General features: G+C 37.3%; 2 protein-coding genes across 2 annotated transcripts; both read right to left on the bottom strand.

Moving 5' to 3' along the window:
• Positions 1–19,383: 19,383 nt before the first annotated feature.
• On the bottom strand, positions 19,384–119,832 carry AQR (aquarius intron-binding spliceosomal factor). Its single transcript, XM_065870888.1, has 35 exons — positions 119,600–119,832; positions 116,928–116,984; positions 114,603–114,643; positions 108,383–108,418; positions 104,417–104,537; positions 102,264–102,404; positions 100,490–100,558; positions 99,335–99,435; positions 96,870–96,946; positions 94,104–94,168; positions 92,867–92,983; positions 90,792–90,905; positions 88,976–89,079; positions 83,254–83,356; positions 80,579–80,699; positions 77,404–77,545; positions 74,115–74,293; positions 70,543–70,710; positions 69,013–69,182; positions 67,221–67,462; positions 65,165–65,311; positions 64,306–64,375; positions 61,685–61,795; positions 59,100–59,209; positions 46,561–46,696; positions 44,457–44,666; positions 42,524–42,661; positions 38,372–38,443; positions 36,840–37,027; positions 35,967–36,138; positions 33,876–34,046; positions 30,791–30,876; positions 25,976–26,150; positions 22,561–22,674; positions 19,384–19,875 (listed from the first exon to the last, which is right to left on the bottom strand). The coding sequence occupies exons 1-35, from the start codon at positions 119,672–119,674 to the stop codon at positions 19,561–19,563; spliced, it is 4,458 nt and encodes a 1,485-aa protein (XP_065726960.1). The 5' UTR covers positions 119,675–119,832; the 3' UTR covers positions 19,384–19,560.
• A 7,979-nt stretch (positions 119,833–127,811) lies between these two features.
• Positions 127,812–134,160, bottom strand: ZNF770 (zinc finger protein 770). The gene is made up of 2 exons (XM_065872594.1): positions 134,061–134,160; positions 127,812–129,949 (listed from the first exon to the last, which is right to left on the bottom strand). The coding sequence occupies exon 2, from the start codon at positions 129,891–129,893 to the stop codon at positions 127,812–127,814; it is 2,082 nt and encodes a 693-aa protein (XP_065728666.1). The 5' UTR covers positions 129,894–129,949; positions 134,061–134,160.
• Positions 134,161–144,179: the final 10,019 nt, after the last annotated feature.

Genomic DNA, 144,179 nt, shown 5'->3' on the forward strand with positions numbered 1-144,179 from the left:
CTAGTTTCCTCATAAAAGTCTCTTTCTGTTTGAAGAAGCTTTTGTGCGACACCTTGATGCTTCCTCAAATCAACAATAGCACAGAACTTCTATTTAATTTACTCCCCCAATTGCATGGATTACATACACTGCAGGCAGTCTGGAGCAGTGAGGGGCTGTGAGAGGGACCCTTGATTGGTTTCCTCTCACTCATTCTAAAGGTGGTGGTGATGACAGTGGCCTAGAGGTATGTTATGGCCTTTCTTTGGCTCTCCAGGTATGGGAATGAATTTTTTTAAATGGCTGGGGAGAAGCACAGATACCCGATTATAAATTCCACCACTTCAAGATTTCATTAGCACACTACATTCAGGTGAGTGAGCATTTGGAGCTTACTAGGTAATGATCGATGCTGACCCTGAGCAACTAGGAAGCTGCAAGATGGCTGGCATCCTTCAGATGCTGCAAACACATGGCCACAGGATCAGTACACTGTCCCTGTTGAGCTGTTAAATGGGGCTGTGCTAGCTTCCCAGGCTTGAGAAGAAATTCGGTCGGTAACATCCTAGCAGAGCGCGGCACACATGCCACACAGGTGACCTTAGCTGGTGCGCTTTCTCACAGCTCCTCTCTCAATGCGAACGTCTCCGTCAGTACGTGCACCACTTTCCTCCCAGTGGTCAAATGTTTGACGTTTTAGTTCGTCCGTGATGGCAAAGGTCCTCTTTGTTCGAAGCTCCAGGCAGGGTTTAACCAGAGCAGCTCAGGGCACGGCCACTGGGATTGGATATGTGCTTTGCGATGTCTTCATCTAAATGCTGTTGGACAGCTTCTCCACCACAGCGAAGGAAGGAGGGAGGAAACATTTCGGCTGGGCCAAGGTGGGCGTGGGAAGGAGAGGAGGCAAGCACAGGCTCCCTGCCCCGCGCAGGAATGCAGGAGTGGAGGCGAAAAGAGGCCGGTGAGTGTGGTGACTGGGATGGGCCTGGGGAGGGCAGTGAAGAGTTCAAGACCTCTGGCACTGGAAGACGCAGAAAATGTTGACAAGGAGGAGGGGAAAGGGACCCAGGGGAGAGCCTGGGCCGTGAGCCAGAAGCAGAAGAGAAGGCTTTGCGCGCCCCCCAGCACACGCCACCTTAGTGGGACGCGCTCCTGTGCGGATGCCTGTGGCCTCCCTCTCGGCCAGGCACTTGCAGCTGAGCGGTGAGTCAGCGCTGGGCCGTTGTTCATCCTTTTTTGAAGCCAAGTCTCTAGTCATTTCTGAAAAAAGAAAAATGATTGAGGAGGAGCTGGTTTTTCACCTTCAGAACAGATGTGAGTGAACCCATTATGTGTTTTACTAATAAAAGCAATCACATCTTAAGAGCAGCGTGGGGTTGGGGAATGAATGCTCCTTGAATACCTTTTGTCCATCAGTGATGCTGCCGTCCATGGTGCCAAAGGATAGGTAGAGCTTGCCCAGCAGCAACACGTGAGGCTCTGTCAGGGCACCACCGCCACCAGAAATACATTTCAGAAAGCCAAGTGGTGCTTTTGCTAATTTGAAAGGCCAGAGTGAGCTGCTCACCCACTACACGTACTTCAGGAACAGATGAAAATGGACTCCGTGCCTGCTTCCTCTCAGCAGGCCCCTCTCCACTCCCCCAGAGCCTCCACCTTGTTTCCTGGTGGCACAGAACTCTACACACCAGCCGCCCCCTCCCCTTTCCCAAAACGTGGGTCTGCCCTTCTGGGTAGCACCTCCACGCACGAACCAGTCACAGTTATAGGGCCCGTACTCAAATATCCTGGTTCAAATCCTGGCTCCACCACTTACTGGCTGTGTCAACCTTGAATGGGTTTCTTAATTACTTTAAGCTTCGATGTCCTCATCTATAAAACAGGAAATCTATTGCCCTGGGGTTGTTGTGAGAATCAAATGTAACCATCTGTGTAAAACACATACCACAGCATCTGATGTATAAATACTCAGTCAACACCATCATCATCACCATCACCGTCATCATCTCAGGTCTTTTCCCCAGATCATGCCTGCTCTGTGTCAGAGCCAGATGACAGCAGCCCCATCGCATGTGCTGTTCCCTGACATTGTTCTGCTAAACCAATGTATGACAGAAGCGGAGGATTTGGACACTTCCAGGACTAAGAAGGAACCTTCTTGTCCAGATCTTTTCAACTACTTAAACCCGTGCTCAGCAGGTTCGGACGTACATATTTATTATACTACTGGTCTGATGGAAGGATGCTGCTACACAGTAAGGATGCCCTAAACATTTTTAGCCCAATAAATGATTCCTGAAAAATTTCTGTCTAGCAAACCAAGTCCCATATTCCTTCTTTATATCAGGTGGCTTCTAACCTGCTGGAAACCTGCCCCTCTGGAATCCAATCTAATGTGGGAGAGAAGAAGATTCATAAGCAAGGAACTATAACATCACGTGGAAACACCACCAATCAGGTAGATGATAATCATGGTAATGGCAGCTATGATTTACTGCGTTCCCACTATGGGTCTGGCATTATACTAGTCAATCCTGTATCTCCACATTCTGAATCCTTATAACAACTCTTCAAGGAAAGTCTTATTATCCCAATTACACAGATGAGGAAACTAAAGCGATGTGGGTCAGGGTCACCCAGTGAGTGAGCGGCGGAGCTCCTTTAGGGATTTCTAATTTAGGTCTGCCTGGCACACACCCCCACCCCCACCTGTCTTAAACACCTGGGCCATGTCCTGGGTCAGGGCCTTCCACTGCTATTCTCTCTGCCTCACCCTCTTCCAGCATTTGCTCAGTGGGGCCTTCCCTCACCAGCCTGAGTGCCTAGGACACAGGAAGACAGTGAATGTCACAGGAGCAGGTCTGAGGAGCCCACAGAATCTGAGTCACACAGATCAGGGATGAGTATTCCCTGAAGAAGGGCAGACGGTCACCCACAGGCCTGGCCCTGGGCAGCATTTGGAAACAGGTGAACTGCTGTCTATCTAACTCCAGGTACCACAGGCCCTCAGGTACCCTACATCTTTTCAAATCTTCTCTCAGGAAATGTGCTAATAAACACTAATATGTGCAATGCGTTGGCCAACCCAAGTACTTTTCGTCTCACTGTGGGAACAGAGCCTAAGCCACAAAACTGAATCTCTAATGGTGGATTTCTATATGTCAGTGACAAATCTGGTGAGGACACACTTCCCTACTCCTCCCACCCCCAATACCTCATAGGTGGCTTTCTGATCTCCTTATGAGCCTACCAAAGCAATTTTTGAAAGGCATTCAGCAAAAGATAGACAGAAAAGTTCTTTGTGACTAACTCCCCATTACTCAGAAAATTTAAGTGGATCAAACATCCCGTCCCCCTTCACCCTCTGAGCCTGTGGGTAATCACAGTGTTACTGTATAATGTGAAAATTTCCAAATAGAACTAAACTCAGGTCTATAAATATACATGATTGAGGATTCAAATATAGCACTGCTGTATTTTCATGGGGGCTATTTCTGTGTGGTGATTGCCTCGCTGATTTGCAATTTCAGAATACGAATGGCTTTTCTCCAAAACTAATGGGGAACTTGGCAGGGTGCTGCACACCCAGGCCCTGTCTGAGAAAAAGTCTGTTGAACAGTGATAAGTGCTCTTCTTCCCACTTACATAAGCAGAGCTGACAAAAGGCAGCAGTACGACTCCAGATCCTCCTAAGATGAAATAGTGTTTGTTGGGTTTCTCTTCTGGTGCTAGAGGAATACTGACTCTTCTGGTAATTAATAATGAAATGATCATGAGTCTGTATCCCTCTATGATATTTTAAATTAAGCGCACTATGGTACAAGTTAGGAATAAATGGCAAGGAGAGTTCTCTGACACTCGATTCACAAATAACTAAAAAATGCTTAAATACAAATGATGTAAATAAACTCATATCCATGGTGACTGAACCAAAGAGGACCTGCCTGAAGCAAACTCTATGGCTGTTATAAGCAAAACATTATCATCTCCAGCAAACAGAGAGAAAAGTAGATTTCCAACGTGTCCTGAACTCCACATCATAAAGCAACGTTTCCAGTATCGTCACAGACAATACAACCCCCCTCTGAGCAAGGCCTCTGTGGTTATATTCTGAAACAGTTTAGAGAATGATGGACTTTGGACTCGAAGCTCAAATCCCAGTTCTCTCACTTATAAATTTTGTTACTTTGGACAAATAAGGCTTAGAGAAGTTTTCTCAACTGTACCGTGGAGATTTCAAAGTAATACCAAAGCCTCAGGGTTATTGAGAAAATTAAATGAGAGAAGGCATTTAAAAGCACAGTATTTAGCATATAGTAAATACTCAGTAAACATCTTTAATATTTTGTATGAAAGTCTATCTTCAGTGTCTCTCATTGATTCTGAGCCTCCTTTTCCTGGCTCCATGGTTCTTATTTCTGGAGGACCTTAGGACACTCCTTCCTGCCAGCCACTTTCAGGGAAATAGGCCAGGTAAAGAAATAGAACCCAACTCCATGTCAGAACCCCAAACCTTGTGTGAAAGAAACAATTCTAGAGTAGTTGCTCCTTAAGATAGGGGTTTAAATATGGCGGAGAAGGAAAGCTAGGACCCCAAATTTAAACCAACACCAGAGAGAGTTAGTATGAAGCTGATGAAGGTTAAGTTTCAAGACTCCTCTCTTGCATGGCCCCTTCCAAAACCTTATACCTAATTTTGTGTTCATAATTTTGCATCCTTTTTCTTAAATATGGCTCTTAAATTTGTATACACTTTGGGCCCACCAAAACCTGGAACTGCCCGTGTCTAATGAATATGCTCTGAGCCCATCTGGTAGCAGGGGTGACCTGAAGCTGTGGATCACAGGGCTAGCCTTACATGTCTTTCTTTCACCTTCTTCTAATGAGTCCCAGGATTGGTTAAAGGTCAAGGATAAGGCTATACCTGCAGGTGGAGTCTAAACATTCCTTGATGAAAAGAAGAGTCAGTGGTATCAGGAATGAGGCAGAGTCTGATCAACCTGAGGATTAATGGTAATTCTCTAGAGACTTAGAGTTCAGTAAGGGAAATGAGACATTACAAAATAGGTACAGAAAGGCATTAAATCAGTGTTTTTCAAATGTGGTCCAGTCCAGCTGTGAAGGAATGGCCTGACCAATCCTCACCAAGAACAACTGAAAAAGCTGGATAGAAATTGAGAAAAAAATCTGTTTGAAGGCACCAGAAACCTGCCGAGATAGCCAGGATTTGAGGGGAGGCGACTTATTGAGGTGATTCCAAGTTTTTGCACACTGCTTTACCCCTAGGGGCATGCAATGGACTGAATGGGTATACTCACAAAATTCTGACGTTGAAATCCTAACTCACAATGTGATGATATTTGGAGGTGTGGCCTTTAGGAAGTAATTAAATTATGAGGGTGGATCCTTCGTGGATGGGATTAGTGTCCTTATAAAGGGGACCCCAGAGAACATTCTTGCCCTCTTTCCAACGTGTGTGGTCACAGAGAAAAGGTGGTCCTTTATGAACCACGGAGTTGGCTCTCACCTGACCTAAATCTGCCAGCACCTTGATCTTAGGCTTCCTAAAGAACTGTGAGAAATAAATGTGTGTTGGTTAAGCCACCCAGTTTATGGTATTTTTGTTATAGCAACCCACATGGAATAAGACAGGGCATTTGGCAATTCTCGGTGCAGGGCAAATGGCTGAGAAGTTAGCAGTAATTTGATGGGGCTGGGAAGATAAAAATTGAAGTCTGAAGCTGCCACGGCAGTTAGGACATGTAGAATCAAGATCCTAGAGAAGAGGGGTGCAAAAATGTGATCCCAACATCAGCATAAGTTTTCTTCAAGTTATTTACTGATTAAGTTGTGCAGGCAAGAGGCTTAGAGCCAAACAGAAAGTGGCTGAAAAAGCAAAGCAGAATATTTAGCAATTTCATAATGCTATGGAGACAAAAACTGAATTTGGAACCTACCCAAAAGGACTGATCCCCCCCAAAATATCTCAGGCCCTCAGCTGGGATGTCTAGATGGTTACACCCTAGGAATAAGAGCGAGCCAGAACTAGACTGACCTTCCCAAAGACAGCACACCAGCCTGGGAGAGATGTGGCCCCAACTGGATTGAGGTGATCTGCCTCCAGGCTGCCTGTGAGAGGAGAGGGTAAATCCTCTCTGGAGGGACAAAACATCATCCAGAGCCTGTGCAATGTTTCACATACAACGTCAGACATTCATTAAAGTACTGCCAGGCATAGCAAGAAACAGGACTGAGAGAAAAACAGGCAACAGAAACACAGACAGGTAATCCAGATACTGGAGTTATCAGACACACCGAAACCACTGTGATTAATATGTTCAAGAAAATACATTACAAGACGGAGAAATGGAATTTGTTAAAAGAGAATAAAATGAAAATTATGGAGGTGGAAAATGCAAAAACTAATAGTAGCACTCAATAGGTAGCTTTAACAGCCAATAGAGCAGAGCAGAAGATAGGATTAGTGGGGTGGAAGGTAGATGAGTAAAAAACAACCAGACCGCACACCCTGGCACATCCTAGGTAAACTGCTAAAAATCAACAACAAAGTTAGAAATTCTAAAAAACAGCTAGAGAAAAGAGATATCATTTTGAAAGAAGCAACAAAAGACTGACACCTGACTTTTCCAAAGAGAGATGGAAGTAGAAGAAAATAAAATGACATTTTTTATGTGCCCCAAGAAAATAATTGACAGTTTAGATACATGGGAAAATATCCTTCAAAAACAAAGGTGAAACAGATAAACAAAAACTGAGAGACATTTGTCAGTAGCACACTTACACTAAAGGAAATATTAAACGGATTTAACTCTTCATAAGGAAAGAAAATTTTCCAGATGAAAAATAAAGATATATGAAGAAGAGCAATGGAAAGGGTAAATGTATGGGTTAATCAAAATAAATATTAACTTGCAAAACAATAATAATGTTTTTATTGGAGTGTAGAAAAATTTCTACAAAAATTTATGTAGAAATAAAATGTAGAACAGTAATAACACAAAGTAGGAGGGGTTTAATAAAATCAGTATTACAAAGTCTTAGTATCATGTGAGAGGTGGAACAGGTATTAATTCTTAGTAGACTGTGATAAGTCAAGAATGCCTGTTGTACTTTTGAAGATAACAGGTAAAAGAATGTATTATTGGGAATTCCCTGGGGGTCCAGTGGTTAGGACTTGGTGATTTCACTGCCAAGGGCCCGGGCTCAATCCCTGGTTGGGGAACTAAAATCCCACAAGCTGAGCAGTGTGGCCAAAAAAAAAAAAGTGTTATTAACAAACTAAAAGAATGGGAAAAATAAAATAATAATGAATACTTTATATATCCAAAGAAAGGCAAGAAAGATGAGAAAAGTGAACATAAAACACAGGAGAGTAAAATGGTTAAAATAAACCCAAATATAATTTATATAATTTTATAATTATATAAAATAAAAATATAATTATAAAATAAAAATTTTATAATTATATAAAATTAAAATGATCTACTCTAAAGACAAAGGTTATATTAATTATACATGTTGCTTACAAAAGAAAAAAATTAAACATAAGGACACAGAAAGACTGAGTAAGGATGGAAAAAGATACAGCATGAAAAATCTAACCCAAGGAAAACTGGTGTAGTTAAAACTAATATAAGGGAAGGTAGACGTTAAGGCAAGAAGCATTACTAGAGTTAAAGAGGGACATTTTTTCATGATAAAAAAGTCTGCTAAAAAAAAAAAAAGTCTGCTGATCAGGAAGGTATAATGATTCTAAATATGTATATTTTTAATAAAATAGTCTCAAAATACATCATACAAAAATTGACAGAACTACAAGGAGAAATAAATAAGTTCACAGAGTATCCCAACACGCTCTTGGTGGATGTGTCAAGAATACAAGGCTGCTCTTCACTCAGGTCATTTCCCAAGAGGGCTGAGTTTGCAGCAAGAAACCTTGAGGGGTGAGGACACACCTCCCTCTGGGACAACAAACAGGTTTGCTTGCTGCTTACTGTAAAAGTGGGGGATTCCCCAGTGTTCCTCTCCTATAACACAACCCATGACTATGCAGGGACGTGTTAGGGCCCTCCAGGTCACCTCTGTGGGACTCGGGAAGCAAGAGGAACTGATGCAAACAAACATGCTGATGCCCATGCTGCTTGCTGTTCTGTGAGTGATGCAGTCTTTTGCTTCTCACCCAGAAGTCTTGTGTCTTCAACGTATTACTTATAAATAGGTAAAATCAAATCCTAAACCTAAGGATATGTTACTTACAACAGGAAGGACCTAGAAAGTTTAAGTAGGAGAATGGAAAAAATATGCCATGCAAAAAGCAACCAAATGAAAGCTGGTATAGCTATATTAATGTTAGACAAGCTAGTGCTTCAAGGCCAGACGCATATCTAGACTTAAAGAGAGACATTTCTAAATAACTGAAAAAATCCATCCATCAAGAAGGTATAATAATTCTATGTTTGTATGCTTTTAATAACATGGTCTCAAAATACACAAAGCAAAACTTGATAGAACTATAAGAAGAAATAAGCCTATAACACACTCAGATTTTTTTAAAAACACACCTCTCTCAGTAACTGATAGAACAAGCAGACAAAAAGTGAGAATATAAGGGATTTGAACAAATAATTAACAATTTATTAACACTAAGTTATATGTGTGTATATACATATGATGGTATCTAACTTCTACAGAATACACAATCTTTTCAAGTACATGTGAAACATGTACCATAAAAGTCCTGACAAATTTCAAGGGATTTTCTTCATTCAGAGTACTTCTCTGACCATAGTGGAACAAAGCTAGAAGTTAATAACAAAAAAGATAAGAAAGATGCCCAAATGCTTGGAAATTAAGAAACCCACTTCTTAAAAGGCATTCTTGTTTTTTTTTTTTAAATTGAGGTGAAATTCACATAACAAAGTTAACCATTTTAAAGAGAACAATTAAGTGGTATTTAGTGCATTCACAAGTTTGTGTAACCACCACCTCTATTAAGTTCCAAAACATTTTCAAAGAAAATGAAAAAATGTGTTTAAAAAAGTCCCAATGGAAATTAGGAAACATCTTGAACTGGATGTTAATGAAAACATGATATGGGATGTGCGCGATATAGCTAAAGCTGTGCTGAAGTTATTATACATTACTTTTGCCCATATAAAATTTAAAATTCAGCTTAAATGGACAAATTCCTATAAAAACACAACTTACCAAAACCAACACAACAAGAAACAGAATAGTCTTATGCCATTTAATAAATTAAATCTGAAATTTAAAACCTCACAAAGAAATCTCCAGGCTTAGATGACTTCACTGGTAAATTGTTCCAAATGCTAAAAAAAGAAATAATACCACTTTTACAAAATCTCTTCCAGTAAAAGAAGAAGGAGAGAATACTTTCAACTCAATTTATAAGGTGAGCATAATCTAGATACCCAATCTGATAAAAGTAGTATCATCATCATCTTAATAATTATAGACCAATCTCTATAATTCTCACAGATGCAAGAATCCTAATAAACATATTAGTAACAATACAGCAATTATTTTAAAATTATTAGGAATGTGAGGTCACTTGAATATTTGAAAAACCAATCAATGTGAGAACCTCTGCTTCTGCTCATGAAGTAGTAACTCATCATCCCACTAAAATCAACTAGAAAACTGGACAAAATATACGACGCAACTATTTTCAGACGTTGAACAACAGGCAGCAAAGGTCTTTGATCCCTGAAAGAAAGGAAACACAACAAAACAAGGTGAGCCCTGTGATTGCCCTGGCTTTTTGCGGAGAGGTAATTTCCAAACTGCAGCACAGGGAAGGAGAACCTAAGTAGAAGCCCAGCAGTCTCACCGACTTTAGGAACTAAAACGTGAGGAGGCTGAGCTGGGTGGAATTTGGGGGCAGAGTCTATGAAAGGAGAGAGTTATGCATAGGAAGAACTCCAGAAGTCTGAAGAGGGGTCCCCTCAAGTCTTTGGCTGAATACTAATCTATACATGCACAGTGTGAAACTCCATGAAGTCAATTGAATAACAACTGCCTGGGAGCTATAAGCTAAACATTTCCCAGAGCTCACCTTGATGAAAATCAAGGTTTAAATTTCTACCAGCTCGAGTAGAGACACCTCATTGAACACCTGGGGCAGTGACCACAGAAAGGTCACAATTTAGTGAAAGAGCTAAACTAGTCCTAGAGTAAAGTACTCTATACCTGTGTAACAAAGCTTAAAAACAAACATCAGAAACGTCAGCTAATACCCACAAGTCACTGCCTGCTAATAAAGACTGCTTCAACAGTCTTTAAAGGAAGACAACAAAATCCAAACATTCAACAACATAGCATTTGTAATTTCCAGTATTCAACTAAAAATTTATTAGGCATGTAAAGAGTAGCAATTTTGGCCCATGACGAGAAGAAAAAAAAAATCCATAGAAAAATAAACCAAGGGACTTCCCTGGTGGTTAGAATTTGCCTGCCAATGCAAGGGACACAGGTTCGAGCCCTGGTCTGGGAAGATCCCACATGCCGCAGAGCAACTAACCACGTGCGCCACAACTACTGAGCCTGCTCTCTAGAGCCCGCGAGCCACAACTGCTGAGCCTGTGTGCCGCATCTACTGAAGCCTGCGCGCCTAGAGCCCGTGCTCCGCAACAAGAGAAGCGACCGCAATGAGAAGCCCACGCACCACAACGAAGAGCAGCCCCTGCTTGCCACAATTAGAGAAAGCCCGCACACAGCAACGAAGACCCAACACAGCCAGAACTAAATTAAAAAAGAAAAAAAAAGGTTGAAAAATAAACCAATACAATTCACCACATTAACAGAATAAAGGAGAAAAAGCATATAATCATGTTGAGGATACACTGAAAAAGTATTTGTGAGATTTCAACATCCATTCATGTTAAAAACAATGACAACAACACTTGGCAAATTAGGCATAGACGGAAACTCTTAAAATCTGATACAGGGTATCCCAAAGACCTATAGCAATAGGTGAAATATTAAAAGCTTTGTCCCCAAGATTCGGGGGAAACAAAGATACTCATTTTGATTGCCTCCATTCAACACTGTACTGGAGGTCTTCAATAAGCCAATAAGCAGAAAAGGGAAGTAAAAGGCACAGAGATTAAAAAGGAAATAAGAAGTATAATGATCAAAGAAGAAGAAATAAAACTACCATTATTCACAGATGACATAATTATGTATGTAGATAACCCAAAATGATCTACTGTCGTACTATAATAAGTGAATTCAACAAGATCGCTACATACCAGGGCAATATACAAGAAATATACTGTATCTCTATATACCAGTAACAAATAATGACAAAACATAATAAAATGTAGTTTTAAAAGTACCATTTATAGTAGCATAAAAAATCAAATATGAATAAATTTAACAAAAGATGGCCAAAACCTTTATCTAGAAAACTACAAAACATTATTGAGATTAAAGAATGCTTAAGTAAATGGAAAGAAACACCATATTCCTAAATGATAAAGACATCAGTTTTCCTCCAAATTGACCTATAGAATCAATACAATCCCAACAAAAATCCAAGCAAGTTTTTTTCGCTTTTTTTTTTAAAAGTGACAGGATGATTCTAAAGTGTATACACAGATTAAGAGTGGCCAATATCTTGAAGAATATAGCTAAGGGAGAATACACAACCAGATGTCAAGGTTTAATGTAAAGCTACAGTAATTAAAACAGTTAAATGTTGGCACAAGAAAACTATACCAATGGAACAATTCCAGAAACAGACCCACACATATACAATTACTTGATTTATGACAAAGATTACAGTATAGTGTTGAGGGAAAGAATGATCTAATAAATAGTGCTCAGTTAATCTTGATTCCTACCTCATGTCATTACAATCTATTTGAGAAGGCAGACAAAAAAAAGTACATTTTGTATGATTCCATTTTTACGTAGCTCAAAAGCAGGCCAAACTACCCATGCCCGATATTCATAGTACCATGTCAATTTAAGAGAACCACTTGACCAGTTTAATTTCTCAAGTGTCAATGACAGTTGACATTCATGAGTCTTTTCACCAAAGCTACGACTATATTTCTGCAGAGGAAACACATTCTCTACTTGCTCAGATGAGCCCATTCATTTAATGAGCCCAACTAGACCAAGAGTTGCAATGGCGACCTCTGAAAAACCACAACTGACTTCTGTAATTGCATAAGAGCATCTTGCTTTGAGTTGTTTTAGAAACAGACGTTTGCTCCTGGGAACTTTAGCTCACACAGATGTTCTTTTCAGCTCCCAAATGTGCTAAGGTTGGGTTTGCGGCAGGTAGAGTTAAACTGGAAGGCTGAACCAGGCAGTCCTCATTTTATTCCACTTCACTTTATTGTGTTTTGTAGATACTATGTTTTTAACAAATTGAAGGTTTGAAGCAACCTTGTGTCAAGTAAGCAACCTTGTGTCAAGTAAGTCTATCAGTGCCACTTCCCCATGGGCATTTACTCACTTTGTGTCACATTTTGGTAATTCTTACAATCTTTCAAACTTTTTCATTATTGTTATATTTATTATGGTGATCTGTGATCCTGCATGTTATTACTGCAAGAAGATTATGACTCGCTGAAGGCTCAGATGATGGTTAGCATTTTTTTTGCAATAAAGTATTTTTAAATTAAGGTAGGTATGCCTTTTTAGACATAATACTATTTAGCATACTTAATAGACTACAATATAGTATAAAAATAACTTTTATATGCACTGGGAAACTGAAAAATTAGTGTGACTCTCTTTATTGTGATATTCAATTTATTGCAGCGGTCTGGAATGAACCCACAATCTCTCTGAGGTTTGCCTATAATGGCAATTTAAAGTACAGGTCTTGGTAAATTCTAACTTTTCCCTTATCGTATATTACATTCGTTTAAAACTGTTGTTATTTAAACTGTTCTGACTTTGCCTAAAACTAAAACAGCATTAGGATAATTCACATTTTGGCACTTAAGTACTACTTACTATAGCCCCTCCCCATTATATGTTTCTCATACCTTTTTCAATCCACAACAAGTATTAATTTGGCTTTCACCTGTAAGTATAAGCACTGTTAACATTAAAGCAAATCTTTTCACAGACCTCTTACTTCCTATCCTGATTTTGGCAACCTGGTCTCCTCTCTGGTATTCTAAACCTGAGAGGAATTCTTTAGTAGGCTTGCCTTACTCATCTGTGAAATATTAAGTGTTGCTCCTTCTACTTTGATTTGTTTCAAGCAAATACGTTTAAAGAACAGCAAGGTAAGGGATTTGCCTGAATGTCAGATGGTGGTTCTGGTCCCAGTTCAACTAACCATAGTGTCCTAGGCAAACCACCCAATGCCTCAGTGTTCTCACCTATGAACTATGGCATTGTTGCCTGACATACAGGAGGTACTCAGTCTATGAATGCACAAGAATTAGATAGTTTCAAAGACACCTTTCAACTTTTTACTATATATATATATATTTTTTGCAGTACGTGGGCCTCTCACTGTTGTGGCCTCTCTCATTGCAGAGCACAGGCTCTGGACTCGCAGGCTCAGCAGCCATGGCTCACAGGCCCAGCAGCTCCGTAGCATGTGGGATCCTCCTGGACCGGGGCACGAACCAGTGTCCCCTGCATAGACAGGCGGACTCCCAACCACTGCGCCACCAGGGAAGCCCCAACTTTTTACTATTTTTAATTCAATTCACTTCTGTGAAAAGTAGTCAACCAGCAAAATAAAATGCAAATTAACTAGCTCTATTCTTGTTCCACTACTATTCTTGGGGAAGTCTGGGATTATAGAAGAAATCAGCACTGGAAAGTGCTACTAGAAGATTAAAATGGGTAATGAAAATACCATAATACAGTAACCACATTTATTGTAAATAACTGAACTAAAAACCGGAAGAAAACTCCCCTCAAAATGAACCAATGAATGAGAGTAGAAAAAGATAATATTTTATATGACCACTTCCTATCAAGAACTCTTGACTTTTTTAAAAAGGTCAATAAACTCAGTTTCTCAAAAGAGCCATTTATATTAAACAAGGTATCTCCCAAGGAGAAGCAGCTACCACTGAGGTTCTTGCACTTAGATTTACTGCAAGAAGAGTGTTGTGTGAATGTACGACGTAAGTCAAAGATAGAGAAAGAGGGTGGTGGGGACCATTATCTCTGGAGATCAACCAAGAGAAAGTTCAACATGTCCTATGCAAGGTAACTTTTGGGGTCCTTTATCTTACATTCTTCTTTAAGGAAATTTTCTTCACATTTGCCTAAATTTTCTTCTATTATTTCTTGTCCACCCCTATTTACCATGCTAAATCTTTTCCCCTTCTGAAACAGACTTTTAAAGAAAACAAACATTTAGAGAACTGAGAAAACAAGACACACTGGAAATACGGACTGTCCTTCTACTGCACAGTAAGAAATGAGAAAAGGTTAGTGTGAAATCCTGGACTCTAAAATTAAAATGTAAACAGAGAATGCTCAGTGACCTTTTCTTAGAAGGCTCACACGAACGAATGTCATGATACATTGATCAAACTTTTATTCATTTGTATTTTCAGGATGTTGCTATTAATACCATGTGACACTCAACAGTTAATTACACTATAATACGACATTTTGTCCAAATCACTTCACCTCTACGTTCTTCTTCAGCTATGCTACTTTAGCCTCTGGTTACTTAATGGAAAAACGATGTATTAAAGTCTTATTTTTGTAGGGGAGGGAAGACTTTACCTTCTTAGGTCTGTACCTGGGGCCTGGGAATTAAACTGTCAAAAGACAAATTAATAGGAGAAACAGCATGCAAATTTAATTGATGTTTTTAACTTTACTTCCAGGGGGCTACACAGAAAAGTAAAAACTCCCCCCAAAACTGTTAGGCTTTGAAGCTTATATATCATTTTAACAAAGGACAATAAATTATGGAGAAGTAAATAGGCAAAAAAAAGGGGGGGGAGTTTGGGCTTTTAGGGGTGGTAGATTGTGGGAAAGTAAATACACGGGGAAATTAATGGAAGACAAGGGTCATTTTAGTAAGGGTTTTTTTTTTGCAGACTCATTTCACAGCATCATCTCTCTGTCCCGTGATAAGGGTTGTTGTCTTCTTCCTGGTACAGGAGAGAGGGGATACCTTTACAAATGGAAATATATGTCACCTTTACAAAGGGAAATTTATGCCCTGCTTTTAGGCAGAAGCACAAGGACAGAGAATACTTCCTGTATCTGCTGTTTCTCAAGTGCCTTCAGCTCAAAATAATCCTTATGACAAAGTAGCATATTGGGGCTGGTATATTCTTATCCCCTTAATTTTCTAAGGGGGAATCAAAGTTCACTTGCTAATGTAAAAATATTGGCTCCCAAACTGTTCTGAGGAACTAGTTCTCTAGAAAGTCTTATTTAAAAAAAAAAAAAAAGAAAAAGAGTTCTATGGTCAAATAAGCTTGGGATAATCAAATGCTAGATTAAACAAAGTTAACATGATTTTTTTCTTCAGGAAGGAACCTTTAAATAGCTAACAATGCATTGTTATTCTGCAAATGGGGAGTGATAATTAATTGTGTTCCTCAAACTTATTTGACCATGGAACATGTTTTTCAAAGTATTTTTGAAGACGGGTGGTTTTGTAACATTATGTTGAGAAATACTGGGATTAGCCATCTTTCATATGGAAGTGCAGAAGTTTAAGTAGCTAATGAAATAAGTGTAAGCCAAAAGGTAGAGCTGGCAATAAAGCTGGCAGCCAGCAGTAACTGTGCTGCATTCTGAGTCATGCTCCAGGGGACTGAGCTCAGGGTTGTCCCTATGAAGAAAAAAAGTGTCCAAAGCTTCTGGTTACCGCTGAATTAAAACCCCTTCTCGGGCACTGAAGAATAGCAATGGATAAAGAAAAAATGGTCTCATGTGCTCATTTCCAGCCTTGGCTCTGTACAGCTCCAGTTGTATTATTCTTAAACATCTATTAACATGATTGCTTCATAATTACAAAGGCTAACTGCCAAGCATTTTTCACAGGAAGCAAGGCACTGCTCGTTTTCAACTGCTCTTCTGGTGCATGCAAAAGGGTCAGCGTTCTTTAAAAAATCTTTTTTATCTTACTTTAATTGAAGAAACACCTCTAAAATACCATGTGAGTACAAGATAAAAAGGAAAAAGCACATTCAAGCTAGGTAAGTGCAATAATATAGATGATCTCGGGGTGGGGGAGTATAGGATACAGAATTGATGCTACCAATATATCCCAAGCACAATGGTACCTACTATCTCCATCTGGGTATGCTGTTCTGCTAGAAATTTTAATTTCAGCAGAGACCATCCTCAAGGCTGCCATAGGCTGATTTCAAGGTTTCCAATCAGTAAATTTGACCCTTGATCTTCAAAGGTCAACTGCCACCACGTGTTCCCTTCTTAATCCTCCTCCCTGCTCCCTGGATAGGAGCATAGCTACGCACTCAAGTCAGAGGACTGGCTGGCAATATCCTACACTGCCTCAAAGATTAGGGGGAAAATGCAGAGGGGGGGACTGGTATTTACCGAGCAACCAGGTGCAAGATGTTTTCATAAACATTACCCCATAAACAAACAGATCTTTTCCCCGTTTTGTAGATAAAACTGTGACTTAGAGAGGTTATAACATTTTGTCAAGGTCAAACCAAATGCTGATGAGCAAATTACGTAAAATTTGAGTCAAGTCTGGATGAGTCCAAAGTCTGTTTTACAATATCATGTTGTCCCCTGATCATAAAAACTTCATTTTTTATAGGAGCACAAATGGCCCATTTATACCATTTCTCTCAGTATCTAGCAAAATATCAACTTTTATCATTGCACTGACTTCAAGAGACCTGATAATATTTAGATCTTCTCATTCATTTGCCCAAATCAATAGAGCTATTTATTCTCAACTGCTGGTAATGTACTTTCTTAACTCAGCATTTTGTGAAAAAAAGTCTAAATACTTGAATTGCTTCATTTCATGCTCTTTCTCTTGGCATGTGTCTTTTTGGTCTGCTTTTAAAAATAAACTCCAAAATCACAACATATTCAGATATGAAAAACGGGATGGAGAGCAATGGGAACACTAATGTGAAATGGTCACCTGGCTAGAATACCTGTGTCTGTAGTAATCCCAAATCAAATAGAAAAATTTTGAATTTATGAAGCAATTACTCATGTGTGGTTGATTAAAAAAAAGAAAAAGGCACAAAACTGCCCTGGACTATAGATTGGATTCTACCCCAGTCTCCCACAGTTGCCACCCTGGTTAAGACCATCTGATTCAGTTTCCTCATTATTTAAGATTAGAAAAGATCTCTTAAGTTCCTTTAAAAATTCCACAATTCTATAGTCAACTGCAGTTCACTGGCCTTTCCAGTGAATAAACAATTTAAAATAATGCAAGTCCCACTTTCATCATCCCTTTCTTAATTTGACAGAGGCAAAGGAGTTATTCATCTTGCAGTTAAAATTTTCTTTTTAGTGTGATAGATAACCAAGCAGCAGAGAAAAACGTTCAGTCACCCAGCTAGACAGAGTTATATACAGTGTCAGGAAAATGGTTTATTTAAGGAGAAAGCAGCACAACAGTTTTGCTTTACTTTGGTTGCAGGTCTCATGAGTCATTTCCTCTAAAGGGCAGAGGGAAAAATCAATCTTTTCCAGGAAAGACAGTAATACAGTAAAGCTTCTTTCCCTCTTGCTTAGCCTGATACTATATATTCACAAATGAACATAATTCTGAGTGCAAGTCCTCATACAGATGCCCATGACACCTGCTTTCAAATTCTTATACTCAGAGAAATTATGTAACAGACCATTTGGCCCCATCCTAACCCTGGTAACAAACAGACCTAGGTTTCCTACGTTCGTGTCCTTGGCATTTCACTCCCCTTATTATCCCATCACTTTCATCGTCCCCTTCCCCGCCCAACACAACTGTTGATGCTGCAAGAAGCACTGTAAGACAGGAGTCTAAATTTTACCCACCACAGACTGGTAAGCTTAAGCAAACATTAGTCACTCAAAAACATCACTGACTTGACGTTCTGGGTTTAATTTCCTCATGAATTCATCATTGCTTCAAAATATCAAGATGAGAAGCACTGGTCTGGTCACTGGCAGTGTGCAATTCTTGCCTAATTCTTCAAAAGTTCGTTGGACACGGTCAAGCCTAAAGGTAGATGCACTAGATTTGGGGAAATGCTCCCCTTGGCCACTCTAGCGGATGTGGGAATGGGGAAGAGAACTAGTGGGCAAGTTCACCCTTCCCACATACATATATTCATCTCTGCTCTGGTCACCATGCCCAGGGGCCTTATAAGCAGAGGTCCATTGTCAGAAAACAGTCATACTCACTGTAAACTCTACCATCGCAGGATCACCATTCAACCTCTCACTGATGTGAGGACGGCACAGTAATCTCAGTACAGCGCTTCTAAAACTACAAAGTGCGTTTGAATCACCTGGGGACTTTGCTGTAATGCAGATTGAGATTTAACAGATCTGGGGTACAGCCCAAACTTTTGCATTTCTAACAAATTTCAATGCAACACTGATGCTGCTGATTTGCAAACCACACCTGAGTAGCAAGGTCCTAGTACAGATGCCTTCCCAAATCTGGAGCACATTTTACCTTACCGTCTCCTTATGGCTGGTTATCTATCAAGAGAACTAAACAGGGCAGAAAACTCAGAAGCTCTGCATTGGAAGAAATCCATCCTGAATACAGGAATTAATTAAGTTCACTGATTTTCACTGCCCGGTCCCTGGACCTCTGTTCCTGCCCAAATGGATCTGCCAGATCCTTCTTGCTTAGATGAATGACAAATCTTGGCCCAGCCTCACCAGCCTTATCTGATATCATTCGGCCAGCAACTCAAACATTAATTGTGTAGCACCTGCAAAAATAAAAATGCAGGTTCCTAGGCTCTAACCCTGAGATTCTGATTCATTAGGCCTGGAGTGGCCCCCAAAATAAAGAGACATTCTAGGTGATTTTACACATTCTGAGATTTGGGGGAAGGAAATGCATGTCTTCTTTAATGGATCGGAGCAACTTATATCCTATGGTGTTGACGCCTTTCCATCAAGGAAGACAGCAAAGAAAGGAGGGATAGAAAGAAACATGACTTGAGCATCTTACATTATGGTAGAAGAAATAATTTCCTCCCCAATTTGGACACCTGCTTGAAGTCACTTGTAGTTAATTCCAGTATATTTTGTCCTTTTCTTTAGCGAAGTTCACTAAAAATGTGAACTATTACTCTGTAGAAAATTCTTTTAATGTAGGTATGATTATAGATATAGTTATTTAATAATCAAAATATCAAAGGAATGGTTATTTATTCTTCTGACTGAACAAATAAAGTTGGAGTTGTTCACACACATTCTTTTTTCATATATACCAGAAGACAAACATTGAGATCAGCTAACAAAAATAAGGACTGAATATTAATTAGTGCCATTAAAATGGCAGAAGAATATGTAAAATACAAAAGGTAACTTTACCTAGACTTCATAAATGAAATGTCCTCCCTAAGAAGGGCTACAGTTTGGCTACTTGGTTTCTCTGGGGGCGGATGTGGCATCTTGAGGGGTGTTATTCTCCGCTGGTACAGCTACAGGTTCTGCCACAGTAGCAGTGATCTCGGATTCAGTAGGGATGGCCTCTGAACTGGAACTGTCTCCTGTGTGACTAGGGATGGTCTCAGTCTGAGAGGCTGAGGTTTCTTGACTGGGGCTGGTATCTGTTAGACTAGGTACAATGTCAGCTTGAGCAGGTGTGGCCTCTTCTTCTGTTTCCAATTCTGTTTCCTGACTTTGAACTTCTTCACCTTCTTCTAGCATAGCAGGTGGTAGCTGTAATAAAGTCTAAAGAGAAAAAAAAAAAAAGAAAGAGAGAGAGAGGGAAGACATCAAAGAATCCAAATAAAAAGACACTGGCTTATAAACGTAAGTTCTCACATTATCTTCCTAATTGATACTGTCACTCTAGAATTCTCCAAAACACTGCTGGCCATGTTATATTACAGATGTAACAACTCTGATGATAATGGCCTAAGTTTTACTGACTCCATGGAATATGCCTGCCTAGATATCAGATAATAATGATGAGATCATATATTACATCCTCAGGGAGAAAAACAATATCAAAAGCTATTAAATTTTTTAGCAAAGGAATTTATTGTAACACTCTGGAAAAACAGTGGCTGATTAGGACTGACTGCCACACCAACTCAAGAAAGGACCGACTTCAATCAAGGGGCCCTGTGAGGGGTGAGAAGGAACCAAGCCTTGAGACAAGGCCATGGCAGGGAGAGAGCATCAGGGCACAAGGCTCCTTTCCCACTTAACCAGAACACTGGAGCAGCTCTATATGCCTGGCTTCCCTTTTACCCCATGGCGGTCTGGAGCTAAAGCTGGGCTTCTCTCTTCAGGAACTGTTTCTCTTGTTGGAAACTGAAAAAATTTTAAAGTAGTATTCACAATGGCAGCACAAAATGTGAAATACTTAGCAATAAAACTAACAACATATGTATAAAGCCTGTATGCTGAAAACTGCCAAACACTGAGGAGAGAATTCAAAGAAGACCTAAAGAAGTGGAGAGAGAGATCATATTCATGGAAAGAAGACTCACTATTGTTAAGATGTTAATTTCCCCAAATTGATCCTAAGCAGTAATACTCCAAAATCCTAATCAAAACCTCAACATGCTTTTTCTGGGGGTTGAAATAGACAAGCTGATTCTAAAATTTATACAGAAAAGCAAAGGAACTAGAACAGCCAAAACCATTTTGAAACATAACAAAACTGAAGGACTCACATTATCTAATTTCAAGATTTACAATAAAGAAACTCTAATAAAGGTAGTGTAGTAAAGGCAAAAAGGGAAGATGCAAAGATCAACAGAACAGAATAGAAAGCCCAGAAGTAGACTCTCACATACGTGGCCAATTGATTTTTCTACTAAAACAAGGTGAGATCCTAAAAGTTCTCAAAATAAGAAAAAAAAAAGTGTAACTCTGTGTGGTGAAGGATGTTAATCAGATTTATTTTGGTGATTGTTTTGCAATATATAGAAATAGCAAATCATTATTTTATACACCTGAAACTAAAATTATATCTCAATTTGAAAAACTGCTTTTTTAATCTCAAAAAAAAAAAATGACAAGGCAAGTCAACAGAGGGAAAAAATAGCCTTTTCAGGAAATGGTGCTGAAACAACTGGATATCCACACACAAATGAGTAAAATGTAACCTTACCTTGCACCATATAAAAAAAATTAACCCACAATGTACCATACCTCTAAATAGCAAATTAAACTATACAATTTCTAGAAGAAAACATTAGGGGAAAAAACCCCTGTAATTTTGGGTCAGGCTAAGTTCTTTTAGAACATAAAAAGCATGAATCACAAAAGAACAACTTGATACACTGGGACTTTGTCAAAATTTAAAACTGTTTTTTGAAAGACACTTAAAAATGAAAAAACAAGTCACAGACTAGGAGAAAATATTCATAAAACAAACATCTGAGGAGGAACTTGTAGTCAGAATAACTTTTAAAACTCTCAAAACTCAATAATACAACCCAAAAAAGTGAGTGAGAGGCCTAAACAGATACATCCTCAAAGATATGCAGATGGTAAATAATCACATGAAAAGATGTTCAATATCAATTGCTATTAGAGAAGTGCCAATTAAAACCACAATGAGACCATTACACACCTACTGGAATGCTAAAATAAAAAGACCAAACATAGTAAGTGTGTGTGAGCTCTCATACATTGCTGGTGGGAATATAAAATGGTACAACCACTTTGTAAGACAGGTGGGCAGTTTCTTAAAAGAAGTTGAATACATACTTACCATACTATCCAACCATTCCACTCCTAGAAATTTACCCGAGAGAAAGTATAAAGACTTGTAGGAGAACGTTCATAGTAGCTTTATTTGTAGCAGCCAAAATTGGAAACAACCCAAATGTCCATCAGTGGATGAATGGGTAAACTTGGTAATCTGTATAATGGATTACTTATTCAGCAATAAAAGGAAAAGGACTACTGATACATTCTGAAACATAAATGAATATCAAAATAATGCTGAATAAAAGTAGGAAAAAAGAGTACATGCTGTATGAGTCTATTTACATAAATGTCTAAAAAATGGCGACTAATCTATTGTGACATAAAGTAGATCCTTGGTTTCCTGGAGAAGGTGGAAAAGGAACTGGTGAGGGATGAGAGGGATTATCAAGGTGTACGTGGAAAACTTTTGGGGATAATGGATATGTTCATCATCTCGATTATGGTGATGGTTTCATGGATATATACAAATATCAGAACATATCAAACTGTATACTTTAGATATGTGGAATTTATTGTATGCCAAATTATATCTACAAAAGATGTTTTTAAAATATGGATGTTACATGAATAGTAATCTACTTTGGTTTAGCTGGTTTCCTGCAAGGAATCAAGTATGTTAAAGATTTATTCGGCAACAGAGAAGATTCTATAGCAAGAAAAATAAGAGTCAATTTTGAGAAAACTTACCTGATGATAATGATGTGTGGTCTGTATCAAATGCATATACATGTTGTATACAAAGTTTGCCATCTGGGGCATATTCTTTATTATCTGTACTTCATGAGATGGTCTCTCTCCATTCTAGAAGACGGCAAAAAGAAAGTTAAGTATAATCACTTATATGCGGAAATCTAAAATATGACACAAATGAACTTATCTACGAGACAGAAACAGACTCAGAGACATAGAGAACAGACTTGTGGTTGCCGGGGGTGTGGGGGTGGGAGGGTAAGGGAGGTATGGATTGGGAGTTTGGGATTAGCAGATGCAAACTATTATGTATAGAATGGATAAACAACAAGGTCCTACTGTATAGCACAGGGAGCTATATTCAATATCCTGTGATAAACCATAATGGAAAAGAGTATGAAAAAGAGTGTATATTTGTATAACTCAATCACTTCCTGTACATCAGAAACTAACGCAGCATTGTAAATCAACTATACATAAATAAAATAAATTAAAAAAAAAAGAAAAAGAAAGTTAAGTATAGAGTGAAAGACACTGAAAGCTAACACTTCAACAGAAGCCCATGTCTCCATCTTATGTATGAACACTATTTGACTATTAGGGTTTGGAGGAAATAAGAACAGGAAGAAGACATTAAGATGTAAGTGTTAGAGTCGAATAAGGATTTCATGAAGAGAAGTGATTCAATTTAAATTTAGAAAAGGCAGAGATGAGGAGAGAGCTAAGAGTCACTAGCTTTTAATATAATTTCAAGTTGGTAAGTAAATCATGAGTTTTGGTCTACTAACTAATGTAGAAGAATTCGTAAGACATAAGCAATCATTTGAATAGAAAAAAACCATCAACATGGTCTCAAGTAGTGGTCTCCAATACCACATATGCTCCAAAGGCAAGTCTCAAGGGTATTCACAAAGAAAATATTAAAATTATTCTTCCCATTTATGTTTTTCTAAAAAATAAGAAGCTATCATTTATTATTACTTAATATATAGACTGTTAGTCATGAGGGTTAATATTTGCCAGGTTTCTTTTTTCGGCCATGTCATGCTGCTGTGGGATCTTAGTTCCCCAACCAGGGATCAAACCTGTGCCCTCTGCTGTGGAAGCGTGGAGTCCTAACCACTGGACCGCCAGGGAATTCCGGCAAGATTTTTTTTTCTTTACTAATACAGTGTATGGTCAAAAATGTTGGCAAATAGTAGTTTAAGGTGTAAACTTTGTAGTACCCATCAGAACCATGTGGGGAAAGTGTTAAATAACAGAGGCCTGGGCTGTAGCCCCCCAGTGATTTCGATTCAGTAGGTCTGAGGGAGAACGAGGTGATTCTGATGCAGTAGCTTCTGACAACAACCCGAGAAACACCACTCTATCGGTGTAGGTAAAGTGGTAAAGCAAATGAAGAAAACAGAAAATGTGCACTTCTTCTAAACCATCTGAGAATAAAGATTAAGAACTTTCCTATTTAAAGTCATTGTAAAATTTTTATGAAGTCTCATCCTATCTTACTGTACCATTCAGAAAGTCATAGAGGTAAAAAACATATCAAGAAAGAGGATTTCACCTTAAAGTGACAAATTATTTAAAGCACATAAAGTTAGAAATATTTAGTACATTAAATAGCATTTCTCAGAATTAAGCAGGACAGCGGTATTGCACATAAGCAGGTGTTCTTTGGATGGTGGTCACTTTCTGTAATGGTCACAACTTCTGTGTGCAAAGACTGCCATGCTGTTACAACTATGGAATATTGCCTTTAAAGCATGGAAGTCTTTCTGTTTGTTTGTATTTGCATATTTTCTGGCGGCTTTGCTGGGAGCAGCCTCTCCTGAGATTCAGGGCTGCACAGTCCTCCTCACCCCTCACACTGTCTCCTGAGCAGAGGATGGGGAGATGCTCCCAGCCCTCAGCCCCCAGGGCTTGAGTCCATGGTACTGCCTAGAGCACCACTTTCCAAACCTTCTGTTCCTTGGTATTGCCTCCAGGTGTGTCTGCAGCCCTTGGCTAGGAAGCACCTGGAGAGTGTGTTAAACCTGAAGACACCTAGCCTCTGCCCCAGACCTCTCATCAGCAATGTGCCTGTTTAATAATAGGTCCACAAAAGATTGAGAACCTCATAGCTATAGGACTGTGTCCAGACCTCAGAGCCTGACACTCAAGGCTGCACATGGCCCCACCCCATTGTATCGTTCCATCCTTTCCCTTCTATTCCTCCACAGCAGCATTTCTTTTATTTAAAGGAAAAAAAAGCAATTAAAAAAAAGTTCTTAACATTATTACAAAATAAACACACAGAATTTAACTTTTTTTTTTTTTTTTAAAAGAGGGGTGGGTGGAATTCCCTGGCAGTCCAGTGGTTAGGACTCTATGCTCTCACTGCCGAGGGCCAGGGTTCAATCCCTGGTCAGGGAACTAAGATCCTGCAAGCCACACAAGTGAGGCCAAAAAATGAAAAAATAAAAAAAATTTTTTTTAAATAAAAAAAAGAGAGGTGGGGAAAAGAAATATACTGTGAACATTTAAGACAGTTTTATTTAAAATTCAATGGACCTCCAAGACATTTCATTAAATGAAAAACACAAAGCCCAAAAGTCTATAGTATGAGGACCTTCATGTAAGAAAGAAAACAACGTAAGAAAATAAAGTTACCTGCTCCTTTGTGCAAAAGTAAGGCTAAGCCAGAAACTGAAGAGATAATGTTACCTCTGGGAGCTGAGGGTGGGAAAGGGAAGAAAGAAGGGGAGATAGGAGATGGGTAGCAGGGATGAGGAGAGAGTGGCACTTCTGAGTTAAGTGTTTGTGCTATTCCCTGACACCTTCCCTCAGAATGCAAGCTTCTTGAGGGTTCTCCAAGCGTTAAACCAGTTATTACTCTGTTATCAAGTGATTAGTTAAGTTCTCCTTACAAAGCTGAAAAGAGGCAGTACAGTATGATGATGATTAACATGGACTCTGGAGTCAGGCTGTCTGGGTTTTTAAATCTTGGACTCTCCATCTACTCAGATGTGTGGCTTAACTACTTAACTTCTCGGATCCACAGTTTCCAACATATGGAAAGTGAGGTTAATAAGAAAACCTATTGAACAGGGCTGTTACTGAGAGGAAACGAGATAATGTATGTAATGTAACATTTATTGAGTACTCACCATGTAGCAGGCTATTAGCTTTGACATACATCATTTTATTTCCTATTAGTAACCTGTTCAATAGGTTTTATTAACCCCATTTCCCATATGTTGGAGACTGGATCAGAGAAGTTGCCTGATATGTGGTGAGTACTCAGTAAATGTTAGCTGGTGTTATTTTTACATAGAAAATCTTAATTCAGTTCCTTAGCGTAAGGAGCACTCTAAACCAGTGTTCAGATGATTTATGTGATGATGCTCTTTGCTAATGTGGTCACCTGTAGGCTTACCTTTCTACTGGTTGGGAAAGGTTCTGTTGGAATTATATGCAAATGAAGTGGGCGGGCTGTGAGCTGGCTGAAAGCTGGAGTTAGTTCAAAACAGTTTTGGAAGAGGGATACTCTGGCGAAGATATAAAGTCCAAGTCTGGCTCTAGACATGGCCACCACTAAGCGACGGACATCCCTTTGAGAAACAAATAGAATGAATTAAAACATATCAAGATTAGTAACATATTTATGTAGCCTTTTATTTTTAAAACATATTCCACTAAATATTCCTGTTAAGCTGTGGCAATAAAGAGTTAAGCTTCTTAAAAACTTAAGAGAATAAACATTAAGTTAATCAATGCTATGTAACTAGTTAACCAAGTAAGAAGTTAATGCTTTATTACCAACTTCTATGTTTTTTTTGCGGGGAGAGGGTGGGGAGAATCACAAAATAACCAATGACTGATTAAAAAGGTGTAAGTTGCTATACTAGTATTACGATACAGTTCGGTTGTCAGTTACCAATTTACTGTATCACCACCATTGAGTCAATTCAAACCAGCCCTTGCTCCATTTCACCTACCAAATTCCCATGCTCTGTCAAGGTTAATGGGTCAAATTTTACTTCCTAGATAACTCTTATCATACTGTTTTATACTTATTTATAATAATAATTACAAATACAAACAGAAATACAGTATGACGAATGATATAACATAATAATGCCATCTCTTATTCACACATTTACTCTAGTACCAACGCCCAATGGCTGGACTATACTAGGTCTCAGTGTTCACATAAGCAGTAATAAAAATGCCAAAATGCATGAGCCAGCTATACATGTAGCTGTCTATCTGATGAACGATAGCAGCTTTCTTTATCTTTCAGAAAGAATATGTTCTTAAAACTTTATCTGAATTTACTTGAATCAAATGAACTTATTTCCAAAACAGAAACAAACTTAGAGAATGAACTTATGGTTACCAGGGGGGAAGTGGGGTGGGGAGGGATAGATTGGGAGTTTGGGATTGACATGTACACACTGCTATATTTAAAACAGATAGCCAACAAGGACCATGTAAAAAAGAAAAAAAAAATTACAAAAGAGTGGCTATGTGTAAAAGGAAAAAAAAATATAAAAGAGTGGCTATGTAAGTTTAATTTCACTTCACCATTAGTTAGAATGTGTTTTAGTAAGAAAATATAGTTTTGGTTTCAAATACAGAGGACAGCTTGTTTTCTTGAGATGCTTAGATGGCTATTTAAATTTGCGAGTATTCTACAAAAGAGAAGACTTTCATGAATAATAATAAAATCTGGTACAGTCATCCCTAACTCCTGAAAGAAAGTGTTAAAGAGTGTTACAGAGGTCAAATGTTACAAAGATCATATAATAACCAGACAGAGAATCGGGAATTGGAATATTTATCAAATGGCTTTTCTTTGTCTCTGCATAATGCAAGATATTTGGGGAATATCTCTAATTCAGTCTCATTTTCTATTGTGTTTTACGGCCTTGATAAGAATCTAGTTTCCCTTATCAGGAGGGACTGTGCAACATCATATATAATAGCAGTTATGTTGAGGGGGTATCCCCACCTCCCAGCAACCCAAACTAAGAGAAGTTCATTTACGTATGAGGAGAAAGCGTACCCATTTGCAGTAGCTTTGAGGAATTTCTACATTTGTGACACCCTGGATTCACGAAGGAAATGTCACCTTCTAGGTCACTGCAGGCCAAATTGTTTTTACTTCCTCTACATCCCTTAGAAGCCCTAGGGGTCACGCTATAGGTGGGTGGTTCCAAAACTAGTAACTGGATGTACAATGCTGGAAATACTTAGCATGAGTTCTCACCTAAGTATTATAAACTTAATAAAAACACTGTTAAAACAATGTTGTCAGGGAAAAAGGTGGGGAGGGCATGGTGGAAGGAGGTGACCTAAGCCGTTGTTTTCATGGTAATCCCTGTATTATGATATTCAGTTCTCCCTTTCTCATCCAGAAGGCTCTGTCTCTAGGCAGAGCAGTGACAATGAACCTGTTCCTCTGAGGAACTTTTCCCTCCAGTCCTTAGTACTGTAGGACAGTTAAGTGGCTCTACTAAGCTCGATCTCCACTGTACATGAGGAGAGTTAGCCTAAAATCTTCTGCAGAATCAAATGTAGGTATTTTCCAAGGACATGTTTAATGTCTCCTCCACTGGATTCTAAGCTCCATGCGGACAGAGATAATGAATGTTAGATTTACTACTATATATCAAGAACCCATCACATTGCCAAATAATAGAAGGATCTGTGAACATCTGTTAAATGAATGAGCAAACACTATAAACATAACAAACTACCAGGGAAAAAAAGCAAAGGGTGGCAACATGAAAAGCCAGGGTTCCTTGGAGCTGTATCTTGAAACCAGGGCAATGAGAACTACCACCTTCTTTCACAGTCCCCAGAAGATGGCTGGACAGAAACAGCACTGTTAAACAACAAGCCATCACTCTGATAGAGCCCCTACAAGGAGACAACACAGGAAAGTTACAGTTTCACTGCTTTGCTCTGAACAAGTCACAAGCATTTCTATTTGTAGCTGGGCTATTCAAGTCAGTAGGGACAAGAACAATGAATGTTGGAAAAGGAACCAGAAATGTCTCACTACTCTAACTTCTAAACAGCTCCACAGTGTCCTAAAACAGGTCTCTGGAACTGACGCTCAATAGCCTGGCTCCTAAACAATCACCTGATTAGTCTAGCCTGGATGAAAAAAAGATGTGGGTAAAAGAAGAAAGGCAGGCACTTGGGAAAATGGCTTAGCAGTTTCTTAAAGGGTTAAACACAGAGTTACCATATGACCCAGCAATTCCACTCCAAGGTCTACACCCAAGAGAAAGGAAAACATACTTCCACACAAAACTTGTTCATGAATGTTCACAACAGCATTAGTCCTAATAGCCAAAAAGTAGAAACAACCCAAGTGTCCACCAACTGATGAATGGATAAATAAAAAGTAAAAAATTCACACAAAAATAATGAAATATTATTTAGCAATTAAAAGTAATGAAGTACTGACATATGCTACAACATGGATGAATCTTGAACACATTATGCTAAGTGATTTCATGTATATGAAGTGTCCAGAATAGGCAAATCTATAGACATATAGTAGAATAGTGGTTGCCAAGGGCTTAGGGGAGAGGGGAAGGGAGTAACTGCTGACAGGTATAGGGTGCTAAAAATGTTCTAAAATCGTGAAGATAGCTGCATAACTATGAATATACTAAAAATCACTGAACTGTACACTTAAAACAGGTGAATTGTATGGTGTGTGAATTATATCCCAATAAAGCTATTAGTAAAAAGAGAAATATGGAAGAAAGTAGGTTTCCTTGGTCTCTTGAAACACAAAATATTGTACTACTTCCTAGAAAAAGAAAGATATGAAAGATTGTATTTACAAACAAAAAATTCTATGAGGAGTTTGATAAAATTCTAGCTAAGATACCTAACCTATCTGGATAGTTGAACTGTAAATCATAGGTCAATTGACTTTTTCCCCTCTATGATTTAATAACACTACCACCACCACCAGCAGCCCCTGAAGAAGAAGGTAGACTTCCAAAAGGGAAGTTTGGCAAATACAAAGAAGACAAATTTAACTGGATAAAGAAAATTTAGATATGTAAGACAACAGTGAGATCAGGTTCTTTTTTAAGCCTTCATTTATAAGCATTTTATTATCATCATCTTTCTCTTTATTTTTTTTTAAGTTTCCAGAAGTCAGGTAAAAAACAGCATAGAAATAAAGTCATGGGAATGTGAAAAAGACAAAAAAAGCACTACAGAGTAAGAAAAAGGGAAGGGGAAGAAGCAGTATTCATGTATTCATACTGTGAGTTTGGGTAAGAGATTTTAATTATGTAAATCATAATGATACCCTATGCAGCAGCAGCTATAAATTTCAATGTGGAAATGAAACCGCTTTTTAGAAAAGTTAGTCTCCAAAACATGTTTGACACTTAAGTAAAAACACACTGTATTTTAGAATGCTATAGTATTGAAACAATTTCTTGAAACATTACATCTTTGTTTACTCTTACGTAAAAGTTATCGGTCTAATGGAACCTGATCACTCTGGGTTAAGCACCAAATAGATCTTGACTTAATGACAACATTATGAGAGCTTGCAGAATTTTCTTTTTATATCCATCAAATAAAATAATAAAATGAACTCTCCTTATAGTTTTGCTAGTAAGTCATATGAGATGAAGGTTTATATAAAACTAAATGGCTGCTTTGTAACAAGGAGGTATTATTCCCATAAATCTCCAGCACATAAATACATCACAATAAGTGATAAAGATATATTACTGTTCGTTTTGACAATTCTTAATACTGGGAGAACAAATGGTTCCTTTATCCTAACACTGAAGGTAAAAGACTGCGTAGGGAAAAGTGAGAAATCCTGTGCAATGCAAAGTTTACTCTTAGACTTTTTACCACTTTACCTCCTTTAATTTCTGACATTAAGTTTCAAACAGACATAGGAGATACATACATACATACATACATATATATATATATTATGATCAAATGCTATCTCTGACTGTTCCTGGAGAGTAAAAAAGTTAAAATTACTAAAACATTTAAGATTCAAAAAATTCAGAAGCAATGGCAATGATTAACTAACTATACAAAGAATATGATACTGCTACAGTCCAACAAAAAGCACCAAAATTAATTAAACTTTCAACATAAAATTTAAAACTACTTAGCCACAGAAGCTCAAAATTAAAGCATACAGTAAAGTTCAACACTATTATGAAAACGTTTCCTTACATACCTCAGATGGCCCACTGCCCTCGTTCGTACTAGAGAAAGAAGAATATAATCATTCTGTTGACCTTGAAATCTGTCAACGGTTGTCACCTGAGGCAAAAAAAAAGGGGGGAATATGGTATATTTTCAAAAGCAAAAACTCTAGAGAGATCATTTAAATAAAGTGCTAGAAATAAAAATCTTATCCTGGGCTTCCCTGGTGGCGCAGTGGTTGAGAGTCCGCCTGCCGATGCAGGGGACACGGGTTCGTGCCCCGGTCCGGGAAGATCCCACATGCCGCGGAGCGGCTGGGCCCGTGAGCCATGGCCGCTGGGCCTGCGCGTCTGGAGCCTGTGCTCCACAATGGGAGAGGCCACAGCGGTAAGAGGCCCGCGTACCGCAAAAAAAAAAAAAAAAAAAAAAAAATCTTATCCTTAAAATAATCAATCCCAAAAGAACATGACTATATACTTGGAATTGAAAGAACAAGTTAATGAACACTATGAAATAAACCATGGTAACCAGATTCGGCTATGTTCCTATGTTATTCACACTTATAGCACTCATCTTTAACTCTGCAGATACCTAAGTAACTATTATATTTGTGGAATTAAGAATCTTCCCCCTACTAGACTACTCAGCTCCATGAAAGCAGGGACTGTTGTTCAGCTAATTATATACCTGATATCCCAATTTGATGCCCAGCAACATTTTAAATGCACAATTTGATAAATTTTGACAATATATACTCCCAAATAACCACCACCACAATCACAATTTCCATGAGCTCAGTCCCTTTTGTCATCAAATCTGTATCCCCCAGCCCCAGGCAACCACTGATCAGCTTTCTGTCACAATAGATTATTTTGTTGCCAGTTCTAGAATTCCATAAAAATGGAATCATAAATTAGAAGTTCATACCTTTTTACTGGTGAATAGTATTCCACTGAACGAATATACTACAATTTGTTTATTCATTCCCTTGTTCACGGAATTTGGGTTGTTTCTAGTTTAGGGCTATTTTGAATAAAGCTGCAATGAATATTCATGTCCAAATATTTTTGTATAAATACATTTTTATTGCTCTTGGATAAATATCTGGGGGTAAAATTGCTGGACCATGTGGGTGTTTATAAGAAACTGTCAAACTGTTTTCCAAAGTTGCTGTACACACATTCACTAGCACTGTTCCAGTTCCAGAGTTCTAGTTGCTCCACATCCTTGCCAACATGTGGTATACTGTCAATCTTTATAATTTTAGCCAGTCTGTTGGATGTGTAGTGGTGCATCACTCTAGTTTTAATTGCATTTTCCCTGACAACTAGTGATGGTAAGCATTTTTTCATGTGCTTATTGTCCATTTGTATGCTGTCCAATTCATTTGCCAATTCTGTATTGCGTTGTCTATATTTTACAATGACTTTTATAGGAGTTCACATATTCTGGATATAGTCCTTTGCTCTTATGTATGGATATTACACCTGGAAATTCTGTTGTCATCCTGACCATGTGGAGAGCTTGTCTGAGAACTGGGCTCACAGATTGAGGACAGCAGAGCAGAAAGATGAAATGAACCTTGGTCTTTCATGACATCGTTGAGTCACACTGTAACCTAACCTGGAGCCACACTACTTTCATCTTCTTGTTATGAGAGAGAGTAACTTTCCTTATTGTTTAAGTTTTTCTATTACTCATAAATAAAAGGCCTCAGACACTGAGGTTCTTCTATTTCTAAACTTCCTATATTTCAAAGTTATTAGTTTCTCATTTTCACTCTCTATATCCCTTATGGGGTGTTCTACAGTGCCTGTTCCTCCCCATTCCTTTTAATTTTGTCTCCATTTCTTTGATTTTGTTTTGTTTTCCGCCAGTTCACATTTCATCTCTTCCTGGGTTCTTCAATTTCTCTGTTTTGTAGCCTTCCCTCACAGAAATGCATACTTCATTAAGTATCTTAAAATTCATACCCAAATATGCATTCAAAATTTTCATCTATTCTAGGCCAACATATTTTCTGGAGAATGTTATCTTGTCAATTAGTTTGTTCGGATGCTCTTTCCCTCATTTATAAATTGAGCTTGTGCTAGTTTCCTTTTCTCCTCTACTTTACCACTGATTAGGTGGGTTTCTCAGATTAGCTATGCATAAGAGGTTAGGTTAGGGTGAGCAGAACTTTCTTCTAAAGGCTCAGTGATTTTAACAACAGATGGTTCTCTTTTTCACTGTTACTATAGAGATGGTGTATTTTTTTCAAATATAGCTCATCTGTAGTCTTCTTTGAATCAGTGTGGAACCAGGAAGGCTTCTGCTCACCCCAATACCCATATCCATTGTTGAATAATAGGGATGTGGCTCTTATACTTCAAAGTATGCCACCACTTTCAGAAAGTGTGCTTTTGCTGGCACTTTCAAGACCCTAAATTCTCTTCCCATTTTTTCTTCTTGATCTTAGTCACATGTCCTTTCACGAAAAATGGAATTTGTTTTTTCTTCCTCCCATTTTTCTCTTACTTGTGGATGATTTCCAAGAAAAGGTAAAAGAGCTTTTATATAGCTATGTTCACAGCCAAAGTCCTAACTGCATCATTACTAATACTATATTTGTTTGTTATTCTTTCTAATTGACAAAATCAAGCATCTTCACTTTTATCTGTAATTACTCCATCATATCACATAAAGAAGTATAAAAAAAATCCTAAGGTCTGAATGTACTTTATGATTTTCCTTTATCCTCAAGAAAAAACACCCCCCTAAACACACACACAATAAGAAGCAGTACAAATTATACCTTTGTAAGACAAACAAAAGAAAAAAATGCTACAATTCCTATTTCACAATAGAAAGTTTCAGAAACATTTATTTCTGATTACTGTCAACAAAAATCTTCAATGTGATAGTTGAGACAGACGTTCACAGCAAACTAATAACCCTGTCAGATAGAATTGCCAGAGAATGATTTATAGAGTTCCTATCATTTCATTTTCTCACATATTTTAAAAGGAGATAGCAAAGAGACAAGGTAGAACAACATAAATAACTCATAATAAATATAAATCTTTCCGTCTTGCCAACAACATGAATAAGAGAACATATTATACTTGTAAAACTACCTTATTTGGTCTTCCAATCAATGGATTGCTCCCGCATCGTCTATTGATGATGTCACGAATAAGATGCTTTTGTCCATTATATGTTGTTAGAATGCTAATCTTGTCAGCAGGGTAACCAAGTAAGCACATGTACATAAAAAGTGCCACTACGTATTCTGCCTCTCCAAGATTCTGTAATGAAAACATTAATCAGATTGTGTATTTATTTCCCTTTATTGAAAAAACAGTTAACTAGCACAATTTGTTCATTTATCACACCTCAAGAAGTGAACAGTTAATATCTTGGACAAGTGAATACCTCTCATAAAACTGAGCAATAACTTATCCTAAATTAACAACGATAAATAAAAATAGAGTATGTGGTAATTACTTCCCTTTAACATTTGCAATATATTTGCAATACGTGGAACAATCATAAAAAAAAAGTCATCAACTTAAAGGCTTAATATTTCTGGGACCACAGCAATCACAATACAGATCAATAATATCCTGTTATAGTGTATTGCAACTATAGTTATGGAAAGAAATATTAACATAAAGAAGCAAGGTAACTATCTTAGCAGAAAATCCAGTCTAACATATACATCCAGCAGTACCGTAGTTGGCTCTCAATTTTTACACAATGCTTTTCCTTTTTCCTTCATACTTCTTAGTTTTTGTGTGTGTGTATTATGTTCGTTCTCTTACTAATGGTTGCCACCTCTACCAGACCACTTCAGATGGGAAGAGGATGTGGCCTCAAATTGATCATCCTGGCCTGCTGTGACCTTAGAGGGTCTAGGTAAAGATGGATGGGAAGGAGTTTAAGACCAAGACTTAAATACACTTGAGAGTGAGAAAGCATACACAAGGCTGCTTAGTCCAGTTCAACAGAGACTAAATTGAAAGTAACAGATGAGAGAAGAAAGTAAAATGAGAACATAAACATAACATGAAAATCAAAAAGGACAAGAAGCTGGATTTCATGTAAAGGCAACAGGAAAATTACAGGAAGACCTTCAGAAAAATCATTTGTATTCTGGTGACACACAGCTTCAGTTAACTCTTCATCTAAATTTTCTCGTTCTTTGGAAGACAGGAGCCACATGACTGTGTAAATCTTTCCATTTTCTATATTGATAACAAACTACATTTATCTAAGCATCAGCTAATATAGATAAAAGAACAAATCTTTTGGTGCATATGCTGCCAGATCTTTTTGTAGAGATTATCTGTACATATTTCTATATGTATGTTTTGCTTTTTAAAAAGCAAAATGGGATACTATAGATACACTTTGCAAGCTGATTTTTTCATTAATATAACATAAAAATTCTCCCTGTCAGTAAACCAAGTTATAATGTCACCCTTAGTGGCTATTAAGTATTATATGGAATAGGTAAAAGTGTAATTAAGGTTGTTTCTCCTTTCAAAAATAATTTGCAATAAAAAAAAGATGTGATGAACATTTTAGCATATAAGTCCTTGCAAATTTGTCCATTTTTTAAAGGATAAATTCCTATAAGTGAAAGTATTGCTTTTAATACATACTAACAATATGTTCACCAAATTACTTTCCTACGAGCATTGCATGAATATAGTTTCCCAAACCTAACCCAACAGAGGTGAAAATATATTCCAGTGATTTATACTTGCTACAAATCTATATCTTCTTCTGTGGATTGCATATTCTAGTCCTTATTGCATTTTTCTGTTGGGGGGTTGATTCTTTTATAAGTGATTTTAAAGAGTTCTATACACATCCAGACTTCAACCCATTGTTTTTTAAAGGCTGAAAATAAATTCTGCTCTCAATCGAGCAATATTTTTCTTTATGATTTTGGTAATGAGCTTAAAAAAGAACTTTCTTACCCCAACATTATATATTCATCATTATTTTCTTCTTTTTTAGTATGTTTATATACGTTTCTTTTCTTTGGTGTATATATCTTTAATCCATCTGAAATGGAAAATTGTGTGTTGTGTGTGAGGTGGAGATCTAACTTTGCTTTATTTAATGGTTTGTCCAAGTGGTTCAGTAATACTGATTTAGGTAATAATTCAGCCAGGAAAATGCAAAATAAACTTAAAAGTTTCCTATTTTTTTCTTACCTGATAAAAGTAAGGATTAGGCTCAGATTCTCCAACTCCCTGAAAATCTTCAACATTAATGAGCTGGAAGTCATAAAGCAAGCCGGCATTTGCTGTACTAAACTCAGGCAAGAGCTGCACGTGGGGTAAGTTTCCTAGATTCTTGTATCGCCAGTTGTAGAGGTTGCATAAGCTTTCAAAGACAAATCCCCCCAAAACAGGAAATATTAGCATTGCAAATCCCCTTTTAATATATATAAGGGGGTTTCTAAGGGATGGGCTCTTCCTGTTAATTTTCATATTATCCACATTGTGCTCTTTTTAACAATAATGCTTTTGCAACCTTTGTCTCCCTGTAAGTAACCAAATCAGAAGATTGATGATATTACAAGAAATGATAGCTCCATTACGTTCTCTGAGGTAAATGCTACCTTTATTCCTTAAGTAAAAACATCAGGGAAGAGTCTGCACAGTGAAAAAATTTTTGAGGTAACTATGAGAGGGGACCTGTACATTTCATGAACTAAGAATTAGTGTGTTCTCCTCTTGTTCACCTCTAGCTTTAGATTTCAAAATGATTATTAATCGTATATCTTTTGGGGGCATGAAAAAAAGGGAGGTGACAGTGAAAAGAAGCTCTTAGCTGAGAAGTCACTTAAATTAATCTCAATGAATAAAATGAAGGATATAATTTGGTCAATTCACACCCCATGCTGAAGGTAATAAAGGTACTTTCCAATTTGTAGATTTGTATCCAGGCAAGTTCCTGGATAACAGATAAGAGTCTATACAGAAGATGTTATCGAATACTTGGATCATCGAAATGATGTCCTTAAATAGAAATAATATCCTACCATCCACCCTCCCTGCCCCCTGTTGCCCTGTCTCCTTTACCTTGCTCTGGCCCTCCCTTGGGCATCGAGGTCCACAGTAGGAACTCCAACTCTGACAAAGCGAGTGAAGAGAGATTGCTCCATGTTTGAATACTTCTGGAAGGCCATGTTCTTAATGACTGGAGGTAACTGGTGATGATCACCAATCATAATCCAACGTTTTAGTCGGCTAAAACCATCCTGAGGATTCTAGAAATAAAAAGTGAGGAAATGGCAAAATACTCTAATATATTACCCTGTTAATCTCCAATTTATTGCACAAGATTCTTGCTATTCACAAGATGGCTTTAACAGCTTATTAATTCTTGCTCTTCCCCAGTTCCACAGAAAAAAATCTGGCAAATTTACAGAGCGACTTGTATGGGTACCACTGCTCTTGGCTGACAGTGTGTGAGGGAGGATGGAGGGATTGAGAGGCAAGCATGGAATTACCGTACTTTAATATGCAGGGTAACCCAAAGAGGTCTGGGAGACTTAGGTCATAATTAGGCAAAGGGTGCACAGAAAGAAACAGATGCCCAAGCCGGGAAATGGAAAGATGTCAAAGTAAATACCTTGTATCACAATTACGCCAAGAGCCAGTTTGCGAACCCCCCAAGGCAGTAGAAATTATACCTTCTTTAATTTCCTACACTGATACTTCAGTTTCCTACTCTGTCTCCTTGTTCCTTGTAACATATTCTGATAAAATACAAGTCCCAAATAACTTGGCTTTATAAAACAATTTTCGGAACCCAATTTATCTATAAATTAGAGTAGCCTCTATTCTTCAATTAGGAATTCCACATTTTGTTTTTTATGCTCCATAGTAAAGACTATTGTAAAATAAGAAAACATTCTTAAATATCATTTTTCTAAAAAAATTCAGGCACAAAATAAAGAAAAGCCATGTACCCAGGGATCAAAAACAATTCCAGAAACAACTCTAAATAAAAGAAATGAAAAAGAAGCTCATCTTCCCTCCAAACTGCCTAACAATGTAATTTTCTTGATTAAAATTACTAAGTCTTTTTAAAACTTAGAGATAAACTATGAATTTTTAAATAGTGCTCCCAAACAATACAAACTACTCAATAACCAGTGAATAGATTAAAATAGAATACCAAACATAATGAAGTTAAGGAGAACACATAATCATAGCATTAGCACCCCCAAACTGGGTAGTTTTCTGATGCTACCCCCCAGAATTCTTAAAACTTTACTTTTTTAAAAATAAATCTATTTTTGGCTGTGTTGGGTCTTCGTTGCTGCATGCGGGCTTTCTCTAGCTGCAGTTGCAGCAAGCAGGGGCTACTCTTCATTGTGGTATGCGGGCTTCTCATTGTGGTGGCTTCTCTTGTTGCAGAGCACGGGCTCTAGGTGCACAGGCTTCAGTAGTTGTGCCACACGGGCTTAGTTGCTCCGTGGCATGTGGGATCTTCCCGGATCAGGGCTCGAACCCGTGTCCCCTGCATTGGCAGGTGGATTCTTAACCACTGTGCCACCAGGGAAGCCCAAAACTCTACGTTCTTTGTCTCAATCTCAGTATCTTACCTGTAGAAGAAGAGGTATAAAAGTTTCTATCTCCAGAATCTGAGCAGCCTCTTCCATTAAAATGTTGTCATACTGAGAAAGGGAGAAAAAAGAAAGCTTGTCAAAAAGAGAGCTTGAAAGCCAAACAGCTACCACCATGACCGTAATAAGCATCCCCAAACCCCTCAAATAGTTCAGATCAAAATAACAACAAATTATTCAAACAGAAAGTTCATGATCTTCTTTACCATTATGCTACTGCTTCTCCAATTCAAGTCTTTAACTTTAAGGAAGTGCCCTAAACATACAACTCTACATTAAGGAAGCCTCGTTTATCATTTCTTGGATTGAGATTATCAATTTAGTTATTTTCAGTTCAGTTTTGAAGTTCTATATAAGCAAGAATCAACCTATGATTATATATGAGGTCATTTCCATTGGTACTCCTATCCTAGGTAGTATTTTGCAGTAATGTTTTTCCCTTATGAATCCTACTTGGTACTCAACAATCTCCTTTTGTTCCCCACCCCCGGCATTCAATCCATCACCAAAGCATGTCAATTTTACCTTCAAAACTCCCTCTAGAATCTATTTGTTTTTCTACATTTCTACTACCACTGCCACTCTAATCCAGGCTGCTACTCTGACTACTGCCAGCAATCTCTTTACTAGTCCCTCTCCTTCCTCTCTTGCCTCCCCTAAACCACTCATATAACAAGTCATCACATGACGTCACCTGGTTTCTAACCCTTCATTGGTTTCCATCTGTCCTAGGAAAAAAGGACCCTTAATGTGGACTGTAAGAGATGTGTTAACTAGGGCCTGTATTCAATCTGGCCCCTGCCTTCCTCTCATACTTTACATGTCACCTTCCTCCTTACTCACTAAGCTTCAACTACATTGACCTATTTCATTTTTCTCAGAAATGGTAAAACCATTCATGCCTCAGGCTCTCTGAACATGCTATTTTCTCTTCACTTTTTGTCTGCTTGGCTCTTTCTCATTTTTAAAGTATCAGCTTAAAACCCACTTTATCCAGGCCTTCTCTGACCTCTCAATCTAAAATGGGTTTCACAGTACTCTGTGCCTTTGTCTCATAGCACATCACAATTTATAATTCTATCTGTATATTTATGTACTTGTTTGATGCCTGAATCTTCCCTCTAGCCCAGTTTCCAGGAATGTTAGGCACTGCACATTTGTAAAATAATGAAAAGTCTTTCTCCAACCTAAGGAAATTTCATTCTTTCTTTCATGTAGCTCTTCTTCTATGTGCCCAGTTTTCTTCTAGATTTATTCCCAACAGGTTTTATCTTTTCCCTTCCACTTCTAATTCTGATTGCTACTTATGATAATATGATATCCTATTCCTTGCTTTATCGGTAAAATACTTTCTTTGAGACTTTCACTAAGTCCAATTAGAGTTCCTTTGTTTTCTATTTTCAAAATTTTCTCCCCTTATTTTGTTTTCCAAGGAAGTGGAAGGTAGGGGGAGAATATTTGCTCTTAATACTTAATTAACTCTTTTTTTTTTTTTTTTGCGTGGTATGCGGGCCTCTCACTGTTGTGGCCTCTCCCGTTGCGGAGCGCAGGCTCAGCGGCCATGGCTCACGGGCCCAGCTGCTCTGCAGCATGTGGGATCTTCCCGGACCGGGGCACGAACCCGTGTCCCCTGCATTGGCAGGCGGACTCTCAACCACTGCGCCACCAGGGAAGCCCCTAATTAACTCTTTTAAACTAACTGTGTTCATATATCCTCTAATTTCTGTGCTACTCATTTTACCAAAATATGCTTATATTTGTTCAAAACTGGTAGCTGAGCTGGATTTCCACTGTACATGATAAAGTTAAGTTTCAGTTCTGCACTGTTTCTATCGAAACTACCTGAAAGTTTTAGGCATGTGGATGGGTGTCTTCTCTAGCTCTATCTAATGCTAAATTTCCCTATTACAATGATTAATTAGGTCATCCTGGTAGGAACCTAGGAGAAGGAGGGGTTCAAAAAGCCATGTTTTCTCATAAGTTCCCACGTGGACTCTGAAGGTGATAGACACAATATGGAAAACAGAGTGGAAGCAGCTCAAAGACAACAGCTTAAAGAGCCTCTTTCCTGAGAAATAATTCTGCAAATCTAATGTGATTTAACTTATAAAAACATATCAGGCTTCCCTGGTGGCGCAGTGGTTGAGAGTCTGCCTGCCGATGCAGGGGACACGGGTTTGTGCCCCGGTCCGGGAAGATCCCACATGCTGCAGAGCGCCTGGGCCCGTGAGCCATGGCCGCTGAGCCTGCGTGTCTGGAGCCTGTGCTCCGCGACGGGAGAGGCCACAACAGTGAGAGGCCCGCGTACCACAAAAAAACCCAAAAAACATATCTATAAAAAATAAAATAAAATAATAAAAATTCTCTGCACCAGATACATTTCATAAGTAACTAACACCCTAGAATGTTTACTGAGAAGCTGTCTTTGCTTAAACTTGGATGATTAATGAATAGGTTTTATGGGAATTTACTGTGGCTCTGCTTTGAAAATTAAAAAAAGATTTCTAATTAAAAAAAACATATCTATAGATTCTGTTAAAAAGGAGATTTTAATCACAAAGTAAAATTATGAAACAACTATACTGGGTGTTTTAAGGAAGGAAAAGAGTACACAAATGTGCTTGCATGTCTCTTTGGGGACAGCACAGAATCAAAATATATGCCTAATGGAAATTTAACATTCTTTATTGATATAAATGAAAGGTCAAAGGAAATACTAGAAGAGTTGAAAGATTAATTAGAGCGTAACAGGGGAGTAGGGGACTGCCTTTTTTTAACGTTAAGTAGAGCTACAAAGTTTTTAAGCTCTTACATCAGATGCATGTGTTAGTTTGATAAAAATAAAATTTCAAAATTAAAAACATAAAAGATGTAAGGGATACTATCAGCACTCATGTTAACTATCTTTAGATGTATATAGCACAATGTAAGAAAATGATCAGTGGAAATGTGATAAGCTACAAGTAATGTTTTGTAGAATATGCATGTGAACAACTGCATGAAATGCTCTATTTAGACTGCATCATTTCCCTGTATTATTAAACTGATAATAATTTAATATCAATCCAAAGTATATTTTATGTGTCAGCCCCAAGAAAAATATATTTAGGTGAAAAATTCTCACTAATATGCAAAAGGTAAGTTCACACCACTAGGTAAGTTCACAGTACCTTTTAATAAATTATCATATTTGTCCTACCTTGCAACTGAGGAAACTTTCATCCAAGATAACAATAATTCTATCACCTTGAATTTATTTAGCACTTATCTTCCAGTGAGCTCATAACATTTAAAAATTGTCAGTTATTTTCATCAACAACAAATGCTTGTGCTAACTTTAAATTCAAACCAGTACACAAACACTATAACTAATGACAGAAAAAAGAGTTGCAGGGAAGTTAAATGATGTGCATTAAAATCAGAGTTTAGTCAGTATCAATAGCAAAGTCACGAAGTGTCTGCAAATTCAAATTTACTGCTCAATGATTACATTCCATTTCAACTGAGTAACAAGTAACAGGCTGTCTTGCCCTTTAGCTCTCCAGTCCTTATCTTAAGATGAAGTCATTTAAATATCTCCTTTGACAGTATAAATAACTGTATTACACATCCTCACATAGATGGCTTTTTATTTACTGAATGAACAAATAACTGGGAGTGGATGTGTGCTTAAAAGGTAAACAAGTGTACAGATTTCTAATAGGTGAAAAACGTTGTCAAATATTATTTGTATAAAGCTTTTACTTCTGTTTGGAGATTTTTTTAAACATAGTGAAAATAAATTAATGTACCTTAACAAGTATTAGAAGTTAGTTAGACAATCATGTGGTTATAATGTTACTTAAAGGACATATGTCTGATAACTAAATTTAGAAAAATTAAATTTAGAGTTTACTAATCATATAAACATGGGAGGTTATCATCACTTTTAAAAGAGACATTTTAAAGTAATTATAAATGCAAACTTCAGTGAGAAGCAGATGTCCAAGGGAAATGGCCTAGGGAAGGGAAGGGAAGGGGAGGGGAAGGGAGGGGAGAGAAGGGGAGGGGCGGGGGAGGGAGAGGGGTGGGGAAGGGAAGAGAACTAAAAGCTGCATAGATGAATTAAGGAACTAAAATATAAGTCTTTACCTTGAAGCCTAACTTGACTAAATCATGTCGTTTTAAGGCAGCATGAGTACAGGTCATAGCAATGATTTTGGCTTCTTTCACCAAAAGGTATTTAGATCTGTCTAGTCCACTTCGAAGCAGTTCGGAGGCTCTAAACTCCTATGGAAGTGGGAGAACAATGAGATATTATTTTAGGAAAATAAACAGCTCATGCATACATTCATACAATCCAGTTTATGAGACAATATGAGAAATTAATATAAATATCTCATAAACTAAGCCTAAAGAATCATAATTCTGTCCATAATTAATAAGGTACTAATGAGTTCAAATAACTGACAGTCAAGCTACAATTTGGACTGTTTTTTTTGGTGTAAGATAAAATATTTACAGTATCAACAAAAATACTGAATAAAATATCCATCACCATTGTGTCTATATTACTCAAGGTCTCTCCAGGAAAACAGAAACTACTTCAAGCATTCATAACAAAGGGAATTTATTGCAGGGAGCTCGTTATACAGATGATGGAGGAGCAGAAAAGCCAACCAGGGAATGGCGAAGTAAGCCAGAGACTGGCAACAGCAGGAAATTATGACCATTCCTAGGCTAGGAAGGATAATGAGGAGGAAGTGCTATCAGAGCCCAGCAACTGGGGTACCAGAATAAGCTGGAACTGCAGTGGGCCAGGCCAGCAGAAACTGGAGCCATGGAAGAGACGAAACCTCAGGCCGAGAGAGCTGGTGCAGAAATATCCTGGCTTCTCTCTTTATTCTATTTTTGCCACATTTCTCATTGGCTAAACCCAGACAAAAGTCAGCTGACATGAGAGGCTGGGAAATTAAAACTCCAAGGACCAGTCTCAGCCCTGACCATGGCTGAGGATCCCCATAGAGGAGAGGAGGGGAATGGACAGCAGATGGACGTGAGGAGCAAACAAGCCGGTGCAGAGCACCTAATATCAAGTTTTATCACATTGGAACATTATATCATACTTACTTCAGACTTTTAAACATTTTTTTTTGTTTTTTAAAAAATAATTAAAGCATCACAGGTACAGGTGGAGGTATCCTGTATATATCCTTCTTCCCACTCTCTCCCCAGGCCGCTACTAGAAATTATATGTTTTTATCCTTTTACATTCTATTTATGTAATCATAAACATACTATAATACTTTTTTGCAGGTTTTAAAATTTTATTTATCATTATCATACTACATATGTATATACATTATTTATTTATTATTCTGTACCTACCATCCATCCATCTCTATCCACCTAACTCACACAATACATCAGTGTTTACTGAACATCTATTACGTGCCAGATATTGTTGTAGGAAGTAGGGATAAAATCATATCTAAAAGGTACAAAGACTAAAAAAGACACAGTCTTTGCCCTTTTTATATGAAGTAATCCTAAATGTTCTTACTGAGGAATCTGAGCCTGAATGCGATCCTTTTACAGCACTGCTATAGTCTTCCAATGATGTTTCCAATAAGGAATGAGAAAACTATGAAGCATCCCAGGGCTCCCTGGGTTCCAAATATATTCTTCTCTGTCCCCTTTATATAGTGGTGATTCTTATTTCACCTTAATAATCAGGAACAGTCATCCTGGCTAACATAGCAACCTCATTTTTTGTTTACAGATCAAAGGCATAAAGAACTTAGAACAGCCAAATTCCAAATCAAAGAACCATTGTTAAATCTCCTAATGAAAGCATTCCTTTCTTAAATACTAAGACTTTCACACCAGAAAAATGGGGATTCAATTCATATCTTAATTTTTACTTATTTCTTCAACTAGAAAAATAAGTGCTTCCAATAATCTCACTTAAAAGCAATAATCTGGTTTGCTAGATTTGAATATTCCACTTACTACATTTTAAAAAAAACAACAAACTAAGCTTAAAACCTTTAAAGGAAAGTTAAAAGAAGTTGAGAACCCTTACCTCAAGCTGAGTAAAGATTTTCTTAATATGCCTGAAACATCCTTCAGCAATTTCCATGTCTTCTTCATAAGATCGGCCTTTAAAAATGGGTTGAGGGGCATTTGCAAAGTACTCATGAAAAGGGAAGAAAGTGGAGACTTCAGTAACATCTGGCAACGTGTTACCTTTATTTTTCACTTTGCTGATATACTCTTCCCAACGAGACATTACCTGTAAGAAAAAAAGAGACTTGAGGTTAAATTTGCCAGCTCTTATGTTTTAAATAATAAAATAAAAAACGAATTGAGTGAAAATAAGATTTGGTAGGTAAAAGAAAAGGAAAAGAAAAGCAACCTTTGACCCAACAGGACTATTGCTTATCCAAGTCACTGACAGACTGCCCTTCTTTTATAAAAGTAACCTTTAAGACTGTAGGAAAAAAACCTCTTTGATAAAAAATGTATGGATGGGATGGGAAAGAACCTCAGGATCATCTCATGGGACTTTATCTCAGACATTTCAGATTTTCTATGCATATTCAAAACAATTTATTATTGATGATCAAAAAAAAAAAAAAAAACCAAACCTCTCTGGACAAAGAAATTCCTCATTTTTTCACTATCTCAGTTTCTCTCCATATATGGTTAAGTTCAGCTCTAGTAGCTTTTTAATCAATTTAGCACTTGTCAAACCTTCTCCTAGACCTTCATAATTTTTCCAATTCTCTTTAGCATACTTATAAAGAACTTCTGGTTAAGCTGCGTATATATTTGAAAGCTCATTTTATGACTTTTGTGACATAAGTAGTTCAATTACCTCCTGCTATAAATGTTAACTATGGCTCTACTCAGTTCCTACTTAATCTCCATTTTTGTAATTCTCTCAGTTTTTCTGTTATAACTTCAATGTTTCTCAAAGTGTGGTCCTTAGAAAGAATATCTGAAAAGCTAAATAAAAATGTAGATACCTGGTGCCACACCTTACTAAAACAAAGTCTCTGGGGACAGAGCTTGAGAATTCCCTTTTTAAACAACTTTCCCAATGTGATTATTGTGTGTTCAAAACTGTGAGGCCTTCTGAGGCCTCCAGTTCATATTTCTCAAATTTATTACTTAAGGTTCTATAATTTATATATTATTTCTATTACTTTTAAAACTAGTTTTCACTGAGAGCCTAGTGATTTTTATTTTGTGACAAACATGCATTTAAGCATGATCTTTACTCCATTATTCAAAGTTCTCAACAGTCTGAGTCTAATGCAGACAACTTTGCAAGATCATGCATATGTCCCATGTTTCACAAGGAACCATGAAATTAGCTCATTCTGAACGGACTCAACTGGTTTACCTGCTTATAATGAGCATAAACTCTTTTTTTCATATATATTTTACAATTTCAGTGTTATGATTTGTACCTAAAACATACAAATAGCATTAGAACAAAGAGAACAAATACAGTTATACATAAATCTTCATTATTTATGCTTAATCCATTTAAAATTATTAGTAAACCAGTTGACTTTTAAAGTTTATTTTTATTTATTTTATTTGGCTTTACATTTCTCATTAATTTTCACACCCCCAAACAACAGCAAAAACATGCCTCTAAATTGAAGTCAAAGAATTTTTAACTTAAACTCCTACTTTGAAATTAATTCTAAAACAAAATGTACTTCTAGAAATTTAAAAAGGAAGTATGTTTTTCTCCATTACTTGATTAATATGCATAGCAAAAGCAAGTTAAAGAACTGTATTTGTTACCACTGGGTAGCTAGACTGGTTATAGTTCTATAGTAATGGAAAAAAATGAAAACAAAAAAAAAAAAGAGAGAGAGACTAGAAACTTTGCCAATAGCAAGAAAAAAAAGAAGAAAAAAGATTTTAAAGTAGCAACATTGGCCTTTCACTGAATGAGTCATCAAGCAAAGTTATTTAGCAAAGAAAAGTGAAGAGAATAGGAAATACAAACATTTAACACTCACAAATATAGCTTTGGCAATAGCATATATTTTAATCTACTCAATAAAAAAGTAAGCTTTCAAGAAAGGATCTCCAGAACCCATCCCAGTTTCCAACTGAAGACCATATTACAATAAAGTGTGATTGTAAAACCCTTAATCTCTTACCTGATATAAGAAGAAATAGCCTGCAGTTTCACAAGTATACGAAGCATCTCCTGGAACCCCTAGACTCTTCTGCAATCGTTTGACTTCTTCTAAAAGCTCTATTCTTCGAGCTAGGACATAATTAACTCTTCCATACCTAAAAATTTCAATTAAGCAAAAAGGCAAAATTACATAATGAAGAGACTTGCAAGGAAACTGTCAGCAAAATATTGAAGAAAATCATAACAGAAACGATAAATGGCCAAAGAGAAAAAAAGAACGGTAGAAAACATACGTATATATTTACTATAAGTAACAGTTCTTGAGTTATTTTATACTAAAGCTACTTAAAATGTACCCTATGGATCAGGGCTGATCTGCAAATGTGTTAGTGGTCTGTGAGACAGGAAAATCAACTACATTACTAAACACACCTCTAGTTTGGCTTTTTTTTTTTTCTTCATAAAAAAACCTTCACAAAAAAGGAAACACTACAGTGTATTCGGGTGCTAGTTCATCTCATAACAGACCAGAATATAGTTTACAGATTGGCTACTCTTAATAGCACTATCATAAAAGTAGATTAGCTCTAAAGGTTTTGAAAACTAATTTTAAAATTTATTTGATCATTCTTTGGCATAGAGCATGCAGCTTGGCATCTGGACCAAGTATGTTCATAAATGTTTGCTGAATGAGTAAGAAAACTAAAATTTGGAGAGTACCCGGCCCAGAGATAGGTAGTTAAGAAAAAAAAGTGGAACCAGAATTGGATCCCAAAGCCTATGTATACTCTTTCCACCATAAAAAGTGCCTCCTTCAATCCTTTAACACTAATTAAAAAAAAAAAAAAAGAAGCAACATACAATGGAATTCTATGTAATATTTGCTCAATTATTCTGTAAATCCAAAACTGTACTAAAAAAAATCTACTAATTAATTTTAAAAAGCAAGTACAGGAACACCTCATTTTACTGTGCTTCACTTTATTGCACTTTGCAGATACTGCATTTTTTACAAATTGAAGGTTTGTGGTAACCCTGCATTGAGCAAGTCTTTCAGTGCTGTTTTTTCCAACAGCATTTGCTAACTTCATGTCTCTGTGTCACATTTTGGAAATTCTTGAACTATTTCAAACATTTTCATTATTATTACATTTGCTATCTGTGATATGTAATCTTTGATATTACTATTGTCATTGTTTTGGGGTGCCACAAACCATGACCATGCAAGACGGTAAACTTAACCGATAAATGTTGTGTGTGTTCTGATGTGCTCCATCAATTGGCCATTCCCCTGTCTTTCTCCCTCTCCTCAGGCCTCCTTATTCCCTGAGACACAACAATATTGAAGTTAAGGCCCATTAATAACCCTACAATGGCCTCTCAGTGTTCAGTTGCATGTCTCACTTCAAATCAAAAGCTAGAAATGATTAAGGATAGGGAGGAAGGCATGTTGAAAGCTGAGACAGGCCAAAAGCTAGGTCTCTTGCACCAACAGTTAATGAAGTTGTGAACGCACAGGAAAAGTTCTTGAAGGGAATTAAAAGTGCTATTCCAGGGACCTCCCTGGTAGCGCAGTGGTTAAAACTCCGCCTGCCAATGCAAGGGACGTACGTTTGATCCCTGGTCCGGGAAGATCCCACATGCCGTGGAGCAACCAAACCTGTGCACTACAACTACTGAGCCTGTGCTCTAGGGCCCATGAGCCACAACTACTGAGCCCGTGTGCCACAACTACTGAAGCCCGTGCACCTAGAGCCCATGCTACACAATAAGAGAAGCCACCACAATGAGAAGCCCACGCACCACAATGAAGAGTAGCCCCCGCTCATCGCAACTAGAGAAAGCCCACGCGCAGCAACAAAGACCCAACACAGCTAAAAATAAATAAATAAATAAAAAATTTTAAAAAGTGCTACTCCAGTGAACACACGAATGATAAGAAAGTAAAACAGCCTTATTGTTGATATGAAAAAAGCTTTAGTGGTTTGGACAGAAGATCAAACTAGCCACAACATTCTCTTAAGCCAAAGCCTAATCCAGACAAAGCAAGGCCATAACTCACTATCTTTAATTCTAGTAAGGTTGAGATAGGTGAGGGAGCAGCAGCAGAAGGGTTTGAATCTAGCCAAGGCTGGTTCATGAGGTTTTAGGAAAGAAGCTGCCTCCAAAACGTAAAAGTGCAGCGTGAAGCAGCAAGTGCTGATGTAGATGCTGCAGCAAGTTATACAAAAGATCTAGCTGTGATAACGAAGGTGGCTACACTAAACAACAGATTTTCAGTGTGGAAAAAATACAGCTTTCTATTGGAAGAAGATGCCATTTAGGACTTCCATAGCTAGAGAGGAGAAGTCAGTGCCCATCTTCAAAGGTTCAAAGGACAGGCTGACTCTCTTGTTAGGGGCTAATGCTGCTGGTGACTCTAAGTTGAAGCCAATGCTCATTCACCATTCCAGAAATCCTAGGGCCCTTAAGACTTATGCTAAGTCTACTCTGCTTGCGCTCTGTTAATGGAACAAAGCCTGGATGACAGCACATCTGTTTACAACATGGTTTACTGAATATTTTAAGCCCACTGTTTGCACCTCCTGCTCAGGAAAAAGATTCCTTTCAAAATATTACTGCTCATCAACAATGCACCTGGTACCCAAGAACTCTGAAGGAGATGTACAATGAGATTCATGTTGTTTTCAGGCCTGCTAACACAACATCTGTTCTGCAGCCCATGCATCAAGGAGTCATTCGACTTTCAAGTCTTATTATTTAAGAAATACATTTTGTAAGACTATAGCTGTCATAGACAGTGATTCCTCTGATGGTTCTGGGCAAAGTAAAGTGAAAACCTTCTGGAAAAGATTCACCATTTTAGATGCCATTAAGGTCATTCGTGATTCACTGGAAGAGGTCAAAATATCAAAATTAACAGGAGTTTGGAAGAAGTCGATCCTAACCCTCCTGGATGACTTTCATGGGATTAACACTTCAGTGGAGGAAAAAAAACTGTAGTTGTGGTAGCAGTAGCAAGAGAACCAGAAGATGGGACTGAATTACCTCAATCTCAAGATAACACTTTAACAGATAAGGAGTTGCCTCTTATGGGAGAGCAAAGAAAGAAGTTTCTTGAGATGGAATCGACTCCTGGTGAAGGTGACATGAAGACTGTTGAAATAACCACAAAGGATTTAGAATATTACATAAATTTAGTTGACAAAGTAGCAGCAGAGTTTGGTAGGATTGACTCTAATTTTGAAAGAAGTTCTATCGTGGGTAAAATACTACCAAGCAGCATTGCCTGCTACAGAGAAATCAAGATTGAATCCACATGGCAAACTTCATTGCTGTCTCATTTTAGTAAGCTGCCATAGCCCCCCCCCGCCGCCTACCTTCAGCAACCACCACCCTGATCAGTCAGCAGCTATCAACGTTGAGGCAAGACCCTCACCAGCAAAGATTACAGCCTGTTGAAGGCTCAGATGATGCCTAGCATTTTTTAGTAATAAAGTATTTTTTTTTTTTTTTTTTGCTGTACGCGGGCCTCTCACCGTTGTGGCCTCTCCCGTTGCGGAGCACAGGCTCCGGACGCGCAGGCCCAGCGGCCATGGCTCACGGGACCAGCCGCTCCCCGGCACGTGGGATCCTCCCGGACCGGGGCACGAACCCGTGTCCCCTACATCGGCAGGCAGACTCTCAACCACTGCGCCACCAGGGAAGCCCTAAAGTATTTTTTAACTAAGGCATGTACATTGTTTTTTTAGACATAATGCTATTGCATGCTTAGTAGACTATAGTATAGTGTAAACAATACTTTTATATGCACTGGGAAGCCAAAAAATCCATGTGACTCGCTTTATTGTGGTATGCACTTGATTATGATGGTCTGGAACTGAATCTGCAAAGTCTCTGCGGTATGCCTGTACACAATTATAAATAATAGCATAGTTACAGATGATTACTAAAAAAGAGACTAATAAAAACTTGTTTGGGAGAAGTAGCATTATGAGTGATCACTCCCTCTCCGCTATCTTACTAGATACAAAAATTTTTGTTTAGGGAAAGTGATATTAATTTTATTGTGAAACAGTCACTATTTTTCTTTTTAATTATGACAAAGAGAGAAATATGAAATAAATGAACAAACAAGCACACACATTATTAACAAGATCTGGAGCTTGACTTTCCTATCAGAAAGCAAAAAGTATGTTTTTCCTGAGAAACATAGTAGCACCTGAAATCATTTTTAAAATTCTGCTGCTTTTCTATTATAATATCTTTAAATACCAGGAATTGAACTGTACCACACTTATAATTACACTATTTAGCATACCATGAGCACCCATACATTCAATGAATTATGGATTGGTAGATTTTAGAGTTGAGCCCACTTGTGTAAGTTAGGTTTAATAATAAGAAATACCCATGGGAAGAACTCAGGGAAGCATTACAAGCTGATCCAAAATTAAGAATCTACAGCCCTAAATAAATTAATGTGTTGATCTTGCCCTCTGACTTTTCAGAAGCTAAAATATTTTGGGAGGGGGACCTTCAAGATGGCAGAGGAGTAAGACATGGAGATCACCTTCCTCCCCACAAATACATCAAAATTACATCTACATGTGGAACAACTCCTACAGAACAGGTGAACGCTGGCAGAAGACCTCAGATCTCCCAAAAGGCAATAAACTCCCCACATACCTGGGTAGGGCAAAAGAAAAAAGGAAAAACAGAGACAAAAGAATAGGGACGGGACCTGCACCAGTGGGAGGGAACTGTGGAGGAGGAAAAGTTTCCACACACTAGAAGCCCCTTCGCGGGCGGAGACTGCGGGTGGTGGAGGGGGGAGCTTCGGAGCCGCGGAGGAGAGCGCAGCAACAGGGGTGCGGAGGGCAAAGCGGAGAGATTCCCGCACAGAGGATCAGGGCCGACCGGCACTCACCAGCCATAGAGGCTTGTCTGCTCACCTACCGAGGCAGGTGGGGGCTGGGAGCTGAGGCTCGCGCTTCAGTCGGATCCCAGGGAGACGACTGGGGTTGGCTACGTGAACATAGCCTGAAGGGGGCTAGTGCACCACAGCCGGGAGGGAGTCCGGGAAAAAGTCTGGAGCTGCCTAAATGGCAAGAGGTAGTCTGCCTGCTGATGCAGGGGATACGGGTTCGTGCCCCGGTCCGGGAGGACCCCACATGCTGCAGAGCGGCTGGGCCTGTGAGCCATGGCCACTGGGCCTGCATGTGCGGAGCCTGTGCTCCGCAACGGGAGGGGCCGCAACAGTGAGAGGCCCGCGTACAGAAAAAAAAGGCAAGAGGCCACTGTTTCGTGGTGCGAGAGAAGAGGGGATTCAGAGCACCACCTAAACGAGCTCCAGAAACGGGTGCGAGTCGTGGCTAACAGCGCGGACCCCAGAGACGGGCATGAGATGCTAAGGCTGCTCCTGCAGCCACCAAGAAGCCTGTGTGCAAACACAGGTCACTGTCCACACCCGCCTCCCCTTCCCAACCCCTGGGAGCCTGTGCAGCCCACCACTGCCAGGGTCCCGTGATCCAGGGACAACTTCCCTGGGAGACCACATGGCGCACCCAGGCTGTTGCAACATCACGCCAGCCTCTGCCGCCTCAGGCTCACCCCATATTCCAATTGTAACTAGCACACCTCTCCCTCCCCCCAGCCTGAATAAGCAAGAGCCCCCTAATCAGCCACTGCTTTAACCCCCTCCTGTCTGGGCGGTGAACAGATGCCAGAGGGCAACCTACATGCGGAGGTGGGCCAAAATTAAAGCTGAACCCCAAGAGCTGTGCAAACAAAGAGAAAGGGAAACTTCTCTGTGAAGCCTCAGGAGCAGCAGATTAAATCCCCACAATCAACTTGATGTACCCTGCCTCTCCGGAATACCTGAATAGACAACGAATCATCCCAAAATTGTGGTGGTGGACTTTGGGAGCAACTGTAGACTTGGGGTTTGCTGTCTGCGACTGATTTGTTTCTGATTTTTATGTTTATCTTAGTTTAGTGTTTGTTATCATTAGTGGATTTGTTTCCTGGTTTGGTTGCTCTCTTTTTTATTTTTATTATTTTCTTTATTTTAATAACTTAAAAAATATATATATATATTTTTTTCTTTCCTTCTTTCTTTCTTTTTTTCTCCCTTTTATTCTGAGCCATGCGGCTGACAGGGTCTTGGTGCTCCAGCCTGGTGTCAGGCCTGAGCCTCTGAGGTGGGAGAGCCGAGATCAGGACATTGGACCACCAGAGGCCTCCCAGCCCCATGTGATATCAATCGGCAAGAGTTCTCCCACAGATCTCCATCTCAATGCTAAGACTGAGCTCCACCCAACAGCCAGCTAACTCCAGTGCTGGATGCCCCATACCAGACAACTAGCAAGACAGGAACACAACCCCACCCATTAGCAGAAAGGCTGCCTAAAATCATACTAAGTTCACAGAGACCCCAAAACACAACAAATGGACACAGCCCTGCCCTCCAGAAAGACAAAATCCAGCGCCACCCACCAGACCATAGGCACCAGACTCCTCCACAAGCCACTGAACCAACCTCAGCCACTAGGGGTAGACACCAAAACAACAGGAACTATGAACCTGCAGCCTGCGAAAAGGAGACCCCAAACGCAGTAAGATAAACAGAATGAGAAAACAGAGAAATATGCAGCAGATGCAGGAGCAAGGTAAAAACCCATCAGACCAAATAAATGAAGTGGTAATAGGCAGTCTACCTGAAAAATAATTCAGAGTAATGACAGTAAAGATGATCCCAAATCTTGGAAACAGGATGGAGAAAATACAAGAAACGTTTAACAAGCACCTAGAAAAACTAAAGAGCAAACAAACAATAATGAACAGCACAATAAATAAAATTTAAAATTCTCTAGAAGGACCCCATAGCAGAATAACAGGCAGAAGAAGGGATAAGTGACCTGGAAGATAAAATAATGGAAATAACTACCATAGAGCAGAATAAAGAAGAAAGAATGAAAAGAATTGAGGACAGTCTCAGAGACCTCTGGGACAACATTAAAAGCAACAACATTAGAATTATATGTGTCCCAGAAGAAGAAGATGAAAAGAAAGGGCCTGAGAAAATATTTGAAGAGATTGTAGTTGAAAATTTCCCTAACATGGGAAAGGAAATAGTCAATCAAGTCCAGGAAGCATAGAGAGTCCCATACAGGATAAATCCCAGGGGAAACATGCCAAGACACATATTAATCAAACTATCAAAAAATAAATACAAAGAAAAAATTATTAAAAGCAGCAAGGGAAAAGCAACAAATAACATACAAGGGAATCCCCATAAAGGTTAACAGCTGATCTTTCAGCAGAAACTCTGCAAGCCAGAAGGGACTGGCAGGACATGTTCAAAGTGATGAAAGGGAAAACCTACAACCAAGATTACTCTACCCAGCAAGGATCTCATTCAGATTCAATGGAGAAATTAAAACCTTTACAGACAAGCAAAAGCCAAGAGAATTCGGCACTGCCAAACTAGCCTTACAACAAACACTAAAGGAACTTCTCTAGGCAGGAAACACAAGAGAAGGAAAAGACCTACAAAAACAAACCCAAAACAATTAAGAAAATGGTAATAGGAACATACATATCAATAATTACCTTAAATGTAAATGGATTAAATGCTCTAATCAAAAGACACAGACTGGCTGAATGGATACAAAAACAAGACCCGTATATATGCTGTCTACAAGAGACCCACTTCAGACGTAGGGACACAAACAGACTGAAAGTGAGGGGATGGAAAAAGATATTCCATGCAAATGGAAATCAAAAGAAAGCTGGAGTAGCAATTCTTGTATCAGAAAATATAGACTTTAAAGACTATTACAAGAGACAAAGAAGGACACGACATAATGATCAAGGGATCAATCCAAGAAGATAACAATTGTAAATATTTATGCACCCAACATAGGAGCTCCTCAATACATAAGGCAAATGCTTACAGCCATTAAAGGGGAAATTGACACTAACACAATAAAAGTAGAGGACTTTAACACCCCACTTTCACCAGTGCACAGATCATCCAAAATGAAAATAAATAGGGAAACACAAGGTTTAAAGGACATATTAAACAAGATGGACTTAATTGATATTCATAGGACATTCCATCCAAAAACAACAGAATACACTTTCTTCTCAAGTGTTTATGGAACATTCTCCAGAATAGACCATATCTTGCGTCACAAATCAAGCCTTGGTAAATTTAAGAAAACTGAAATCGTTTCAAGTATCTTTTCCGACCACAATGCTATGAGACCAGATATCAATTACACGAAAAAAACTGTAAAAACTACAAACACATAGAGGCTAAACAATACACTACTAAATAACCAAGAGATCACTGAAGAAAATAAAGTGGAAAGCAAAAAATAACTAGAAACAAATGACAATGAAAACATGACGACCCAAAGCCTATGGGATGCAGCTAAAGCAGTTCTAAGAGGGATGTTTATAGCAATACAATCCTACCTCAAGAAACAAGAAACATCTCAAATAAACAACCTAAACTTACACCTAAAGCAATTAGAGAAAGAACAAAAACCCCCCAAAGTTAGCAGAATGAAAGAAATCATAAAGATCAGATCAGAAGTAAATGAAAAAGAAATGAAGGAAACAATAGCAAAGATCAATAAAACTAAAAGCTGGTTCTTTGGGAAGATAAAAAAAATTAATAAACCATTAGCCAGACTCATCAAGAAAAAAAGGGAGAAGAGTCAAATCAACAGAATTAGAAATGAAAAAGGAGAAGCAACAAGTGATACTGCAGAAACATAAAGGATCATGAGAGATTACTACAAGCCACTATATGCCAGTAAAATGGACAACCTGGAAGAAATGGACAAATTCTTAGAAAAGCACAACCTTCTGAGACTGAACCAGGAAGAAATAGAAAATATAAACAGACCAATCACAAGCACTGAAATTGAAATTCTGATTAAAAATCTTCCAACAAACAAAAGCCCAGGATCAGATGGTTTCACAGGCGAATTCTATCAAACATTTAGAGAACAGCTAACAACTATCCTTCTCAAAATCTTCCAAAATATACCAGAGGGAGGAACACTCCAAATGTCATTCTATGAGGCCACCATCACCCTGATACCAAATCCAGACAAAGATTTCACAAAAAAAGAAAACTACAGGCCAGTATCATTGATGAACATAGATGCAAAAGTCCTCAACAAAATACTAGCAAACAGAATCCAAAAGCACAGTAAAAGGATCATACAGCATGATCAAGTGGGGTTTACCCCAGGAATGCAAGGATTCTTCAATATACACAAATCAATCAATGTGATACACCATATTAACAAATTGAAGGATAAAAACCATATGATAATCTCAGTAGATGCAGAAAAGGCTTTTGACAAAATTCAACACCCATTTATGATAAAAACTCTCCAGAAAGGAGGCAGAGAGGGAACCTACCTCAACATAATAAAGTCCATATATGACAAACCCACAGCCAACATCATTCTCAATGGTGAAAAACTGAAACCATTTCCACTAAGATCAGGACCAAGACAAGGTTGCCCACTCTCACCACTATTATTTAACATAGTTTTGTAAGTTTTAGCCATAGAAATCAGAGAAGAAAAAGAAATAAAAGGAATCCAAATTGGAAAAGAAGAAGTAAAACTGTCACTGTTTGCAGGTGACATGATACTATACATAGAGAATCGTAAAGATGCTACCAGAAAACTACTAGAGCTAATCAATGAATTTGGTACAGTAGCAGGATACAAAATTAATGCACAGAAATCTCTTGCATTCTTACACACTAATGATGAATAATCTGAAAGAGAAATTAAGGAAACAATACCATTTACCATTGCAACAAAAAGAATAAAATACCTAGGAATAAACCAACCTAAGGAGACAAAAGACCTGCATGCAGAAAACTATAAGACACTGATGAGAGAAATTAAAGATGATACAAACAGATGGAGAGATATATCATGTTCTTGTGTTGGAAGAATCAACACTGTGCAAATGACTATACTACTCAAAGCAATCTACAGATTCAATGCAATCACTAGCAAACTACCAATGGCATTTTTCACAGAACTAGAACAAAAAATTTCACAATTTGTATGGAAACACAAAAGACCCTGCATAGCCAAAGCAATCTTGAGAAAGAAAAACGGAGCTGGAGGAATCAGGCTCCCTGACTTCAGACTATACTACAAAGCTACAGTAATCAAGACAGTATGGTACTGGCACAAAAACAGAAATATAGATCAATGGAACAGGATAGAAAGCCCAGAGACAAACTCGCACACATATGGTCACCTTATCTTTGATAAAGGAGGCAAGAATATACAATGGAGAAAAGACAACCTCTTCAATAGTGGTGGTGGGAAAACTGGACAGCTACGTGTGAAAGCATGAAATTAGAACAATTCGTAACACCATATACAAAAATAAACTCAAAATGAATTAAAGACCTACATGTAAGGCCAGACACTATAAAACTCTTAGAGGAAAACATAGGCAGAACACTCTATGACATAAATCATAGCAAGACCCTTTTTGACCCGCCTCCTAGAGAAATGGAAATAAAAACAAAAATAAACAAATGGGACCTAATGAAACCTCAAAGCTTTTGCACAGCAAAGGAAACCATAAGCAAGACAAAAAGAAAACCCTCAGAATAGGTGAAAATATTTGCAAATGAAGCAACTGACAAAGGATTAATCTCCAAACTTTACAAAGAGCTCATGCAGCTCAATATCAAGAAAACAAACAACCCAATGCAAAAATAGGCAGAAGATCTAAATAGACATTTCTCCCAAGAAGATACACAGATTGCCAACAAACACATGAAAGGATGCTCAACATCACTAATCATTAGAGAAATGCAAATCAACATCACAATGAGTTATCATCTCACACCAGTCAGAATGGCCATCATCAAAAAAACTAGAAACAGTAAATGCTGGAGAGAGTGTGAAGAAAAGGGAACCCTCTTGCACTGTTCGTGGGAATGTAAATTGATACAGCCACTATGGAGAACAGTAGGGAGGTTCCCTAAAAAACTAAAAATAGAACTGGCATATGACCTAGCAATCTCACTATTGGGCATATATCCTGAGAAAACCATAATTCAAAAAGAGACAAGTACCACAATGTTCACTGCAGCCTTATTTACAATAGCCAGGACATGGAAGCAACCTAAGTGTCCATCGACAGATGAATGGATAAAGAAGATGTGCCAGATATATATAATGGAATATTACTCCGCCATAAAAAGAAACGAAATTGAGTTACTTGTAGTGAGGGGGATGGACCGAGCCTGTCATACAGTGAAGTCAGAAAGAGAAAAACAAATACCATATGCTAACACACATATATATGCAATCTAAAAAAATAAGAAAAATGGTTCTAATGAACCTAGGGGCAGGACAGGAATAAAGATGCAGATGTAGAGAATGGACTTGAGGACACGGGGAGGGGTAAGGGTAAGCTGGGATGAAGTGAAAGAGTAGCATTGACATATATACACTACCAAATGTAAAACAGATAGCTAGTGGGAAGCAGCTGCCTAGCACAGGAAGATCAGCTGGGTGCTTTGTGACCACCTAGAGGGGTGAGATAGGGAGGGTGGGAGGGAGACGCAAGAGGGAGGGCATATGGGGATATATGTATACATTTAGCTGATTCACTTTGTTATACAGCAGAAACTAACACAACACTGTAAAGCAATTATACTCCTATAAAGAAGTTAAAAAGAAAAACTGTTGTGTGATCTCTTTAATACAAGAACTCAAAATAAATGCAACATAATAAGTTAACACTCTTTTAGCTCTTTTGATGTCTATAATCGATTTAGTCAAAAGTAATGTTCAATAGTCAAAGGCTGTATTTATTATGTACAAGCTGTTAATTATGCTTATTGACTGAAACTATGCTTTAAAAATGAATTTAAATATAAATGAGATGAGCTATCATAAAGCAACTTTAAAGGAAAAACCCAAAATACTAACAGCAAAAGAAATTTGACTTCTAAAGTTTTAGTCACCTTACAATATGTAATATTAAGCATGAAGTCCAGCTAAACTGAGAATAAGTTCCTGAATTAATATTTACAACCCCAAAGCTTATACTATCATTAATCTCCAACTGCATTTCATTAAATGAATCCAGTTAATTGGTGCCTAAAATATATGCAAATTAAATGTGCAGATGAAATGTGAACAGGAATTGCGTAAACGTTGTACAGTTTGGGCTTGGCAACATTAAAAATTACTTCAATAAATAGAGAGCAAACGGATATATGCAATTTAAACAAGATGAAAAGATAACTCTCTTCACTGAAATAACTGTATGAGGAAAAAAATGGCATAAACATGCAGAACTGGAGCAGAGGGAAATCCTGAACAGACTTTAGGTTCAATTAGGATAGCCTAAGTAGGTTACACTAGAACCCTTCAGAATTCAGTTGGAGTATTCACTGCTCTCTTTTCCTGTTCTTTATTAAAGAAAAAGAGAAGGTTAAAAATTCTTTGTATACCATTTCAAAACTAATCCCCATTTGCTAACCTGCTGAAATCTTTCTCCGTCTCCAGCTCTTCTTCTCCATGACCAAGACGCAGGAGGTGACGCTCGTCAATGTCTAAAGCCATGATTTTCTCAAACAACTGGTTCAGGGCCTGGAGAATAAAAAATTAAAAAAAAAAGAATGATGGAGAATTTTATAGAATCAGTAGGCTCCTTTAAAAGTAACAAAAACTAACAATCAGAAGGATAGAAACGAATGAGCATTGCCCAGTCAGATAAGAATCAAAGTAAAAACACAGAAGGAAACATCTTATATTAAGGCCATTTATAATTTAAACAAAACAGTATTTTTATTGATTTCTGATATTGCTACATATGTATACTTGGTCAAATTAGTAACTGGAAATCATAAAAACCATCTATCCATTACATCTCTGATAATTTATGAAAAGAGAAGGCTTCGGCTCAGTATATATTTTTCTCAAGTAGTAAAAATTAGTAAAATAATTAACAATCACATTAAGTTTCATTTTATTTAATAGAAATTCCATGAGTTGCAGAAAACTGAAAAGTTTTTGTGGTTGGAGAAGTCCTCTTAGATGTGTGGGTAGAATACTTCAAAAGGATCACAGAGAGGAAAGGTAAAGTGCAACATTCAAATCTTAGACTGAAAGTCTAAATTAGCTCTCTATACAATAAGAAGCAGAGCACTCATTGCAAACTGTTCTGATGAAAGCCATTTACCTATGAAATGTTCGTATTTGGGGGTCCCTGAAATCCTAGTATTTACTATCTGAACATCTGCAGTTATAAGGTTTTGCAGAAAGGCAAAAGTTTCATTGCATGGAAAGATATGCTAATAAAATGACATTTAAAAATTAGCCCCCACTCAAATATTTCTCCCAATTTACCACTAGTTTAACCCCGCCCATGAGGTCAGCATCCAGTCTTGTAAACATCCAGGCTACGTAAGGTATACAGATATCCTTTGCTATCAAAATTCTAGCAATTAGAGCTCAGAAACTGATGAGATAAACATAAATCTTCAGGAAAAAAATTCACGCTATCTAAACTCTTGATATTTTTCATCTAAAACTTGAGATGCAATAGATCAGACCACATGGCATTCCTCACTGTCCAAACCTTTCCTATCCAAACTCACGAACCACATAGATTTAGGGGACAAAAAATACTAGCACATTGCAATCTCAGAAAAAACTGCAAGATTTCATCGTGAATTAAAGTGATGTTGGAGAACTGCTAGAATTATAGATGGGAACCAAGATCTGGTAAACAAAACAGTTGTGAAATATCAACAACTTGCATTTAAGAGGATGGTCTGATTATCAAAGGAGCAAAGAAATCTTTGGCTATTTTTGCAAAATAACCTTCTCTATAATTGTGCTACACAAGACAGTCATAAGTAGAGGATACTATAGAAAGTCATTATCAAGTTATGACAAAATTTACTAAAAAATATTATGTTAAAACAACACTGAATAATTCCTTATTCATTCTAAGTATCTGTAAATAGGTAACATTATTATAGACTGAATTTTATTAAATAGAAGAAAAAAGTCTTTACACAGTTTGTTTCTTTTATCAAGATAAAGTCTTAACCCTCTCTTGTGCACAATTTTAGTACACCAGGCCAGTTACTTATAAACTTTAAAGAAATAAAAACATAAGTGAATGAATTGGATAGTACTAACTTTAAAATCCTGAGATTAAGTTGATGAATAACCGTAAATAACATTTAGCATTCTAAAAACTCAGTGTTTCTCTGTAGACCAACTTTTTTAAAGAATTGGTCAACTGAAATCACTATTGTTAATACGTATTCAGAGAAAACAGGTACCTTTGGAGATTTAGACTACCATGTGAGTTTCATAACATGTTTCAGAATGTTCTGAGAGCTAGCTCCCTGTCACATTTTACATTAGAGTTAATATCACCTGTTCTTTTTCATGTCTATGGTAGTGACAGCTTCAGAATAATTACCTCAGCACACATACAGATGTAAAGACCATTTTTCATCCATTATTTACAAGAAAGGAGTTTGTTTTCCTTGTTTTAGCTATTTATAAATGCCTTATGTATTGGACCTGCAACCTAAAATTGTCCTTCCATGTAATATACATATTCGTATGCATATTTTATAAGGATTTAAAATTTAATCCAGTATTAATGTGATCTGGATTTAGTCTTTTAGGAATATCCATTCTACTAGTAGAAAAATACTACTAGTAAGGGGTAATGCTTTTGATCTCAAAGTAAAAGGTCTAGCTTAGCATGGATGATAGGAGAAAAAGGCAATTACCACATATCCAAATATTCTTCTCAGCTTTTCCACATTTGGACTGCCTCTATTCGAAATAAAAGATTGTTTTTATATTTTTCTCAATATGGTCTAGTCATGACCAGAGATGATCCAAGATTAACTCAATAACAAACATTATGCTCATCAGCCTTTCCTGGTACTCTGTGAGCCTATAATCAGGTTATCATATAAGCAGAAATCTCCATTGTGCTTTCATGCATCTCCCACTCCATACATGCATGTCCACTTCATACATGCATGTATGGAGTGCATGCATGCACACGCACATACACACTCTCTCTTTTACCTGATTGGAATGAGTAACAATCAGAGTCCTCTGCTCTGGGAAATTGTGGTAGATGTTGGATATGATTTGGACCGCCACATCTGTTTTTCCTGTACCTGGTGGGCCCACAACCTAAAAAGCAGATGAACACATAGCAAACTACTAAGTTATCACACAGTTAGAAAATGGAGATTTTAAAACTGAAAGATAAAGTAAATTTAAAAATTCACTGGGTAAGTTCAATGCAAAATGGACAAGACAGAGTTAGTGAACTTGAAGACAAATCAATAGAAATCACCCAACCTGAACAACAAGCAGAAAAAAAAAGATTAAAAAAATAATACACACAGCCTTGTGAATCTATGAGGCAATATTAAAAGGTATAACATATCTCTCTAATCCTAGAAAGAAGGGGAAAAGCATGCAGTGTAGAAAAAGTATTTAAAGAAATAATGGCTGAAAATTTCCCAAATCTGGCAAAAGACATAAATCGCAGATTCAAGAAGCTCATTTAACCATAAACAGAATAATCCCAAAGAAATCTAAGGCCAGACACATAATAATTAAATGGCTGGAATCTAAAGACAGAGAAAAAAATCTTAATAGCAACCAGAGAAAAATGATATATTACATATAGCAAAAAGATGTTTCAAATGACTGTGGACGTCTCATCAGAACATGGAAGCCAAAAGGAAGTGGAATAACATTTTTAAAGTGCTGAAAGGAGAAAACTATCAATGCAATATTCTTTGTCCAGTGAAAATATCTTTAAAGAATGAAGATGAATTAGAGACATTCTCATATGAAGGAAAATAAAGGTAATTCATTGCTAGCTGATCTGTTCTTAAAACTGGTCAAAGTGGGCTTCACTGGTGGCGCAGTGGTTGAGAGTCCGCCTGCCGATGCAGGAGACACGGGTTCGTGCCCCAGTCTGGGAGGATCCTACATGCCACGGAGCGGCTGGGCCCATAAGCCATGGCTGCTGAGCCTGTGCGTCCGGAGCCTGTGTGTCCCGTGCTCCGCAACGGGAGAAGCCACAACAGTGAGAGGCCTGCGTATCCCCCCGACAAAAAAAACCCCAACAAAAAGAAAACTGGTAAAAGAAATCCTCAAAGGAAATGATACCAGAGGATACTTGAGATATCAGGAATAAAGGATAAATGGTAAATATAACAGACTATTCTTCTCCTCTGGAGTTCTTTAAAATATGTTTGATGTCTGCAAGAAAAAGTTCTAATATTGCCTGATGGTATTTTCAGTGTATTTACAGGTAAAACATATGACAACTACAACATAAAAGGGGAAGGTAAAGGGACCTATACAGAAGCAAGGATCCTCCAATCAATTTAAGAGACAGAATACTGATTCTAAGTAGGCTGTGAAAGAGTAAGTGTGTATACTGTAATTCTCTAGAGCAGCCATTAAGAAAAACCTATACAAGAGATATAATAAAAGAACAAAATAGATAAATATAAATGAAACACTAAAAACTATCCAAATAACTCAGAAGAAGGCAGGAAAAGGGAAACAGGAACACACAAAAAAGGGAACAAACACAAAACAAATAATGAAATGGTAGGCCTAAACCCAAACACATTAATAAGTACATTAAATGTAAATGGACTGAACACACCAATTAAAAGCAGAGACTTGTCAGAATGGAGAAAAAAAACCACGCACCAACTATATGCTGTCTACAAGGAACTCACTTCAAATATAATAGGTAGGTTAGAAGTAAACTGATGGGAAAAGATATATCATGTAAACACTAATCAAAAGAAAGCTGTGGTGGCTATATTAATATCAAAGTAAACTTTAGAGTAAAGAAAATTACCAGTGATAAAGACAGACATTATACATGACAAAAGTGTCAATTCACCAAGAAGACACAACAACCCTGAAAGTGTATGTACATATCCATAAAGCTTTAAAATACATGAAGCAAAAATGGACAAAACTGAAAGGAGAAACAAATTCAAAATTATAGTTGGAGACTTCAATACTCCTCTCTCAGTCAGCAACAGCAATAGTACGTGGAATACCAGCAGGGATAGACAAGTACTGAATAACAGCATCAACCAAATGGATCTCATTGACATACACAGGACACTCCACCCAAGACAACAGAACACACATTCTTTTCAAGTGCACACAGAATATTCACCAATAAATCATATCCTGGGCCATAAAACAAACCTTAATAAATTTAAAAAAATTGAAATCATAGAAAGTATGTTCTCTGACCATAATGGACTTAGACCAGAAATCAGTAGAAACCTTCAAATACTTGGAAATTAAACACATTTCTAAAGCACTGTCAACAGACTTTTTCTGTACAGGGCCAGCAAGTAAACATTTTACTCTTTGTGGCCCATACAGTCTCTGCCACAAGTATTTAAACTCTGCTGTTGTGGCACAAAAATGGCTACAGGCAATACATAAATGAATGGCCACAGTGAGGTTCTAACAAAACTTTATTTATGAACATTGAAATGAGTAGCGTCCATACACATAAGATGCCACAATTACTTATAAACACTTAATTCAGTTGGGTTTTTGGCCTTAAAACAGAATACACGCTGAAAATCTGACACTTCTAGTCTGAATCCATTTAAGAACTTGTAGAACAGTAACTCTCTTACCATAGTTAGCCCAGGCTGCATTCCAGCACGGATGGCCTCTATCTGTGTATGAGTGAACTGAATTGTATTCCTTCAAATAAGAGTTGATAAGAAGTTCGTTAAAAATAAAGATGGATGACGTTAGTAAGAATTTAGACAACAATGACCAGAGGTCTGAACATCTGCTCTATATTTGCCCCTTGTTTCCCAATTTTTTCCTCCTCCCAATCCAGCCCTTTCTGTGGGTGTGTGTGCAGTAAACAGTACATACAATAAGATATACCTTCTTAACAAATTTTAAATGTACAGTACAGTGTTGTTAACTATAAGCACAATGTTGCACAGCAGATCTCAAGAACTTTACATCCTACATGACTGGCCCAATCTCTTCTGAATGACCCTCTTTACCTCCGCCCCTCCACAGACCAATTAAAACTGAATGAATTTTATGGAAAGAAAAGACTACAGTTATTTTCCAATATGTTTAGCCCAGCCCAGATCTTAACAAGAGTGTCAAAATTCTAGTTCCAAATCTAACACCAAATACAATGCCACTTTATTAGTCATGGCACACAAGCACAAGGGTAGCTGCTAAATGCAACACATGGTCATGAAGTAAGAGCCTTGTGCTCACATTAAGGTAGACTGTTAATATTTATTTCTCATAGTACCTGAAAATGTTTCTTTTTGAAATATTACTACAGAATGGCCAAAAATATTACTACAAATGGCCAAAACTAACAGAAGAGAAGTAAACAGGGTCCAGAAACAGAAGTTTCTAAATAATTTTTAAAATCAGAAAAATTTTTAAATATTACTAATCCACTTGAAATAGCAAACTATTATTCATTATTACAATTAGCAGAAATAGTGAAATTACCGTTTGGGCTGGTTGTAAGGATAAGGACCTCTATTAGGAATAACATGAGGTTCAACAATTAAGGTTTTTGCCTCTTCAGTGTCTTCATCTTCCTTCTCTGCATCTTTCCTTTTCTTCCCCTTTCCATTTCTTACTGGAAAAGTTATCCTACAAGACCAAAACCTTGTTCATTTTTACAATTAACAACAGTTTACCAAGCACCTATCTTGTGCATGACATTGTATAGAGGATAATCAGATGAGTAAGAAACATTTATAGTTTAAAGGAACTTACTATCTGCATATAAATTTTGAAAAAAGCATATTTAAAAGCATTAAAATGCAGCCAAGGGTGTTTAGATTAAGAAAAAAGTCATCTGATTAAAGGAGAATCAAAGAAAAAACATTTATTTATATATTTATTTTGTTTTTTTAGGGGAAATAATTAACTATTTTTTTAATTGGGGTAATATTCACATAATATAAAATTTACCATTTTAAAGGTTCAATACAATGGGTTTTATACAATGTTGTATAGTCATCACTACTCTCTAATGCCAGAATACTTTAATCAGTCCAAAGGAAAACCCATGCAATTAAGTAGTCACTCTGTATTCCAACCTAAACCCAGCCTCTGGCAATCAGTCTGTCTTTATACTGTCCTATTCTGGACATTTCATGGAAATGGAATCATACAATATTTGTTTTCTTCTGTCTGGCTTCTTTCACTTAGCATGTTTACAAAAGAAAATTTATATGCTTATGGCACATGCACTGTAAAGTGCCTTACACACTGTCCTTCCTTTAATCAGAAAAGGCTTTATGGGAAAGGTGGCATCTAAAATGAATTTCAATAGACATTCCAGGAAGAAAGAAGTAGCCAGTTCTGCTGAAGTGTAGGATACAATGGAGAAAATAGGGCTAGAGAGAAAGGCAGGAGCCTTGTTCTGACACCTCTGGAATATCAAGCCTTTAAGGCAGAAGTTCTTAGCCTGGTGTCAGGGATACCTCAGCAGGCAACTTCCCATAGGTACCTGAGGAAGTTAATGAATACCCTAAAATTAAACTGTTAGACAATGGAATGACTCTAGCAGTAAGGCATGTAATGGGTTTAAGCAAGGAGACAGAGGGAGCAAAGACATTGCCATTATAAAGACTGAAGTGTTGGGCTTCCCTGGTGGCGCAGTGGTTGAGAGTCCGCCTGCCGATGCAGGGGACACGGGTTCGTGCCCCGGTCTGGGAGGATCCAACATGCCACGGAGCGGCTGGGCCCGTGAGCCATGGCCACTGAGCCTGTTCTCCGCAACAGGAGAGGCCACAACGGTGAGAGGCCCGCGTATCGCAAAAACAAAAAAAAACAAAAAAAACACTGCTGAGATTTCAAGATGATTTTGCCATTAACAAGATGAGGAAAGTACAGAGGAAGATTAGGTTTGGGAGTTATAAAGCATACATGCTTTCAATATGCAGAATTATTATATTTATATATAACAGTTAATTAAAAACATTCTAATTTGCAACTAAGAAAGTAATTAAGTCCTCTGCTACCACCAAGGTATACTTAGTGCTTCGCCACTAATCCATATGACAGAATTCATGAAGCAATCAGCGCTTCAGGTACTTTGTTCTTTTTCTACTCAAATTAAACCAAAGCTCCTTTAACTTTGAGTATAACTATATTATGAATATTTAAAATTTGTAAAAGCAATCAGGGTTAAAAGAAAAGAAGAGAATTTTTTCCTAAAACAAAAGAAAGTTCAAAATCACATGGCTATGTGTATTAATTAGCACATATTTCTTCAGTCAAATGCTACAGCTACATTTATATAGTACTCTTCAGACAAAAAGCATTTACTGAACCCTTGTAAGACATGAGGCTACTTTTACTGTGGTCTTAAAATAGCTACTACACAAAGAATTAGAAATAAATTTATCCCAGTGATTATATGGTGAGGGTAAAGACTACCCAAACATAATCCAGATATGATACTCAAAACTTACTTTAGCTACAGTCCTGATGGCCTAACTCAGACTGACTACAGAAAGCTTAAAAGGAGTATATCCAGTTTTGACTTTACCTGAAAGGGGGTATCTGTAGAGCTGGGTCATCCACAGTTACTTTAACATTATGACCAGGAAAGCTGGTTTTTAAATGCTCAATGGAGAAAAATGTATCATTGAAATCAAGGGTGGCGATCTGATTGGGCATTTTGGAATAATGTGCACTACTTGGATCCCCATAACCTAAAATGATGTCATGCAGCCAGTCAGGTACCACACAATCAGTATTCATCAGGTTCCGAATAGTCTCCAGCACAGCCTGTCAGTAAGAGGACAAAAACGGATTTTGTGAAGAAGACATCTCAAACATTTGCACTTCAATGGAATGCCAAGCTGGCTGCACTAACCAGAATTCCTGAGTGTTTCAGGGCAAGAAGCTATTTTCTGCTGACAGGTGCTTGGCTAGACTGAATCAACAGCTATATTTTCAGCTGATACCATACACTGAGTTAAACAAAAGACCAAACTCAGCAAGAACAGTTTATCCATTAGTAGTTCGTTTAGACAGAATGTCATAGACGAGTTTACCACTTGACTTCTGTTGAGCAGGATGAAAATCTGATCAGGTCTACACATTACAGACCTGATGTGGTCTATAATTATAGACCATTACAGAACAAACCCTTAAAAAAATGCTTCCTCTTAGAAATTAAACAGAGCTGCCCATGTAAAGTGAAAGGAAAAACCATGTAGATACCTGGGAGAAGACTGTCTAGGTAAGCGGAAATACCATGTACAGAAGCCTGCATTATTAAAGAGGAGCAAAAGGGTCAGTGTGACTGGCATGGAGTGAATAAGGAAAAAGTGTTAGAAGATGGTGTTGGAGAGGCAGCCAGAGGACAGATAATAATGGGACTTTTGGATTACGGTAACAACTTTCTACTGTGATGGGAGACCACTAAAGAGTGTGAACAGAGGTACCAAGGTATAATTCACATTCAGTCACTATGTGGAGAATAATATAAGGGGAGGAGCAGTCAAGAAGAGAAGCAGGCATGTGAGAGATGAAGGTGTCTTGCACATGGCATCAGTGGAGGTGGTAAGGTAAGATTGATGGATTGGATGTGGAGTGTGAGATAGAAAATAAATTCCTTTGTATATGAGATTTTCTTTTTTTAAAAATGGTAATAAAGTGATAATGTATAAGAAGCACTATTTTGGGGGAGAGAGAAAAGAAAGGCATTTGTGCAAAAGCTAGTGTTATCAAATGCTAGAACTGCTCAATGTTTAAGTTTTATAGTATAGTTTCAAATAATACTTCCAAATTCTTCCTTACTAAAACTCCTTTTCTCTCCATAAAGTTATTATAAAGGTAAAACTCTCTAGCCCCCAAACTTCCCTTTTCCCACTAATGAAGAAAGTATAAATACAAAATATCACAGTAATTTAGAACCCTGAGGTTCCACATTTGTACTCCTAAAGTAATTTGAAAATACACCTACATTTGATTTAAGAAAGAAGTCTCAGTAAACAAACAAGCAGTTTTCTTCATCTCAGACTGAAGCATAAACTGAGTATCTAATATACGAAAAGCAAGAAGGGAGGCTGATTTTTAAAATAACACCTGGATTAATTTATATTTTAAGTTTCCAAACTCATCAAAAGACAAAGTAAGATTTAGCAAATAAATTTACTTAAGTTTTTATATTTAATCTATATGTTAAGAATTTAAGAGATTTGTTTAAAATCTAAACACAAGCAGTGATCGTTATTTTAACAAATCTTTTTTAACGTAGGATCTACATATTTATGTCTTAAAAGTTATTCAAATTATGAAATACTACTTTTAGTTTATAGCCCCCAGATTACCTTAAAGTTATTTTCCTTCGGTTTTCTCCTCATTATTATATTGAAAGTTTCATACACATCTTCTGCTCCATTTTGTATTGTATTGGTCATATCTTGTTGATACTGGTTTGGATCCAAAAACACTCTAAATGTCCTTGATTCTCCTCTAAGATTGGGTCTGGGTTCAGGTCCTAGACATTTTTTTAAAGTTTATTAAATGAAATATATACTTTTCAAATATCATAGTAAGTTAGCAGAACTCCTTTTCTAGAAATGATGAGTAAAGTGTCCAGATTTAACTCCAGCAATTCCCCCAACTAGAATGCCTTCCACTCATCCATTTTGAGATCCAAGCTGAAAATATTTTCTCCTTTTTCTAAACTGTCACTATTTCTTCCCAGAACAGTCACGTGACGTTTATGGTGCAATGCCATGAATTGCAATTATTTGTGTATGCCCTCAACTAGAATAGGATCCTTAGAGGTCAAAGAACTTGACTTGTGTCAGTTACTCATAGCTCCTCCTATTGTCATACATATAGTAGGTACTCGGCTGATTACTCTTTTTGTCCTTCCATATTCCATGTGTAACATCACTAGTATAACAGGAAATTTCATATACTAGTGGCTGAAAGCTCAGAAGCTTTTTCTTGCCCCTTTGCCCTCTCTCCTTTCTTTTTGCCCTTGACCTCCAACTCTGGTCCCAGGACGTGGCCTTATGTTTATTCTACCTGTCCTCCATTCTCTTCTCCTTTTTCTTTTATTCTAGTGATAAGAGTAGCCTAGTTTTCAGCCCTTTAGCAATGATTCAATCTTGAAATCACAGGTAGTAGAAGCTGATTCAAGTTCTGATAGAAGTTTCATAAACAAATTGTAAAATAAGCACTTGGACATAGATGCAGTTATAATTTAATAGTATTATCAAAAATGTCAGGACAACAAAAGAAACAATTTCAAAAAACAATCAGTTAAGTCTAAGAAATCAAACTGCGTTTCTAAATAGGGTAATGCTGGCATCTTGGGCAGGACAGTCCCCTCTAGAAGACGGTTCTGCTAAGGTACTCAACATCCCGGACCCCCATCCATCAAACACCAAGAGCTCACCATCCCCTTCCTTTACCCCAGTCATATGACATGCCACCATGTATTTTGAAACACAGGGTAGTGCTGTTTCCATTTGAGAACCACTGCTCTCATGAATCAAATCAGTAAAACTTAAAAAGGAAAAATGAGAAAAATATATCACTGAACAACTATAAGAGGTGTTTAGAGGTTTTTAAAAGCAATATTGTAAAGTATCATATAAGGAAGAATTTTAAATATTGGCAATTTCAAAAGATCCTGTCCAATATCTAAAACAGAAGTTGAGAAACCATATTATTTATTTCTAAAACTGGGTGGTACGTACCCTACACACTTTTATATGTAATTCTTTGTGTTGATTTAGTATATAAAACAACTAAAAAAAATCACCTAGGACACAAAAAGGAAAAACGGCAAAGACATTTATCATTACATATACACAGTCTTTCAAACATGCAGATCACCATACCGTCTTCAATGACACGCCCTTTATCGTCCAGCATGCCCTGGACCTCACAGCCTCTGACATAAACCAGGCCAACCTGCTCAACAAAAGGTCTCCTCCGGTCAAACTTGGTACCATAAGGTTTTGTGGGACGTACGGTAATTAAAAAGCATACATCATGCTTCCGAAGTCCTAGTAAAACACAAAAGACATTTCCACTTATTAGAATGACATTGCTTTGTCTCCTGTTGGCAAATTCTCATCCTCTTATCTTTTGAAAAGGTATATAAAACATTTAAAATATCAGAGGTGATCAATGATTATACGTGCTTTGTAATACAATTACGGGTTTTCCTATAACCTTCAATACTCAATGTTTGACAGCAATAATTAAGTAAAAATTTCTCTTTATATTAAAATTAGAAACTTTTATGCCATATATACATTACTGAATAAGTCCTCCAGATCACGCTACAGCTCCAAAACTGGATGCTTGTCATCATTCTTATTTATAACATTCTTAATAAGTAACCAAAAATATGGTTGGCATGTAATCCATCTATATCATATTTAGCAGGTTTCGAACATCAGTTTAAATTGTCCATCAGTGTCATTTCAACAACAGTCTAATTGTATTTCACCAGAAGAGGTCAAGTCTAGAATAATTCATCAAGGCACAAAAGCACTGTTTATAGATAGCATCTTGAGAAGGCAGCTGAATATATATTGCTTCAGTTGGCAAATGCTGAAATTTTTATAAGCAAATGCCAAGAAATAGGAGACTTGTGCCAAAGTCTGTAGTTTCTCAGTCATTGGCTCAAATTATGGATTCAACTGGATTCCCAGCTCTATTAAAAATACACACTGGAAGACAAGGGACACAAAATTAGACCACACAGCATATAATGTTACACCACTTAATCTTCATTTTTTTCCCCCGATTCATTTTTTTCTTTAGTTTTATTTATTTATTTTTGGCTGTGTTGTGTCTTCGTTGCTGTGCACGGGCTTTCTCTAGTTGCAGTGAGCAGGGGGCTACTCTTCGTTGCAGGCTTCTAATTGTGGTGGCCTCTCTCTGTTGCAGAGCACAGGCTCTAGGCACACGGGCTTCAGCAGTTGTGGCACGCGGGCTCAGTAGTTGTGGTTCACAGGCTCTAGAGCGCAGGCTCAGTAGTTGTGGTGCACCAGCTTAGGTGCTCCACAGCATGTGGGATCTTCCCGGACCAGGGCTGGAACCCGTGTCCCCTGCGTTGGCAGGTGGATTCTTAACCTCTGTGCCACCAGGGAAGTTCCCCGAGTCACTTCTGTTAGTCATTGTATAGTATAAATGCAAATTTAAACAGTCTGCTTGCTCATAACCTTGGTTATAAGAGATACAACTAAATCAAATCAGCCATGTGAGTGCGTGGCTAATAGTATTAATTGGCACCATTCTGGTTTGTTTCAATATGGAATAGGGTTTAAGTGTGCTAGAAATAGTAACTGATTCATAATTATGACTTCATTGTTTATTTCCCAACAAATTCTATGCAAAGAAGCAGGAGAACAATGAAAACTAAGGGGAAATGATCTACTATGTGAGTTGTACCACCTATATAACTTCTGATCTGCACAACTCATTAAAACTTCCCAGTCTCAGAGCCAAAGAAGTAGCCCTGAGAAGTAATTTAATCCCCACCAATGTTATCTTTTGGCATCACAGAGGGATGCCGTGGGACGTCTTACATCCACGTTAAAAATACCTGTGTTACAATAAGCTGAACTCAACTTTCAACCATTTGCATTTACTCCTGGCTGTGCCTTCTAGGGCAGGATCCAACATTTCAGTTTCACTAATTCTGTTTCCTTAATTTTAAATGGGGTAATGGAGAAGATAAGGGCCTGAGCTTCACACCTTCTTGAAGGGACAACAATGTTTTACAGCATTTAGCTTAAATTCTTCAAAAATTTTCTGTTTTTACAGGACAGTGTTCATTGCTATTTACAGAACCTCCCTCTCACTTTTTACTTGGTTGCTCTATCTGGAATCAATAAAGGGCCTGCATTTTGGCTTTGGTCTCCCAGAAAACACTCTTCTCCCCACCATGCCCCAGATGAACTGCTTGTCCCACAATACCCTATTGTTCCCTATATTGCCCATCAAAATCTACCCATTCTATTTCTCATCTACCAGAGGCCTATGTTTAAAAAAACAAAAAAGACTATTTGATGGCCTTCTGACTACCAGCCTCCAAAGTAATGGAGGTAAAAGACTCGTAGGGGTTTGGGGTAACAAATCCTTTTTTTTCCCTTAACACTATAATGCAGGCTTGTCATCTGTCATCTATACATTTCTACAAAGGGTCGTTTTTTTCTTCAAGTTTTACTTCTAGCCATCACTGCTTCTAGGGGTGGCCAATAAGTTATTTCAGTTCATTACCCACTATGTAAAAGTGTTTATTTTAATACCTCCTTAAGCTCCAAGGGGCGATAAATGTAAAACCTTCAGCAACTGAATGACTTTCTCACAATTCAGCAATAATAAGGGTACATATTATTCTAGATGTGTAATGCACCAGATTTGAACAATTTTGAAGGATACAAGAGCCAAAAAAACAATCTGTCACAAACTATACCAACTATGGTGGCCACTTGTTAAACATTTGGCCAGCTTTGTTGCTGGCTTCCTTCAGAATTATTTGATAAATATATCATACAGACCCTATGGTTATAAACAGCTATATGAAGAGCAATAATTTCTGAAAACTGATCCATTAAGGGACTATCCCTTTCCTTCTGGCATGCCAAGAAGGTAGAAGGAGATAAAACCTACCAGCTCCTGTTTCTCATAATGGGACAGCAAGAGCTCTCATAGACAGCTGGGAGAAAAATACAAAAGTGCCAATTAAAAATCAGTTTACATGCCATTTCTGGCACAGGTGGTATTGATGTTTTAACTCCATTTGACTTAGTAACTTAGAACATATCTGCCTCTAAATAAAATTGTGACATAGAACTCCCATCCCTAAAATCTTGCTTAGTAAAGAATAGGGAAAATAACTTCCCTGCAATTATTATTTATCCTTGAATACATTTGATCTCACTGATTCTTTTAATCTGACTTCTTCTCTTTGGTACAAATTGTATACATCCCTATTCACTTTACTTTGGCTGCTTTTATCTCTTAAAAATACCAGTTTTCCTTACTTGCTTTGCATGTGTGCAAGTTATATGTGGGTTCCCCCCTTTCTTTAGTGAACACAAATATTTTATTCTTTTTATAGTGATCCTATAAATTCATAAACATTATCTTCCTAAATTTTATGATTTAAAATGCTCTCCTCAGCTCTGCCAACTGCAATTTTCACAACACTGATATACGTGCTATTTTATGCTTTTTATTAGAGTATGAGGTATTTAATTATTCTTGTATGATCTTTGGTATTTTTACTAGTAATAACTATAAATCAACTGCCATTCTTTAAAACAAATTTTAAAGATAAAGTTTAATAAATTTAAAAGGGCAATATCTGGTGAATGTGCTTTGCTAATGCTCTAAGTGAAAGTCTATAAATTGTAACAGCAAAAGACGACCACTTCTTGAAAGGCAAAGTTACCTTCCCACTCATCTCTGATGTGGTCTCTGACGTTCAGATGGATGCTGACATCTGCGCGAACCCGGGTTGGCCAGTTCTCGCCTATGCTGGGTTTGGCAACCTCCACCACAGTGAACGCCACGATGGGCTGGGCCATTCGCGCCCAGCCACCGAATACCACCCCGCCATACTCAGACTGCCTGGAAACCAGAAGCAGAAGACTGGTTACCCAAGCAAAGATCAACTTTTGCTCAACTTTGGACAAGTTAAACTAGTAACTAAGAATACATGGTTAGCTAGTATTTAAGCCCTAACATTAGTAACTCTTATTTCTAAACTAAAAACACCCCCTAAGTCTCAATATTTAGGAAGTATATATGGTAGGATGAAACAGGCAAACATGGCCCACAAAAGAAAGGGAAGTAGAGGAATGTCCCCCACATTCCCAGAAAAACATATAACTCTATGTACGTAAGAGATGAGCCATTTTGTCGAAGAATGAAATAATCCAGCACATTCAGTTTTATTTTATATTCTTACCCTCTTCCCCTCTTCATCAGGATAGTCTCAACTGTTTACATTTTATCTTATGTATTATAAATACTTCTATAAGTTGCTTCAAAAATCTTTTAGAACAAGCTAGACCTTAAGAAATTAAAAACAAGCAAATGACAATATCTATGCAAATGCTTTCTTTAGGGCACAATATTTAAAACACTGAAAAGACACTGCTATGGATGGCAGTGTGGGGAATCATCAAGCTAGTTGTAATAACCAGAACCACCAACAAGCAAATATTCATTCTTTCTTCTTATATTGGTGCTTTAGCTTTTACATTAAATAGTGTATTGGGGAAACCTGTAATACAAAAACTGCAGCAACACTCCAAAATTGGAAAGTACTCCCAAAAATGACACGCTTACAAAGATAAAGAAAACCTATATCCTAAGTAAAGGCTTTTGTAAATAACAGAAAATTATAAAGCTTCATAACATCAAAGAGTGAAACTAATTAAAAATAAAAGTTCTGCAATCCAATGACTTGGTCAGTACTAAAACAATTTCTAAAAGGCATTACCTTGTGTCTAAAAGCTTTTGTAATAACTTTCTATCACCTCCCCCATTTTTCACAACTTTATTGCAATATAGTTTATATACCATTAAATTCATTCACTGTAAATGTACAATAAATTTTAGTAAATTTACAAAGCTGTGCATCCATCACCACAATCCAATTTTAGAACATCTTCATCATACTTTAAAAAGATCCCTCTTGTCTACTTGCAGTCAACCCTTCCTACTCCCAAGCAACCACTAATCTACTCTCCCCAATTCTTTCCTCCTTTATAAAATCTACCTGCAACATGAGGCATTAAAAGAGTATAGATTTCTGATCCTCATAAGCACATCCTCTTTTACACTGCTCAGTAGTTTCAGTAGCCTAAAAACATGATTAGAACTACACAATAAGTAAAAATGCCTCTGCTACTTTTCCACCTTCAAGACATGAAACAGAAGGAAGCCCTATCCCCCAAGATCTCATAATTTTTAAGTTTCCAATAATGGGCAATTAGGAATGAAAATTTAGAAAATTTTATTATCAATAGTTATCTCCAAAATGTAACATTTTCTTCCACTAGCAGAAAATAATGTAAATTTTAAAAAATTGGGGCTTCCCTGGTGGCGCAGGGGTTGAGAGTCTGCCTGCCAATGCAGGGGACACGGGTTCACGCCCCAGTCCAGGAAGATCCCACATGCCGCGGAGCGGCTGGGCCCGTGAGCCATGGCTGCTGAGCCTGCGTGTCCGGAGCCTGTGCTCCGCAACAGGAGAGGCCACAACAGTGAGAGGCCCGCGTAACACAAGAAAAAAAAAAAAAATTATTAATAAACCATAAGAACTCCAAGTATTACTGCTTTATTTGGCATTTAAGTAAAATATAAATGAATTCTACTTGATGAGCTGCTAGTTACTAAGTCCCTACTTTGCAAAGTGATCAAAATTAGGTCCAGAGTCTGAGCATGTAAGTGCAAGGTAACCATAAATTATAAGGCAGCTTTCTGATCAAGCACTCCCCTGGGGTCCAAACAATGGGCAATAATTTCAGCAAAGCTGTGGGCAGAGACGATCAGCCAGTGGGTATACAAACTGCACAGCGCTAGCCTGCCCACTGACTCAACTGATTATTAAGTCAAAAACACTTTGTTGTGTTTTAGACTCTCACCCAGAGTAACTTTTCACATAATAATTAATTAAAAACTAGAACTGTGTATGAAATAAAATATGGAAGTGAAAAAAACATCATAATCACAGTGTCCATGCAGCTCTCTGTAATTAGGAAGGAGAGAAGCCTGGAAGATACCTGAATCAGTTCACACTCAAAATATGTTAAGCTTTTCACACAGAATACAGTATAATTGTACCTATGTATGCATGGTGTGACAATAATTTAATGAAAATTCATTTTACAGAATGATTTTACTCATTTACAGTCAACTGTGATATATAACTTATCTCCAATAATTTCATACCTAGAATGAAATAGTGAACGAAGGGCATTTCCCAAAGTTAGTCATGTCTAAAAAGCAAAATGAACCTTCACAAATCTTGTAATGCAGAGCTGCCTACAACAGAATGAAAGTCTTTTCTTAGCTAAAGGAGTTCCAGACAGAAGCTAGCAGGTGGAAAGCTGAGTTTAGGCAGAAAAGTTCTTCAAATAACGAAACCTACTCAACAGGCCCTAAAAGTAAATGCTGATGATTTAGTCTCTTCAAGGCAACCTATGGATGGAGGGCAGGGAAGATGTTCCAATGTTCCACTCTGTGCAATGTTCAGCTATGCCCCTCATCTCCTGCCAGGTCCTTTAGAGAGGCTGACTGAGACTAGTGGTGACAGCCACAAGAGCGGCTGGAGTAATAGAATACCCCTTTATCGTAAGCTTCTCCCAGGACTTAAACTGCCCTGCCTAGTACAGGCGTGCTGGCCAGCCCATACCCTTCCCTCTTTACCCTTTTACTAATGCCCAACCTCCTCCCCCCTACATTTCTCCCTCCCGCCCCACTTCCCAGAACAATGACCTCTCTCCTCTTACCCTCCGCCCCACTTCCAACGACCCAGATACATATTTTCTATTTTAGCACTTTGGATATACCTAATTCACATTCAAGAACTTCTCACAGAGTAAATATCTCATATTTTAAAGGGCATCTTCACCACAGATATATTATTTCTAATTACACATGTGAGGTTTCTGACAGAAGTACGTCAGTCACTGTTTGCATCTCTTCATTGCAAGTGGAACCCATTTACTAACCATGGCTTCATTCTGCTGACACTATCCTCGATGTCCTGCCTAATTTCATAAGTTGATTCTAAGCGGAAGAGATTAAAGTTCCTTAGGAGGTAATCATGAAGAGTCAAAAACTGCAAATTCAACTTGGGAAGAGCAAGACAACCTGAAAAGGAAAATAACATCCATATTTGAATTATTTGTTTTAATCAGACATCTGCTTTATGTATTAAAACAAGGCAGCACAAATTTGTTAAGAATCTAGTTTAATGGTGTCTAAAGTACAGCATATTTGATAAGGTCGTATTCTCATTTCCACACAGAAACTGAAACCAAGTTAACAAATGCCATCTATTAAGACTGGGAATAAAGGATGAATTTCATTAATACATGTAATCTGCACACCAATGACTCATATGCAAACAGTGCTTCTAAAAAGTATTTAAAGATACTTAAAACTAACACAAGTAAGTTTAAAAATTCTTTCTTTACCACCTAATTTGTATTTGGCAAATCTCAAAGTAAACAATGCTACTATAAACATAGCCCATGACCAAATTTACCAAGAAAACTGAATTAGTATATTACATTACACAACTCTATCTTCAGTGATCACTATGGTGCTCTGAACCTTTGCCATTTTGCTAGCCTTTAAGGATAAGGCATTGATTGTATGTTATTCCTGGAGTTATTTCCCTTCTCTGACAACATTAATGAACCATATTCTTTCCATTACCTTCACCTAACACTATTTCCCTGGGATAATAAGTAACAAGCACTCAGCACCAATATCAAAAAGGTCAAAAAAGAAGAACCCCAGGGACTTCCCTGGTGGTCCAGTGGTTAAGACTTCGCCTTCCAGTGCAGGGGGTGCGGATTTGATACCTGACCGGGTAGCTAAGATCCCACATGCCTCGCAGCCAAAGAACCAAAACATAAAACAGAAGCAATATTGTTAACAAATTCAATAAAGACTTTAAAAATGGTCCACATCAAAAAAATCTTTAAAAAAAAGAACCTCCAAACACATTTTACTAGCAAATCATATTATTTTCATCATCCCTATCCATACTCACCAAAGAAACAATGCATCTAAAAGCAAGAAACATCAATGTACAAAAATTTCACATCATTTGTTAGTAAACTCTGACTTATAATCTAATTCAATTTCTTTCAAGCCAGAAGCTGAAAGCATCTCTTTTGATGGCATACTTATATTAAAAAAAAAAAATTTAACATATCACTATTTTGTAACCCTCCCTGAATTAACAAATCTAGGTATTAAACAGCAATATCACAAAAACAGAGACAACCAGACATCACGTGCCTCTTGATGAAAGAATACACCACCACCAAGGATCTTGCCAAAGAGAGAATTCCTCTGCTTGATCAAGCCAATTTGTAGAAAAAATAAATAAAGAGCAGAGGGACATGTTGAACTGTACTGTGAGTAGTCAATTAGAAAAATCTAGACTGTGGAAAACTATACAGATCAAACAACTCAGGGTCTTCAACAGACAGAAAAGAAAGGGCTACAGTTGGTACCCGTAAAATAAAAAGCATCTTAATATGTACAGGACTGACTACGGTGTCTAGGGATGCACAACTGAGTAATAAAACTATGAAGAAATAGTGAGACATTAAAAGTCAAGAATGTGAGACTATAAAAGTCAAGAAATGGTTACTTTGCAGTGGAGGGAGAAAGCAGTAAGTAGGAAGGGGTACACAGGAGGATTCTGGGATAGCTGACAAGGTGATTATAAGAGTTTTAGGGTATTTCCCTTAAGATAATTAGTAAAGCTCTATCTTTATTTTGTGTGGGCTTTCTATATTTGTGTTTATTTTACAATAAAAAGGTTTTAAAAAGGCAACACTTTACAGAGACTTTCTTTACAATTCTTATACTATATTTTTTAAATATCTGCCCCAATTTCACACTTATTTTCTCTCCTTGGGAGCTGGAAGCAGCTTGCATAATTGTGCTGGATTGGCTTTGATCTTTGCCTATCTCACAGCATTGAATACAGAGCCCCACAAGCACAGTTTCACCCATGGTCAGTGAAGAACCATGGCAAGACAGGTACAAAGACAAATTTTGAGAAGTAATTCTTTTTACTTAACTTCATTAATCATAGGAGCGAAAGAAAAGCAACACTTTATACTAAGCAAAATATGTTTTAAACTCAGACCAACATCACTGAATAGTACCAAAAGCTAGATATAAGACTGTTTACATTTTCAAGGACACAAACTTTTCATTAAAAAGACAAAATATTCTTAAGTGCTATTCATACATATATGATCACAAATGCTTTTAGTACGAACAAATTAGAAAAGTGAGAAAGCAATGCATTAATCACTGTCAGGATATAAAAAGATATGAAGACTGATTATTCTGAAATCTTGTACAATTTTAGTGCACTGGGTTTATTGGAATTATGGCTCTAGGATATGATTTATTGGATATGGCTCTAGGATATGATAAATTGACTCTGAAGAGACAATTTTCTTTTAAATAAATATACCAATACCTATATTGGTGATCTCTTTAAAATAGCCACATCTCTACTAATCATGACACTGTTGCTCAAAAAACTTCCAGAAATTTTTTTTTGAAATATGCCTTCAAAATGTGTCAGAATGCACTTTGGCATATACTCAATTGTGGCAAATTCTCATCATTAGAGGATAAGCATTTAGAAACCAATCTGTTGAAAGAGGTAGATGAACATACTAGGCGATACTACTCTGGATCAAAACTAAGGGTTTATCTTAACTAATGACAATGTCTTTCTTTTGAAGGTCATTAGCTGGCTCTACAAGGAATTCAAAAGAGCCTCTAGAAAAGGCTTTGAAAAATAAAACACTACCAAATAAAGCCTGCTACAGTGACATAATGAAAGCTACACTTCTTGTATTATTAGGTCTCCTGAACACACAGCTTTACGGGCACATTTTATACAGGATGATACACACACACACACAAATACACATTTCATTAGGCAATGCTTAAATTTAATAAAAATCCTTAATGTTAAGCATTCAAAACACTGAATAGTTTCTAGCTTCTAAAGTTGAACTTGAGGGTACCAGAAAATTACCCTAATGTATATAGCAGATAGGAGTACGTTCAGTTATATATGATGAATTCTAAACTAAGTTTCATGTTACATCTGAATACTGTACTTCGTTACCATACCTTCCCCAGAATAGTACTCAGTTGGGACAATATTTTCATCCCATATGATTTTTTCGGTTGGATACAAAGGCATCTGGTTCAACTGCTGAATCTGAGAAATTCGACGCTCATGACGAGATACCTAAAGGAAACAGGTTTAGAAAGAAAGTCAGAAGTATCTTTTTTCAATCAAAATAATTTATGGAGAAATTCAACACAAAGTATGGAATGAGAACTTTCATGTCTTTTGAGTTATTGTAGCACTTAACAAGAGATTTTTTTTTCCTTTTTTCATGTTCTCCACAAATCAAAGAAGAAAGAGGTACTGATTGTGATGGACTTCGGAATCAGACAGATCTGAGTTCAACACCTAGCACCTCTATTTATGGGCTATGTGAAAGCTGGGCAAGTTACTTCAAACTCCCTGATTTTAGTTTCCTTTTCAGTAAAGCAGATTAAAATGTCACTCCCTTCTTAGGTTTCTTATGAAAATGAAGTGGAATATCGTAAAATAATGTCAAAGTGTCTGGCACATGACAAGACCTTAAAATCCACAGCAACACAGCATTCACCAATGTAAGAAAAAAAAAATGGGAGCCCTAAGTCCTAGGTTACAGTTTTCATTCTTGTACTAACTAGCTAAATAATCTGGATAAGTTTACTAATAACTTGGCCTCAGTCTTCTTTGTAAAACGAGAGAGTTGTACTTGATGTTCTCTATGTACCCCTCCATTGTTAATACTACAGTGATCTACCTCAAATACAGAAATAAGTTTGTTACCTAATTAAGAGATGCCAAAATAATGATATATTTGAAAAATGGGTCACATTCTTTTCAGTAGATAGTATTGTTTTAGGAAAGAAGACAGTGTGATATCATCTAAACAATATGCATAGTTGAATTTTTTAATCATATTTGGTTGGATATTAGAAGATTCTAAAGCCTGAAAAACTCCTTTAAGAGGGGGAGGAAATGAAAGATAATGCTGTAGCACTATAAATTTTAAAAACTGTTTTCTTTTCACGTAACTATTTAAATTTTAAGGATGAAATCTTAGCTATAAGACCCTAAAAAGCATAGATAGGATCAACTTTATACTCAAACCTATTTTCCATTAGAAAGTTCCTGGAAAAGTCCCCATTTCTTTCTATAGTAAGGATTTATTATTAATCTCCAAAACCTGACTTACCAGAGAAGATTTTACATTATCAGAAAACAGGACAAGGAATTTTTAGAAAGCACTTGTAGTCAGAGACAACAAAAAGTGATTTGTAAGAAGGAAGGGGAAGATAGTGACCCAAGACATACATTTCATGCAAGTAAATATATCGATAAAAAAGTATTTTCTATACTTGAGTTAATTTAAAACCCTTCCCAAGGATTTCTCTCCAAATGGCACTTAAACACCTGTCACCAGGCTTAAAACACCTGCTACAAATAGTTTCCTGTTACTACCCCAAAATAAGCATATTATCTTCCTCTCTACAGTAAGGAACTGTATTTTATACCCTGTATTAGAAGTATTAGCTTGAAATATGTTACAAAAACATGTGCCCATTATTGTTCCATATGTGTAAAAAAATGTATTTACAAATCCATGCAGTGTACATTTGTATAGGTATAAAAAATGTCTGAAACGTATAAAAGACAACTCAACCTTATAGCAGTCAGCAAACAAAAAATTAAAACAAGTTTTTTTTGTTAACCCAGGAGACTGGCAAAACTGAGGCGACTCAGCATCCAATGCCGAAAAAGGCTTAAGGAGACATACTTTAGTACACTGTTGATGGGAACATACAGCTTTTGGAGGACAGTTTGGCTGCATCTTTTATCTTTTAAATAAGCACATCAAATAATTTCACTTCTGGGTACCTCTCCTAAATGTCCACATATGGGCACAAAGAGGCATATATTAAGACTGCATCATTATTTGTACTAGTGAGCATGCAAACAACCTAGATATTCATAGTGGCGTATGGTTAAATACTCATCCACTTTATGAAATATCTCACGGAAGTTTAAAAAATAAAGTATATCCCTTCCCCTCAGTTTTGCTATGAACCTGAAACTGTACTAAAAAAAATAAAACCTCACACAAAAAAGTATTAGTTTAAGAGCTGATGCTCAAACTAATACTCATTTCCCAAAATGCTTGAGAAATCCCTTAGAATTCTTAAACCACTAAGTCGGTAATAACTTTTTCTATTTTTAAACATTCCTGAGCTCTCTAGTGATAAAGGTATGGCTTAATATTCAAGGTACTATATTTAAATAATAACTTAAAAATAAACAGATAAATAGATAGCTATCTCTGTGTGTGTGTGTGTGTGTGTGTGTGTGTGTGTGTGTGTGTGTGTAAGTATAACTGTGATCTCTTAAAGGCAGGAACAGTGTCGGCCATCTCTGTATCCCCAGTGCTTGAATCCAGTGCCTGACACAGATGTTGCTCGTAAATATCTGATGGAACAAATCCATGCTATAAAGCAGTTTTAAGAGGTAAGAGACTTGAAAAAAGAAATCTAAGAGATGAAAAAGAAATCTGACAAAATCAAATGATGATATAGTTCCCAAACAAGCAGGCATTACCTACCAATTTTTTAGCCCAGAAAAAAATCTGTACCAACCTACATCTTTAAGAATGATTCAAAAAAGTAGGGAAAACCACATGCAAAATTCAAAGAACATTAATATTTACCAACAATTCTAGAAGAAATTCTTTATCAAAAGTCGTGTCTTCACCTTTAGGAAGAGTTGGTAACAAGCAGAGGTATGATGCCACCTGGTGGAGTGTATTTGAACTGCAGAATAAAGAATATTCCGATCAGAATATTTTATTACAATTTAATTCATTTTTGAAACATAACTTTACAGATGGCTTAAAAATTTTTACGTAGAAAATATAATCCTATGACACAAGCAACAGATATATGAAATCAGCAAAGAGTTAAACCCCTAATACAGAATTCTCAAATGGTCTTCTGCAAACTTCTCATGGTCCCCAAGATTGTTTCAGGGAAGCTACAAGGACAATACTTTTTCATATTAATACCAAGACATTATTAAGTTTTTTTCTCACTGTCTTTACATATACAGTGACAGTGTGATAATGGGTAAAACTGGTGGCATGGATCAAGGCAGTGTCACCAACCAGTACAATAAGTGGTCACAGCATTCCTTACTGTGACACAGTTATTAAACAAACAAAAAAAACCCCACCACTTTTGTTTAAAAATGTCTTTGATGAAAGAGTAAAAAATTATTAAGGTTATTAAATTTGGACTTGAGTATCTGTTTTTTAAAAAATCTGTGTGTCAGAGTGGGAAGTACACATTTTGCACACAATTTTTACTTGTGTAAAAAGAATGTTTGTCAGAACGACTGACAAACTAGTTACTCAGAGTTGAATAACAGCAAAAAATCTGAACAAAATAAACCTAACTTCAAGGAAAATAATTGACAGTATATGTTGCCAAAGATAAAATTTGAATTTCAGAGTGAAAAACTGAAATTTTGAAAAACTTGCATTTGCCACTACTTACCTGACAGCTTTCAACCACTCAAATACAGTTTCATTATCCCCCAAAGCCCCTCAAACTCTCTATCCCTGTCCCTGGTAACCACTAATGTGTTTTCAATCTCTATAAATTTGCTTTTTCCAGAAGGTCAAATAAATGGAATCATACATTATGTAGCCTTTTGACGCTGGCTGCTTTCACTCAGCATAATACATTTGAGATTCACCCACACTGTTGTGTGTATCTGTAGTTGGTTCCTTTTTATTGCTGAGTAATAATCCATTAAATGGATATTTCACAATGTGTTTATTTACTCACCAGTTGAAGCATATTTATATAGTCCAGTTTTTGACAACTATAAATAAAGCCACTATATATATTTCTGTACATATTTTTCTATGAATGTAAGTTTCCATTTCTCTTGGGTATGTCTGTGAGAACACTAGATCACACGGTAAGCACATGTTTCTGCAAGAAACTATCAAATTTTTCCAAAGTGGCACTACCATTGTGAATTCTCATCAGCAATGTATGAGAATTCCAGTTGCTCCACATACCGGTCAAGAGTTAATACACCGTTGTTTTTATAAATAATTCTAATAGGTACATAATGATATCTCATTATGATTTAAATTTGCTTTTCCTAATGACTAATGATGTTAGGCATCTTTCTATAGGCTTATTGAAATCTATATATCTTCTTTGGTGAAGTATCTGTTCAAATCTATAGCCATTTTTTTATTAAGATGTCTTCTTATAATTGAGTTCTGAGACCCAGATACCAGTCCATCATCAGATATGTATTTAGCCAATATTTTCTCCCAGTTTTCGGCTTGTCTTTCATTCTCTTAACAATGTCTTTCAAATAGAAATTTTTAATTTTGATGAAGTTCAATTTATCAGTTGTTTCCTTTAAAGACGGTGCCCTGGTGTCTACAGAAATCTTTGCAGAAAGCACAATCACAGAGATTTTCTCCTATATTTCCTACGTTTTAATTTTGATATTTAGGTCTACGATTCATTTTGAGTTAATTTTTGTATCAGATGTGAGGAATGGGTCAAGTTTCATACTTTGCATATGGCTGTCCAGTACCACTGCTGAAATTATCTCTTTTCCACTGAGTTGCCTTGGCACCTTAGTCAAAACCCAACTAACTGTATACGTGTGGTCTATTTCTGAACTTGACCCTGTTCCAGTGATCTATAATGTATACCCTGTTTTCAATACCACAATGTCTTGATTACTTTAACTTTATAGTAAGTCTTGAAATTAGGTAGTGGAAATTCTCCAATTTTGTTCTTTTTCAAAATGGTCTTGACTATTCTAATTCCTTTGCCTTTCCATATGAGTTTTAGAATAAGCTTGTCAGTTTCTATCAAATATCGTGCTGGGACTCTGACTGGAACTGAATTATATCTATAGATCAAATTGGGCAGAATCCACACCTTAACTGAGTCCTCTCATCCATGAACAAGGTGTATCTCTCCATTTTTAAAATCAATTCACTTTAATTGCACAGACTTCCTTAACATGGTTTCAGATACCACAACGAAACTTTCAAGAAATCTATCAACTGTCAAGTTTTGATATGTATCAAAGAATAATATTCCTAAATATGAAAAAGCTTTTAAAATAAACTTCCCTCTGTGTAAGAGTGGATTATCTTCATTTACTTCAGGCAAAATAACATCTTAAAACAAACTGAAACCAACAACAGATCTGCAAATCCAACTGTCTTTCATTAAGCCAGACATTAAAAAGATATGCAAAACTGTAAAACAATGCTACTCTTCTCACTATGTATTCTTTTTTTCAATATGGAGTATATATTTTTCATTAACAATATGTATGAAATATACAATGGATTTTACTTGATTTTTAAAATAAATTAAATATTTAAAATTTCTCTACTTTTAATTTCTAATGTAGTAAATATAATGGCTATAATCCACATTAAAAAAGTTCTTTGTGATCCTCAATTATTTGTAAGAGTATAAAGGAGCTCTATGGACAAAAATAAATTCCCTGGACAGACTATACAGCTATTAAATGTAAGAAAAAAAATCTACAAAAGTGCTTAAAAAATATAATATTTTTTGTAATCTTTTGGTGAAGAAGGCCTTCTAAATAAAACATTTGTGGGCTTCCCTGGTGGTGCAGTGGTTGAGAGTCTGCCTGCCGATGCAGGGGACACAGGTTCGTGCCCCAAATCGGGAAGATCCCACATGCCGCGGAGTGGCTAGGCCCGTGAGCCATGGCCGCTGAGCCTGCACGTCCGGAGCCTGTGCTCCGCAGCGGGAGAGGCCACAACAGTGAGAGGCCCGCGTACCACAAAATAAATAAATAAATAAATAAAATAAAACATTTGTTATTGTTATTAAAAAGAAGACTGAAAGATGTGATTAAAAATTTAAAACATCTGTAATAACAAAATATACCATAAACAAAGTTTAAAAGGGAGAAACTGAGACAAAATAATTGCAACAGAACTAGACAAAATAATATCCAGGTTCCTGGATATATAATATAAATGTTCCTTATTTTAAAAAATCAATAAAATGAGAAACAATGGAATACAAAATAGCAAAGGATAACAATCAGAAAGTAACATACAATCACAGAATGCAAGTAAAACAATGAGAATCTTTTTGTCCTTGGATTGGCAAAAATGAAAAACTAATTTACCTAGTGTTGGAAGGGAGAGAAATAAATCTTCAAACACTATTGATGTAAGTGTATAATTGGCATTTCTTTGGAAGATAATTTAGCAATATGTAACAAAATTTAAACACATAACCCCTTTGAGTCAGCCATTCTGCTTCTGGGAATCAGTACTAAAATTTAAAAAATAGAAGTAAAAAGAATGTTCATTGCCTAATTGTTTGTTATAGTCAAAAAATTTTAAATTAAAGATCCGTCAATAGGTGAGTGATTAAAAAATAGTGTGGTAGGGCTTCCCTGGTGGCGCAGTGGTTGAGAGTCCGCCTGCTGATGCAGGGGACACGGGTTCGTGCCCCGGTCTCGGAAGATCCGACATGCCGCGGAGCGGCTGGGCCCGTGAGCCATGGCCGCTGAGCCTGCGTGTCAGGAGCCTGTGCTCCGCAACGGGAGAGGCCACGATGGTGAGAGGCCTGCGTACCGCAAAAAAAAAAAAAGTATGGTAGACCTGTTCAACAGAACTCAATGCCATTATTTAAAAGAAGGAAGTAGACGTGTGTGTTACTGTAAGTCACTACATATCCTCATATGAAAATGAATGACCAGACCAATCTCAGTTTGCTTCAGTTTAAATAGCCAATTAACTACATATAAATTCTCCCCAGAGTTAAGGAAAATGAGGAGATAACAGAGCACAGTGGTCAAAAGTTAGGGCTCAGAATAAAAAAGAATGAAATCTTGCCATTTGCAACAACATGGATGGACCCTAAGGCCATTATGCTAACTGAAATAAGTCAGAAAGAGAAAGACAAATACTGTATGCGTCACTTATATGTGGAATTTAATGAGTCACTTATATGTGGAATTTTAAAACAACCTTTCCCCCCCGCCAAAAAAAACCAAGCTTACAGAAACAGGGAACAGATTGGTGGTTGCCCGAGGCAAAGGTGGGTGAAACGGTAAAGGAGATCAAAATGTACAAACTTCCAGTTATAAAATAAATAAGTCATGGGTATGTAATTGTACAGCATGGTGACTATAATTAGTAATAGTGTACTGCATATTTGCAAGTTGCAAAGAAAGTAGATCTTAGATGTTCTCACCACAAGACCAAAAAGTTCTATATATATGGAGATAAATGTTACCTAGACTCGTGGTGATCAATTTCACAATAAATACAAATATTAAATCATTGTGTTATACACCTGAGACTAATATAATGTTTTATGTCAATTATACTTCAAAAAAAAATAATTAGGGCTCAGAAGTCAGACTACCTAGGTTCAAATCCTATCTTTGGGGCTTCCCTGTTGGCGCAGTGCTTAAGAACCCGCCTGCCAATGCAGGGAACACGGGTTCCAGCCCTGGACCAGGAAGATCCCACATGCCGCGGAGCAACTAAGTCCAGGCACCACAACTACTGAGCCTGCGCTCTAGAGTCCATGAGCCACAACTACTGAGTCCGTGTGGCACAACTACTGAAGCCCGTGTGTCTAGAGCCCATGCTCCGTGACAAGAAGCCACCGCAATGAGAAGCCTGTGCGCTGCGATGAAGAGTAGCCCTCACTCGAAGCAACTAGAGAAAGCCTGCGTGCAGCAACGAAGACCCAACGAAGCCAAAGATAAAATAAAATAAATTTATATAAAAAAAAAATCCTATCTTTGCCACTTACTTGCTGTGTGACTTAGGCAAAGTACTCAACTCTTCTGTGCCTCGGCTACCTTATATGTAAAATGGTACCTACTCCTCTCACATGAATATTTTGAGAATTAACTTATTTATATACAGTAGAGTATCTATCACAAAGTAAATAAATGTATGCTACTATTGCTATTTTCAAAAAAGTATACTTAACAGAGATGCCAGAGAACATTACAATTTAATAAATTTTAAACATGCAAAATTTTTCTTATGCCTAACCTCTAATATCACATAGGATGAACATTTACCGGTTTCTGTTGTATGTTGTTTACGACTGATGGGATACCAGCTTATATTCTACTCTAAAAAAATTTGAGATCTAGGAAAAATATATGTTACGAAAAATAAAAATTTTACCAAAATAAAGAGAAGATGTATAATTATATTTAAGTGACTCAAAGATAACAAATGCTAGAGAGAAGCACTAGTTCTAGTTGTCAATAAACAGTAGTGCAACAAGTAACATCACCTAAAGTAGTGCAAAAATAACTAAAACCAAAAAAGAAAATTAAAATTCAGTTGTCCTTTCATATTGCCTTACCTAAGAGGTCCAAAAAACTTGATCAAGGATTCCCGAGTATCTACTTCTGCAACATTTGAGAGGGCAAAATCATAAAGTTCAGGGAAATGTGCAAAAGCAGCTCTCTAGAAAAGAACAGAATTAATTAATTAATTAATGCCTACATATTAATAAATTATAACTTATATACTGCATAATGGAAAAAAAATTTTTTTAATTAATGCAATTCTCTTTCTTATATGCTTCTCATATGTGACCTCTGCCTTATTCAAAAGCATTAGATACAATGGGGAAAAAAAACAGAATTGTTCTAGCCGGAGAGTACAAAGAATCAATGTTCAGTTTCTGATTTCTAAAACTGTATTTTGAATATAAAGGAAAATAGCCAGGAAGGCCAGCTTCACTGACAGGAGAAGAGAAAGAACAAAACAAAACACTTTATGATCAAGAATTGGCCTAACAAAACCATAAGAAAGTCTCAAGGGCAACTCCCAATGAAGATGTATCTCAAGGGAGAGGCCTACAGCACAGTGTGCTTGTGCGCTGCTTTACTTTGGAACTCTGGAAAGAGAGAACCTCGCAGGGTAACACCTCCAACCTACGTGGGGTAAGCTGCAAGGAAACAGAAAGAGCAGCATCACGCTGATTTGATTAAGTGTGTGTGAAATAACATTCTTAGTCCTCCGTGATGCTCATGTGGCACTGGGAAGATCCACAAGTTTTCATGTGCTCTGTACTGGATGACACAGAAGGTTGCAAAGGTTATCCATGAGTCTGCCATGAAACAACTACAGGCAATGGCAAAATGACCCTGAAACCAAGCCTGAAAGTGAGCTGCCTGAGCTAGGAAATGAAGGCGAGTCAGCTCCCAGGAGGACTCCAGCACCATCGAGAACAAGGGCTGGGGGGCTTCCCTGGTGGCGCAGCGGTTGAGAGTCCGCCTGCCGATGCAGGGGACACGGGTTCGTGCCCCGGTCCGGGAAGATCCCACATGCCGTGGAGCGGCTGGGCCCGTGAGCCATGGCCGCTGAGCCTGCACAATGGCAGAGGCCACAACGGTGAGAGGCCCGCGTACCGCAAAAAAAAAAAAAAAAAAAAAAAAAAGAAAAAAAAGAACAAGGGCTGGGGCCTTGTCAGTAGGCTGACAACCAAGCTCCAAGGGCGCAGTCATTGTGCCTTGCTGGTGGCCAAGAGAACAGCCACACACCACACCCGCTGTGGTCACTTCAAGGGCAGAGGCAGAAGGACAAAAACACTAATGTTCTGAGAAAAGCAGGAAAACATGTCTGAGCTGATTATGAAAGACAATTTGAACTTAAGTTTGGCTGAGTCTTCACCCAAAGAAAGACTCTTTAAAATGTAAAGAACTGAATTACTTTAAATTGAGAAATAAAAGCTGCCACCAGACAAAACTGAGTTCAAGAGCAAAATGTGCTCAGTAATAGTAACAAAGGTACTTTTGGGGCACATCTGAGCTGCACTGGTAAATTTCAGTCCCATTACATGTGTTTATCTTTGAAATGTACAAAGCACTTACACATACTTTATCAAGTTGAAATACCCTTTCAGAAAATAAAACTGATACTTAAACACACTAGACTGGCCCAGTAACTAATATTTTTTGAGTGTCAAATATCAATATACTGAGTCTCAAGATTGAGAACTATAAAAGAAAGCATTCTTTTTCATGAATCCATCAGAATTAGCAATATTTTAAAAATTCAAGATGAACACACTATTAAATTAGTACCTTTCCTATTTGTACTACATAAAACCTAAATTATTTATGACTCAACTTCATGGAGCAGACGCAAAGGCTATAATGCATTTCAATTACCTGTAAAGAAGTAATTCTATCATAGTGAATCGTAGTCATCTCATTCTCTGTCAGAGCATTTCCAGTCTGATCATTAATCTCAAAACCAGTATAGAACTTAAGCATGTCCAAAAGCTGAAAGGATACACTTAAATTAATAAACTGTGTAAACATGAGAACAAGAAAGCAAAAATACGACAGTATTAAAAATAATAAAATCCACATACCTTCTTAGAGGTACTGAAAAGCTTTGGAATGTAAACACTGCAACAAACATTTCAGCACATGTACAAACGGGTTTTATTTATGTGAGCATAAAGTATATGCCTTGTGAACAAACTGTTAAGTCTATTTCATACACATGGTCTACTTCTACAGGAAAGAACTTCAACTGCAATCCCAATACTAAAGAGACATTAAGGAACTAATCAAAGAAAGTCAATCATTTTAATGGAAAAAAAAATCTATCTATATAGAACTATACCATTAGAGGGAACTCCTGAGGTCTTATGCCACTTAAAATTTTCTGATGAGGGTTTTGCAAGTCACAATTAGAGATACTCTTCTCTATACTTCTATTAGAAAAAACAGCAAGGTGGGAAAAGCTAAGCTATTCATTCCTCTCTTCGGTCTCCATAACCATCAAGCTTTCTTTGGCTTAGTTCCTGGTGCTTTAAGAAGGCCTGCTTTCCCCCTGTGCTGGCAGTATCAACAGAATCAATAGAATTTGGGGCTCCATTCACCCCAAATCTTTATTATTCTTAATTCTAATCTATGGCAGATCAGATATTAGGATTTTTTAAATTAATTTTTATTGGTGTATAGTTGATTTACAATGTTGTGCTAGTTTCTGCTGTACAGCAAAGTGAATCAGTTATATGTATACGTATATATACTGTTTTTTAGATTCTTTTCCCATACAGGCCATTACAGAGTATTGAGTAGAGTTCCCTGTGCTATATAGTAGGTTCTTATTAGTTATCTATTTTATATATAGTAGTGTCTATGTGTCAATCCCAATCTCCCAATTTATCCCCCCCCCAGATATTAGGATTTTAATGTATTTTAATATATGAAGCAAATCACTGGGTAAAATTAATAAGAGAATAGGAAAAAAAGGAATGCTCACAGATACAAGATAAAAGAATTCTTAGGACAGTGTGCAAATACACACACGAAAATTTTATCTCCAGCTGTGATCTGAAAGGCGAGTGTTAGAAGTTTGTTAGAAGACTTTTCTTCTGGATGACATTACAGGAAATGGGAAACCTTAATAGTGTGTCTTCCTACCCAAGGCAGTAAACAAAGTTCACTTGCCTTCCAGCTCAAGGCAGCAGTCTAAGTGTATATGTACTTCCACACTATCAACTGCCTCTGTCACCCTTGTCTTATGCAAAGAGAACCACAATATTAGGGCACAGTTCACTCGAAAGTAATGCTTATCATCTATTATAGTCCACAGTGCTTACTGACATAGAATCAAAATATATATAAGTATGTGGGACTACATCACACATAATTTAGTCCAATAATAAAATCACATATGATTAACAAAACGTTTATCTGAATTACCTAATCCCCTCAAATTTAAAATGCTTAAGTGTTTTACTGTTTACATTAATAAAATGAATATTCAGAAGAGAAAAAAAGGTTATAATATAAAATTAGTATAGGCCACCTATACAAGAAGGCATCCGTTTTGTATATTAAGACTTGGTTTTACTTTTTTTTTTTTTTCGGCGGTACGCAGGCCTCTCACTGTTGTGGCCTCTCCTGTTGCAGAGCACAGGCTCCGGATGCGCAGGCTCAGCGGCCATGGCTTATGGGCCCAGCCGCTCCGCGGCATGTGGGATCTTCCCGGACCAGGGCATGAACCCGTGTCCTCTGCATCGGCAGGTGGACTCTCAACCACTGCACCACCAGGAAAGCCCTGGTTTTACTTTAAAATGACTAATGAGGAATTTACATCATTCAATTCGGTATTTAGCAAAATATATGTTGCACCATGCCCCAGTACTCCCAGGTGCATGGCAAAGAAAGAAAAGATTGACTTAGAAATGAAAACAATAAATATGATCAGATCCACCAGTGCTCACCTGGGAAAAAAGATGGCCATCCTCTTCTCTACGAACAAGATTGGAAAGGTAACAGTGAACCAAAAGGTGGGAGTCATCCAGGATGGTATTAAACCAGCGTCTTGTGGGGAGTAGGGCCTAGAGAAAATAATCACCACAGCAATAAGTCTGCATGCTCTCCCAGCTACAGGTGAAGTCTACTGATACATAGTGCAGAAGTGTTAATCACAAACAAAGCACCCTCAGCCCGCCAAGACACTCCGCACAAAGCAAAGCGTCTGGTCCATGCTGTAAATAAATTCAGTGGTAATGTTTCTAAATAAAATCCAGCATTAGAAGAAATCTCAGATACCCCGGCCACTAGTTTTCAAACAAAATCCTATATGAAATCCCAATGTGTATTGTGTGCAGGTTCAAAAATGGGAAAAAGGGAGTGGAAAACCCTAAATGGAGATCCCTTTCTCAGTTTCCTCTTCCCGTATCATTCTATGACAGTCAGAAAGACAATACTGAGAAACTATGACAATCACAGTTTGGAAACCACTAATCTAGTCAAATACCCTCATGTTAAAGGGGAGGTTACCGAGATCCTCAGAGATTATAGTTACGGGCAGAGCTGGAATCTCAATGAAGATCTCATGAATGACTGCGAGTCCAGTACTCTAATCCTCATGTCTAGAAACCACCCTAGCTCTCCTGATAAGGAATGAACAGAAAGGATTTTCTTTCAATTTTCTGCATTAAAGAGCGAGAGGAAAGGAACGGAAATGAATTCAATCTGAACTATACCAACTCTGCATCTGAACTTTGTATCAAAATCTTGCACCTAGCAGCATGAAATCTTTTTTAAAAATCTTAATTTTAAAAATTGACTATAGCAAGCAGCTGTATCTTTCTTCATCAATAATATTAGGCACATTTAGAAAAGTGAGATTATTAAAGCCATAAATCTATAACTTCAGCCCTTTTTAAAACTCTACGTAGGGGTATTAAATTTGACACAAAATAAATTGCCATTGCTGGACTCATGTTTAATAACTACACTAAATAATGTTTTTTATACAAATGCAGCCATTTGACAGTCATCTGAAAACTTCAAGAGTCAATCACTTTTGACTTTCTTCTCTATAAGACATTTTGAAATAGGTACAAACAAACTAAGGCCAGTTTGAGGTAAAGAAATATTTCATATATAGTCACAGGCTTAATCTTAGCCTCCTTAATGATTATGTAACAGAAGTCACTGCACACTTCTTACCTCTAGATCAATCATAAGTTCAATAAATCTTTCACAATAATGAACTTTGTCCATAGTGACAGGTTCTAGACATAACAGAGAAAACATGTTAAAACTTTCTTACTTAGGGCGTTTTATGGTACTATATCTTAAAATTGGCAGTTATTTAGTTATTTCAACAAGGTTATTTGTCTCATTCATCAGGATTGGACTAACTATGGTTCAGAGCACAGACCTCACATATATTTCAAAAAGGGCAGGCCTTACCCTTACAGTAAGCTCTATAAATATGAGAAAATGAAAAATGCAGCTTAGATGAGAGACACATTTTAAAAATCAGACATGCAAAAATATTTTTAAAGTGTTAATTTTTAAAAATGTGTACCAAGTGATTAGATGTTGAAAAAACTTGAATAGAAAAACTAGAAAGGCAGTTTTATCTGTTATTGACCTACTTTCCTTATTTTCTTCACATACTAAACATCTAGAATTTCTTTCATATGCATAACACATACACGTATGTGTACCTGTATACACACAAAGATATATATATATATATATATATATATATATATATATATATATATATATCTTTAAAATGCACAGAAAATGGGTGGGGAAGATACAAAACAAACTAATTAAAGGGACAATTTTTGTGACTTTTTTTCACTGTACATGTATTAACTGCCATTAAAATGTCAATGACACATAGAGCAATAAAATATTTTTTAAATCACTATCTTGTGTTATTCACGAGCATTAATGTACTATTTTTAAAAACATTTTTGTTTTTAAAAGAATTACAACCTTGTGACATGACATGCTTTCGGATTACAAATGTCTTTTTTTTCTAATGTCAGAAAATGTTCTGCTATTTTACCAGCTGAAACCAACCTGACAAGACTGTTTCAATTGAAAAGGAGATAATTTCAGGGTCCCTAGGCTAAGGACTCCCAGCAGCAAATAAAGCAGTGCTAGACCTGTAGAAGGCGTCCTACAAATGCTTAAATAAATCCACTCTTTTACTTGTAGCATACAGGAAAATAGAAGGCTTTATGTGAAGAAAGAAATATGAATACTTTTGTAACTAACACATGCCCATAATCCAAACCCTAAAATAACATAACTATAGAATTTCACAGCTGGAAAAGACCTCAGAGAACATCTGTACTAGCTCTTCATTTTCCAGGTAAGAAACTGAGGACCAGAGGAAAATGACTTGATAAAAGTATAGAACAAAGTAATGGCTGGTTAGAACTGGAATCCAGGTTTTCTGAGACATAGTCTAGGTCACACAGCCACTAAAACTAAAGAATTTAAAGGAGCGACTTTTAAATTAAATCCATTCAAATCGGTCCTCTGTTGTATCTTTTCTTCCTTATTACTGTCAAAGGAAAATAATTTTGTCCAAAATTTTAAAAGTGAACAAGACCTGTATTTGTATTTTTATTTATTGCTTGAGAAAATTACCAGCAATGGCCTATTTAATATTAGAACGTGATGCTTGGTACTCAATTTCTGAGTTCTGGTGGATAAAACAGCATATTTTTACACTAATTGGCCCTACTAGGCATAATTCTTCAGAGCTGAAGCCCTGTTATTTCAGTTTCAGACATCAATATATCCTTATTGTTTGCTTTTTATGTGTATTGTGTATTTTTCCTTTCTTCTGATAGCAGTCCTGACATCGCAGACCATCCTACACAGATTTCCTTTATAACAATTGATATGGACAGGTTGTCTGTAATGACCCTGTAAAATGAAACTACACAAAATCTTTTTTACTCTTTTATAAATTAGTTTTCTGTTCCCTAACTATATATTCTATCTGTTTTTATGCCCTCTCTGAACTGGCACACTATTTTCGTCACCTTGTTGGTTCCTTTGCCAGAAAGTTAACAAATTTTGATTAAAGCTCAAGATCAATCTAAGAAATTTTGTTTTCTGACAATATATTATGACAATGGCAACAGTTAGTAGTTTATAGGATGTTAAAATTACTGCAGGTCCTATATTGTTGTATTTACTTGACTTTCAAACCTTTCTACGTGACATCAACTTTTTTTTGGGGGGCATGCTGCGTGGCTTGTGGGATCTTAGCTCCCCGACCAGGGATCAAACCCAGGCCCGCAGCAGTGAAAGCACTGAGTCCTACACACTGGACCATGAAGGAATTCCCAAGATGACATCAATTTTTATGACCCTAATTGTTACAGACATTACTGGTTCTCATTATTACTATTTGTGCCAAGGAAACCAAATCTACATCCTCTTTCCAGGTTTAAGGTTCTTAACTGAAAGATTTAAATACACAAATATTAAGTGATATAGATTACAAGCATATGACAAATTTTTCTTTATACTGATGCTGGTAGTAATACTGATATTATGCCCCAAATCAGGTACCATAAATTAGCATTTATAGCATTAGTATCTACTCATCACTGAATTTCTGGTGTGATTTTCGGTTGTAAACTATTACTTGGCGGGGGGCGGGGGGCGGGGGGCGGGGAGGCGGCAACATTTATAAGTAAATAATTGTTGTATTTCAGTTTAAACAAAGCTACAATCTGATTCATATATATGCTATAATCTCTGGTGCATATAAATATGGTACACCTACAGCATTGTTCTTAGATTATATTCCAGTTAGAAAATAAAATATTAATAACCAATGACATATCATACATATCATACATATCAGTTTTTAGACTAAAGATTAGTAAATACTATATGGGCATCTAAATGGTAACTTCACAAATGAGCTGAGAAGAGGAAGATAGTTACCAGAAAGTGGAACTGACTTCAGCACAGAGATAAACTTCTGGATGAGCTGTGAAAGAAATCTTCTTTCTTGATAGGCTCTAAAATCAGAGAGAACAAAGTGACCAAATTATTTGAGAAATAATTATTTCAAAAGTAAAATTTAAATGCTGAACAGCCCTTCTTACACTGTTCAAAATGTTCCATTTCTCTCTGAAATCAGGACCATAATTTAAACACACAGCTTCTTCTTTGAATGTAAATATAGCACTACATAAAGGAAAGAAGAGCCTCATTACTGGCCTAATAAACCAGCCAAGAAAGCATCTCTATCTTCTTACTGTAAAAGTTTTCACTTGTGATTTAAAGGTCAGAACTAGAAAGTTTTCAAAGTTTCATTTACAGTCTGCTCTTGAATCACAAAAAATCTAACATTTAAGTATGTAGTTAAAATGAGATAAGCAATTACATACTTTAATATGTTTAAACTATTAAACACAATAGAGTATTACGATGTATAAAAATTAAATGTTAGTTTAAAAAACAACTTTTTACTCATTACTAATTTAAGATGCACTATGTACCAACTAATCAAAAAATAATCATAAGGTACTGGATGGCTACAACTGATTATGCCAGTCCTGGTGGAAATAAAAAGGAGGAGAATGACTAAAATATACTTGAAATGACAAGTCATAAAATATAATTAATAGCACAAGCCAGCATTAATAAAACTGGCTGACATTAACTGAGCACTTACTGTGCCTGGATGTGAGCTGTGTTAAGTACATCATACAAAATAGTCTCATACTGACAACAGTCCTACGAAACAGGTACTATTGTCTTGATTTCACACTGAGGCTCAAGGAGGTACAGTAACTTGCCCAAATTTACACGGCAGGTGAGTGTGAAACCTAGTTAAGTCTGATTGTAGAACCTATACTCTAAACAACTATACATAGTCTAATCATTATGAAAAGACCCGATGTTTCAATAAGAAACACAGTCTGTTTTAGGAGTTCAGAAGAAGAAAGCACTGTGGCCTAAAGTAGTTGGTGTGGAAGAGCATTTACAAGGTTACCCTTCAATTAAGTGGAGTAGAGTGGAAAGGGCAGTTAGGGAAGGAATGTTTACAAAACAATGAGTAGTCTATCGATTTGGAATTAAATCGTATTGAGGTAACGGGAAGAGAGAGTTTAAATATTTTAGAAGTAGTCAAATAATGCAAAGATATCATGTAATTAGCCCAATCAAGAGGCTATTGGTTAGAAAGATACCATGGAAGAGATGAGACTGGAGTTCGAAGTTAAAGAAAGGATATTCCTATTCTGACCCTAATATCCTGTCCTTATAGCTCTCACCTCCTTACTCCCAAACTTGTTTCTCTGATATCCAGCTTTTTTCAGTTCTTCTCATTTTCAGTAATCACCAGCATAACTCCAAGCTTCACTTCTTTTCGTCCTCAACCCTCTTTTCATAGTTTACATACTCACTACATAATCTCACTCATACTCATGACTTCAGTTACTATCTACAGGTGTATACAGACTACTCTCCTAAGTGGAGGAGAAAATAGAGTCAGAAGAAGTTATCATAGGCCCAAGGGGAGCGAGTCCTAAGCATGTAAGCAGAGGGAAAAAATAGTGAGTGGAAAGAGCACTTAAAGATGAAGAAAGAAAAAGGATCACTGCTGGAAGAGTCAGAGAGTAAATAAGGCAAGAGCAGAGTTAGACCAGCTAGCCTCAAAGAGAGAGAGGAACAAATCTCTTAGAGTATACAGATTCTTCCCCTGTGTCCTACTAACAGCACTTTGCTTGATGAAATAAATGCTTGCTACTAGACTTTTATCCAATTGGTAATACTTACTATTAAAATACCCTGCAACCCTCATCTGCTTCCTTAATTGTTATACTTGATTTATTTTTCTCCTTAGCATGGACCACCATATAATATACCATATAATTCACCTGTTATTTGTTGCCTTCTGCAACTAGAATGTAAGCTCCACAAGAGCAGGAATTACTTTGCATTTTCTTCTCTGCCACAACCCCTATACCTATAATAGTACTCAGCAAAGTAATAAACACTCAATATTTATGGAATGAATGAACTGTATAAAATGGAGTGTATTAGTCATTGTTAAGAGTGCAGGAGTAAGAAAAAGAAAGATAAGTTGGAATGATAGCCTGCAGATTGTGAAGAAAACTGAGAACCATCCACGACAGAGACTATGATGGACAACAGGCAAGGGGAAGACCCAGTGATACACTTATGACTGGAGCAGAGATAAGGGAAAGGAGAAAAACGTGGTGAAGTTTTGGCTTCTCCCTTGGACCTTTGAGAAAAATATTCCTATGATAGTCTAAGTGCTTCTTAATCATTTATTTGGTTCAGCAGTATGTAAAGGAAACAACAAGTCAAGTCAGCAATATCTAAGACTCACAGCCCAGCATAAGAAACCAACATGGAACAAAGCTTTGGCAACATACTGTTCTCTTGCTTCTGGATCCATCTTTTCATCATTCTTTTTAATCAAGTTCCAGAATTTTCTTAGTTTAGGTGTCTTTTTTAATTCTAATTCCAATCGTGCCTGAAAGAGTGATGTGACATTAAATTATCAGTAACCCCAAAGCTTACAAGGATAAAGATTAGATCAACTATTAGGTAGTTTTCTAATGTATGGATATAATATAGAGCAATGGGATAAAACCAGAAAGCAACATGACAAAACCTGAAAACTAAGAAACGAATACCTATATTTTAAAGAACTGTTCAATTCTGACACTCGTTAATAGAAAAAAATAAGACAAAAGAAACTGCCTTTTCTAGTCAAGATTTTAAGCTCAATAATACATTTTTTTCTTATTTCTAAAATTAAGGACTTCAATTTGAAAAATGAGCATTAACATTTAGGAGCATTAAAGTTCAACAAAAGGGTCTGAAACAATGAACATAAAAGAGCTATCACAATAAGGAAATGTCCACACCACAACATTCTTTCTTACTGCACTTATCTATTTTTAACTTAGTATTAATTATTTATACGTGCCTGTTTTCACCTTCATCAACTGGTACCTATGAATGAGCTTGCTTATCTGGGCATCTACTAAACCACCCAAGAGCAGGAAATGGAATTCTGAATACAGTATTATACTGAAATTTGATAGTTTTAACTTTATTCCCTAAGATCTGTTAATTTGATACTGGCACATATTACCCAACAAGAATTTGATGAGAAAAATGAAGTTGCCAATACTAAACATAATTCTGATCTTCTCCTGTAGCTGTATGTACATTCCAGTCAAGAAAAATAAAAAATTCAAGTCTGTATTTAGTCTCATCCAAAGACATATATACGAGTAATAATATTTTACTAAATTAACTCCTCTCTGAGCACAATAGATATTACCTTATTTCACCTTACAATAATGAAATCAGGTGAAACGTATGCTAGCTTACATATAAAAACTTTAAAATGGAAAAAACTACATCTATGATAAGTTAATGCATAGTAAATTAGACAAATTTTGTAAGCAGGAAAGGGGACTTTTAGCTACCATTTTATATCCATATTAAAGCTACACAGTCTAAAACCACATGTTCCACTTATAAATATATGTAAGTTTCTGAAATTAGATACTTACAGGCTGTAAGCCCATCCACATTGGGAGGGAGATGAGCTGCTGTACTTGACTCCGTATCAAGTCTACTTCCTGTTTAAAGCATGAAGAAACCAAGTATATAAACACACCAGCACTTTAACCTAAGTCTTTACATAAGGCGCGTACTGCCTTTTTAAGTCCTGGGGGAAAACATGCCATCAGTACTTTCAAATTAATGATATTTTATTATTAAGAAGTTCAATACTTTTTAAAAAAGATACAGTCAAGCCTCATTATTTGTAGATTCCACATTTGTGAATTCATCCACCTGCAAAAATGTATTTGTAATCCCCAATTCAATATTCCCGATGCTTTTGCTGTCATTCATTGTCAGCAGAGCAGAGAAAAACGTGAGCTGCCCAACACACACATTTCCAGCTGAGGCTGGACAAGGTGATGCTCTGCCTTCTTGCTTCAGCTCTCATATTATACACTAGCATCTTTTTTTGGTCTATTTAGTGCTACTTTTTCACATTATTGTGTTTTTTTGTTGGTGATTTTGCTATTTAAAATGGCCCCAAGCACAGGATTGAAGTGTCGTCCAGTGTTCCTGGGCGTTAGAAGGCTGTGACGTGCCTTACAGAGGAAATATGTGTGTTAGATAAGGTTTGTTCTAAGTTACAGCACTGTTGACCATGAGTTCAATGTTAATGAATCAACAACATATATTACATAAGGTGACTTTAAACAGAAACACATAAAACAGTTATACGCTGATCAGTTTGTTGTGACCAGAGGCTTGCATGAACCTAACCCTGTATTTTCCCCAAGAGCAATGGTTCAGTTATAGCTAATTCAGTGTTCACAGCTTTTTTATAGAGCGTAGCTACCTCAAATAATGAGAACTGATGGTAAGCTGAAAAAAATAAAGTATTTCAATAATAAGCTAGCTTTTAAGTTAATTAAACCTAGCACCAAACTACTAATACTAATTAAATCTTGGTTTTGTTCAATTGCTGACAAGCAATCACATCTATTTATATTTGCTTTTTTAAATTTAATAAATGTTAAAGAGATAATAGTGACGTATCATAAATCTTTTTCTTATGTCTTTACAAGATCCATGTGAGGTACTACATGGAAACAGATAATAATCATCCATCTACCAAGACTGTTTTCAGGGAAAGAGAAAACCCCATGCATTCTCCTGTATGGGTCTAAATGCACTACCAATTCAGAAGCACCTATCTTTAAATAAATAGGTATATACCTTCAGATAACCACAGTAGAGAAGCACGAGTGAAATAGTAATTACGGTAAATATTAAGTTTTTAGAAGACAATCCTATGAAGAATGAAAAGTATCATACCCAACCCAAAAGACTTTCAAAGATCATCCATAACCACCCCTACACAGTCAACTCAAAACATAACTCTCCTGCTGACCTGCCAGCTTATGCATGAAGTATGACTGAGAAGTAATGAAAAACCATGTTTTTGTGTATAGCTTACACACACAGATCTCATTACTCAATGTTCATATTAGACTCTTTGCTGCTCTACTTCTGGAGAACTTCAGCTCTTATTATCATTTTACTTAGAGGCTAGATAGAGAAAAGGAGTGATCAAGTCTAAATCTATTAAAAAGCAAACAGATCTTATAAAAAGATTTTACTGAGAAGGGGCTGAAATCAAGCTGTTAGCATTATCCTCATTCCCCACTACTATGAAGAGTTGGCTACAGAGGTAATCTCATCTACATTCAACTGAAAAGAACAAGAAAACTTGAGTTTCCCCAAAAGATAAAGTAAAATTACCAAACTATTGAAGCAATGATCAAGAAAAAGCAATAAGACTGTCTGTTCATGGAGTGAAAATTCACCATCAGTTTCAGCTAATGCTGCTTTCAAGATACACTTGAAAAAGAATGGGAAGTCATCTGGCTTCTTCTTAAAAGTCTGAAAAGAAAAATAAAAATTCATTTTGAAACGGCTTGCTCACCTCTTTTTCTCCTTTAAGCAAACACTGGTGGACTTTTTAGTAGTCCATTAACAATACCTAATAATTACAAAAAGATTATTTGCTTTCTTATTAACGGTAGCAAGTCAAACATAGGTTTTTGGCAGGACTATGTGAGAGTTGCAGAACCGTTCAGCTAATAAAATAATGGCTTCAATTCCTTTATTTTTTCTTCAAGGATTAGGCTGGTAATTAGCTTAGGCTTTGTTTTCTTATTAAAGATCTAAAGTGTTTTAACTCTTCTAATTTAAACAAAAGAAACAACATCTTTAGCAAAAACTAAAGTCTTCCCACTCTAATCTCAAAGACAGCCTTTCCTTTATATTCTCTTTACTCTTAACATGTTAAAAAAAAAGGTAAATAATGTAAATATATTCAAGCCTCTCTGTGATCTACCTCCCCACCTAGTTTCTTTCTGTTACTTACCTCTCCCTTCTTTCATAGGCATGTGCTCCAAATGTGTGGCCTACACTAGCTGTTTTCACTTACTTCCCTACAACAGGTTTCCACCCACAGCACTCCCTGAAGTTGTTACAGCTGTCAAGTGCAAAGGACTCTTAGCAACACTCAACCCCTTTTCAATGTGCTGAAGGCTCCTCCTCCTTTGTCACTTTACAGACCAGTGTTCCTAGGGTTCTAGCCTCATTCTTCTTTTCCCCCTCCCATTACTTCAACTACCATATGCTAATGATTCTAAATACACATTTTCAGTCCAGGTTTCTCTAGACCCTTAGATTCCTTTGTCTACTAAACAATTTCACCTAGATATTCCAAAAGCAATTTAAACTCAGTAAGTCCAAAACTCAATTCAATAATTTTGTACCCTCCAAAGTATTTCTCAACCCTCTTCTACCTATCTTGGTAAATGGCACTCTCATCTTTTACATTCAGTTGCCCAAGCCTGGAAGGTTATTGGAAATAATACCTCTCCCAGCTAAAGCTACTTCAATTATCAAGTCTAATCAATTCTACTTTCCAAACCTGTGTGTAACCTCTTCTCTTTATCTGTATTGTCTTTTCTCTGTTTCAAGCTCTAATCACCAAAGTGGTTTGTATAACCTGCAAACTGATCAAGTCATTCTCTGGCTTCCCTCTCCCTTCCTTTGGTAGTTGGAAGCAACTTCAAGAAATCCCTACGATCTCTCAATAAGACACAAGGCCCTTAGTTTACTCTGGGTTCTAATCTGCCATATGATGGTTGTCACTTAATGAATATTTCAGTGAAGTGTCCATGGTTTTATCTTAAAGAATGTTAACACCTTTTCATTTTGGAGACCATCCCCTCAAAAGAGATGACAAGTACCCATGCCTTTCCTTATTTAAAAAAGTATGACTGGAGGGGAAGAAACTCTTTTGATAAGCTGACCATTTCATGGTGGCCAAAGAAAGCCAAAATTTTGTACCTCTACTAGCTGATCAAGCCTATACTACAGTAGCACAAAGAGAAAATGTCAGTCTATTAGAAATGTCAAAAAGGGAAAACAGATCCCAAATCAGAGACAAAGAGAAAACTGAAATTACAATATATCTGTCTCAACTTTGGAAACACTACTTTATTCACATAAAACTACAAATATATACCCCCTGCTGTGAAACAAGGCACTGCAAAATATCTCATTTAAGCATTATCTGTTTGTGCTACTTAATATAAATTTTACTTTATCTGATGTAAAAGTCTTTATAACTCATGCCACTCTGTTTTAAGTTCAAAGCAGAAAAATAACTCCACATTCATCTTTCAATTCACAGTAAATTAGTTTAAAGAAAGTATTGAAACCGAAAGAAATCTAATATTATTTTTCATACATCCATTCTTTTTCTCAACACTGAATTTATTATTGGATAAAGTTTTGTTCTAAAAACATTATTTATTATTGGTAAAAAGTGCGCTACTTTGTAATGGCTTAAGTGAGCACAGTAAGAAGGCTATGAAGTAATTTAAATCTGTTACCTCCCATGCAGGGACATTTTCTCTGAACTTCTCATTCACCATACAGCAGATTGACATTAAATAGGCTTTGCTGGACACTTCTGGAGAATAATTCATCCAGAGGTAATTTTCAAGATACTGGCTGTGGAAGAATGAAAAGGCATAGAATATTTCATTAGTTACCACCACTTCTTTGTAATATATCACTCCCCTGAAAAAGCCTAATTATTTACAACTTTTTGAAAATCTATATTTATAGTTTGAGAATCCTTCACAAATTTACCTATAATGTAGGTCAGTGCTACCTACTATAAACATATGTAGCAAATGTGGCTTTGGAGAATGAGTCTTATACTTTTAAAGCAGGAAGACCTCAAAGGTTATTGATATATATAATTATCACCATTAGAGCACTGGATATTCCCTTATCTAAGGCATTTCGTGGAGTAAAAAATAAAAATATTTGGCAAATATAAGCTCTAAAATGGAATGATATGATGGGCAGCTTCACAGATAAATGTATCTGAGAAATTAACATGAACTCACATCAGGACCAAATGATTTCTGGAAACTAAGAGACTTAACAAATCAAAAAGAGGATTTGTTACTTAATTTACAAGGTATTCAACATAAGTCAGTTTTCAAGGTAACTGGCATTTCCCCCTCAAGATGCCAAAATTCTTACTCTAAGACTTTGGTGAAAATATTCCTAAACGAAGTAAATATTTCTGATTTCTAAAACAAAGCTTAGCCATTTCTTATTCAGAGTAATTATAAACATCAGTTACTGTACGGGGTTGTAAAATACTCTCAAGCACTAATGCAAAAAAGAAGGACTTTTTGTTCCCATTTTAAATCACTCCACACGTATTACTTTTCAATTGGTTACAAGTGCACGTGCACATACTTGCACACACACGCAGAATTATGCATTTTAGATTCTGCTATAGCATATAATTTTTCTACTTTCTCTTCTGCTTCAAAGGTCTGCTCACACTGGTATTTCTATGGGTCTATCTTTAGCAATCATTCTTGCTTAATTTGCAAGAGCCTAGGAAACCGGTAAATAGTATTTTATCCTAAACAATGGCCAAAAGGCTCCAAGTTAGAGACTACTCTTTCATAAATAAAATTCATGAAACTTCATATCATTCCTTTCTTATAAGCTTAAATTTTTTCCTGAATTATGCCCTTTAGAACTTCCATTACCAAGTCTGTTAATGTGAATCTGTCTGAAATCTCTTCATTTCATGGTAGTTTAGCTGGTGATAGAATTCTTTCTAAGTTGATAGTTCTACTTTTCTTCTATGTACTAGTCTCATACTACTATCTTCTCTATCATTACAATTGAGAAGTCTACAATCAATTTGTTCTTCTTCCTCTTTGAGTAATCTGTCTTTTTCTCTCCAGCAGATTTGAAGATCTTTACCCTGTCACTGTTCCTCTGTTCACAATTTGCTATATATACTTCCTGAATCTAAAAGACTCATATGTTTCAACTGTAGAAAATTCTTAACCATCATCTCTTCTAAAATGACACTCCTTCATTCTTTCTAAATCTCTTCTGAAACTCCTAATGGATCTTCTCATTCTAGCATCTAGATCTCTTAATTGCCTTGTACACTTTCCATCTTTATTTCTCTTTGCTATTATTTGTTAATTTCCTCAGCTCTAAATCCCCATTCATTAATTCCCTCTTTAGCTGTGTCTCATCTATTTAATTTGCCCATTGAGTTTTTAATCAATGATTTTTATCTTCATTTTCCCCCAAACTGTCCATTTTTAGTGTCCTGTTTCTTGTTCACATATTCTATGTGTTCTTTTATGCCCATAATAATTTTAAACATGATTGGACAGTGTGTATCAATTATATAATTACCTGGGATTTTCTGGGGGATATCTAATTCTATTCTTTATTGTTTCAACTAAATCTTGCTTTAATGTGCTTTGTAATTGGGAGTTTGAACTCATCTTTACCAGGGTTTTAGCTGCAGGATTTTTTTTGCAGTAGAGTTGGAATACACATCCTTTCAGAGTATCTTTATATTTGTTCCTGCCAGATGTCCCACAGATATCATTGTCTTGCCACAGTTTTTAACAGTAATGTCTTGGGTATTATCTGACTACACAGCAAACTCCAAACCTATTCTTTACATTTTTCAGATGATGAATCTGAGAATATTAGCATCAATGATTTGCCCAAGATGATGCAGTTATCTCCATGATATACACATGATACAGAACTGACTCCAAACTACATCTCTTTAATCCAAACTTAAGGACTGTTCAATAATTCCTTGATTTTATTTTGGCAATCACAGCAAATGTAATCTATATAATAACACGTCCCTCTTACGCATTTCATCAAAGATTCAGTTCACTCTCCTGTACCCAGGCACCTCCTCCATGCCATCTCAGTTTTCACTCTAGCAAGAGACCATCAATTATCTCTATTACAAACTTGAGATTCATTATGTCTGGAGGCTGGCACAGAGAAAATGGCATTCTAACCCAGAAATTATTATACATAAAAGTTCCTGGAAGGTAACAACCCCCTTTTTCAGTTATTAAAAATCTTTCACTGGGCTTCCCTGGTGGCGCAATGGTTGGGAGTCTGCCTGCCGATGCAGGGGACGTGGGTTCGTGCCCCGATCCGGGAGGATCCCACATGCCGCAGAGCGGCTGCGCCCGTGAGCCATGGCCGCTGAGTCTGCACGTCCGGAGCCTGTGCTCCGTAACGGGAGAGGCCACAACAGTGAGAGGCCCGCGTACCGCCAAAAAAAAAAACTTTCACTGTCACTGATGCCTTCAATATGCTCTGCTGCTTTCTCCTTCAGTTCCTGCAATTCTCTTGGTATCTGATATTTGCCAGGACCATAGAATTCTGTCTTTATCCTAATCATATATCAGCACCCTCTTGATTTTTATTTACTTTCCTTCTGAAAGATGGCATGATATGATGAAAAGGGCATATTAATCTAAGGGCCAGATGGACCCAATTTCTAGCCTCAGTGCTCTCTATAAAATAAGAAAGCTCTTACTGGGATTATTATGAGGATTAAATGAGATCAAGTATTCAGTGACAATACAGTTCTTAGGATATAGCAGGAGTCTATTTACAAGTTAATTCATAGCTATAAACTTCAATTTCTCTCTGTAAAAATAATAAGAACACCTTCATCATGACATTTTTGTGAGGATCATATCAGTGTATGTAGGGAGAAACAGTTGTTAATAGAGACTGACTTCTGATGCAGACTAGACCTCAAGAAGTGTGGAGAAGTGGAAAAACCAGGAGCTTTGGCATCAGACATTGGCATCCCAGCTCTGCCAATTACTTAAATGCATTATCTTTAACAAATAACTGCTCTGACCTCAGTTTCCTCCTTCACTAAGTGGAGAGTAGAATACTGACTTTGCAGGGTTTCTGTGAGTGCTCTGTATGTAAAATGTTTAACAATGTGCCTAGCACAAGGTTCAATAAATGGCAGATACTACTATCATCAACAGCAACCTTGGCTTTTACTTCCAGCCCACTGGCCACACCTGGTTGTAATATAATCTAAATTGTAACCTAAAAATTATATATTCTCTTCATCTGAAATATTTATCAGTGGCTTAGGTCAGAACAATGCTGGCTTAGTAATAACAAGTTAGCCTGGAAGGAAAAAATGGCTACAGAATGCATTCCAATTTACTCCCATTATCACTAGAGGAACCAAAGAAGAGTTCAGAAATTGCTCAGCACACACTATCTTAATTAGTGAAAAACAACTCAAAATACAATTTACACTAATAATGGAACATCATCTTTGAAAACAAAGGCTATCATACACATATTCCAAAATAAGCCAATCACAAAAATATAAATCTTTTAAAATTTATAATTATTTTCTTATCCACTCACAGAAATGTACAGAAAACTTCGCTAAAAGTTAAGTCACGCTGTCATCTTTAACTTCATCAAAGTAAAGCCTTTAAACTCACCTAAATTCCAAGAGCATTATCTTTCTGATGGCAAACCTAAAAATATAAAAATAAATAGTAAAAATATTTAAATAGAGAAAATAAACATTTCTGAGTTACTAATGCAGATGTATTTTGGAATCTTGTTTTAATATTGACTCACATATCAGAATAATTATATTTACTTATGCATTGAAAAAAGCAAATTTTCTTTTTATTTTTTGTTTGTATTTTGTTTCAGGTAGTTTATTTTATTTTAAAAAACTGTCTAAGAACAGTTACTTATATCCTACCCATATAACAAACACAATCAGCACCATGACATATGAGGATACAACACATAGATTAATAAGCCAAGTAATTTTAATCAAAACACAAGTGCTCATCAATATTCATAATATTAGATCACAACTGCCAAAAGCTAGCTTGTCTCAATTTCTTAAGCACTGATTAACATTCTTCCATTTAATAATCAAACGAAAACATTCTGCTGAAATCATGCCCTCCTATAAGCACAAGGGACACATGTATCTATATCACAAACATGGGAATCAGGCTTCTGTAGCCTTGACATTAAGTTTAAAATATTAGAAAATTGTGGAGGGAATATCAGATATCTCTTTATATACTTTAAAAATCAGAGTGTTTTGTTTTATATGGATAAATGATGCAGTAGTTACAGGGTATCCTTCCAAAGGTAGGTTCAAACATCCACTAATTTAGTTTTATCATTTTGTATATTGACAATAAAGTAGCCAGACCAGAACCATGCCACTGGATATTAGCCTCCAGCTTTGAAAATTAAATCAGTATGCATTATAAATTTATAATACCCCAAGAGACCATTATCCTGTCAAAATCCTATTCCACTGATTTCTGATCTCTTAAATAGTTTCACTGAGCAAGCAATGTCAGAGAACTTTTGTGAGAATGAAATAAAGGATTTAACTGTGCAACAGCACAAAGACAAAACACTGCCAAGGCACTGGCTTCTACAGCCAGCAAAGCCACTGAGAGGATACAAGAGCTGTGTGGTACACTCTAGATCTCCAGCTGCAGGCATTTCACTTTACATGTGTGTTGGATAACAGAATTCAGGCCCTGCTATGCAAATACCTGCACCCTTAATTTCTTCAGCCACAAATAGGACCTCATTGATGAAAGAAAGAAAATCTTGGCTCACGAGATAGATCAGTATTCTAGTCACGATTTAGTGTTACCTTGGCAACATCTTTAAACACCCTGGGACCCAGTTTCCTCATATACAAAAGAGGTGAAGTGGTCAATTTTTTTTTTTTCCTGTGGATGACTGGACAAGTGAAAAATCAGTTTTGATGGGTCAAGATAATGCAAAAACACTCAATTTCTCTTATAGCAATCTTGGTGGTATTCATTAAATTGGGGGTTTTACACTTCTGCCAGTAAACTTTCTGAGACAGATAAAGAACTTAACTAAAGGTATACATATAAGATATAAAAATAGGTCTAGAGACTAGATATTATGCCAGAAAATCTTTAAAGATAAGGATGAAAAGTATAAGAAATAATGAGAAATATAAATAAAGGATTTGGGGATGGTTATTTTATTAAGTTACCAATATTTACTGAGAGCATGCTTTGTAAAGCCTGACTCTGGTCAAGGGTTTAACAAGCATTTCATTAAATCCTCCCAAAGCTGGATAATTTATGTACAATACATTGGGTCTATTAACCGTATTGTTAACTGGATGATTAAATTTGATTAAAAAAAAAAGAGTGGGGAGGGGTAGGCAAAGGGTTTTTTTTTTTTTTGCTGCTATAACTGCCCTCTGCTATCTCTCTTGGGATATGGTTGTGTGAAAACATGAGGTCTGGAGCTGTGGCAGCCCCTTTGCAACCACATAGGGAAAGCCAGAGAGTTTGTTAAAAGGCTGACAAAGACCCTCACATTATGAACTTCTGAACTACCTACTCCAGATTTATTGTTAAATAGATGAGTAAAAAATCAAAAAATAATTGTGAACAAAGGAAGCCAGCCACAAGAGTACATATCATGTGATTCCATTTATTTAAAGTTTAAAACCAAGCAAAACTAAACTATAGTGTTCACGTTTGCATACTTACATATTTAAATGATATAGCAAAGGACACATAAGGGTTTGTGGGATGCTAAAAGGTTGTTTTTTTTAACTCAGTGGTGGTAAAAATTCAGAAGGCTAAATGTTTATGTACATTTTATGTGCTTTCTGTTAATTTCATAGTAAAGAGGTTTAAACATTTTTAATAAAAAGAAATATAAACACTGGCAAAAGTAAACTGCTCTAAAAGTCATCCCTTTTTTTCTTTCAGTGTAAAAATCACTTGGATTAACAGGATTAATAATCATACCAAAGTGTGTGGGTTAAGAGACTCCTAAAGGGCAAATGGACCCTGTCCTATTTAAGAACAGAGTATTGGATAAGAGCCAGAGAACAAGGATTTAATAACCTGGCGCTGTCTGTATCTATGGTAAAATATCTTGGGCTGGTTACTTAATCTCTCTATACCTCAGTTTCATCATCCATAAAATGAGGATAACGGTACCTATCACAGAATTGTTGTGAGGATAAATACGCTGCTATATACAATGTGCTGAGATCAGAAGCTGGCACATAGTAAGCACTCCAGAAATGACAATTACTGTTACTTTTAATATTTTAAAATCAAACAGATAAAAATACATTAAGACAAATTCACCAAATCTGATAATGGTAAGGATAGCAAATATGAATCTTTTGTGTAATATACCACACACTACAATGGGGACTGAACAATATGGTATTTTAAGATCTACCTAATTTTGAGATTCTAGAAGTGATCATTTATATCATAAGAATATAAGAACTGATTGATTTAATTCCCAGATGCCTCCTAGGGAAATAGGGATGATGTACAAAAACATGTATATTATAAGAACCTTAAGGTATCATATGAAGAGTGCCTTATGGCTATAAACTGCCTATTTTGATAGCCTACAAACAAGTTAATAAATCTTACATTAATCCATTCCCCAATAATGAAGAAGCTACGAGCATATAACTCTGCAAAACAGCTTCCACAAGGCACTAGTCTAAAAAAAATGGTCATTTAAATTTTTAAGTATACACTACAGTTTTTGTGCTACACAGGTGCATTATTTAACTTTTTGAACTTAGAAATTTGGGGGCAAAATGCAATCAGGTCACTTTTATTCAAGTGTTTAAATGTGTAGAAGGTGAGAATATGGCTGTTAAGAGTGCCGTGATAAGACTTAGGGAGCCCCGCCAATGACTGTTACTACTTTCAGCAATTAAAAATGACTTAGCCAAGTCTACGTAACTTAAAAATCACCAGCAGCTTTTAGTTGTTAATTATATAAAAATTATATTCAAGGAAGCAATATTAGTAGCAAAGGTTTAAATTTAAAAAAACCCATAACCCTAAGCAATCCATTGGAGTGAAACCCTGTTCTACAAAGAGGCAGAGAACTAGCTCTGAAAGTTCAAGGTAAATTCCAGATTGGTATATCCTTAATATATAATAATAAAGGGTCCTAGAATTTATCTCCCCACTCATCTTCAGTTTACTTTCCTCAGGCAATCTCCTCCATACCCACTTTCAACCAACAAGTCATATGTTACATATCTGCTCAAATGTGATATCTTTTTTTTCTTTTATTGGAGTATAGCTGCTATACAATGTTGTGTTAGTTTCTGCTGTACAGCAAAGTGAATCAGCTATATGTATACATATATCCCCTTCTTTTTGGATTTCCTTCCCATTTAGGTCACCACAGAGCAATGAGTAGAGCTCCTTGTGCTACACATTCTGTTCTCATTAGTTATCAATTTTATACACAGTAGTGTATATTTGTCAACCCCAATCTCCCGATTCATCCCACCCCCGGCTTTCCCCCCTTGGTATCCATACGTCTGTTCTCTACGTGTGTGTCTCTATTTCTGCTTTGCCAATACGTTCATCTGCACCATTTTTCTAGATTCCACATATATGCGTTAATGTACGATATTTGTTTTTCTCTTTCTGACTTACTTCACTCTAAGAGAGGATCTTTGCCTGATCATCAATCTAAAATAGCAGTCCTGTCGCTATACCCTAATCCCACTTTAATTCATAGCACTTACTACCTGCTGATACTGAATATATATATATATATATGCATATATATGTATATATTTTGTCTGTCCAGATAAGAATTAGAACACAGCTTCTTGAGTATTAGAGGCTTCATCTGCCATGTTCACTGATGCACCCTTAGCATTGGAATGGTGGTTGATACAAAGTAGGCTGAACCCAATCCTCTCTTCAGAACTCTACACCTAAATACCTAACTGCTTATTCTACATCTCTCTCTATAGCTCTTTAGTGGTTAGAATTCAACATTTCCAAAAGCGACTAGTGATCTACACCCAATCCCACCAACAACAACAACAGCAAAAGTCAGTAATGGCACCTAATCACCTGACAACCTTTGCCCAAAATTCTGGAGTCATCCTTGATCCCTCCCTTCCTGCGTTCACCACATCCAACCACCAAGCACGTCTATCTCTCAGATTGGTAACTCTTCTCTATCTCAACTTTCCATGCTAGTCCATGCCATCATTATCTTCAATCTGACTACAACAATATTCACCTAACTAATTTCCTGCCTCTTGCTCCCTCCAAAATTTTAAAATACCACCATCATGCTTCACTGGTTTCCTACTTCTCTTCAAATTTAAAACAAACAAACAAACAAACCTTAACATGGTCTTTGGCCCGACCTACTTCTACAGGCTCAAGAAGAGATTGCTAAAACAAAAGAACTAGAGGACTTCCCTGGTGGCACAGTGGTTAAGAATCTGCCTGCCAATGCAGGAGCATGGGTTCAAGCCCTGGTCTGGGAAGATCCCACATGCTGACATTAATCATCAATGTCAGTAAAACAGTCTTTTATTTTTAAGTGCTTTTACTTATGTTGTTTGCATTCTTAGATTCTTCTTGTCTTCATTTTGCCCGAAAACCTATTTCTTAAAATAGTTTGCACAGGGATTTCCCTGGTGGTCTGGTGGTTGAGAATCCGCCTGCCAATGCAGGCAACACAGGTTCGAGCACTGAACCGGGAAGATCCCACATGCCACAGAGCAACTAAGCCTGTGCGCCACAACTACTGAGCCTGCGCTCTAGAGCCTGCGAGCCACAACTACTGAGCCCCCACACCACAACTTCTGGAGCCTGCGCGCTTAGAGCCAGTGCTCCACAACAAGAGAAGCCACCACAATGAGAAGCCTGAGCACTGCAACGGAGAGTAGCCCCCGCTCGCTGCAACTGGAGAAAGCCCGCACGCAGCAACGAAGACCCAACACAGCCAAACATAAATAAATAAATAAATAAATTTTTTTAAAAAATGACTCGCCTCTTATTTTGACACTGCCTTTACAATATTTAGTAAAATTTACCTCCTAAGACTCAAACACATGAAAAAAATAAAATTTGAGATTTTATAAGGTCTATGACATTCATAACACAAATGTTTCTATTTCATATTAAAACAGTTAGTTACCTTTTAAAATACTCATTGGGCATATATATCTACAGGTGCAGATATGGAAATATGCCCAAGACACATTGTTTAAAAAAAAAAAGTCATGATGCAGAATGGCATGTAGAGTATAAACTTTGCTGTTTTAAAAAAAAATCACAGGGGTAGGGAACTGGAACAGATGTATACATAAGTAAAGAAACTGAGGGTTAAGGGACAGGGAAGAAGATGTACTGAAACTTACCCTTTCTGTGTACTGTTCAAAATAATTTTAATTTTTATTATATATAGTTTGTACATTATGTACAAAATGCATATTATTTTGTATTTAATTATTATCATGTATATTTTACTTTTCCAATTTTTAAATAATCTTTCAAAAAGATTTATCAGAAAATAAGAAAATTAGTATTAGTTGAACTGAAATTTTTAAATCTCCATATTTACTCTTCCTCACGTTCCTTCAAAAACAAAATAAACCCTAAAGAACTTAATCCCTCTAATCTGAGCCAAAAATTAAAAGGCAAAAAAATATCTTATGCCTCTTCAGCAGCTAGATACAGTTTTTCTAGTCACCATCTCCTTGATGACCAAATCAAAAAAAGGAAAGTTCCAAGTTTATGATTACATTTAGTTTAGAAGTTCAAATGAGATCCAAGTTAGTCCCATCTACTTCCTATGTATGAAAATTAAACTCATTCCTACCTTGATTTGACAATTTCTTTCTCATATATATCTTCAATCACCTGTTAAAAATATAAAAATGTTTAATATCCCAAATAACTTTTTTTCAGACTCTAAATTAAGAGTTTTCAATTACTGAGATTACACAAAACAAGGTGGTTTAGGAAAGCTATCAAATATCACTGCTATTGAAATAATATTTAAGAGATTTTTTATAATCCCATTATATCCCTCAAAATGTAAAATAACATAGTAGGAAAAAATAAATAATAAAATGTATCTAAATAAAAATAATTCTAGAAATAATTATTAAAATGATGTATTTATTTCATTTCTAGGGAAAATAAAAATTCACAAGATCAGGATATTTTTTAAAACTTAACAAAGTATATAAATGTTATCAGGCTCCACCTAAGAGTTTTAACAAAGTGCTTTCAAAAACCAGAAAGTAAACTGAAAGTGCAAAGACATAACAGAAGCAAATCTAATCATTACATCCTGTTTTCCAAGCACATATGATAAAACCTCAGAATTTCCACTTATTTGGGTTAGGGTGGGTAGGATGGTATAATACATAAGAATTCAGGTTCTGGGGTTGGAAGCCTGGTTCAAACCATCCACCTTTACTGGTGGAGACTACAACCTTTGCAAATGCATGACTGCTCTAAGGCTCAGTTTCCCAGTATACAAAAAGGATCTAATAATAAGTACCCCGTGGGGTTGCTATAAGACAACACATGTAAAGAATTCAGTACAGGTCCTGGCACGTGGTAAGCCTTTAATAATAGTTATCAGTAGCAGAAGTAATAGTAGTGCTAGTGACAAGAGTAGTTAAAAAACAACTTACTCTAAAATTATGAAGTACTTTAACATGGTATAATATAATATTATTTTATGGCAACTATGTCTTTTACTGCTCAAAGTATACTTCTCAAATAAATGTTTGTGGGTGGTAAAGGGAGGAAGACAATGAGGCAAGCAAGTCTTGAATTTGTATGAAATTTTCTGTCATTGCTTTTCTGTTTATCAAAATCCAAATTAAATAATAAAATGAAGGGTATAATCTTCTTTAAATACCAGCTTATACAAAGCTTCATCTAGTGTTAACTAAAATGATCTGAATATAAATTTAATGTCTAAAAACCTTGATCTAATTAAGTTCAACTCAATCTAGTAGTGTCATAAAGATATTTTTATTTATGAAAAATGACCCTAGGAACCCCCAGACCCAACATATACAAGCACAAACATACACAAACAGCATATAGTAAGATAAAGCAACCTGGCTGATAATTAAGAGTAATTAATGTATGTCAGGTTTATGAATATCCTCCTGATGAATAAAATGGGATTGATGGCAAAACAAAAATATATTTATAAATAAAACACTGAAGCTCAAATAATGTGAGAAATTTGGGATTAAGTTCAGTTTTGATAAGAGTGCCTAGATTATCACAATTCAATTTACAATGGCAAACTTAAAGCGAGTCTTCACTACTTGTTAAATGGCATGTGTATGTTAGCTCTGTAAGACCTCTCTTTAAGAACCTATGTCAATGAGAATTAATCCTCCATTAGGAATTCTGCCTTTCGTTTATTCTAAATTGTGTCACCTGAATCCTAAGTCCCTTCCCTAATTGAATATGACTGGCCCTCAGTCATCTAATTCTCTAAACAACTCCCACCTCTTCCACCACTATTACAGATCTTTCAGTTCATCAACCTAAAAATAAAAGAGAAAACAATAGATTTTATCCTAGATGAACTGTCAAAAAAACTGTAGGAAGGGGCTTCCCTGGTGGCGCAGTGGTTGAGAGTGTGCCTGCCAGGGGACTCGGGTTCGTGCCCGGGTCCAGGAAGATCCCACATGCCGTGGAGAGGCTGGGCCCATGAGCCATGGTCGCTGAGCCTGCGCGTCTGGAGCCTGTGCTCCGCAACGGGAGAGGCCACAACAGTGAGAGGCCCGCCTACCGCAAAAAAAAAAAAAAAAAAACTGTAGGAAAACTGATGTGTATTTACGAAGATATTCATTACGTGATCACCTAATAATGATAAATCAGAACAATCTAAGAATCTATAAACAGGAAAATCCACACACATTTTTTTAAAAAGCTTAAAGGAAATAAAACAAATGATAGTAGAGGTTATCTCTGGGTAGTTATTTTTATTTTCTTATGTGTAGCTTCTGTATTTTCCAAATTTTCTATTATGAGTAATTATTTGTTTAGAAAACCATTCATTTTAACTTTTAAAAAAATTATGAAGACCTTCTGTCGAATTAGCTCTTGAAAAAGATACAAAGAGCATACCTATTCAAAAGGGATGTTGCAAACCAAAAATACTTACCTTTATATCAAAAGGTGACTTTTTCTTGATATGGGGAGCCCAGTATTTACATGCTAACTGCAAAAGTAAACAGTATAAACAGTAAGTCATAGATTCATACCACTGCAGATTCATACCACTAACAGACTGAGATCATTCAGTAACAAGCTGTTTCTTAACAAGGCACTACTGGCACAGCACGAGGTGATAGAGTAATTTACCTACCAAGGGGACTATATGGGCTTGCAGGCCAGTGAGCATCTTCGGGCCCAATCCACTGAATGCCAGTAATGCCCTGCATGGCACCCTGCCACTATGATTTTAAAAAAACAAAACATACTTTTTAAACTACTCCTATGGAAACAATAGGGTGAAGTTAATAACCACAGTCAAACACCTTCAGCATAGAGCTAACGAAACCCAGGTCTAGAAAGATTAAATGAGCTGCCCAAGACTACAATTAGTTAACAGGTGAGCCAGTCCTAAAAAACAGATTCAAAATCCTCAGGAATGTTGATTTGCAAAACAATAATCTTTAAGTGATTAGTACACATTCAGGCACACCTAAACAAAAACCTAAAAAAAAATTGTAGTTTATCAGTGGGTTATTACCAAGAATAAAAGAGTCAGTATGTTATATTTCAGCAAAGCAGGTTTTACCTGAAAAATGTGAATTTAAATACATATACAGGGATACCTCAGAGATATTGCAGTGACCACCTCAATAAAGCAAGTCACATGAATTTTTTGGTTTCCCAGTACATATAAAAGTTACAATTTACACTATACTGTAGTCTATTAAGTGGCAATAGCATTATGTCTTAAAAAAAAATCAATGAACATACCTTAATTAAAAAATACGTTATTGCTAAAAAATGCTAACCATCATTAAAAAAAGTGAGATCAGGGCTTCCCTGGTGGCACAGTGGTTGAGAGTCCGCCTGCCGATGTAGGGGACACGGGTTCGTGCCCCGGTTTGGGAAGATCCCACATGCCACGAAGCGGCTGGGCCCGTGAGCCATGGCCGCTGAGCCTGCGCGTCCGGAGCCTGTGCTCCGCAACGGGAGAGGCCACAACAGTGAGAGGCCCGCGTACCGCAAAAAAAAAAAAAGTGAGATCACAGAGTTCAGATATCTGATCTTCTTAAAACTAAATTTTAACCTCTACATCTCACTCATTCAATAATAATTAAAAAGCCCCTTCTCTGGTCAGGTGTGCCAGATGCTCAGAAATAATGGAGGAGGAGGGGCAGGGAAATGGTAGGACCCCTACATACTCTCTGTCCTCATCTCATACCACCCTCCCTCTTACTTCTTAAGTTCGCTCTCCTGGCTTCTTTACATACACACCATAAGGCATTTCCACTTGCTACTCCCTGGACTGTTTCCCTGCTCTTCCCCAGACTGGCTCCTTTTTTGCATTCAGGTCTTAGCTTTTGCATTCAGGTCTTAGCTCATTCGGGTCTTAGTCAGGACTCTCCTGACTGCTCTTCATAAACCCCACCCAGTCTGCCACAATGCCGTTTCATTTTCCTGATAGCAATAATCACTGTCTGAAACTACACTGTTCATTTGTCTCACTCATCCCTCTAAAATGTAAGATCCCTGAGGGGAGGAAACTAATAACTTTTACCACAAAAATTCAAGCATATGGGAAAAGGGAGTTCTAGTCTAACTTGTCCAGAAAAACCTCTCCAAATTAATGTAGATGAATGACAATGAATTAACCATATAAGAAAAGGTAGGGGGAAAAATGAAGTAGAGGGAACAATGTTGAAAGGAGGTGCCAGGAGGTGAAAGATTGCATGGCACAAATAAATGCAGTTCAGTATGGCTAAACACTGTTAGAAAAGGAGGGAAAAAAAGAGAGGAAACTGGATATAAGCATGGGTCAGATCACAAAACAAGGTGAACGATTCCAGTCATTATCCTAAGGGCAATTAGAACTCTTTAAGAAAGGATTCAAAATGACTCTTATGCTTCTGCCTTAGCAAATCTGCTGAAACAGGGCACAGAGAAGAAAGAAGCAAGTGAGTAATAAGTTCTGCATAGAGCTACTTGCACTCTTATCCAACACCCAAAGCAACAAATAAGGATTAGGAAAGTTGCTCAGTGCTACAGGGCTATGTTTCCCTATTCAAAGCCAATCGCGGTTCACCATGCAACACAATAAACAGGTTTTAAATGAACGCTCTCTGACCATGGGATTGCTCTCTTCGTAGATGCATGTATTTGGAGCAGGTGTCTTGTCAAATTCTCACCATTCCCTTCAAAGATCTAGGTTACTCTAAGGCTAAGAATAAGCCTACCCCTCCTTCGACCCTCAGTTCAGTATCACCTCTGCTATGGAACCTTCTTGCCAGTCTCAGGTGACTGGGGTGTTCCTTCTGTGAATCCATCGCTCCTGCGACGAACTCTTAACAGAGCAAAGCTCGCATAATAACTTTCTTTACATGTGTCTGTCTCCCCTGGAACATGAACTCCTCGGGGCAGAGCCTCTTTCACCACGGTCTCCCCAACAGCTAGCACAGTTGCTGGCACACAGCACGTACTCTTTAGTAAAAAGACTTGAGTGTATGAATTGACAAACGAATGCCTCCTCGCTGCTCCCGTTCCCAAGAAAAATCCCACGTCCTGGCCTCGGGGCTTCAGCGTCCTCACCCCTCCACACACACCAGACTCGCCCAAGCGCACCTGGGTCACGAACTCCGCGTTGATCTGGGACACCGTAGGGGCCACAATTTTCTTGGGTTGAGCAGGGGCCGTCATGGCAGCACTCTCCTTCCGCTCCAGTGGAAAACAAAGGACCGCTCCGAGCAGCGGTGAACCTGATACACTTCCCGCTAAGAAGCGACTGCGGCTGCCTAACTCCGAGATGCAAAAACCCGCGGAGCAGAATATCCTCAACGTTTACAGACCACAGGGAACGCGTACCACAGCTTGTACATTCTTCAAGAAGCGGAACAGAACGGGGCCGGAAGTGCATGCAAGCGCTGGTTTTGAGCTAGAGAGGCAAGGGCTTCGACCTCCCCGCTCCTGCCCCCTAGCGGGAAGCTGAGAGAAAACACCCAGGGAGACGGGATTGATGTCTCAGTGACCAGGTAGATGGTGTTGGTTAAGGTTTTCTTGTGGTAGGGTCGGGGAGGGAGAGGGAGGCTTGGAATTTCTTTCAACCCTATAAAAAGTATTAGTGCAAAAAAAAAAAAAACTAAACGGGGAATGCGAGGCTTGATTTTAACTATTTTTTAACAGATTCATGGAAAAATAAATTAGCATATAATGAAGTGCACATATTTAGGGTGTAAAATTTGATTTGTTTAAAATAGTCATACATATGTGAAACCATCACCAAAGTCATAATAATAAGCATATCCGATGTCTCTAAAATTTTCCTAGTCCCTTTTGCAATCCATCCCTATCCCATTTCTACCCACCCATTCTCAGGCAATCACTCATCTGCTTTCTGTCACTATAGATGTATAGATTAGTATCCTTTTTATAGAATTTTATAAATATGAAAATAATACAGTATGTACCTTTTTTCTTTCTTCTTTCACTCAACATAATGATTTTGAGATTCATCCATGTTGATGCATGTGTTAATAGTTGGTGCCTTTTTATTGTTGAGTAGTATTCTATTTTATGGACATACCACAGTTTGTTAATCTGCTCATCTATGGATGAACATTGAATTGTTTCCAGTTTTTGACTACTACAAATAATGCTGCTAAGAGCATTTGTGTATATATGTCTTAATGTAGACATGTGTTTCCCTTTCTCTTAAGTAAATACCTAGGAGAGGAATAGCTGGATCAAATGGTATGTGTATGTTTAAATTTTTAAGAAACTGCCTGTTTTCCAAAGTAGTTGTACCATTTTATATTCACACCAGTAGCATATGAGAGTTCCAGTTCCTCTTCCTTCTCACCCACACTTGATGTGGTCAGTCTTTTTAATCTTAGCCATTTTAATAGTTATGTGGTATCTCACTGTAGCTTTAATTTGTATTTCCCTAATGACTACTGATGTTGAATGTCTGTTCATGTGCTTAGTTGCCATCCATATATCTTCTTTGTGGAAGCCTCTATTCAAATTGTTTGCCCATTTTTAAATTGAATTGCATGTTTTCTTATTACTGAGTTTGAATGCATACCTCTACCACTCCCAAATCCATATATAAATTAAACATGTACCTCTAGTAAACTTTCCCTGGATGAACACAGGCAAGAAACCGGTAACATGGTTGCCTCTAGGGAGGAGGACCTGGGGGAGGGGAGAACAGGAGCAAGGGAAGTCTTATTTTACATTTTACACCCTTTTGAAACTTTTGAATTTTGTAACATCTATAGCCCGTTTGAAAATAAACAGTTGTGAAGGAAAAAACAAAAAAGTGTCTGTAGTTATAGAAATTAAATGTGGAATCCTTTTTTCCTTCTACTTGCTATTGTATAAAGTTTATTTATAGAGCTAAAGATGAAAATTTGCATGATCCTAATTTTAAATGCAACAGATTTTGAATACATAAAGTATCTAATTACACTTTATTTACAAATGGAGTCTATACAACAAGAGGTAAAATAAGATTTTCTGAATAGCTTTTATGATGAATCTTGAAAGGTAGATAAGATTTTGATGATCAAAAACATCAGGGACAATATTTCTAGTATAGTCATAGAAGAGATAAAGCCATGAAAGCAGGTCATGCTGGGAGAAGTTGGGAGTGAGACATCAGGCTTACCATATCAAAACCTTAAAAGCTAGAGAAAGAAGACTGTATTTATCTTGGAAGGCAATGGGAAACGACTGATTGGAAATCTACTTTTGGAAGATGACTTTTCAGTAGTTTGTTAGATGGGTTGGAATAGGTAAAGTGGGGATGGGAATACCAGTTGGGAGACTATTGCAAATCTAAAGCAAAAGTAACACGGCCTAAATTTGGGTTCTGGCAGTAAAATTGAAGAGGCAGGAATAAGCATGGAAGACACTGAAGAAACAGAATAAAGAGAAATTCATCCTAAGCAGTTGAAAGAATAGTGGAACCCTGTACCAGCAGAGAAGACAGAAGGTAGAAGTAGATTTTAAAAGGAAAAGATAGTTCCAATATATAGAGACACAGTCTGAGGTAGCAGGAGGAGATCTGGGCAGTGATGAGCAATTTATTTGCCAATTAACATTTGTTAAATTTGTAATTTACCTTATGATTTTGTGGCCAAGAGGATATTAAGCCAATAAGCTCCAGATCATATGTGGATCTAACTATGTGAAAGATTCTAATTTATAATACCTAGTAGATTTCTGAAAAAATGCAGTATCATAATCTTTCTCCTCTCTCTCTCAAACTCTCCCTCTCTCTTTTTCCTGCTCTCTCTTCTCTTCATGTCACTTCTCTTAGCCAAGTTTTGAATGATGGTTTTGGACATCCTAAAATTATAATATGTTCATTTTATAACTTTTCTTTTACAAGCTTTCTGTAATGAGTTTTGTAAGTAAGGAAGGGAGAAAGCAAAGAAACCAGGTAATCAAGACTTTCAAAACACAAGATTGTCAATAGTGTCAAACGCTTCAAAGAAATCTAAAAGGACAAGAACTTCAAAAAGTCCATGGGTTTGGAAATTAGGAGACCATTGGTGACCATTATCAGTTTGTTGTAGTAAGAAAAAGAAAATTTAATTCAAATTGATTTTAAAGTAAAGGAAATCTATAGGTATAAATAAAGTCTAGAGACAAATTAGGCTTCAGGCAGTTGACCAAGCTTCCAGCTCCATTCTTTTGGCACTGCTCCCCCTACTACTCCCACCCTACTCTGCTTTGTGTTTTGACTTCGTCCCCAGGCTAGCATTCTTCATGGTACCTAAACGGAGAAAACTTCTCCACACTCACTTCTTCTTCCTCAATCACTGAAATAAGTACAAGGTTTCACACAGATCAGATCAACTTAGGTCAGTTCTTCCAGGCCAATTACTCTGGCTAAGGTAGCACTGTGCATTGACTGGCTTAGTCTTGGGTTACCCACCCTTTTAAGTCATGATGAATATTCTGATAGAGTTAGACTGAGCATGACCATTGCTGGAGCTGCAGTTAGGATCAGTCCTACCCAGAATACCTGGCTGATATACAGCGAAAGAGAGAAGATGTGGTTGCAGCTAACAATGCGTACTACAATGATCATTGATAGAACAGCTCCCACGAGGTGGAGAGGAAAACACTAGGTAAAAAAGGGCTTAGAAGCTAATGAACGAAAAGGCAATGGAGGAAGTAGGTGTAATGAATTTTCAATATCTCCGACCCTAAAAGGCAAAGAGTAAAATATAACAGTAACCAAAATAATAGGTAAAACTAAAGTTATTTGGCCCAACTGCTATCTCTTTTTAAGCTTGGTGCAGGGGAAATTTTGATTGCCTATCCATTCCTCCCTTCTTTCCAAATGCAACTTCAAGTTTGACCAGTATTTGTATTATCTTCAGGCAACCTTGTGTTTGAAGGAAGTAGGCTGAGGTCTAGGTCCAGCTCCACATAATTCTATCTCCTTTGTCAGTGGTTGGTTCAGGAATGTGGCTGTGAAGCAATTCTGGCAGATGAGAGAGGAAATGTTCACCGTAGACTTCTAGGAAACTTATCTTTGTTCTTGGGGGAGTTTCTGGGACTCTCATTCACTCACTGTCCCACCCTCCCCCCATGAAGGAAGCATGCAGCCCTAACTGCAAACAAAGCATCCTAAAACCATAAGGAAAATAACCTTGTCATTGTGAAAGGCAGAGCAGATGGAAGGAACCAGAGTCAACTATATGATTTAACAACCCTAGGGTTTATCTAGTTGCTGGACTTCAAGTCATATAAGCCAATAAGGTCCCCATTGCAAGAAGCAGTTTGAGTCAGGCATTCTGCTACTTGCAGCCAAAATCATCATAACTGAATAAGGAACACATGAAATTTTCTTTAAGGAACCAATGAGAGGGAAAAACTAAAAACACCAGAAAAAAGAAGGGACTAATGATGAAGCTCCCAGGAGAGAGAACAGGGAAAAGCTAGCTTCAGAAATGTGGAAGAACATTATTATTCTGAGATACATAAGAAAAGTAAGGATTAAAGATAGACACTTTTGAGTGAAGAGGGAAGTTTAGAAAGTTTTGGATTGGCTTTGATCTCAACATCTTAGAAGGCAAACTCATGCCAAGAATGAATGAAAGGCTCTAAATGAAGTTATAGATTTACAGAGAAGGTAAGAGTTTGTAATGGCTTCATTCATTTCTTCCTTTATACATTCAGTATATATTTGAGGAGGTAAAAACATTACAGATACTTCTTTATACTTTATGTATAAAACATAAAATCATGAATTCTCTTGCTTTCCAGAAAAATGTAGTTTAGCTCAATGGTTCTCAAAGTATAGTTTCAATATAGTAATAACAGCTAACCTGTATAAATGCAAATTTTCAGGCCCAACTCCAAATATTGAATCAGAAACTCTGAGGGTGTAGCTCAGCAATCTATGCTTTTAACAAGCCCTCTAGGATTCTAGTGCACACTAAAGTTTGAAAACCACTAGTCAACAGTGACGATTAATAGAGTTATGAACAAAAAGCAGTGGGAGCACAGGGAATAGAGTGCTAGGGTAAATCAAAAAGCCTTCCAGAGGCAGCAGTGTTTAAGCTTAAACTTCAAAGAATGAATAGAAGTTAGCCGATATAGATGCAAAGTATTACATGTTCCACATTGTTTAATAATACCATTGTACCACTTTTCTTCTTCAGTTATCTTTTTTCCTCTAATAGAATTTTGTTCTCTAATAGAATAGTGCTAATAGAATTCTAGCAGTTAGCCCTGAAATTCTAAGCCCTTCTAACTGGCAATAGGAGAAATCTCAACAAGAAAGGAATTAAATGTTTCCTTTCACTGCTTCTAAAGAGCAGATATTCTGCATGAAACAGCCCTTGACAATTCACTTCTAACAAAGGATTCTTATAAGATATGCAGACTTCAAACACTGGTGCTATCCCTTAAAAATGTCTATAATTCTCATTGGTTATCTCACGTAACGTAAATTGAAATCTGTTTTCTGCAAATTAAACACTTTAGTTTTCTTCCATAATCATGGACTAAAAACAAATAAAACCTGGCTTAACTAAATCTCTTCTTTGAATACAGTATGAGTTTGTATCTAATTTAACTTAACACTACATAGATAAGATGGAAGCGGGAATAACATGTATTGGAGGAACTAATTTTATGTTTCTTTAGTACAAATCTGGACAGGGAGGCCAAGGAGGAAGATAAATGGATAAGCAGATAGATCATGTGACATGCAATGGAGTTAACATATCCATTTGTAGGTTATAAGGAGCTATCAAAGAAACTTAACATGAACAAGGAAGTAAAGGATTAACTATCCATGTAGAAAGCTCAGAAGGTAGAAGGTAGACTGGAGTGGGCCCAGGAAAGTGTTTGGCAATCAGTACCTTGTTCCTGTATTATGTGATTTTCCCTTTTAAAAAAGTTCAAACTGTGTAATTTGAAACTTTATTTTTAAAATATTCTAAAATTTGAATTTTTCAAGAATCACCATCTACTTTCCTTCAACACACATTTTGTCCTAATAGGCCCTATTGCAGTACAAAACAAGGAACAATAATTTCACTAACTCAATCAAACTACTTCAGTAAATAATCATGCTACAGCCTGGAATTGCCCAAACAAAAATTCTTCTAATTTTATTTACAGATATTTAAAAGTTTATTTTTTCCAGAAAACCAAAGCAATTGATTCAACAATAATAACAGTTCTAGCATGCAGCAAGTCATCATTTAACCTCTAATGTTTAAACTTCTTATCATGGATGTATACAGTTTATCATGGATGTATACAGTTTATTTTCATTCCTATAAAGTTTCCACAGCTTGTAGTGATAATAAAAGTAAATAAGTATTTTGTTACAGGTACTTCAAATAGCACTACAGTACCTCTTCGACAAAATTTTTACAATATTCCAACTTTCAATATGAAACAGCTTAAAAAGGCATGGGCCAAAAAAAAAAATGTATAGTAATATCACTTAGGCAAATAAAGTCTAATAATCATACAAGCACAACACTGTTAGGATTCTCCTGTTAGGGTTGGGAAAAGAGTATATGAGACTTGTACTTCAAATAAAATTACATAAATAGCTTAGGAAAATTCCCAAATATATAATTTCAGACATATTAAAAAAAAAACCCTTGAACCTTTATTCTTGGGAAACATGAACTAGTTATCCCTTGTTTTTATGTAATAGATGTGTTCTTAAATAGTTCTGTGTAAAGCAAATTTTATAAAACATCACCTTGTTTGCACTGGAGGAACACATCTCAAGGAAACATAAGAGAAATTATTCTTTAAAACACGATTCTCCTGCACATTTGTACATCGTTGGGCTTTTATCTGTACTGTTAAGTTTAATCTCTATGAATTAAACCCAAGTTTCTCAAAATTCACTTGTAAAAGCAGACTGACTTCTCCTCCCCCTCCCCCCACAACAGAGACAATTATTACAGTACAATGTAAAATTGTTCCTTTATCCATTCTCAGTAGAGGGCTTGTCACTACATATATCTGAGAGTGCTAGGATAAATACCCACCTGTTCTTTTCACCTTAGAAAGATAATGGTTACTTTCTCGTATTGCTAGGAAATGTCATTCTTAAAGATTTTATTAAAAATGGCAAATGTGAAGGACAATGTGTGATTACAAGCCTTTTACAGTTTGACTAAATATTCCCCAAATCATGACAGTACTGTTTAGAATGATACTCTCAATTCCATAAGCATCTTATTCCTATACGGGATTACCTTACTAATTAAAATAACAATTTACTAATGATCAAAATAACATTCTTTAGCATTAGAATCTTGCAAAACAACAAGAATAAAAAATAGAACTAGACCTAGTCACTGCTGTTTGATCAAACTTAATAGAATATTTAGTTTAGTCATAGGACCACTCAAAGAGGTATTAAAAGAAAATTTTGCTAAGGTAAATGTAAAAGTCTTATGGAGATGCAGATCTACAGGTGAGTCTTAAGTCTACAACTACTGCTATCAATCATTAATAAGCATGTAGATGAATTGCATTCATTCCTCTGAAAAGATGGCACTGCATACATATCATCAAAAAGATTATGGCACTTGAACATTATTCCTGACAAATAAACATGGTAAATGTATACAGGTGCATCCTAGCCTCTCTCCTACTTGTACATTTTGGGGGTAAAGATAACAGCAGGCTGGGCAAAAAAACAATTCAAATCACCTATAGAATAGGAGGGTAAGCTACCGGAGTCCTAAGAATAAACAGCTTGGAAAAGAACAATGAAACTAATGCTATTATTTTCTCATCCACTTTCACTTTTATTGCCTTTATATTTTTTAGCTTATAAGAAAAAATTTTGCAATGGAATTTGAACCATAGGTGTAAAATACATGAAATAATATAAGTGGGGCTATCTGTAGTGGCCAAAAACCAATTTTTGCCTCTCAGTCTTTTGAGCATATATAAAAGGAGATGGCGTGTCTTAAGGAATAATTCCTTTAAAAATGAGGCTGAATTATTTGTACTACATCATGGATTTACAACATTTTCAATACAGCCAAAGTGTATGTTAAAATAAAACAAATACTTGCTTTATGGCATCAAATCATGTTCTTCCCCCTAAAAATTAATTTGGCTGTTCCTAAAACATATTACATTTCTATGTATCTCTGACTATGCAGACAAGCAACTGCCTATGAAATCATTCAATCTAATGCAGGCCTTTTGATAAAAATACATTATAAATGATACAGGCTAAAGAGCAAGGTCACCAGAAAGACCACACATGTGTTAGTGGGTCTGTCAATTATATAACTGAATTTAAGACAACCATTTTCTCTTGTGGTCATTCCTTAAAGTGAGTAAGTTGATGTCTCTTCCAGTGAGGAGCCTGTCTGAATGTTTTGCCACAAACTGAGCATTCGAATGGCTTCTGCCCTGCATGAATTAGATAGTGTCTTTCCAGTTTAGATGGGGATCTAAAACTTTTAGAACACACACTGCATTGGTAAAGAAGGCCATCATTCCTCTCACTACGCCCTGAATAACTACAACAATGACTATGACGGCTCTGCTCTGATTCCAGAAGTGCACTAGAGAGACAGGGCTGCCTGTTCCTATAGGGGGTACCAAGAATGAAATCCTCTGATTCTGCCTTCACTTTTATTTCTGATGTTTGATCTGACTCTGAGACCTCGTATTTTTGAAAACCAAGAGTCTGACATTGCTGGGAAGCACTATAGTTAACATTATCACCTTGATGAATGAAAAGTTTGTTCAAATCTTCCAATTCTACTTGGCAAAGAGATTTTCTATATGGAATCTTATCAATATGAGTTAATTTATGTCTTTTCAGGTGAGCTGACTGTCTAAAAGATTTCCCACAAACATTACAGCCAAAAGGCCTCTGTCCAGTATGAATTAAATAGTGTCTTTGTAGTTTAGATACGGAAGGAAACACTTTCTCACATTTGTCACAAGGACACATCTTATGTCCAGTATAGATGTTTTCATTTGTAACTGAAAAACCACACTGAAGCACCTCACAGTTTTCAAAGAATTCCTCACCTGATGAACCATAGATAGATACATCTTTATTATTCACAGAATTATCCATAGTTAACATGTTCTCTGGTGTAAGAATACCTTTTACGTTTTTTCCCATATTTTGGCTCTGGAAATGCTTTTGCCAAGAAAATGGCAAAGTCAACGTTTTCTTCTTTTTATTGCCAACTGTCTTGTATGTTCCATGCTTGCCAAGAGAACCCATAAATGTTCTCTGTGTTTGCTCAGGGCTCTGCTCACCGGAAATAAGTTCACAATTTTTCAAGAAACTGTTTTTAAATACTTTTTTCTCAGATCGAAAATTATCTAATTTTTTAGCCCCAGCTCGTTTAAGCTTAGCCAAGATTTTTTTAACAATGGTTTTATAGTTGTAGCTTCTTTTGAGCCTGCTTGGAATTTTGCCACTTCTGGCAGGAAAACACTTGTGTCCATTGAGAATCTGCTCTGATTCAAAACATTCTTCACACTCTGGACATTGAAAAGGGACAATATAAATAGAGTGGACATCAAGTTGATTATTCTCCTCAGATTCACGTATATCACCATTTTCAAAACTATCCTGCTTTGCATTTAATTTATTAGGCAGGGGGCCTGATTCTGGACTCTTCACCTTTAATGAAAGAGTCTGAAAAGTCTTATTCCTGGCATGGATTTGTTTATGCTTCAGCAGTTTGCTTTGAATCTTAAATCCTTTTTGACAAAAACAACATTGAAAAGGTCTTTCCTCTGAATGTGTGAGTTGGTGGATTTTTAAGTGAGTTGACTGTCGAAAAGATTTACTGCACAGGACACATTTAAAAGGCCTCTGACCAGTATGAATAAGTGCGTGCCTATCAAGTTTTGACTGTGATGGGAACAGCTTGCCACAGATTGTACACGCGTGAATGTTCTTTTTTTTCTTTGTAGGGCTGTATGTAGGATCAGACTTGGAGCACGGGTGTAATGCCCATCTCTCCTCTGTGGTAAGAGCATGATACATTCCATGCACTGGCTTTTCTTGCTTGGCCTCCAGCAGTCTTCTGACCTGTTTAACATCATTCTGGTAAGTTTCATTGTGAAGCTGTTGGTGCTTCACGAATGTCTTCAGATTCTTAAAGTGGCGTGGACAAATACTACATTTAAAAGGCAGATTATGAGTTAGTTGATGTCTTTCCAGATGAACTAGTTGTCTAAAGGTTTTATGACACACATCACATTCAAATGGCTTTTGACCAGTATGAATGAGATAATGCCTCGCTAATTTTGAGGGTGTTTCAAAATGCTTGAAGCAAATATTGCAAATATATGGCCTGTTTCTAGGTAGTTTGTTGGCTACTACACACTGTTGAATCTTTAGCATTTTAAAATTGGTTTCAGCCATCATATTCTTCAGTGATATACTCTGATGAGCTCCATAGTGTTCTTACACTCCACAGATGTCTAAAAATTAAAAATAAAAATGTATTAATTAAAAATTACTTATTCATATGAAAAGAAATAATTTAACCTGTTCTTTGGCTAAAGGTATTAAAGGCAATAGGGAACCTCAACTCTTCCTGTGTCTAAAAGTAAGTTAGGGATCCCCTGGTGGCACAGTGGTCGAGAGTCCGCCTGCCGATGCAGGGGACACGGGTTCGTGCCCCGGTCCGGGAGGATCCCACATGCCGCGGAGCAGCTGGGCCCGTGAGCCATGGCCGCTGAGCCTGTGCGTCCGGAGCCTGTGCTCCGCAACGGGAGAGGCCACAACAGTGAGAGGCCCGCTTAGATACTTTAGAATCATTAAACTAATTTCACTCATACAGAGAAATGAGAAGTCTTTAAAAGAAATACTTAAAAATGTATATAATTTTAAGCTATATTTCTAATTAATTGAGATGATACATTAAAAGGGGACTGAGTTGAATTTCTTAACATTAAATAAATCTTTTAATTCCAATTTTCCTAGTCCACTATTAAGTAGATTTGTCATTTTTCAAAAATTGGGCTAGAAAGATAAAGAGTGTAAGAAATAAAATATAATACTAAAATTAAGACATATCTGCATTCAATTATAGCATACCTTGGACATGATCTGAGAATGGAATGTTTTAGTTATCAAAATTCTTAGCCACATCATTAGCAATATTTACTCTCAGTTACTTCTTTGGACCAACAAAGATAACATAAACAACTGGGAGAAAATGTCCCAGAAAACCTGGATTCTAGTCCCGGATTTGCCATCATATGAACTTGGTGGCAAGAAGAAGGAAATATAGATTCCTCATCTCTAAATCAGGGAAAATGCCTCCTGGCCTGCCTACCACATTGAGTTGTTGTGAGAATCAATGGAATGCACCTAAATGTGTTGGAAAACTGAAGCAATGTATAAATGTAAGGTATTATTTAGCTCAACACTAATCAAATTTAAAAACTTTATCCTTATTTACTTAATATCATTTTTAGGGTTTCTAACTAAGAGATAAACACACTAAACAAACATTTCTTTTTATTTCTCCTTTCCACTTTGTTGTAGAAGTCCTAAAAGACAAGTACAGAGGCAATGAGGTTGACACACTGGCTACTTATATACTTATCTATGGCTAAGTAATTGAAAGTCTGAGTGTAGTTTACTTTTCAGGCAGTAGAATAAAAAGGTCATTTTGGTCTCAGTTAATATAAAGATAGAGATATTTTCCCTAATATACCTCTGTAGGACACATGCAAAAGCTTACCAGGAACTTTCTCAACCATTTTATACACTGTCTTCTCCTAACTGAAAAGCCAATTTTCTTCTCATCCTTCGTCTTCTACTGCATTTTCCTTAAATAAGGAAGCCAGAGATTAAAAAAAGCTGTGCCAGCTCTCTAATGTTGTATCTTCTAGTTGAGATCAGAGAGTTGATAAATCTACCAGAAACTCAGTGTTCTTTTGTCAGATGATTTAGTGAATATCCAACATATATGCTGTGTGCTATTATCTATTTTCTCCTAGAAGACACCTTAAACACAAAATCACAAACACACCCACTGTGGTTCTCTTCAGGAATCTGATTTAAAAACAGAAAAAAAATTCATTTATTGAGCAAATTATCTTCTAGCTGTTTTATCATAGTGGTTTTCAAACTGCATGTCACTACCCATCAGTGGATTGTGCAATCACTTCAGTGGGTCATGATCAGCATTTTTGTTTAATAGAGTAGAAAATATCAGATTGCATAACATATGGTAAGGATAAATACTGTTTTGTGAAACTTCTATAGGAGGAGGTAAAAACCTGTGAAACCTGTTCCTGGCATACCTCTTTACACACTAGACAGAGGAACCTACAACAAATCAATCACTTTATTCAAAGTGGCAAGTAATCTATTAAGTAAGATTGGGGCCCATAGGATGAGACAGGATTACTAAGGATTATGAATTTTCTTCAACTGACCCATATAACCCCAAAATATTTATCAGAAAAATCTAATCAGAGGCCAAAGGTAATATGCCACACAAATAATCTGACTGCAAGCCACTATATTAATTTATAAAATATACCATATAACCCAGATATCCACGTTAGCAACAATCAGCTGTTGATGCTATTACTATGCACTTTCACAACACTGAGTTAGAGAAATTACAGGTGAATGTACTCCGAATCCCTAAAATGCTAACATAGCAGCAGTTACGAGGATTAAAATTAAGTGAATTGCCAAGAACTTGGCAATTTATCTAATTCCTGTCAGGCAAAATCAGGTGTTGAGGTGTCAATTAGGACAATGAGCCAAACTGCAAGTAATAATCAAGTCTTTATTCACTTACTGCCACAGTGCAAGCAAGAGGCTAAAAAAGTACTGGTTCTCCAGTGGTCGATTAAATGGAACACTAGGTGAGGGTTAGGTGGACGCAATGCACACAATCATCTCTCTGCAAAGGAGGCTGGAACAAAAGGTTTCTGCCTCTTTATGGACCTGTGGGCCAGGGGAGGAGGAAGGAAGAGCTGCAAGTGGAATGGTCCTGGGTCAAAATGGAGAAAAGTACCTCAGTCAAGGCTGCCCCCTCCACCTTCCCTCCCTTTGCAATAAGGAGGTATTGGTGGAGGCACCTGGGAAGTACCTTGGCCAAGGCCCTCAGAATGGAAGTACCTGAGCCAGGAATGCAATACAGTATGAGCATGGCTGGTGGGAGGGAAGGGGTGAGTCCTTGACTGCAACTCCCTCCAGAAAACTGCAGTGCACTGGCCATGCCCAAGTCTGGTGTGGCAAGAGCAGCTTCCCCCGAAGAGGCCAGCCAGGCAAAGCCACGCAATTGTCTATGGTCGGGCCTGAAAGATCACACATAGGATTCTGGCCTGTAGCCAGGGTCCTCAGCTCCTATTGCGTATTTCTTGTTTCCTTTAATAGTTTCTTTGGAACACTTGAAAAAAATCCCACACTAGAACCACACACGTGACAACCATTTCTGATTATAACAGGAATTGACTACCTATAGTTACTGTGCCAAAAAGAGACTATGGCTTATCAACTAACACTAGCACTAGGACCGGATACTATTGTCAGTTGCGTCCACACCATGTGGGAAAGCACTTACTGGAAGCCCTATATTGTTAGAACCACTGGTGGCAAGCTGTGATCTCATCTGCTATTTATAAGTGACAGCTAAGGGATCCCCAAGCTCCAAATGCAGTCCCACGCGTACTTAAGCATATGTACAGTAATTTGATAGAACTCCAAATCCCACTTCTGCTGATTTCTCTGTGTTCTCAAATGACCTTTTTTGTCGGTCATATTTCAAAAACAAATCCAACAGCGTGTAATTTTTCCTATGTTAAAGTGAAAATAAAAGATGGTAAATCTCAATGGGTCAACCCCCAGATTACCCTGACTACATACAGCAAGATACACTCCGTTATAAAACTGTGAAAACTGATCTCAAAAATTCCAACGATACTTCAAGGCCGAAAGCCTGTTGGTTTTACAGTCTTAACAACACGATTAAAACGAGGTGAGGATATCACAAAAGTAAATGAACAAGAAACACAAGAACTGAGAGAAAGTTAGAGAACTTTCAGTTACGGAATAACCTCTGGCGACATTTATCACAGCCTTTCCCTCTCTGTAGCTTCTTCTGCCCCACTTCCCCCGGCCCCCTCTCTTGACCTTGAACCCTCACCTCTTCCTCTCTGAGGGATTGCACAGGACACAGACCCTGACAACTGGCCCTCGCCCTAATTGCCCACAACCAGTAAGCACCTAGGAGTCGAGCCAGAGTTCAGAGACTGCAAAATCCCACACCAGGAAAGTAAAGGCAAGGATGAAAACTGCTTTGGCCACAGAGAGGGGGAAAAATGCCACATGTGATACGACCCACTGCAGGGGAAAGTATCGTTTTTTGCAATTCCTCTCAGATATTCCCGCTCCCCATGAGCTGCAGTCAGAAAGCGGGGAAGTGGGAAAAGCAAAGGAGCTGAGGTCGTGGCGCCCCCGTTCTGGGTCCCCGGGCACCTTGGAGGGACCGAGGCAGGCCCGACCTTTCCCGGGGGGGTCGCTCCACCTCACACCTGGGTTCTTGAAATCCTCCTCACGCACCTGGAGCTGGCACGGGCCCGCGAGCCGCGCATCTCAAGGCCCAGGAGCCGCGAAGGCAGCGTGCACACGTCCTCAGGGCCGGCGCGGCGACGGGCTGAGTGCGCAGGCGCGGAGCTCGGAAGCGCCGCCGGACGCGGTCCGACTGGAAACAGGCTCCCTCCAACCCAGGGCCGCAGTCGCGTCGGCTAGCCTGCGAGTCTCAGAAGAAAAAGGGGCTCCAGAAGTGCGTGCCCCGGGCCGCTCACCCGGCCCTGCAATTGTGGGAAGAAGAGAATAGAGGAGTGAAGAAGGGTGCATTTTCCATCTCACCTCAGTCCTCGGCTAGGAAAACCACGTAGCCCTGACCAGTGGGCTCAAGGCCCTGCTGGAAACTGGTGAGCCCGCGTTCAAAGACCACTCTTCTAGTCCTCTCTAATGTCAGAGGGCCCATGGTAAACAAAACGCCATGTATCAGGGCTTTTCTGTGCCAGCCCTGTCCTGGGCACTCTGGACGTTGTCAGAATATAGCGCAGGGGTCAGGGACATGGGCTTTGCGGTCAGGCATACCTGGGCTCCACTCACAGCTCTACCAATATCCTGATAGCCCCGGACCTTCTTAGCTTCATTCCTTCAGTATATTTTAGTTGTCTACAATATACATAGCCCTGTGCTCAGCTTCTGAGTTTCTTCAGATTTCTCTGACAGATGAAATGGATGTAAAGTGCTCAACCTAGTGCCCGGTGCATAAGAAACTCCCATATAGCTATCATTTATTAATGACTATTTTCAAATTAAATATAACAACTTTATGAAGTGATAGGATACCATTTTAAAATGAGGAAAAGGAGCCAGACGTTAAGGAACTTAACTTTGCACAGCTGATAAATGATGGAGGTGGGATCTGAACACAGGTGGTCCTGCGCTTTTAATTCACTCCTGCTTCTCAGATTGTGGATATCTCAACAGTTTATGTAGACACAATTAAGGGTTAAATGTTTAGTGCAGTTACAAACTAGGGTGGCACATTATTACTGAATAAGATGCTTGGGTATGTACTGAAGATTTTAAGTACAGAAGACATTAGAGAAGAATTTATTGTGGTTTTTGCAGGTTCTGAGTGTATATGTCTCAGCTTGAGATGAGAATATGAGAACAAGTAACAAGCATATTTTTTCAACTGTAAGTACCTTTTTACATTACTTTTCAAGGACCATTGACAACAAAAATTGTTATTTCTGATGTTGGTATATGCGCCTCTGTTTAAAAAGGGAAAAGTTGGGCCAATGAAAAGTCTATTTTCCATGTGATAACATGAGGAAATGGCTAATAGGAAATAAGCTTTTGCTTCTCATGAAACAACCTTGGAAGAGTCACATTTGGGAAAGGTTGAAACCCTTTCTTTCAACAGAAACTGAGACGAAGAGAGGAGGAGAAAAGCTTTATGTATCCTGAGTGCTAATCCCAGGGTGGGGATGCGGATTATTCAGAGTTGCTTCATTCTGCAGCTTCTCTTGGAAGCTCAGCTCAGTCAAACCAAGGAAACAGTTGCATCCATCACCAGCCACATAAGTCCTTAGGAGAGATATGCAGATCATGAGAGACTGTTACCTGAGGTTGGGGACCAATGGAGGGTGCATTACCTGCAAAACAGGTAGGCCTTTGCACCAAGAGCCTGAATATGGAGTGAGGAACACAAGTGGATAAGCTGTTATAAGATAGGCCACAAACCCTATCTTATAACCTCCCCCATTTACCCTGAGAGCTATCTGAGGAACTTTCTGGTAAAAAAAAAGGAAAAGTTACTGTGAATAAGAGTCATCTGGAAGATTTCATTGAATAGGTGGGATTTGACTTGAACAGGGACTTAGTAATAGGTACAATATGAATAATAGAAAATGTGGGACAGGATAGAACATTGTAGGGAGATATGGTAGTAGTGACAAGGAAAACTAAAGGAATGGCTTGGCATACATTTGGGTTAGTATCTTACCTCTGCAACTTACTAGTGTGTGCCCTTAAAAGTTATTTAACCTTTTTAAACCTTATTTTCCTCATCTTTAAAATAAGGATATAATCAATCATTCATTTATTCAATGGCATATCATGTACCAAGCACAAAGGAGTCACTTCTAAGTACATACAAATGAAAGTGAGGCCCTTGATTTCAATGAAGTTTTCAGCTCAACATTCAAAGAAGTACCATATGATAAGAGAAGTTACGTACAGGGAAGGAGAGAGAAGCAGGAATATCTAAATCTTCCTGGAGGCTTCAGGTAGAACTGGTTTTTGGGTTGAGGTTTTAATGATCCACGCACCCATCCATCCTACATATATTTTATAAGGCACTTGCTGTGTGCCAAGCCCGGTTCTAGGTAATGGAGATAGTAGTGGACAAATTAAAAAGTCAAAAATCCCTGTCTACCTAGAGACTATATTTATAGTTGATGTTTTATATATGCCTACTGAGGGTTACAGACAATAGGTTACATAAGTAAAATACATAATATGTTAGATATTGAAAGAACTGAGGAGAGAAAATAAGTATAGAAGAGGGCTATGAAAATTTGAGGGGAGAGGGCTTGCTGGCATTCTAGTAGATGGCCAGGGGTGACCTTTCTGAGAAGTTCTGTGATTTTTGAGTTGAGCCCTGATAGAAAGAGGGAACTATGCTCATGCTCCATGTTTAGAGAACCCACTGCTCACCAGGCACTTTGCAAGAAGCTGGGAAAGGCCTTAAATGCTTTGCAAAGGTTTTTATCTTCTTTTTTTGTTGTTGTTATAAATTTATTTATTTTATTTATTTATTTTTGGCTGTGTTGGGCTGCTGTGCGCGGGCTTTCTCTAGTTACGGCGAGCGGGGGCTACTCTTCGTTGTAGTGTGTGGGCTTCTTGTTGCAGTGGCTTCTCATTGCGGAGCACGGGCTCTAGGTGCACGGGCTTCAGTGTGGTGTGCGGGCTCAGTAGTTGTGGCTCACGGACTCTAGAGCACAGACTCAGTAGTTGTGGCGTGCGGGCTTAGTTGCTCCGCGGCATGTGGGATCTTCCCAGACCAGGGATCAAACCTGTGTCCCTTGCATTGGCAGGCGGATTCTCAACCACTGCGCCACCAGGGAAGCCCCTCTTCTTCTTCTTTTTTAATCCAGTAGGCAATGGGAAATTATTGAAGAATCTTGATCATAGGTAGGGCATGCTTAGATTTGTGTCTTAGAAAACTCACTCAGAAGTTATATGGATAATGAAATGGAGGAGGCAAAATTAGAATAGCCATGCTGTCATCTGGAGGCTTCCTCCTCCTTGAATATCTGGTTAACTTAGGTGAAAATCTAATTCTGTGGCATGTGACAGTCTTCATGATACCTGTGAGTTCTCACAGCTTGCTCCTAGTGTGTGTCTGTTCTCTGTAGTCCTTAACCTTTAGGGCTATCTCCTTTTTAGCAAACCATTGAATATAGAACTTATTCATCAAGTTCTAGAAAAACACTCACTCATAGTTGTGTGTGTGTGTGTGTGTGTGTGTGTGTGTGTCTAAATACTTTACTGAAGATTTAGGAGTCACTATGGGATGGGGCTTCCACTGAAAGTATGTGGGGCCTTGGGAGCAAGTCAACCAGTACCAAGCGCATTCAACATAATTGCATTTGAAAGGAGTTCACACTTTCAGCATCTGTCATGCCTTTTGTAATATTTTAAAGACAGAAATTTTGAAACTGAGTTTTTTTTTCTAATTTAAGTAGAGTTGATTTACAATATTATATTAGTTTCAGGTATATAGCATGGTGATTTAGTATTTTTACAGATTATACTCCATTAAGAGTTATTACAAGATAATGGCTAGAATTCCCTGTGCTATACATATATTCTTGTTGCTTATCTATTTTATACATAGTAGTTTGTGTCTCTTAATCCTATACCCCTAGTTTGCCCCTCCCTTCTTCCTCTCCCCTTTTGTAACCACTAGTTGGTTTTCTATATCTGTGAGTCTATTTCTGTTTTGCATATACGTTCATTTGTATTATTTCCTAGATTCCACATATAAGTGACTTCATACAGTATTTGTCTTTCTCTGTCTGACTTATTTCAGTAAGCATAATATTCTGTAGGTCCATTCATGTTGCTGCAAATGGTGGAATTTCATTCTTTTTTTAATGGCTGATTAGTATTCCATTGTGTGTACATGTGTGTGTGTATATATGTGTGTGTATATATATTTTATATATATATGTGCCACATCTTCTTTATTCATTTATCTTTTTATGGCACTTGGGTTGCTTCCATGTCTTGGCTATTGTAAATAGTGCTGCTATGATCATTGGGGTGTATGTATCTTTTCGAAGTATGGTTTTCTCTGGGTATATGCCCAGGAGTGGGATTGCTGGATCATATGGTAGTTCTATTTTTAGTTTTTTAAGGAACCTCCATACTGTTCTCCATAGTGGCTATACCAATTTACATTCCCACCAACAGTGTAAGAGGGTTCCCTTTTGTCCAGCATTTACTGTTTGTACACTTTTTGGTGATGGCTGCTTGTTTTTATCCAATGACAGACAGAATCTCAATCTTAATTTCAATCCCTCCCTCTCTCTCTGTTCTCTTGTGGTTACTCTCTTGCCTCCTTTTAATTAACTATTAGAAAACCTTGAATTTGAACCTTGTTTTTCCTGTAGGTAGAATGTGTTACCCAGGGTTTTCAGAACCTTAACTGGATAGCATGGTGAATATTTGTTTGAAGACATTTTTGCAACCCAATTGTCCTCCTGTCATAAATTTGATTCTTGTGCCTGTCTCCTTGACTTTGATGTGTATGCCATGACCAAGCTTGTATCTCAGTCACTATCTTGGACTTTTAAGGGTAAGTCTAGTCAATTCTCAAAGCTTTTCTTTTTTTTTTGAATTTGCCTTGCAGTTAGTTCAGGTGTTGGTTTTATTTGCCTTTATAGTTCTTCTCAGAAATTTTAAATCATTAAGCTCTACAAAATTTATGCGGTCAATGACATGATCTGTCTTGGTCACCTCTGCATCCTCAGAGTCCAAAGCAGTACCAGGCATGTAACAGATATACAGCAGGTATTTGTTAATGAATGAATGCATGACTGAATATTTACACAAAACTTTGGTGGATTTTCTTAATTTTGTATTGGACTTTAAAAATTATTTCACTTTAAATTTGTGTTCTCTAAGAAAAAGCCAGAAATTGCATTTTTAAAGAAGATATTTGAATATACACAATTCTTCTTCTTTTGCTTTTATATAAAAAAATAAAAATACCAAGTACCTTCTTTATTTCTTTTAAAAACTGAAATTCTGTATCCCCCAAGAATCTCTCTCTAAGCTTTTTTTCTATTTTAAAGATCGTAGGGTGTATATGTCAATCCCAATTTCCCAATTTATTCCCCCCTTTCCCCCCCAGTAACCATAGGCTTGTTTTCTACATCTGTAACTCTATTTCTTTTCTGTAAATAAATTCATTTGTACCATTTTTTAAGATTCCACATATAAATATCATATGATGTTTGTCTTTCTCTGTTTGACTTACTTCACTCAGTATGACAATCTCTCAGTCCATCCATGTTGCCGCAAAGGGCATTATTTCATTCTTTTTTATGGTTGAGTAACATTCCATTGTATATATATATACCACATCTTCTTTATCTACTCCTCTGTTGATGGACATTTAGGTTGTTTTCATGTCTTGGCTATTGTAAATAGTGCTGCAGTGAAAATTGGGGTGCATGTATCTTTTTGAATTATGGTTTTCTCCAGATATATACCCAGGAGTGGAATTGCTGAATCATATGCTAATTCTCTTTTTTTAGTCTTTTGAGGAGCCTCCATACTGTTTTCCATAATGGTTGCACCAATTTACATTCCCACCAACAGTGTAGGAGGGTTCCCTTTTCTCTACATCCTCTCCAACATTTATTATTTGTAGACTTTTTGATGATAGCCATTCTGACAGGTGTGAAGTGATATCTCATTGTTGCTTTGATTTGCATTTTTCTAATAATCAGGGATGTTGAGCATCTTTACATGTCATTATTAGCCATCTGTATGTCTTCTTCAGAAAAATGTCTATTCAGATCTTCTGCCCATTTGTTGATTGGGTTGTTTGTTTTTTTGATATTGAGTAGTATGAGCTGTTTATATATTTAGGATATTAACCCCTTGTCAGTCATATTATTTGCAAATATTTTTCCCATTGAGTTTTTTAAAAAATTTATTTACTTTATTTTTGGCTGCGTTGGGCCTTCCTTGCGGGCTTTCTCTAGTTTTAGGGAGCAGCGGCTACTCTTCATTGTGGCGGGCAGGCTTCTCATTGTGGTGGCTTCTTTTGTTGCAGAGCACGGGCTCTAGGCGCACGGGCTTCAGTAGTTGTGGCACGTGGGCTCAGTAGTTGTGGCGCACAGGCTTAGTTGCCCTGTGGCATATGGGGTCTTCCCGGACCAGGGCTCGAACCTGCATTGGCAGGTGGATTCTTAACCACTGCACCACCAGGGAAGCCCCCACATTGAGCTTTAATGCTTGTTAAAGCCTGTTCCTGCCCCCCAGTGATTGGCCTAGCAGAGAGCTTGCATCTGCTGCTTTCATCCCACCTCTTATCTTTCCTCTCTCCTCTTCCTCCTCCGTCTGTGGAGCAACCAATAAAGCCATCTGGTCACCTGCAACTAATCTACCAAAATCTGTATTCCTCAGGTGTCAGTTTCTACTCCCAAGTATCAAAGAATTTCTTTTATTATTGAAGTACAGTTGACTTACAATATTAGTTTCAGGTGTATAGTATAATAATTTGGTATTTTTTATAGATTATATTCCATACACAGTTATTATAAAATATTGACTATATTTCCTATGCTGTATATTACATCCTTGTAACTCACTTATTTTACACCTAGTAGTTTGTACCTCTTATCCCCTTCATCTGTTTTGCCCCTCTTCCCATCTCTGCCGCCTCTGGTAATGACTAGTTTATTCTCTGTATCTGTGAGTCTGTTTCTGTTTTGTTATAATTGTTCATTTGTTTTATTTTTTAGATTCCACATATAAATGAAAACATACAGTATTTGTACACTCTACGTCCATCCATGTTGTCACAAATGGCAAAATTTGATTCTTTTATGGCTGGGTAATATTCCATTGTATGCATATACCACATCTTCTTCATCCATTCATCTGTTGGTGGACGCTTGGGTTGCTTCCATATCTTGGCTATAGTAAATAATGCTGCTATGAACATTGGGTGCATACATCTTTTTGAATTCGTGTTTTTCAAAGAATTTTTCTAACAAAGACACCTCTCCCTTTCTAAGGTGAATAAAATCTCTTTCTCATCATATATTTCTAAGAGGATTTTTGGTGAATAAAATCTCCTCATCATCATGTATTTCCTTGAGAAAAATATTTGCCATCTCTGTATATTTTGCTACATGGCTTCTGAGGGAAGGATGGCAGTGGCTGGTCATTTGGAATCAGAAGGTAAAACGTAGAGCTGTATTTTACTTAAAGTAGTTGGACCACCTCCAACTCATAGGCTAGTATCGATCTCCTAAAGCGTTGCTGGAAATTTTCTCAAAAGCTCCACTGGTAATAATTCCTATTGGATTTCTGGGTTTAGTTAGGTAGTACCATCCTACCCCACTCTCTATGTGTTGGCTCAAATTCAGTAGCACTGGGGTTCTAGAGTTACCCTAAAAGCAGGCAGGATTCCCAATATAGGACTTTGACCACATTTGTTCACCCTTAAGTCAGGGCTGACCACTGGACCGTCATTGACTATGGAGACCCCTCCAACTATTATAATACCAGGGTCTAGGCTAACCAAGGAGGGAAGGCAGAGCTATGGTATCTACCAAGCTTTTTTGTTTATGGTGTCAGGAGAGCTTGATGCTATGACCTTTCTCCTGTTTCTGGATCTTAATTTCTGGAGGACTGTTCTTCTCACAAGCACATTCCACCAAAAAGCACCCATCTTCACAAGAGTGGGAACATATGGAGGTATTTCTCTTCTTAGCCTCCACCCCCAAGTGGTGCTGTGGATGGTAAAACTGTCGCCAACGGCTGCTAGATTCCAGGGGCAAATATGTAAGATATTACCGATGTCTTGTTTAGGACTGGCTTCCCAGCTAGGTAAAAATTCAGTCGTCATGGTTCGTGTTTAAGGCCCAGGGATTTTTCTAGCATGTTCTCTGATCCAAAGTAAGGAAGTCACTTACCCCGTAATGAGGGGGCTTTGGTGTTAGAAATCTGAACTTGGGTGACTGAGCTCCACCCTCTGCTCGGCTGGATTTGTACCCTTATTTCTAACCCTGAACAGTTCCTTCTCTTCCTCCCCTTGAATAACTTCTTTAAGAGCAAGGAGTGGGAAGGATAACTCACAATTTCACAGGGAGTTCTGAGCTGCTCCTGTGATGTTTTGCTTTAAAATCCTCCTACAGCAACTTTCTTCAACAAGCCTGAGTTTTCCAAACTGCTTTCTAATAGCAACGTGGAATGCTTTGTGGCAAAAGCTGCTTAAGTTTTGACACAAGCGTAAAGGTCATTTCTCCTTCCAGCTGTTACATTGTCAAAAATCTGACTTACAAATCCAGGCAGTTTACCACATTTTAAGCAGTCAGCTACCCGGTGTACCCCAAGGGATGCATTGGAAGCTTTGTGATCACATAAATTCCTAATTCTGGATCCTGCAAACTTTAATTATTGTCCACATCCCAACTGTCATTTCTCTAATAGTTCAGGGAATGTAAAAATCCTCCTTTCTGCACTACCTGAAAATGTCTAAATTTCTTGTGGCATGTAGCATTTACTAGGGGTCCTGATATTCAATCCCAAGTTCAGATCTCTGAAGGATCCTGTCCCAAGAAGAAGCAGGCATAGTAGGAATCTTTCATTAGACCTGTAATGAGTTGCATTGTGTCCCCTAAAAAGACATGTTCAAGTCCTAACCCCACGAACTGTGAATGGGACTTTATTTGGAAATAGGGTCTCTCCAGATATAATGAATTGTTTTGATATGAAATCATCCTGGGTTTAAGGTAAACCCTAAATCCAGTGATGATTAGCCTTTTAAGAAAAGGACACAGAGAGACATATAGACACACAGTAGAAGGCCATGTGAAGATGGAGACAGTAAAGACCTCCATGTGTTTAAGGAACAAGTAGAAGGCTCAGGAATGGTGCTCAAGGAGGAAGTGGTACAAAATGAATGAGCTCAGAGAATGGTAGGGGTCAGATCCTGTGCAGCCTTGTAAACTATGGTAAAGAGTTTGGATTTTTTTTTTTACATCTTTATTGGAGTATAATTGCTTTACAATGGTGTGTTAGTTTCTGCTTTATAACAAAGTGAATCAGTTATACATATACATATGTTCCCATATTTCTTCCCTCTTGCGTCTCCCTCCCTCCCACCCTCCCTATCCCACCCCTCCAGGCGGTCACAAAGCACAGAGCTGATCTCCCTGTGCTACGTGGCTGCTTCCCACTAGCCCTCTACCTTACGTTTGGTAAGGTATATATATGTCCATGCCTCTCTCTCGCTTTGTCACAGCTTACCCTTCCCCCTCCCCATATCCTCAAGTCCATTCTCTAGTAGGTCTGTGTCTTTATTCCTGTCTTACCCCTAGGTTCTTCATGACATTTTTAAGAGTTCAGATTTTATTCTAGATGTAGGGGAAAGCATTTGCAAGGCTTTAAGAAGAAAAACTGGTCTGATTTGAATTTTTAAGTGATATCTATTGCTGCTATGTTGTAGTTAAGTGAAGGGTTGGGGAGGATTTGTATGGTGTCAAATTAGCTAAACCTGAGTTATGTTTCCCAGAATTCCCTTCCCTGTATGGCTCAGGGGTAGTGAGCCTCACAAGGAGCATTTTGTACGCTATTTGGAAGGCAGAAAGGAAGCAGTAGCCTATTGCTTTTACACTTGGAAGGTCAGAGCAGGGCACAAGACCCCACTGCAATGCACCCACATTGCTGTGATCTGCTGGCTCACCTTACTGGCCTGGGACAACATCTGGCTCACAAGTCCTGCCAGATTTTCTCCTTCAGCCTCGCTCAGCCCTGGGCCAGGATCATATTTAGCTCCATGACTAAGGGCATCAGCTTCTCCAGTGGGACACATACTCTCATCAAAGTTGGAGGCTCAGAGGCTGT

This window comes from Phocoena phocoena, chromosome 2 (assembly GCF_963924675.1).
Source record: "Phocoena phocoena chromosome 2, mPhoPho1.1, whole genome shotgun sequence".
NCBI lineage: Eukaryota > Metazoa > Chordata > Mammalia > Artiodactyla > Phocoenidae > Phocoena > Phocoena phocoena.

Excerpts from the sequence above, each read along its gene's own strand:
- AQR (XM_065870888.1), bottom strand. The coding sequence starts at position 119,674 with ATGACGGCCCCTGCTCAACCCAAGAAAATTGTGGCCCCTACGGTGTCC. Across the intron at positions 104,538-108,382 it reads ATAATGCTCTTGGAATTTAG|CCAGTATCTTGAAAATTACC; the intron begins GTGAGTTTAAAG and ends ATTCTTCCACAG. Across the intron at positions 19,876-22,560 it reads CCACACATCATTATCATCAG|ACTTTATTACAGCTACCACC; the intron begins GTAAGTTTTCTC and ends TTTTCTCTTTAG.
- ZNF770 (XM_065872594.1), bottom strand. The coding sequence starts at position 129,893 with ATGATGGCTGAAACCAATTTTAAAATGCTAAAGATTCAACAGTGTGTA.